We start from the raw sequence: 144,179 nt of genomic DNA on the forward strand, positions 1-144,179 counted from the left end.
GCTATGCACCCTAGTTCATTTTTCTGCAAGTGGATATCCACTTTTGCCAGAACCAATTAATAAATAGATGGTTGCTTCCCTGTTGAATAAATTTTGACTCCTTGTCAAAAATCAGTTTTCCATAAATGGATAGGTTTATTTCTGGGTTCTCAGTTCCACTGGTCTGTGTGTCTATTACTGAAACGATACCAGGCTGTTTTGATTACAGTGGCTGTATAGTATATTTTGATGTTGGAGAGTGTAAGACCTCCTACTTTGTTCTTCTTCAGTAGTGCTTTGGTTACTCAAGGCCTCTTTCCTTTCCATATAAAGTTGGTCATTAGCTTTTCCATTTCCATAAAGAATACTATGTAATTTGTATTAGGATTGCATTATAACTCTAGGTCGCCTTAGGTAGTGTTGACATTTTCACTACGTTGTCTTCCAGTCTATGAGCATGGCATGTCCTTCCATTTACATAGGTCTCTTTTAATCTCTCGTAGTATTGTTATCCAATTTTCATTTTATAAGTCTTTTATGTCCCTGGCTAGATTAATTCCTAGGTATTTTATCATTTTTCTGGCTATTGTAATTGGTATTGTTTTCTTGATTTCCTTTTCAGAATACTCCTTGTTAGTGTAAAGGAATTCAACTGATTTTTGTGTGTTGACTTTGTGCCCTGCAGCGTTACTGAATTCTATCAGATCCAGCAGCTTTCTTGTGAAATCTTTAGGGTTTTTGATGTACAGAATCACATCACCTGTGAATACGGATAGTTTCACTTTTTCCATTCTAATTTGGGTAACTTTTATCTCCCTTTTTTGCTTTGTTGATTTGGGCAGTACAATATTGAGTAAGAGTGGTGATAGTGTCTCGTTTTCATTTCCATTCTCAAGGGGAAGGTTCTCCGTCTTTCTTCATTGAGAATAATGTTGGCTATTGGTTTTGCATATATGCACTTAATTACGTTGAGAAATTTCCTTTCTATTCCTATTTTGCTGAGAGTTTTTTTTTTTAATCTGGAAAAGGTATTGGATTTTCTCAAATGCCTCTTCTGCATCAATTGTGTGGTTTTTTTCATTAGTTTTATTGATGTGGTGAATTACATTGATGGATTTTCTAATATTGAGCCACTCCTGCATTCCTGGTATGAATCCCACTTGTTGGTGGTGTATGATTTTTTTGATGTGTTGTTGAATTCTGTTGGCTACAATTTTGTTGAAAAAATTTCCATCTATATTCATAAGGGATGTTTGTTTGTAATTTTCTTTCTTTTTTTTTATGGTATTTGGCCTAGTTTTGGTATCAGTGTGATGCTAACTTCATAGAATGAGTTTGACAGTATTACTTCCTTTTTATGTTTTTGAAGAGTGTGAGTAGAATTGGCATCAGATCTTCTCTGAAAAAAAAAAAAAAATTTTTTTTTTTTTTTTTTTTAAATTCCCCAGTGAAGCCATCTGGTCTTGGACTTTTTTTGTTGTTGGCATTTTTTTTTTTTTTTTTAATGACATCTTTAATCTCTCTCTCTTTTTTTTTTTTTTTGTTATGGGTCTGTTTAGATTTTCTACCTCAATATGAGTTTTTAGATAGATAGTGTGTTTCTAGGAATTTGTCAATTTCATTTAGGTTTTCAAATTTGTTGGAGTACAGTTTTTCATAGTATTCTGTTATGATCTTCTTTATCTCAGTTGGGTCTGTTGTAATGTCTCCAATTTCATTTCTTCTTTTGGTTATTTGCCTCGTCTCATTTTTTTCTTTTGTCAGTCTAGTCAGTGTTTTGTCTATTTTATTGATCTTTTCAAAGAACCAACTTCTGCTTTTGTTGATTTTTTTTTTTTCCGTTTTCTATTTCATTTATTTCTGTTCTGATCTTTATTATCTCCTTTCTTGTGGTAGCTTTTTTGTTCTCCATTTTCTATTTGTTCAAGTTGTTGGTTTAAGTTATTGATTTTGGATCTTTCTTCTTTATTAGTGTAGGCATTTATTGCTATGAATTTCCCTCTGAGCACTGCTTTTGCTATGTCCCAAAGGTTTTAATATGCTGTGTTTTTATTTTCATTTGATTCTAAGTATTTTTTAATTTCACTTTTGATTTCTTCTATGACTCAATATTTTTTTAGTAGTGTGTTATTCAGTTTCTGTGTAATTATTATTTTTTCTTTATTCTTCCTGTTGTTGATTCCTAGCTTCATACCATTATGGTCAGTGAAGATACTTTGTATTATTTCAACTTTTTTAAATTTTTGAGATTTAAAAATTTTGTGGCCTAGCATATGGTCTATTCTGGAAAATAATCTATGTCCCCTGGAGAAAAATGTGTATTGTTCTGCTGAAAGGTGTAGTATTCTATACGTGTCCATTAGGTCAAATTGGTTTATGGTCTTATGTACTGGTCTTTATAGATGTTTTCTCTAGAACTGAAAGTAGTATGTTGAAGTCCCCAAATATTGTGGAGTTTTCTATTTATCCTTTCATATTAGTCAGCTTTTGTTTCGTGTATTTTAGAGCACTGATGTTAGTTAGGTGCATAAGTATTTGTAATTATTATGTCTTCTTAATGGAGTGACCCTTTTCTTATTATGTAATGTCCTTCTTTATTTCTTGTAAATATTTTGATTTAAAGGCTATTTTATCTGATATCAGTATGGCCACCTCGGCTCTTTTTTGGTTACTAGTTGCATGGAATATATTTGTTTGTATCCTTTTATTTTCAGTATATTTGTGTCCTTATGTCTAAGGTGTATTTCTTGTAGGCAGCAAAGAATGGATCATGTTTTTTACCTACTCTGTCACTCTCTGCCTTTTGCATGGGGAGTTTAGACCATTTATATTAAAATTTATTACTGAAAATGAAGTATCTACTTCATTCATTTTGCTTATTGTTTTTGGAGTGTCTTATATCCCTGGTGGCGCAGTGGTTAAGAGCTCAGCTGTTAACCAAAATACTGCCAGTTAGAATCTACCAGCTGCTCCTTGGAAACCCTGTGGGGCAATTCTACTCTGTCCTACAGGTTGCTATGAGTCGGAATCAACTCAACAGCAATGGGTTATATCTTCTTTGACTTCTTATTCTCATTTTTCTGTTAAGCTTTTTTTGTGATGAATACTTTTGATTTCTTCCATTTTTTATTCTGACCCCCCCACCAGGTGTTTTCTTAGGGTTTGCCACAAATACCGCATGATGCACACAACTTGCAGTTGCAACAACATTAAACATACAAACAAGAAGTAACATACATTTTCTACAACTATTCGTGTTTTGCTCCTCCCTCCCCCTTTTTCATTGGTGAGTTTTCATTGACATCTGTCTTCTGTGGATTTGGGTGAAGGCTTCATAAGATGGTTGCTTTCCTGGGGCTAGAGATTCTTCCACTTCCCTTTGTAGGACTGGGATATGGCATCCCTTCTGCGGCTAATTATGCATGTGCAGGACTTTTCCATTGGCCACTGGTAGAAGTGGTGATATTCATCTTTCCTAAGGCAAAGGAAGGGAGTGCTTTATGTCTTCCCTTCATGGACAGCCCTGAGCACGCTCTCTTGTGGTACCTAATTGTAGGTGGGGGCCAGTTGTTTCCAACCGTGTTGCCTGTTTGGTATATTTTTCTAACCCTGGGTGATGGATGGATCCTGCAGCTTTTCTGCTGCCCTGGGTCCTAGAGACTGTTGGCTTTGGATCTTGGTGAGATTCAATGGCAATCACTCACAGCATCTTGGCTTCCGTATGCCCCTTCCCAAGTGTGTGGCTTGCGAATTCCCATAGCCAGTCTTGCCACATTTAATTTGACCGTACTTTTTTTTTTTTTCCTCAGTTTAGCTCTGTTTTATGTTCTTTCTTCAGGGTATTGTTGTCCCCATTCCAAAATGGCTGCAATAAGCCAAGTCCACTGGATGCCAGTGGCCAGAAAGTACCAGCTTCTCTGCTAACTCCACTGCTCCTCTCCCCTGTTTTGTGACTCACTTCAGTTCTCCAACACCTAACTACTGTCTGGAACTCCGAGATCTGTCTGTGCCTGTTTTTATTCATTGTTCAGTGGGTTAGTTAGGGGGATAAATGGGATCAACAGTTTACTCTGCGCCTTGTACCACCTCTCTGTTTTAATTTCTAATATGGTAAGTATAAATACGGTATAGCCACATAAATAAAAGCTGTTTGGGATCTTCTATAATTTTTAAGAGAATAAAGGCGCTCTAAGATCAAATAGTTGAGACCCACTGACGTAGAAAATCAAGAGGGTATTGACAAGAGATGAAAGAATATTTGCCACCAAATACAGAAATCTCCATTCAACTACCTGTTCAATCCTCCTTCCTTTCTTTTTAAAAATGATGAAGTACCCTGCTTCTTACCTAGGATTTTCCTCTACCATGCTCTGAAACCAGTTCCTAGGCACACACTATCATGGGCCTGGTCCATTCCTCATCAACTCTTTCCTTTATGTTCCACCCATCCTTCCCTATTGACTTCATTCTTACCAGTCTTTACATACGTTTAATTCTCTCACATCTAAAACAATGGACACTTAAATTCTAAAATTTCTCCCAGTAGTATTTGGAATTGCCTACTACCTTGTTCTTGCTTTTCATAGTGTCACACTCTCTTGCATTTCTTTCTACCTCTCAGATAACTCCTTTTTACTTACTTTGTCTCTTTTCTTCTACCCACATCTTAAATATTGGCATCCTCAGGGCTCAGTCTTGGTGCTTTGCTCTTCTGCTTCCCCACACTGTCTTTGGGCAATCAATCTCATTACCTCTTGGCTTCAATTACTACCTACATACTTAAATCTCTATTTTTCATTTAGTTCACACTCCTAAATTTGAACCCTGTGTGTTTCAAGTACATGCACAATATCTCTTCTGGATGTTTGTAAAGCATTTGAAACTCAATCTGTTCAAAATGCAACTAAACATCTTATCCTCATCTTATTCTCCTCTGTATTTTCAGTGACTGTTAAAGAAGTCAGAAGCATGGGTTCTGATGCACTAGGGATGGATGGAACCCTGGCTCCAACCCTTATTAGTTGTGTGATTTGGAGCAAATTATTTACCTTCTCTGCCAGTTTCCTAACTTGTATAACATGAATAATGGCAGTTGTGCCAACCTCAAAATTGTGTTGTACTAAAGAGGCTACAAGTAGAGACTTGAGAAGTGTGCTAGACAAATAGAAAGTATCAATGAATTTCAGGTAATATTTTCTACCCTGTTGTTCCCCTCTGAAATCTGAGTGTCATTCTTGAAATCTCCAACTCTCTAACCCCCTCCCACTGACATTCAATCAGTCACCAAGTTCTAGTGATTTTTCCGACAAATGATTTAAAAAATCTACTCATGTATTCCCATTCCCATTATTACAACATTGATCCCATGTCTGGAGTGAAAATCAGACCAGTAACTGATTTTCCTAGTCTATTCCTGTTTCCTCTTAGGTGATCTCCCCAGTACACTCTAAGTTATTTGCAAGTAACAATCTGATCTCAATACTATCATTCATAAAATTTTTTAGTGAATCCCTCATTACCTTAGGATGAAGCTCACTTTCCTTAGTATATATGATTTATAGGACCTGTGCTAATGGAGGAAACCCTGGTAGCATAGTGGGTAAGTGCTATGGCTGGTAACTGAAGGACCAGCAGTACAAATCCACCAGGCAGTCTTTGGAAACCCTATGGGGCAGTTCTACTCTGTCTTATAGGGTTGCTATGAGTCAGAATTGACTCAGTGGCAACAGGTTTGGTTTGGTTTTATGCTAATGGAGTCCCTGGGTGGAGCAAGTGTCTGATGTCCTTGGCTGCTAACTGAAAATTTGGAGGTTTGAGGCCACCTACAGGTATCTCGGAAGAAAAGCTGGGAGACTTACTGCTGAAAAATCAGTCACTGAAAATCCTATGGTGCACACTTCTACTCTGACACTTGGGGTCACCACGAGTTGGAGTCAACTTGGTGGCAATTGGTTGGTTGGTGCCAGGAGTGGTGCTGAGCTTCCCAATACAGGGACAATTAGATGAGACACTGAAAGCTATTGTTGCTTAGCTGCTGCAATATTCTCCAGAGGGGAGAGTTAGAGAAAGCATCTGATTCTATCCTCAATCCTAACAGGAGGCTTCTTAGATAGGTAGAGGATCTGTCTTGTATTATTTTTCCTGATCATTCCTTCAAGGAAGTTCAGAAACTTTCGGTAAGACCTTGAAACAATTACAAGGAGTCTAAATAGAAACAGAGCACTCAGATTAAAAGGTTGGAGGATGTGTCCTAAGGAAATGTGAAAGCTAAAGGTTAATTATATTATCTCTTTGCAAGATTCTTGTTCAGTGATAGGCTTTACAAGGGTCACTGCAGAAAATCTAAATCTAATTTTTAGTTATTAATATGTAGTATTGTAAAACAACAACAATAAAATAAATAAAAAGGATTTTTTCAGCTGAGGATTTCACATGTAGCCTTATGTCCACTCAAGAAAAACACTTCAGAATGAAACAGACCAAAGCGTTTTGCCTCCAGACATGCTTTTCTAACAATTAAATTGGCCTGCCTTAGCAAGCTATTTCAAAGACATTTCCTGTTTGAAGCAGTCTTCCCACTCAGCGTGAGGGGATGTAGCTGATTATCTTCTTATAAACAAGGAAAAGGCCTTCAGGTGGTCTGACTTGGAAGAAAAACCTGGCTGTGGGAAAGACAGAAATCTTCGGGGCTACAAGAAGAAAGCCATGGAAGGAAGCCCTAAGAAAGAAATTTAGAACATAAAATGAACTGGAAAAAATCCAAGCAAGGTGCAGTGAGAAAGTATTGCTGGCATTATGGATACCTTTCTCTGGGTAAGGAACTAAAACTGCTCACCCCAGGAAACAATTCAGGATTGTGAGTTTCTCGGGACAAAGTCAGACCAAGGGTACACCAACAAAACACTCTTCATTAGAAAAGTTTGTAAATATTTTGAATAGTGCCTGATTTTCTAAAGCAGAATGTAGAGTAGAGGAGATCTGGAGATATAGTTTAGGTCTGTGCTGGTGTGTTGGGAGTCCAATGAGATTAGCTAAAGTTCTAAATGGTTGCTTCTCTAACAGCAACAGAAAAATTAACTCACTGATTTAAATAATGATAAAGGGAATGTATTTGTGTATGTAACTGAAACTTTCACAGCTTTAGGAATGGTTTGATCCAGGTAAGACACACCGTAATCAGTTTCTTTCTCTCAGTTTCTCAGCTTGGTTCAGACATTATTATTTGGGAGGTTCTCCCCTTAGAGTTGTGAGATGGCTGCCAGCAGTTTTCAGAGCTAAAACATTCTTCTTCCCACCCAACAGGAAAAAAGAGGTTTGACAACAACTCAGGAAAAGGAAAAAGGAGGCCTTTTTTTCCCAGAAGCCCAAATAAACATCTTCTCAAGTCCTATAATGTTTGTTGGGGTACATGTTTATTTCTGAAGAAATCACTTGGGTGGGAGTGGACTATACCGATTAAGCCTGCTGCTGGAGCTAGGGGTGGGTTGTCTCCTACTCAGAGAATTTGGCTGAGAATAGGGAAGGGGTGAATTCCCTTATCAGGTTTTTTTTTTTTTTTTTTTTTTCTGTGTGTGTGTGTGTGTGTGTGTGTGTGTGTGTGTTATTAGAAGGGGGAACAGATGCTTCAGAAGCAACTGAAAAACATCATACAAGGATTTACTAGAGATAATTATAATTTCAGGTATTCTGCTCTCTGATTCTCATCTCCTATCTTTTTTTGAAAATTCTCACTCTAGTAATTCTGCTGTCTTCATAGAGTCTTCTATTCATTGACCTGACATCCTCACTTCACTTATATGGCCTCACTTCCCCCCTATTTGGCTTGGATTGAAAAGTTCACATTATTATCACTGCCTTGAACTTACCTGCAACACACTTGTCCTCCTTCCCTTGGTGAAACTCATTGTGGAAAACCAGGATCCTGAACTCTAAACTCGCATATTAAATTGCCTACTTAACATCTCCATTTAGATTTCTGCTAGGCAATACAAACTGATTATGCCCCCAAAAGGACTCTTGATTTCTACTGCAAAGACTTCCTTTCTCAGCCATATCTCATGATATGACACCACCACACATTCATTTGTCTGGAGCCATCCTTGATTCCTCTAGTGTTGTCACAACACACATTCAATCCACCAACAAAACTAGCCACACCTACCATTAAAAGATATCCCAAATCCAATCACTCTCAACGTATCCACTATTAATCCACCCTGGTCCAACCCACACTTTCCTCCCTTCTGAATAATTTCAGACTCACAAATCTGGTTCTTGTGCTCCCACTCTTTCCTCCTTATAGTCTATTGTCTACACACTAGCAACAAAAAGTAATTTTTAGTTTGTTAATTGGATCATATTATTCGTCACCTCTCAATGTTCTAATGAATGGAATACTGTCCAAAGTTCTTATCATGGCCCACAGGCCTCATATGACTGGCACCTGATCCACTCCAACCTCATCTCCTGCCATTTCTCCTACCACTACCCCTAGCTCCCACTATCACACTAGCCTACTTTCTTTTTCTTTCATAACATATAACATTACCTGAACGTTATATGTTTATTTGTTCACTGCTGTATCCTTAGCACCTAAAACAATGCCTGACAGATAGGTGTTCATTAAATATAGGTTAAATATTAATAGTATTTACCAATAATAGTTCATATATAAGAATTTTATATATGCCAGATTTTTTTTTTTAATCCTGAACGCTCCACACAGATTATTTCATTTAGTAATGATATTGGCTTTATAATGTGGGACTTACTATTATTTTACTGTGCTTTTAGGTGAAAGTTTACAAATGAAGTCAGTCTGTCATACAAAAATTTATATACACCTTGCTATATACTCTTGGAAACCCTGGTTGCTCTTCCCCTAATGAGACAGCACACTCCTCCTCTCCACCCTGTATTCCCCTTGTCCATTCAGCCAGCTCCTGTCCCATTCTGCCTTCTCATCTCCCCTCCAGACAGTAGCTGCCCACATAGTTTCATGTGTCTACTTGAGCCAAAAAGCTTACTCCTCACCAGTATCATTTTCTGTCTTATAGTCCAGTCCAATCCCTGTCTGAAGAGTTGGCTTTGGGAATGGTTCCAGTCTTGGGCTAACAGAAGGTCTGGGAACCATGACCTCAGGGATTCTTCTAGTCTCAGTCAGACCATTAAGTCTGGTCTTTTTACGAGAATTTGAAGTCTGCATCCCGCTGTTCTCCTGCTCCATCAGCGATTCTCTGTTGTGTTCCCTGTCAGGGCAGTCATCGTGGTAGCCAGGCACCATCTAGTTCTTCTGGTCTCAGGCTAATGTAGTCTCTGGTTTATGTGCCCCTTTCTGTCTCTTGGGCTCATAATTATCTTGTGTATTTGGTGGTCTTCATTCTCCTTTGCTGTAGGTAGGTTGAGACCAATTAATGCATGCTAGATGGCCACTTGCTAGCTTTTAAGATCTCAGATGCACTCACCAAAGTGGGATGCAGAATGTTTTCTTAATATATTTTGTTATGCCAGTTGACCTAGATGTCCCCTGAAACCATGGTCCCCAGGTCCCTGCCTCTGCTACTTTGTCCTTTGAAGTGTTCGGTTGTATTCAAGAAACTTCTTTGTATTTAGTTTAGTCCAGTTGTGCTGACCTCTCCTGTATTGTGTGTTGTATTTCCCTTCACCTAAAATAGTTCTTGTCTACTATCTAATTAGTGAATACCCCTCTCCCTCCCTCCGACCCTGTAACCATCAAATAATATTTTCTTCTGTGTTTAAACTATTTCTTAAGATCCTATAATAGTGGTCTCATACAATATTTGTCCTTTTGCAACTGACTAATTTCACTCAGCATAATGCCTTCCAGATTCCTCCACGTTATGAAATGTTTCACAGGTTCATCATTGTTCTTTATCATTGTGTAGTATTCCATTGTGTGAATATACCATAATTTATTTATTCATTCATCTGTTGATGGGCACATTGGTTTCTTCCGTCTTTTTGCTATTGTAAAGAGTGCTGCATTGAACAGGCATGTGCATATATCTGTTAGTGTAAAGGCTCTTATTTCTCTAGGATATATTCCAAGGAGTGGGATTGCTGGATCATATGGTAGTTCTATTTCTAGCTTTTTAAAGGCAGCGCCAAATCGCTTTCCAAAGTGGTTGTACCATTTTACATTCCCACCAGCACTGCATAAGCGTTTTAGTCTTTCCACAATCTCTCCAACGTTGATTATTTTGTGTTTTTTGGATTAATGCCAGCCTTGTTGGAGTGAGATGGAATCTCGTTGTACTTTTGTTTTGCATTTCTCTAATGGCTAAGATTGTGAGCATTTCCTCATGTATCTGTTAGCTACCTGAATGTCTTCTTTGGTGAAGTGTCAGTTCATATCATTTGCCCATTTTTTAATTGGGTTATTTGTCTTTTTGTAGTTGAGTTTTTGCAGTATCATGTAGATTTTAGAGATCAGGTGCTGATCGGAATTGTCATAGTTGAAAAGTTTTTCCCAGTCTGTAGGTAATATTTTTACTCTTTTGGTGAAGTCTTTGGATGAGCATAACTATTTGATTTTTAGGAGCTCCCAGTTATCTAGTTTCTCTTCTGGTGTTTGTGCATTGTTAGTAATGTTTTATGTACTGTTTATGCCATGTATTAGGACTTCTAGTATTGTTCCTAGTTTTTCTTCCATGATCTTTATCGTTTTAGATTTTATATTTAGGTCTTTGATTCATTTCGAGTTCATTTTTGTGCATGGTGTTAGGTATGGGTATTGTTTCATTTTTTTTTGCAGATAGATATCCAGTTATGCCAGCATCGTTTGTTAAAGAGACTATCTTTTCCCCATTTAACAGACTTTGGGCCTTTGTCAAGTATCAGTTGCTCGTATGTGGATAGATTTATGTGTGGAATCTCAATTCTGCTCCATACAGTCTATGTATCTGTTGTACCAGTACCAGGTTGTTTTGACTACTGTGGTGGTATAATAGGTTCTAAAATCAGGTAGTGTGAGGCCCCCCACTTTGTTCTTCTTTTTCAGTAATGCTTTACTTATCTGGGGTCTCTTGCCCTTCCATATGAAGTTGGTGATTTGTTTCTCCATCTCATTAAAAAAAGAAATTGGAATTTGGATTGGAATTGCATTGTATCTGTGTATCTCTTTTGGTAGAATAGACATTTTGACAATGTTGAGTCTTCCTATCCACAAACAAGGTATGTTTTTTCACTTATTTGTGTCTCTTTTTGGTTTATTGCAGTAGTGTCTTGTGGTTTTCTCTGTATAGGTCTTTTACGTCTCTGGTTAGATCTATTCCTAAGTATTTTATCTTCTTGGGGGCTATTGTAAATGGTATTGATTTGGTGATTTCCTTTTCGACATTCAGTTTGTTGCTGTAGCTGAATCCAACTGATTTTTGTACGTGTACCTTGTATCCCAATACTCTCCTGATCTCTTCTATTAGTTTCAGTAGTTTTCATGAGGATTCTTTACAGTTTTTTGTGCAAAAAATCATGTCATCTGCAAACAGAGATACTTTTACATCTTCCTTGCCAATCTGGATGTCCTTTATTTCTTTATCTAGCCTAATTGCTCTGGCTAGAACCTCCAGCACAATGATGAATAGGAGTGGTGATAAAGGGCATTGTTGTCTGATTCCCATTCTCAAGCTCAGGCTCTCTCCATTTAGGATGATGTTGCCTGTTGGCTTTCTCTAAATGCCCTTTATGATGTTGAGGAATTTCATTTCCGTTTCTATTTTGCTGAGAGTTTTTGTCATGAATGGGTGTTGACTTTGTCAAATGCCTTTTCTGCATCAATTAATAAGATCATGTGGTTCTTGGCTTTTGTTTTATTTATATGCTAGATTACATTAATCGTTTTTCTAATGTTGAAGTATCCCTGCATACCTGGTATGAATCACACTTGGTCATGGTCAATTGTTTTTTTGATATGTTGTTGAATTCTGTTGACTAGAATTTTATTGAGGATTTTTGCATCTAAGTTCATGAGGGATACAGGTCTGTAATTTTCTTTTTTTGTAATGTCTTTACCTGGTTTTGGTATCAGGGATATGCTGGCTTCATAGAATGAATTTGGGAGTATTCTGTCCTTTTCTATACTCTAAAATACCTTTAGTAGTAGTGGTGTTAACACTCCTCTGAAGTTTTGTAGAATTCTTCAGTGAAGCCATCAGGGCCAGGGCTTTTTTTTGTTGTTTTTTTTTTTAATGACTTTTTCAGTGTCTTCTTTTGTTATGGGTTTATTTAGTTGTTCTACTTCTGTTTGTATTAGATGAGGTAGGTAGTGTGTTTCTAGAAATTCTTCCATTTCTTCTAGGTTTTCAAATTTGTTAGAGTACAATTTTTCATAGTAATCTGATATGATTCTTTTAATTTCAGTTGAGTCTGTTGTGATATTGCCCATCTCATTTTTTATTTGGGTTATTTGCTTCCTCTCCTGTTTTTCTTTTGTCAGGTTGGCCAATGGTTTATCGATTTTAATTTTTTCAGAGAACTAGCTTTTGGTCTTGTTAACACTTTCAATTGTTTTCCTGTTCTCTATTTTATTTAACTCTTCTCTAATTTTTATTATTTGTTTTCTTCTGATGCCTGAAGGCTTCTTTTGTTGCTCTCTTTCTATTTGTTTAAGTTGTAGGGATAATTCTTTGATTTGGGCCCTTTCTTCTTTTTGGATGTGTGCTTTTATTGCTATAAATGGATTTCTGAGCACTGCTTTAGCTGTGTTCCAACGGTTCTGATAGGAAGTGTTTTCATTCTCATTGGATTATATGAATTACTTTATTCCGTCCTTAATTTCTTCTATAACCCAGTCATTTTTGAGCAAGGTGTTGTTCAGTTTCCATGTGTTTGATTTCTTTTCCCTGCTCTTTCTGTTATTGGTTTCTACTTTTATGGCTTTATGGTCAGAGAAGATGCTTTGTAATATTTTGATGTTTTGGATTCTGTTAAGGCTTGCTTTATGATCTAATATGTGGTCTATTCTACAGAATGTTCCATGTGCATTGGAAAAGAAAGTGTACTTGGCTGTAGTTGTGTGGAGAGTTCTGTGTATATCTATGAGGTCAAGTTGGTTGATTGTGACATTTAGATCTTCTGTGTCTTTACTAAAGTTCTTTCTGAGGATGTTCTGTCCTTCACCAAAAGTGGAGAGTTAAAGTCTCCTACTATTATTGTGGAGCTGTCTATCTCACTTTTCAATGCTGTTAGAGTTTGTTTTATGCATCTTGCAACCCTGTCTTTAGGTGCGTAAGTATTTAATATGATTATATCCTCATGATATATTGTCCCTTTAATCATTATGTACTGTTCTCCCTTATCCTTTGTGGTGGATTTAACTTTAAAGTCTATTTTGTCAGAAATTAATATTGCCACTCCTGCTCTTTTTTGATTGTTGTTTGCTCGATATATTTCTTTATATCATTTGAGTTTTAGTTTGTTTGTGTCTCAGTCTATGGCATGTCTCCTGTAGGCAGGATATAAACAGATCATATTTTAATCCATTCTGGCACTCTCTGTCTCTTTATTGGTGCATTTAGTCCATATACATTCGGCATAATTATGGGTAGGTTTTATGAGTTTATGAGTTTAGTGCTGTCATTTTGATGTCTTTTTTTGTATGTTGTTGACAGTTTCTTTTTTCCACTTAATTTTTTGTGCTGAGTAGTTTCTGTTTCTATATTGTCTTTTACTCTTTTTCATTGTTGTTTTTGTTTTTTCAGAGTCTTTATGTTTTTCTTGTATTTTATTTTGATGTGTAGGATTGTTAGTCTCCTTTGTGGGTACCTTAATGTTTACTCCTATTTTTCTAAGCTTAAACCTCACTTATATTTCTTTATATTGCCTTGACTTCCTCTCCATATGAAAGATCTGTGACTACATTTTTTTGTCCCTCTTTATTGATTTAATAATATCATCTTTTACATTATGACATTGCTGTTTCCCTGTATTGAGCATTTTTTAACTTGATTTATTTTTGCGATTTCCCTGTCTGGATTGATATCTGGTTGCTCTGTCCTAAGTAGTAGTCTTGGGTTGATATCTGATGTTTTTTTTTTTTTCTAACCAGAGGACTCCCTTGGTTTCTTGTAGCTTTGGTTTGGTTTTATCAAGTTACCTAAACTTCTGTTTATCTGAAAATGTCCTAATTTCGCCTTCATATTTGAGAGACAGTTTTGCTGGATATATGATTCTAGGCTAGCAATTTTTTTTCCTTCAATGCTTTATATAAGTTATCCCATTGCATTCTTGCCTGTGTGGTTTCTACCAAGTAGTCTGAGCTTATTCTTATTGACTCTCCTTTGTAGGTGACTTTTTTGTTTATCCCTCGCTGCTCTTAAAATTCTCTCTTTACCTTTGGTTTTGGTAAGTTTGATTATAATATGTCTTGGTGACTTTCTTTTGAGATCTACCTTAGGTGGAGTTTGATAAACATCTCGGGTAGATATCTTCTCGTCTTTCTTGATATCAGGGAAGTTTTCTGCCAACAAATCTTCAACAATTCTCTATGTATTTTCTGTTCTCCCTTTCTGCTTTGGTACTCCAGTCACTCATAGGTTATTTCTCTTGATAAAGTCCCACATGATTCTTAAAATTTCTTTATGTTTTTAAATTCTTTTATCTGATTTTTCTTCAAATATATTGATGCCAATTGTTTTATCTTCAGTCTCAGTAATTCTACCTTCCATTTCCTCAATTCCACTCCTCTGACTTTCTATTGAGCTGTCTAATCCTGAAATTTTATTGTAAATCTTTATAATATCGGATTTCTGTGTTTATGGATTCTTATAGCCTTTTCAATTTTTCATTATGCTCTTGAATAACCTTCTTAATTTCCTCCAGTGGTTTATCTATGTGTTCCTTGGCTTGTTCTGTGTTTTGCCTGATCTCCTTCTTGACATCCTGAAGAGTTCCGTTAATTAATCTTTTATACTCTGGCTCTATTAATTCCTGGATGACCTCTTCATCCAGACAAGTCCTTGATTCTTTGTTTTGAGAGCTTGTTGAAGTGATCATGGTCTGCTTCTTTGTGTGATTTGATATTGACTGTTGTCTCCGAGCCATCTATTCATCAGTGTATTAATTTTTTTATGTTTGCTTACTGTATCTTAGCTTCTAGCTTTGTTTTGTTTTGATATGCCCAAATAGGCTACTTGAGAGAGCTAAAAAAAACCAAAACCAAAAGCCAGTGCCATCGAGTCGATGAGTCGGAATCGAGCTAGCTTGATTATTTGCACCTTGAAGCTCTGACAGCCTGTTACCATATGGCTAGACCTGTTACCAGGAGCCTAGGAATCCATTCAGTTTTTTTATATGGATGCAGCTCAGGTACCCAGGTAGTCTGTCACCATGTGTGTGGTGCAGGCTCTGTCCTAAAGTCGTAGAGGGGCAGGGGTGATTGGTGTAGGTGCAGGTATTGGTTGCAGTAGGGGCTCATGCTCTGAACAAGGCACAAGGCAGGGGGTTGATAACTGTCTCCCAAGTGTCTGTGAGGAAAGAATGCCCCTGTTCCCTAGGGCACACAGGTGGGTGGGCTTTGCAACCGGACCATGGGCACCCAGTGCTTTTGGTTGTAAGGATTGGGAGGCAATGCTTATCCTTGGACCCTTGTTGTGGGGGTTATGTTGTGAGTCTGGAGCCACGAGTCCTCAAGCCCCTTATATGTGTAAGTGAGGACCCTTTTAATAGTCAGGGCAGTGTCAAATGTCAAAAAACTGCCTCTTCACTGCACAGCTGAAACAGTTATAGTCAGATTTGAGGCACATGTACTGTTGCAGTCTGCCAACAAGGGTATAATCTCCTGAAATGGGCCCACACAGGTCCATGCAGGGAGGAAAGGCATTCAAAGTCCATGGACCGTTTGTGCCTAGAGCTGCTTCTGTCCTGAGTTCCTAGCTTAGGGAAGCTGGCAGATTATCTTTCCTCCCAGTTATTAATTTATTCCTTCTCCAAGGCTGGGAGAATGGCTCAGGATATGCAGCAGGACCTATCTCAGGCCCAGGAAAATTGGCTGCCACTGAAGCTGACTTGGGGGCTGGGGGTGCAGTGAAAATAGGCACAAGTACTTAGCTTTTGCTGAAAGCACTGTTCTCTGTCTCTGGAAGTGTGAGTACACTATGCAACTCGCTGTCTCTCCATGAGGAACATGCATCCCGAGATTCATTCAGCCCCACCATGGTTGTGCCAGGGGATTGTTTCTGAGGGGCTCCAGTTCCTGCTGAGTCAGGTCTGGCAGCTCCTCGTGGCTGTTCATTTGATTTCCTAACTTTGCCTTTGATGTTCAGGGCCCCTAACTTGTCATATATATAATTGCTTTGCTTGTTTTTTCAGGTCTTTGTTGAAAGAGGGATCACTGGAAGCATCTGACTACTCAGCCATTCTGGCCCCCCCTCCTGTGGGATTTATTACTAATCCCATTTAGGAGATTAGGAAACTGAGACTGACACAGTTTCACACAGCTACTAAGTGGTGGAGACTCAATTTAAACCCTGACTAATGGTCTTCAGAGTCTTGATCTTGACCACTCTTTTCCTATGCCATACTTTCCATCCTAATTTCATACCCTACTATAAACTCAGAGAAATTCTCTGGTGTATTTTGGAAGTGAAACTTTAGGTCAATCATGAAAATGTAACTACACGTTCTCAACTCAATTGCTCAAATCCACATCCCAAACCAAATTCCCAGACCTTTTCCATTGCATTACTCCCAGAAGACATTTCTCCTTTGCTTTGCCTTTTACATTTCCTCCCAGCTGCCGCTGACCTGGACTATTAAGTCCTTTGGGAATTTTTGTGCTTTTTATTTCTCCAGGATTGTTAGGCCAAATATATGTCCTCACTTTCCTGCTCTTTCTATAATACTTTAATTGTCACAAAGATGCAACTGCATATTTTTATGTACATGTGAATTTATTCATATGAAAGAATCTGAGTTATCATAAATAATAAGACATTGGGTATAATTAATAAGACATTGGGCCTGTATTGGAGACTCAATCAATATTTAATTAGTTAGTAAAAGACTACCAAAGATATGAATATCCTTATTTCTCACTTTTTAAAATTAATCTAATATAATCAGTTATTGGTTGAAAAATAACTATACTTGTGCTTAATTTATTTAACTGCTAAAAACGCTCTTAATTTGTGATTCTCACTCATAAGTAGGTACAGGAGTGATTTGGAGAAGAACTTCCTCTCCTAGATGTGTCTCAAATTTTATTTTTTAGGGAGAGCTGGAAGTGGAAGAACTAGACAGATTATTATAAGAGCTAGTAACTGTTACTTCCTTCAGTATTTTTCTTCTTGCAGTATAATTGTGTTATGGTCCTCAATGCGTTTAACTTTATTCCATTTAACATTCTGCTGAATGTTCACTGGATGTGTGTTTCATTTCATAGATTCAAAATAGTCCTCTAGGCTATTTTTAAAGTAACACATTCTCTTTTAACTTGAAGGTAGTTCATTTACTGTTGTTTATGCTGAAAACCTCTTTACAAAACTCTCTCCCAATTTCCCTTGGATAATTAAGTAACTAGTCTAGCTCCCTGCTTTTGAACCTTGAGACTTACCTATTTCTGCAGTTGATTTTGATGTATATTGTAAGATAGAACCACTTTTCTACTCTGCTTCCCAGTGCCCTTAGATAATGCATGTGAAGAATCAGTGGACCCCAGTGGACTAATCAGTTGTGAGGTCAATGAAAAAGTAAATGAAGGCTTCTCTCATAGTCATCTTTCAAAAGGAAGCTTTGAAAATATTGTTAATAGATGCAAGCCAATAACTCTCTTCTCTAAGGAAATTATTCCCTTGATTTATGAATATTATGGCTTATGTTTCAGGAGTACCTATTATGTTCCCATTTTGCTTCCTTAAATAATGGTCTTCATGTTTTTCTTGTACACTCGCACACAGTCAACGCATGTCCTTACAGGCACACACATCCATGCATTCGGAAATATAGCTATCCTTCTGCTACTCTCTGTGGGCTACAGTTGAGAAAGAAAAATTACTTGGAATCAGTTTGCCAACAACAGGGACTACAAATCTGCTGATTCACTCAGGCCTTGAGGAAAAATCAATTGTGTCAAATAATCTTGCCGTATGATGGGAAACACTGTGAGTGCAGGTTAATTCAATATTATTTCAGTACTTTGTGTTTGACACTGCTTGGCACTGAGCTAAATCCAGGTGATGGGCTACACTTCTATCAAGTGTGATGGGCTACACTTCTATCATTTCTGCTACCACTACACTATTTCTGCCACCACCACCACCACCACTATAAAAACTGCTAATGCTACTTCTATAACCACTAGATAACTTTTATAAGACACTTAGTGTATGATAGGCACTGTTCTGATTATTTTTCATTTACCACTTTTAACAGCCCTATAATATTATATTTTTTATAATATAAGAGCTATATTTTCCATCATGTGTCTGTCAGTTTATTGTGTTGCTGTGATACTGGAAGCTTTGCTACCAGTATTTCAAACACTAGCAGGGTCACCTTTGTGGACAGGTTTCAGCTGAGCTTCCAGACTAGGACAGACTAGGAAGAAGGAACTGGCAGTCTACTTCTGAAAAAATTGGCAAGTGAAAACATTATCAATAGCAGTGAAACATTGTCTGATACAGTGCTGAAAGATGAGCCCCTCAAGTTGGAAGGCGCTCAAAAGGCGACTGAGGAGGAGCTGCCTCCTCAAAGTAGAGTCAACCTTAATGACATGGATGAAGACAAGCTTTTGGGACCTTCAGTTGCTGATGTGTCATGACTCGAAACGAGAATGCGAAAGTTGGAAACAAAGAAGAAGGATTGATAGTTGGAAAATACAGCCTTGGTGATAGACACAATGCTGGAGATCGCATGATAGAATTTTGCAAGACCAACAATTTCTTCATTGCAAATACCTTTTTTCAACAACATAAAGGGCAGCTATACATGAGGACCTTGCCAGATGGAATATACAGGAATCAAATTGATTACATCTGTGGAAAGAGACGATGGAAAAGCTCACTATCATCAGTTGGAACAAGGCTAGGGGCTGATGGTGGAACAGACCATCAATTGCTCATATGCAAGTTGAAGCTGAAGTTGAAGAAAATTAGAACAAGTCCACAAGAGCCAAAGTACGACCTTGAGTATATACCACCTGAATCTAGAGACCATCTCAAGAATAAATATGACACATTGAACACTAATGACCAAAGATAAAAAATGAGTTGTGGAATGACATCAACGACATTATACATGAAGAAAGCAAGAGGTCATTAAAATGACAGGAAAGAAAGAAAAGACCAAAATGAATGTTAGGACAGATTCTGCAAGTTGCTTTTGAACACAGAGTAGCTAAAGCGAAAGGAAGAAACAATGAAGTAAAAGAACTGAACAGAAGATTTCAAGGGCGGCTCGAGAAGACAAAGTATTGTAATGAAATTTTTAAACCCCTGGAGATAGAGAATCAAAAGGGAAGAACACACTTGACATTTCTCAAGGTGAAAGAACTGAAGAAAAAAATTCAAGCCTCAAGTTGCAATACTGAAGGATTCTGTGGGGAAAATATTAAATGACCCGGAAAGCATCAAAAGAAGATGGAAGGAATACAGAGAGTCACTGTACCAAAAAGAATTGGTCAACATTCAACCATTTCAGGAGGTAGCATATGATCAAATACTGATGGTACTGAAGGAAGAAGTCCAAGCTGCACTGAAGGTGTTTGCACCCATTCCAAATAAAGAAGATCGAATGGGATGTGGAAATTATTGAACAATATCATTAATATCACACACAGGTAAAATTTGCTGAAGATCATTGAAAAACAGTTGCAGCAGTACATCAACAGGGAACTGCCAGAAATTCAGGCCAGATTCAGAAGAGAATGTGGAAGAAGGGATATCATTTTTGATGTCAGGTGGATTTTGGCTGAAAGCAAAGAATACCAGAAAAATGTTTTTCTGTGTTTTATTGACTAAGCAAAGGCATTCAACTGTGTGGATCACAGTAAATTATGGATAACATTGCAAAGAATGGGAACTCCAGATCGTTTAATCATGCTCATGAGGAACCTGTACATAGATCAAGAGGCAATCCTTTGAACAGAATGAGAGGATAGTGCATAAAGTCAGGAAAGGAGTGCATCAGGGCTGTATCCTTTCACCATATTTATTCAATCTGTATCCTGAGCAAATAATCCAAGAAGCTGGACTATATGAAGAAGAATGGGGTGTCAGGGTTGGGGGAAGACTCATTAACAACCTGAGATATACAGATGACACAACCTTGCTTGCTGAAAGTGAAAAGGACTTGAAGCACTGTTTTGATGAAGATCAAAGACCACAGCTTTCAGTATGGATTATACCTCAGTATAAAGAAAACAAAAATCCTCACAACTGGACCAATAAGCAGCGTCATGATAAATAGAGGAAAAATTGAAGTTGTAAAGGATTTCATTTTACTTGGATCCACAGTCAACACACATGGCAGGAGTCAAGAAATCAAATCATGGATTATGTTGGGCAAATCTCCTGCAAAAGACCTCTTTAAAGTGTTCAAAAGCAGGGATGTCGCTTTAAGGACTAAGATGCACCTGACCCAAGCCATGGTGTTTTCGATCACCTCATATGCATTTGAAAGTTGGACAGTGAATAAGGAAGACCAAAGAAGAATTGATGCCTTTGCATTATGGTGTTGGTGAAGAATATTAAATATACCATGGACTGCCAAAAGAAGGAGCTAATCTGTCTTGGAAGACGTACAGCCAGACTGCTCATTAGAAGCTAGGATGGTGAAACTTCTTCTCACATACTTTGGTCATGTTATCAGATGGGATCAGTACCTGAAGAAGGACATCACGCTCGGTAAAGTAGACAGTCCCAAAAAAGAGGAAGTCACTCAATGTGATGGATTGACACAGTGGCTACAACAATGGTCTTAAGCGTAACAACGATTGTGAGGATGGCGCAGGACTCGGCAGTGTTTCATGCTGTTCACTGTGAGTCAGAATTGACTAGATGGCTTTTAACAACAATGACATATCTGTTTTATAAGTGTGAAAAATGTACAATAAAGTACCAAACAGTTAAGTACCTTGTCCAAAGTCACACAGCTAGTAAGTGGCAGAATGAGTGTATAAGCTTAGGCTTTCTAGCTCCAGAACTGTACACTACCCAGTGCAAGCACTCTGCATTTAATTAATAACACCAAATATGTGGTTAAAGTATCAAGAGAACATTTACTTTGTTTATTTTAATGTGTTAGTGTAAGCATTATGAAGGTCTTCACCAGCATGAGCTGTGTATACTCTCATATGTTTTTATATTTCCAATTAATTACTTGAGGTCCATCTACTCTTTTTAATGGAGTGATCTCCTTCTTAAGACCTTCCCTCCTCACTCTCCTTAACTGTCCAGGAATCTAATGGGCTTACTCAGTCCCTTATGGTTTGTTCATCTTCCAAATGCCATGTAGAGATCTGGGTCATCTACTCAGTGCCTTCCTGCTTGCCATTCTTCCTCAGAGCTACATGGTGTCGCTCTTGATGACTGGTCCCCCACCACCTCATAGACTGTTTTTTGCTATTATTATGTCTTGCTGGTTTACTGATTCATCATATGAGGTTAGGGACCGCATACTATGTGCCAGGCTCTATGCTTCTGCTATCAGAGGAATACAAAAAACAAAAAAGATAAATTCCCTGTTTTATGTTTTACATTCTAATGGGAAAGACTGACAATAAACAAGGAAGGCAATAACTAAATAAAAGTTACAGGTTGTTATTAGTGCTTGAAAGAAAGAAATAGAAAATAAGGGGCATTGAGGCTATTAAGAAGGAATCTTGGTGGTACAATTGTTAAGCACTCAGCTGCTAACTGAAAGTTCAGTAGTTTAAACCCACTAACTGCTCCATGGGAGAAAGATGTGGCAGTCTGCTGCCTTAAAGATTACCACCTTGGAAACCTTATGCGGTAGTTCTACTCTGCCCTGTAGGGTTATTATGAGATGCAATCATAACAGACTCAACAGAAATGGGCTTAGTTTTTTTTGTTTGAGGATATTAAGGACAATCAGAGAGGGCATCTGTAAGGATGTGTCATTTAAACTGAGTCCTGTTGTTGTTGTTAGGTGCCATCTGGTTGATTCTGACTCATAGTGACCCTGTATACAAAAGAACTAAACACTGCGCAGTCCTGAGCCATCTTCATGATCATTGTTATGCCTGAGCCCATTGTTGCAGCTACTGTATTAATCCATCTCATTGAGGATCTTCCTGTCCTTCACTTGCTCTCCACTTTACCAAGCATGATGTCTTTCTCCAGGGACTGGACCCTCCTGATAACATATCCAAAGTATGTGAGAACAAGTCTAGCCATCCTTGCTTCTAAGAAGCATCCCGGCTGTACTTCTTCCAAGACAGATTTGGTTGTTCTTTTGGCAGTCTATGGTATATATTCAACATTCTTCCCAACACCATAACTCAAAGGCACCAATTCTTCTTTAGTTTTCCTTATTCATTGCCCAGCTTTCACATGCGTATGAGGCGATTGTAAACATCCTGGCTAGGATCAGGTGCACCTTAGTCCTTAAAATGATAGCCTTACTTTTTAACACTTTAAAGAGGTATTTTGCAGCAGATTTGCCCAAAGCAATGCCTGGTTTGATTTCTTGATTGTTACTTATGTGGGTGTTGATTGTGGATCCTAGTAAAATGAAATCCTTGACAACTTCAATTTTTTTTTCTGTTTATCATTATGTCGCTGAGTCCTGCAATTATGAAAAGGTTCTAAAGTTAAACTATGGTGATGGTTGTACAACTCTGTGAATGTACTAAAAAACCACATTTGGGAGAATTTTATGACATGTAAATTATATCTTAATAGAGCTGTTAAAAACAAAAATAGGTACTGACTCCAGCAGAGATATGATAGGAAGTAGACTACTCTGTGTTTTCTGCTTTTTTGCCTTTTGAAGAAGTGGAAGTTGGGTAAATTCTCAGTTTTCCCCATTGACTTGGGGTAGGTTACCATTTTTCCACCTGCATTACAGCTTTCACAATTTTAATAGCGTGCCTCCTCTCTTGTTCTTCAATCCCTATGAGTTTATGTCTTCAAAAAAAAAAAAAAACCCTTTGCCATAGTTAGGGATCTTCAGTTGGAACCAAAATTAGATGTTTTCGATCAGTTATTTTAACCCAGAACTCTTATTTTATTTTCTATGTAGTGACTGCTAGATACATGGTTGCTACTGTTTTGTATGCCAGCCACCTTACTTAATTTTCTTACCTTTGCTAATAATTTTTCAGTCAATTCTCTTGGGTTTTCTAAGTGTATAGTTATATCAAGTGGATATCATAACCATGCCTCTATCTTGTCAATATTTATACTTTATTTCTCTTGTCAAAGTTCATTGGCTAGTACTTTTAGAAAAAGTGAAATAATAGCTGTGAGAGTAGACATCTTTGATTTGTTCCTCCTGAATGTTAACAGGAATTTTTCAAAGGTTTCACAATAAAGCATGATGATTTGGTTTAAAATATGTCTTTATAAAAAACAAAACAAAACAAAAACAAAGTGAGACCTGGTTGATGGTAAAGACAAAACCCAATGCCATCAAGTCAATTCTGATTCATAATGACCCTATAAGTAAAACTGCCCCATAGGGTTTCCAAGGCTGAAAACTTTACGGAAGCAGACTGCCACATCTTTCTTCTGTGGAAAAAGCCAGCTACACAAATAGGCAGGGAAAGAGCATTAAATTCAGTGGTAAGTTCAAGAACCAGAGGGGAGACAAGTGTGATGGAGCTTGGGGAACATAAGGAAGAGTGGAGGGGTTAAAGTTGCAGAGGTCAGCACGGCCTGGTCACGTAGTGCTTTCTGGACTGCATGCAGTGCTTTCCAGACTGTGGTGAGCAGGGTCAATACAGAGGCAAAAATTATTTGCCATTTCTGGTTAACAGCTTGGCTCTCATGATATATTTGACTTTGCCCTGGTCATCCCTGCTTTTTGCTCTTAGCTTTGTCACCTCTATTGCTCATTGCCCCTACCTCTGATGGGCAAGATTAGTAGTGGCTACTGGGAGAACTGGGTACTAGAGATGGAGTTTACATGTGTCAACTCAGACACACTATTTTTGAAAAGGAGTTTTTTTTTTGTTTTATGACTCTTTGCATCTTGCTTTCTAGCCTACACTCTGTAGGGCAGAGGGAGGGCTGTTTATCTGAGGCCTGTCTGTGGCTTCCTGGGCAGTTTGTCCTGTGGTCTTCTCTTACAGGGTCACTTTGCCCTTCACTGGGTAGCTCCCCTCCTTTTCTCAGTGCTCTGTCAGTTGGTCCCCTGTGAACTGGAAGCCAATACCCTGGTCCATCTCTGCATCATTCTTGGAGTATCCAGGAACATCTGGATCTCAGCATTCACTACATAACCTCATTTCTCAGTGCCTTTCTATGCCACACCACAATTCCTATTTTGCTGTTATTATCCTGGAGCCCTGGTGGCTCAGTGGTTAAGGGTTCGGCTGCTAAGCTAAAGGTTGCCAGTTCGAATCTACCAGCTGCTCCTTGGAAACCCTATGAGGTGGTTCTGCTCTGTCCTATATGGTTGCTATGAGTTAAAATTGACTCCATGGCAATAGGTTTGGTTTGGCTTGGTTTTTTGGTTAATATCCTATTTTGTTGCGAGCTCTTCCTAAGGTACCTGAAAAATTTCTAAGCTTTTTTATGGGAAGTGAGACACCCCAACCCCCTTAGGGATGTCTGTAGTCCTCTCTGATTGTTTGTGACAGCACTATCCATTTCAACCCTGGATGCTGGGTGGAGTCGGGAAATCAGGCAAACCATTTGCCCTTTACTTTCTAGACCCCCAGTCCTAGAAAGGCTTTTTACTGAACCTGGAAGGTATTTTCTGTTAGTTCCATCCTCTGCTTCCCTACCCTATGGCATCCAGTAAAGTTTTATGTTCAGGCCTCCTTGCTTTTCATGTAGGAAGTGGAGCTTTGGGTATTTAGTGGACTCTTGTCTTTCTCAACAAGAGCTAGCTATGCTACCCAATAATAATCTAAGTAGAAATGGAAAACTGAGTGAAGAGTCCTTAGTTTTAGGCTGGGATCTGGCCTTCCTGTGGAACAGTTCATTCCCTTGATTCAGTGGAGGAGTAAATGTAGGGGATAGGGAAAATTATTTACATAGAATAAAACATTTATCAGTTTAATGTCTTAAGGATATTATTCCTATTCAAGGCCAAATTACCCAATAAGCAAAGTACACACGGGCCCAATTGTGCCTTTCCACCAATCTGTGGTGCACATTTTCACCTGTCCCCCCACCAAGACAATAATGTGGTGAAACTCATGTGAAATTCTCACTACGGATTAGCAAGTAAATGTAATTAAGCCTGTCCATACCTTGCTCAATGCAAGCCAGTGAGTACTGTTCTTACTGGTTAATCTGCCCTTGTTCCTATTACATTTGTGGAGAAGGTTTTTGAAGCCAAGGCAGGCTAACTGGTCAAATGCTGGGCCTGATCAGCACAATCAGTAGTTGGCACAGGAAAGCTCAATTGTACTTTTGGTACCTGTCTAATGTACCTTCTACTCTAGTAGAAACCCACAGGCACTCAGGTGTCTGTTCTGCCTCAATTAGCTCTTGTGACTCAGGAGGGAACTGAGAACCACCCCCAACCCCATCTCCCACTGTAGAAGTAAATATTAATTAGTTTAATCCAATTCTATGCCTGTTGCTGTTGCTTTATAAGTCTTAAGCCCATTAGTGCATTTCCCATCACCTTCATTAGTAAAGGGTGCCCATCTGACCTAATTTGCCCTAATCATACTGAACCGAGGTTCTCATATGGCTGGGAAAAATTCTCTCTACTTCTTTTTGGATGTGACAAGGAAGCATATAACCCCAATTACTTCGGAAAGCCATCTTGTGATTAAGATAAAAACAGCCTGGGAATGAAGCAGATCATCTGAACTTACTATTACGAGAGACAACACATTTCCCAATTGTTTAAGCCAGTTTGAGTCATGATTTCTTTCTTTTTTTTAATAGCCTTAAGCCTTTGTCCGGCATAAATGGGTTGCAGGAGTAGTAGATTAGATAGGGGTTGTGTAATTGACATTCCTACCTGAGACCCCAAGATAATGAATTAGAAAAAAAAGCCAGGGGTAATAGAGAATAGGCTGTGAGATGTGGGAAAGGGGATGGCTCAAAAAAGTCCATGTATCTCAAGTACATTAGCAACTGTTGGATAGTAGTCTCACAGCTGTGATGAGTTGGGGAAAGGATAGGCCTATGAAGTGTTTGGGTTAGAGGGGGAAGGAGGAAGAAAGTGAATAACAATGATTAAGAACTTATTTTCTTGGCACTGTTACCATTCTGGATACTTTATCATATATTTTTTTCCCTAAACAACACCGAGAAGTAGATATTTAGGGAATAGAAACTTGAGACTCTGAGATACTGAATAATGTTCCTATGATTACATAGCTGGTATAAACTGATTCCAGATCAAGTTCTTCCACCATCCACGGTGTCTTCTAAGTCCCTCACCATTTATAGAATGGTTGAATAATTTAAGAAGGCAAGTGTGGGGTAAAAAGTTTAACTTCACCCAAATAATTTGGTCTTTGTCCTTGGTTCCTTAGAGATAGCCTCTAAAACTTAGGAATTTTCTCAGTGATTGAAGTATCTTCAATGAGGCTTCCATACCACACTTAAGGGTTTATTCCAATAAGATGACTCTCAGGTGGGGGATAGCCAGGCCAGAAGGACCCACCACATGATTTATCAACTGACCTCAGGGTAAAGGGACATGATTCAACCAACCCTCTTATCATAATGAGGCCCTATAAAGGCTCTGAACAAGAAAACTCCATGAGCTTCCTGGTTAATGAAAGCCATTGATGCATATGAGAGGATAACCCAATAGTCCAACCTTAAAGAAAATGTTTGAATTTTATAAGATATAGGATTTAACAGAAATTATCTTTAATATTCAGTTTCTTTGGAAATTTTCTGTGGAAGATTTCATATGAAACTACTTTCTTATTCATTAGATCTGCCTTAATAATCAGGCAAATATGATTGTAAGTGAAAGTATAAAATAATGGAATTCCCTTTTTTATTAAATAATTTTTTTACTTTTCTGTCTGAGAAACTAATTTTTAGGCTGACCTATGTAAAATTCCCATTTGTGTAAGTCAGAAAATGGTCAAATATTAGCAATTTCATGTGGTTCAAAGCAATAACTTGACATCTCAAGATTTTACATAAAGTTGTTCTCCCTTATAAATACTTCCCCTTCTTTCTCCCATAACTTGTTTAGCTAAAAAAAGAAACTTGAAAATTAAATTTTTCAAGCCTCTGGGGACTTAATCATTGACACTGAATATTCTTTACAAAGGAATCAGCTACAGTGTTTTTTTCCATTGTCTTCTATTTTGCTTAATATCTTCTTAATATGCTCTTTTCTTCCAAAGAATTAATGGTGCAATTGTATGATGAACTAAAATAAATAAAATATTTCCCCTATGTGTTATTTATAGGGAATAGTAGTAGAATCACACATTGAATGCACCGTACAAGTAGCCCTAATTAATACAGAGTAAATACCTCATTACCTTCTTGGATCAGAACCTCTTATTTTATTTAAAATCATGTTCATAAACTCAATAAAAGTAAATCATATGGTCTATTAAGAGGAAAAATGGGTAATATTTCAAAATAAAGTAAAAATATCTATAAACGGGGAGCCAAGGTGGCGGAATAGACAGATGCTTCCAGCGAGCCCTCTTTACAACAAAGACCCCAAAAAACAAGTGAAATGAGTATATTTATGATAAGCTAGGAGCCCTGAACATCAAAAGCAAGCTTAGAAAATGAACTGAGGGTCAGGGAGAGGAAGAGACATTTCAGAAGTGGAGAGGAGTTACTGGACCTGAATAGCAGGGAGCCCTCAGGCACCATTCCCCGAGCAGAGGTGGTGGGCTCGCACTACTGTTCAGCTGCAGTTTCCTCAGGGAGAAGCAGCCAGCCACACAGCCTACTCACACCTCTAGAACCAAAGAGGAATGGCGCTCTCAGGAAAAGCTAAGTACTTGTGTATATTTTACCATCCACCCGCCTCCAAGCCAGCTTCAGTGGCTGTTGATTCCCCTGGGCCTAAGATAGGCCTGGCTGAGTGCATAGAGCCATTCTCCTGGCCTTGGAGAAAGAATAAATTTGAAATTATTTGGCAGCTTCACTAACCAGGGGAACTCAGGACAGAAGTGGCACCTGTCCAGGCATAAATGGTCCATGGACTTTGAGTACCTTTCCCCTCTGCATGGACCTGTGTGGGCCTATTTCAGGAGAATAGGCCATTTCACCTATGCGGAAGAAAGGTAGGCGTTTGATGTTTGATATTGCTTTGCCTATTAAACAAGGTCCTCACCTACCCACATCTGGGGCCTAAGGACTGGTAGCCCCACTCAGGTCACCCAACCACCTGTGACAGGGGTCCAAGGATAACTGGTACCTCCCAGTCCTTAAAACCAAAAATACTGGGTGCCCATGGTCTGTCTGCAGAGCCCACCCACCTGTACGCTCTAGGGAACAGGGACATGCTTTCCTCAGAGACACGTGGGGGATGATTATCAGCCCCCTGCCTTGTTCAGAGTGTGACCCCCTGCTGCAACCAGATACTGGTACCTACCCCAATAACCCCTGCACCTCTAAGGCTGTAGGACAGAGCCTGTAACACACACTTGATGATCAGCTACCTGGACACCTGAGCTGAATTCATACAAGAAAAGTGAATGGACTCCTAGACTGATATACATGATAATAGCTCTAGCCATCTGGGGATAGGACATCAGAGCTCCAAAGGCAAAAATAATCAAGCTAGCTCATTCAAGCAACCCATTTGGGCATATCAAAGCAAAACAAAGCAAGAAGCTATGGCACAGTAAGCAAACATAAAATAAACTAATACAATAACTTATAGATGGCTTGGAGACAACAGTCAATATCAAGTCACATAAAGAAAGAGACCATGATTGCCTCAACAAGCTCTCAAACAGAGAATCCAGGGATCTTCTAGATGAAAGTGCCTTCCTGGAATTACCAGCGACAGAATACAAAAGATTAATATACAGAAACGTTTAAGACATCAGGAAGGAAATGAGACAATACGCAGAACAAGCCAAGGAAAACACAGATAAAGCAGTTAAAGAAATTAGAAAGATTACTCAGGACCATAATCAAAAATTTAATAAGCTAGAAAAATCCATAGCTAGACAGCAATCAGAAATTCAGAAGATTAACCATAAAATTACAGAAGTAGACAACTCACTAGAAAGTCCAGAAAAGGAGATTTGAGCAAGTGGAAGGCAGAATTTCTGAACTTGAAGATAAAGCATTTGGCCGTAATACATTTGAAGAAAAATCAGATAAAAGAATAATAATTAAAACAAAGAAAACTTAAGAATCATGTGGGACTCTATCAAGAGAAATAACCTACAAGTGATTGGAGTACCAGAACAGGGAGGGATAACAGAAAATACAGAGAGAGTTGTTGAAGATTTGTTGGCAGAAAACTTCCCTGATATTATGAAAGATGAGAAGATATCTATCCAAGATGCTCATTGAACTCCACATAAGGTAGGTGTTAAAAGAAAGTCACCAAGACATATTATAATCAAACTTGCCAAAACCAAAGATAAAGAGAGAATTTTAAGAGCAGCTAGGGTTAAATGAAAAGTCACCTACAAAGGAGAGCCAATTAGAATAAGCTTAGACTACTTGGCAGAAAACATGTAGGCAAGTAGGCAATGGGATGACTTATATATAAAATTGAAGGAAAAAATTGCAAGCCAAGAATCATATATCCAACAAAGCTGTCTCTCAAATATGAAGGTGAAATTAGGACATTTCCAGATAAACAGATATTTAGGGAATTAGTAAAAACCAAACCAAAACTACAAAAAATACTAAAGGGAATTCTTTGGTTAGAAGATTGATAGTATCAGGTATCAACCCAAGGCTAGAACACTGAGCAGAAAGATCAGAAGTCAATCCAGACAGGAAAATCAAAAAAATGAATCCAGATAAAAAAAAATGCTCAAAACAGGGTAACAGCGATGTTATTATGTAAAAGAAGACAACATTAAAACAATAAAGAGGGACTAAGAAATGAGGTCATTGATTTTGCATATGGAGAAGAAGATAAGACAACACAAAGAAATAAAAGTCAGGTTTAAAATTAGAAAACTAGGGGTAAATAATAAGATAACCACAAAGGAGACAAACTATTCTACGCATCAAAATAAAATACAAGAAAAAAATACAGATTCAGCAGAAACAAAATCAACAACAAATATGAGGAAAATACAATATATAAAGATAATCTACTCAGCACATAAAATTGAGTGGGAAGAAGAAACTGTGAACAGCTTACAAAAAAAGACGTCAAAATGATAGCACTAAATTCATACCTATCCATACTTATGCTGAATGCAAATGGACTAAATGCACCAATAAAGAGACAGAGAGTGCCAGAATGGATTAAAAAAACACGATTGGTCTATATGCTGCCTACAAGAGACACACCTTGGACTTAGAGACACAAACAAACTAAAACTCAAAGGATGGAAAAAAACATATCAAGCAAACAACAATCAAAAAAGAGCAGGAGTGGAAATATTAATTTCTGACAAAATAGACTTTAAAGTTAAATCTATCATAAAGGATAAGGAAGGACACTAAGTAATGACTAAAGGAACAATATACAAAGAAGATATAACCATATTAAATATTTATGCATCCAATGACAGGGCTGCAAGATGCATACAACAAACTCTATCAGCATTGAAAAATGAGAGAGACAGCTCCACAATTACAGTAGGAGACTTCAACACACCACTTTCGGTGAAGGACAGGAATCCAGAAAGAAGCTCAATAAAGACATGGAAGATCTAAATGCCACAATCAACCAACTTGACCTCATAGACATATACAGAAAACTCCACACAACAGCAGCCAAGTATACTTTCTTTTCTAGTGCACATGGAACATTCTCTGGAATGGACCACATATTAGGTCATAAAGCAAGCCTTAGCAGAATCCAAAACATGGAAATATTACAAAGCATCTTCTCTGACCATAAGGCCAAAAAAGTGGAAATCAATAACAGGAAAAGCAGGGAAAAGAAATCAAACACTTGGGAACTGAACAATACCCTGATCAAAAAAGACTGGATTATAGAAGATGTTAAGAATGGAATAAAGAAATTCATAGAATCCAAAGAGAATGAAAACACTTTCTATCAGAACCTTTAGGACACAGCAAAAGCAGCACACAGAGGTCAATTTATATCAATAAGTACACACATCCAAAAAGAAGAAAGGGCTAAAATCAAAGAATTATCCCTACAACTTGAACACATAGAAAGAGAGCAGCAAAAGAAACCCACAGGCACCAGAAGAAAACAAATAATAAAAATTAGAGCTGAACTAAATGAAATAGAAAACAGAAAAACAATTGAAAGAATTAACAAGACCAAAAGCTTGTTCTTTGAAAAAATCAAAAAAATTGATAAACCATTGGCCAAACTGACAAAAGAAAAACACGAGAGGAAACAAATAACCCAAATAAGAAATGAGATGGGTGATATTACAACAGACTCACCTGAAATTCAAAGAATCATATCAGATTACTATGAAAAATTGTACTCTAACAAATTTGAAGACCTAGAAGGAATGGATGAATTCCTAGAAACACACTACCTACCTAAACTAACACAAACAGAGGGAGAACAACTAAATAAACCCATAAAAAAAAGAAGAGATTGAAAAGGTAATCAAAAAACTCCCAACAAAATAAAGCCCTGGCCCTGACGGCTTCACTGCAGAGTTCTACCAAACTTTCAGAGAAGAGTTAACACCACTACTACTAAAGGTATTTCAGAGTGTAGAAAAAGACAGAATACTCCCAAACTCATTTTATGAAGCCAGCATATCCCTGATACCAAAACCAGGTAAAGACACCACAAAAAAAGAAAATTACAGACTTACATCCCTCATAAACTTAGATGCAAAAATCCTCAACAAAATTCTAGCCAATAGAATTCAACAACATATCAAAAAAGTAATTCACCATGACTAAATGGGATTCACACCATGTATGCAGGGATGGTTCAACATTAGAAGAACAATTAAGTAATCCATTACATAGATAACGCAAAAGACAAGAACCACATGATTTTATCAATTGATGCAGAGAATGCATTTGACAAAGTTCAAGACCCATTCGTGATAAAAAACTCTCAGCAAAATATGAATAGACGGAAAATTCCTCTACATAATCAAGGGCATTTATAAAGCCAATGGCCAACATCTTCCTAAATGGAGAGAGCCTGAAAGCAATCCCCTTGAGATCAGGAACCAGATAAGGATGCCCTTTATCACCACTCTTATTCATCATTATGCTGGAGGTCCTAGCCAGAGCAATTAGTCAAGATAAAGAAATAAAGGGCATCAGATTGGCAAGGAAGATGTAAAAGTATCTCTGTTTGCACATGACATGATCTTATACACAGAAAACCCTAAGGAATCCTCCAGAAAACTAGTGAAACTAATAGAAGAGTTCAACAGAGTATGGGGGTGCAAGATAAACATACAAAAATCAGTTGGATTCTTCTACACCAACAAAAAGAGCATTAAAGAGGAAATCACCAAATCAATACCATTTACAGTAACCCCCAAGAAAATAAAAGTACTTAGGAATAAATCTTACCAGAGATGTAAAAGACTTATACAAAGAAAACTACAATACACTTCTGCCAGAAACCATTTTTTTTTTTTAAGTGGAAAAACATACCTTGCTCATGGATAGGCAGACTTAACGTTATAAGAATGTCTGTTCTACCAAAAGTGATCTACAGATTTAATGCAATTCTGATCCAAATTCCAATGACATTTTTTTTAACTTTTATTGAGCTTCAAGTGAACGTTTACAAATCAAGTCAGTCTGTCACATATAAGTTTATATACATCTTACTCCTTACTCCCACTTGCTCTCCCCCTAATGAGTCAGCCCTTCCAGTCTCTCCTTTCATGACAATTTTGCCAGCTTCCAACTCTCTCTATCCTCCCATCCCCCCTCCAGACAGGAGATGCCAACACAGTCTCAAGTGTCCACCTGATATAATTAGCTCACTCTTCTTCAGCATTTCTCTCCTACCCACTGTCCAGTCCCTTTCATGTCTGATGAGTTGTCTTCGGGAATGGTTCCTGTCCTGTGCCAACAGAAGGTTTGGGGACCATGCCTGCTGGGATTCCTCTAGTCTCAGTCAGACCATTAAGTCTGGTCTTTTTATGAGAATTTGGGGTCTGCATCCCACTGATCTCCTGCTCCCTCAGGGGTTCTCTATTGTGCTCCCTGTCAGGGCAGTCATCCATTGTGGCCGGGCACCAACTAGTTCTTCTGGTCTCAGGATAATGTAGGTCTCTGGTTCATGTGGCCCTTTCTGTCTCTTGGGCTCTTAGTTGTCGTGTGACCTTGGTGTTCTTCATTGTCCTTTGCTCCAGGTGGGTTGAGACCAATTGATGCATCTTAGATGGCCGCTTGTTAGCATTTAAGACCCCAGACGCCACATTTCAAAGTGGGATGCAGAATGTTTTCATAACAGAATTATTTTGTCAATTGACTTAGAAGTCCCCTTAGAGCATGGTTCCTAAACCCCCGCCCTTGCTCCGCTGACCTTTGAAGCATTCATTTTATCCCGGAAACTTCTTTGCTTTTGGTGCAGTCCAATTGAGCTGACCTTCCATGTATTGAGTGTTGTCCTTCCCTTCACCTAAAGTAGTTCTTAATCTACTAATTAATCAGTAAAAAACGCTCTCCCTCCCTCCCTCCCTCCCCACCTCGTAACCACAAAAGTATGTGTTCTTCTCAGTTTATACTATTTCTCAAGATCTTATACTAGTGGTCTTATACAATATTTGTCCTTTTGCCTCTGACTGATTTTGCTCAGCATAAGGCCTTCCAGGTTCCTCCATGTTATGAAATGTTTCACAGATTCGTCACTGTTCTTTACCGATGCGTAGTATTCCGTTGTGTGAATATACCACAATTTATTTACCCATTCATCCGTTGACGGACACCTTGGTTGCTTCCAGCTTTTTGCTATTGTAAACAGAGCTGCAATAAACATGGGTGTGCATATATCTGTTTGTGTTAAGGCTCTTGTTTCTCTAGGGTATATTCCGAGGAGTGGGATTTCTGGGTTGTATGGTAGTTCTATTTCTAACTGTTTAAGATAATGCCAGATAGATTTCCAAAGTGGTTGTACCATTTTACATTCCCACCAGCAGTGTATAAGAGTTCCAATCTCTCCGCAGCCTCTCCAACATTTATTATTTTGTGTTTTTTGGATTAATGCCAGCCTTGTTGGAGTGAGATGGAATCTCATCGTAGTTTTAATTTGCATTTCTCTATGGCTAATGATCGAGAACATTTTCTCATGTATCTGTTAGCTGCCTGAATATCTTCTTTAGTGAAGTGTGTGTTCATTTCCTTTGCCCACTTCTTGATTGGGTTGTTTGTCTTTTTGTGGTTGAGTTTTGACAGAATCATGTAGATTTTAGAGATCAGGCGCTGGTCAGAGATGTCATAACTGAAAATTCTTTCCCAGTCTGTAGGTGGTCTTTTTACTCTTTTGGTGAAGTTTTTAGATGAGCATAGGTGTTTGATTTTTAGGAGCTCCCAGTTATCTGGTTTCTCTTCGTCATTTTTGGTAATGTTTTGTATTCTGTTTATGCCTTGTATTAGGGCTCCTAGGGTTGTCCCTATTTTTTCTTCCATGATCTTTATCGTTTTAGTCTTTATGTTTAGGTCTTTGATCCACTTGGAGTTAGTTTTTGTGCATGGTGTGAGGTATGGGTCCTGTTTCATTTTTTTGCAAATGGATATCCAATTATGCCAGCACCATTTGTTAAAAAGACTATCTTTTCCCCAATTAACTGACACTGGGCCTTTGTCAAATATCAGCTGCTCATACGTGGATGGATTTATATCTGGGTTCTCAATTCTGTTCCACTGGTCTATGTGCCTGTTGTTGTACCAATACCAGGCTGTTTTGACTACTGTGGCTGTATAATAGGTTCTGAAATCAGGTAGAGTGAGGCCTCCCACTTTCTTCTTCTTTTTCAGTAATGCTTTTCTTACCCGAGGCTTCTTTCCCTTCCATATGGAGTTGGTGATTTGTTTCTCTATCACCTTAAAAAATGACATTGGAATTTGGATCGGAAGTGCATTGTATGTATAGATGGCTTTTGGTAGAATAGACATTTTTACTATGTTAAGTCTTCCTATCCATGAGCAAGGTATGTTTTTCCACTTAAGTATGTCCTTTTGAATTTCTTGTAGTAGAGCTTTGTAGTTTTCTTTGTATAGGTCTTTTACATCCTTGGTAAGATTTATTCCTAAGTATTTTATCTTCTTTGGGGCTACTGTGAATGGTATTGATTTGGTTATTTCCTCTTCGATGTTCTTTTTGTTGATGTAGAGGAATCCAAGTGATCTTTGTATGTTTATCTTATAACCTGAGACTCTGCCAAACTCTTCTATTAGTTTCAGTAGTTTTCTGGAGGATTCCTTAGGGTTTTCTGTGTATAAGATCATGTCATCTGCAAATAAAGATAATTTTACTTCCTCCTTGCCAATCTGGATGCCCTTTATTTCTTTGTCTAGCCTAATGGCCCTGGCTAGGACTTCTAGCACAATGTTGAATAAGAGCGGTGATAAAGGGCATCCTTGTCTGGTTCCCGTTCTCAAGGGAAATGCTTTCAGGTACTCTCCATTCGGAATGATGTTGGCTGTTGGCTTTGCATTGATGCCCTTTATTATGTTGAGGAATTTTCCTTCAATTCCTATTTTGGTGAGAGTTTTTATCATAAATGGGTGTTGGACTTTGTCAAATGCCTTTTCTGCATCAATTGATAAGATCATGTGGTTTTTGTCTTTTGTTTTATTTATGTGATGGATTACATTAATGGTTTGTCTGATATTAAACCAGCCTTGCATAAAACTGGTATAAATCCCACTTGATCGTGGTGAATTATTTTTTTGATATGTTGTTGAATTCTATTGGCTAGAATTTTGTTGAGGATTTTTGCATCTATGTTCATGAGGGATATAGGTCTATAATTTTCTTTTTTTGTAATGTCTTTACCTGGTTTTGGTATCAGAGAGATGGTGGCTTCATAGAATGAGTTGGGTAGTATTCCGTCATTTTCTATGCTTTGAAATACCTTTAGTAGTAGTGGTGTAAACTCTTCTCTGAAAGTTTGGTAGAACTCTGCAGTGAAGCCGTCCAGGCCAGGGCTTTTTTTTGTTGGGAGTTTTTTGATTATTGTTTCAATCTCTTTTTTTGTTATGGGTCTGTTTAGTTGTTCTAGTTCTGAATGTGTTAGTTTAGGTAGGTAGTGTTTTTCCAGGAATTCATCCATTTCTTCTAGGTTTGCAAATTTGTTGGAGTACAATTTTTTGTAATAATCTGATGTGATTCTTTTCATTTCAGTTGAGTCTGTAGTGATGTGGCCCTTCTCGTTTCTTATTCAGGTTATTTGTTTCTTTTCCTGTATTTCTTTAGTCAGTCTAGCCAACGGTTTATCAATTTTGTTAATTTTTTCAAAGAACCAGCTTTTGGCTTTGTTAATTCTTTCAATTGTTTTTCTGTTCTCTAATTCATTTAGTTCAGCTCTAATTTTTATTATTTGTTTTCTTCTGGTGTCTGATGGATTCTTTTGATGCTCACTTTCTATTTGTTCAAGTTGTAGGGACAGTTCTCTGCTTTTGGCTCTTTCTTCTTTTTGTATGTGTGCATTTATCGATATAAATTGGCCTCTGAGCACTGCTTTTGCTGTGTCCCAGAGGTTTTGATAGGAAGTATTTTCATTCTCGTTGCTTTCTATGAATTTCCTTATTCCCTCCTTGATGTCTTCTATAACCCAGTCTTTTTTCAGGAGGGTATTGTTCAGTTTCCAAGTATTTGATTTCTTTTCCCTAGTTTTTCTGTTATTGATTTCTAGTTTTATTGCCTTGTGGTCTGAGAAGACGCTTTGTAATATTTTGATGTTTTGGATTCTGGAAAGGTTTGTTTTATGACCTAATATGTGGTCTATTCTAGAGAATGTTCTATGTGCACTAGAAAAAAAAGTATACTTTGCAGCAGTTGGGTGGAGAGTTCTGTATAAGTCAATAAGGTCAAGTTGGTTGATTGTTGTAAGTAGGTCTTCCGTGTCTCTATTGAGCTTCTTACTGGATGTCCTGTCCTTCTCCGAAAGTGGTGTGTTGAAGTCTCCTACTATAATTGTGGAGGTGTCTATCTCACTTTTCAGTTCTGTTAAAATTTGATTTATGTATCTTGCAGCCCTGTCATTGGGTGCATAAATATTTAATCTGGTTATGTCTTCCTGATCAATTGTCCGTTTTATCATTATGTGGTGTCCTTCTTTATCCTTTGTAGTGGATTTAAGTCTAAAGTCTATTTTGTCAGAAATTAATATTGCTACTCCTCTTCTTTTTTGCTTATTGTTTGCTTGATATATTTTTTTCCATCCTTTGAGTTTTAGTTTGTTTGTGTCTCTAAGTCTAAGGTGTGTCTCTTGCAGGCAGCATATAGATGGATCATGTTTCTTTATCCAGTCTGAGACTCTCTGTCTCTTTATTGGTGCATTTAGTCCATTTACATTCAGAGTAATTATAGATAAATAAGTGTTTAGTGTTGCCATTTTGATGCCTTTTTATGTGTGTTGTTGACAATTTCATTTTTCCACATACTTTTTTGTGCTGAGACGTTTTTCTTAGTAAATTGTGAGATCCTCATTTTCGTAGTGTTTGACTTTATGTTTGTTGAGTCGTTAACGTTTTTCTTAGCTTTTATCTTGAGTTATGGAGTTGTTACACCTCTTTGTGGTTACCTTAATATTTACCCCTATTTTTCTAAGTAAAAACCTAACTTGTATTGTCCTCTATCGCCTTGTATCACTCTCCATATGGCAGTTCTATGCCACCTGTATTTAGTCCCTCTTTTTGATTATTGTGATCTTTTATATTTTGACTTCAGTGATTCCCTGTTATGAGCATTTTTTTTTTAATTAATCCTAATTTGTTTTTGTGATTTCCCTATTTGAGTTGATATCAGGATGTTCTGTTTTGTGACCTCGTGTTGTGCTGGTATCTGATATTATTGGTTTTCTGACCAAACAATATCCTTTAGTATTTCTTGTAGCTTTGGTTTGGTTTTTGCAAATTCTCTAAACTTGTGTTTATCTGTAAATATCTTAATTTCGCCTTCATATTTCAGAGAGAGTTTTGCTGGATATATGATCCTTGGCTGGCAGTTTTTCTCCTTCAGTGCTCTGTATATGTTGTCCCATTCCCTTCTTGCCTGCATGGTTTCTGCTGAGTAGTCTGAACTTATTCTTATTGATTCTCCCTTGAAGGTGACCTTTCTTTTCTCCCTGGCTGCTTTTAAAATTTTCTCTTTATCTTTGGTTTTGGCAAGTTTGATGATAATATGTCTTGGTGTTTTTCTTTTTGGATCAATCTTAAATGGGGTTCGATAAGCATCTTGGATAGATATCCTTTCGTCTTTCATGATGTCAGGGAAGTTTTCTGTCAGGAGATCTTCAACTATTTTCTCTGTGTTTTCTGTCCTCCCTCCCTGTTCTGGGACTCCAATCACACGCAAGTTATCCTTCTTGATAGAGTCCCACATGATTCGTAGGGTTTCTTCATTTTTTTATCTGTTTTTTTTTCCAGCTATATTGGTGTTAATTCCCTGGTCCTCCAGATTTCCCACTCTGCATTCTATTTGCTTGAGTCTGCTCCTCTGACTTCCTATTGTATTGTCTAATTCTGTAATTTTATTGTTAAACTTTTGGATTTCTACATGCTGTCTCTCTATGGATTCTTGCAACTTATTAATTTTTCCACTATGTTCTTGAATAATCTTTTTGAGTTCTTCAACTGTTTTATCGTGTGTTCCTTGGCTTTTTCTGCAGTTTGCCTTATTTCGTTTGTGATGTCTTGAAGCATTCTGTAAATTAGTTTTTTATATTCTGTATCTGATAATTCCAGGATTGTATCTTCATTTGGGAAAGATTTTGATTCTTTTGTTTGGGGGGTTGTAGAAGCTGTCATGGTCTGCTTCTTTATGTGGTTTGATATGGACTGCTGTCTCTGAGCCATCACTGGGAAACTTGTTTTTCCAGAAAATCCGCTAAAAAAAAAATGCAGTCAGATCCCTATCAGAACTGCCTTTGGATTATAACTGCCACCTTGTTCCCTGTACGGATGAAAGTCCGAGATTTGGATCATATATGCTTGGCTGTAGCTGGTTCTGTGTTTTTAGTCCAATTAGGGATGGATTTTTGGTCCCTGGGTTTTTTGTGGTTCCTTTTCTCAGGCCGGAAGAGTGGGTTAGGAAAAGACCAAAAGAAAAAAAAAAAAAGAAAAAAAGGAGGAAATCAAAGCCGCCGCAGGGCTGGAGCCATTCTGCCTCTGGCTCAGGAAATTCCAATGTTAGTGAAGTCTACTGGGGAGGGTGGGGGAGGGATCAGAGAGATAGGAGAGTAGCACCTTGGAATATAGTCAGATTTGCTTGTCTTGCTTGGAATGACTATTATATTTGAGATTACCAAGCGGCGTGTCGCCTATGTGTGTTGGCTGTTTGGAGATTGCCCCCGGGGTTCTGGCCTGCTGAAGCCGCAGTCAGATCCTCCGCTGCCAGTCCAAAGCCTAGCGTCAAGGTTCCCCTGCTGGGACGCTGTACTCCCGGCTCCAAAATCAGTCACTGCCTCCCGGGGATTTCTCGTCCCACCAGCCGTGTCACCACGCCACCCCCGCAGACCGGCTGGGCCCCCTTCCGGGGTTAGTTCAGGGGAGTAGGGCTGCGCCCCGTGCTTGCGCCGTGACAGCGCCCAGTCAAATGCCCGGCGCCAGGGTTCCCTGGCTGGGACGCAGCACTCCCGGCTCCAAAACCAGTCACTGCCTCCCGGGGAGTTCTCCCACCAGCCGGGTCACCACGCCACCCGTGCGGATGGCTGGGCCCCCTCCCGGGTTCAGTTCAGGGGGGTAGGGCTGCACCGCTTGTTTGCGCCGTCACAAGATTTATGAGTTCAGCTCCCCTGGGCCCACATGCCCTGCGCCAAGGTTACCTGACTGGGACGCTGGCTCCAGGCTCCGAAAACAGTTGCTGCTTCCCCATATTTGTTCGTTTTCCATCTCTTAATCTGTGTTTGTTGTTCAGGGTTCGTAGATTGTTATGTATGTGATCAATTCACTTGTTTTCTCAAGTCTTTGTTGCAAGAGGGATCCGGGGTAGCGTCTACCTAGTTCGCCATCTTGGCCCCCCGAATGACGTTTTTTAATGAGATGGAGAAACAAATCGCCAACTTCATATGGAAGGGAAAGAGGCCCTGGATAAATAAAGCATTACTGATAAAGAACAAAGTGGGAGGCCTCAGACTACCTGATTTTAGAACATATTATACCTCCACAGTAGTCAAAACAGCCTGGTACTGGCACAACAACATATACATAGATCAGTGGAACAGAATGGAGAATCCAGACATAAACCCATCCACATATGAGCAGTTGATATTTGACAAAGTCCCTAAAACAGTTAAATGGGGAAAAGACAGTCTTTTTAACAAATGGTGCTGGCATAACTGGATACCATCTGCAAAAAAATTGAAACAAGACCCATACCTCACTCCATGCCCAAAAACGAGCTCAAAATGGATCAAAGATCTAAATATAAAATCTAAAATGATAAAGATCATGGAAGAAAAAATAGGGACAATGTCAGGAGCCCTAATACATGGCATAAACAGTATACAAAACATTACTAACAATGCAGAAGAAAAAGCAGATAACTGGGAGCTCCTAAAAATCAAACACCTATGCTCATCCATAGACTTCATCAAAAGAGTAAAAAGATTACTTACAGACTGGGAAAAAGTTTTTAGCTATGACATTTCTGATCAGTGCCTGATCTCTAAAATCTACATGACACTGCAAAAAGTCACCTACAAAAAAATAAATAACCCAATTGAAAAATGGGCAAAGGATATGAACAGACACTTCCCTAAAGAAGACATTCAGGTAGCTAATAGATACATGAGGAAATCCTCACGATCATTAGCCATTAGACAAATGCAAACCAAAACTACAATGAGATTTCATCTTTCTCCAACAAGGCTGGCATTAATCTAAAAAACACAAAGCAGTAAATGTTGGAGAGGCTGTGGAGAGATTGGAACACTTATGCACTGCTGATGGGAATGCAAAATGGTACAACCACTTTGGAAATATATTTGGCGGTTCCTTCAAAAGCTAGAAATAGAACTACCATACGATCAATCGAGCAACCCCACTCCTTGGAATATATCCTAGAGAAATAAGAGCCTTTACACGAACAGATATATGCCCACCCATGTTTATTGCAGCACTATTTATAATAGCGAAAAGGTGGAAGCAACCAAGGTGCCCATTAACAGATGAATGGATAAATAAATTATGGTATATTCATGCAATGGAATACTACGCATCGATAAAGAACAGTGAGGGATCTGTGAAACATTCATAACGTGGAGGAATCTGGCAGGCATTATGCTGAGTGAAGTTAGTCAGTTGCAAAAGGACAAATATTGTGTAAGACCACTCTTATATGAACTGGAGAAATAGTTCAAACAGGGAAGAAAATATTCTTTGATGGTTACGAGGTGGGGGGAGGGAGGGAGAGAGGAAGAGGTGTATTCACTAATTAGATAGTAGATAAGAACTAGTTTAGGTGACAGGAAAGACAATACACAATACAGGCAAGGTCAGCACAACTGGACTAAACTGAAAGCAAAGATGTTTCCTGAATAAACTCAATGCTTCAAAGGCTAGTGTAGCAGGGGCGGGGGTTTGGGAGCCATGGTTTCAGGTGACATCTAAGTCAGTTGGCATAATAAAATCTATTAAGAAAATATTCTGCATCTCACCTTGGAGAGAGAGGCCTCTGGGGTCTTAAATGCTAGCAAGCGACCATCTGAGATGCATCAATTGGTCTCAACCCACCTGGATCAAAGGAGAATGAAGAGCACCAAGGACACAAGGTAAATAGGAGCCCAAGAGACAGAAAGGGCCACATAAACCAGAGACTACATCAGCCTGAGGCCGGAAGAGCTAGATGGTGCCTGGCTACAACCAATGACTGCCCTGACAGGGCACACAACAGAGAACCCCTGAGGGAGCGGGAGAGCAGTGGGATGCAGACCCCAAATTCTCATAAAAGACCTGACTTCATGATCTGACTAAGACTAGAAGGACCCCAGTGATCATGGCCCCCGGACCTTCTGTTGGCCCAGGACAGGAACCATTCCCAAAACCAACTCTTCGGACAGGGATTGGACTGGACAATGGGTTGGAAAGGGATGCCGTTGAGGAGTGAGCTTCTTGAATTAGGTGGACACTTGAGACTATGTTGGCATCTCCTACTTGGGGGGAGATGAGAGGGTAGAGGGGGTTAGAAGCTGGCGAAATGGACACCAAAAGAGGGAGTGGAGGGAAGGAGCAGGCTGTGTCACCCGGAGGAGAGCAACTGGGGATATGTAGCAAGGTGTATATAAGCTTTTGTGTGTGAGACTGACTTGATTTGTAAACTTTCACTTAAATCATAGTAAAAAAAAAACTATAAACTACATTTTTATTCTAATGTAAATATTCTTACCTTATATTATGCTAGAAACCCTGGTGGCATAGTGGTTAAGTGCTACAGCTGCTAACCAAAGGATTGGCAGTTCGAATCTACCAGGCGCTCCTTGGAAACTCTACGGGGCAGTTCTACTCTGTCCTATAGGGTCGCTATGAGTCAGAATTGACTCGACGGCACTGGGTTTGGTTTTGGTTTTTGGTATATTATGCTGGGATAGTCTTCTATCTTCTTCCTTGCTGACATTTCACCTTCTCTTAGTCGCTTCTTATTGAGATGCAAGACATTGCTATATTGGGTATGCTCACTAACTGGAGTGGCATTAGTTAATAGGGGTATAGAGAATTTTGACATATTTTTTTGAGCTTCATCTTCATTTTCGGTGTTGTTTAAGTCATATTCTCAAGGCATTCCTGGATTTATTTATCTTCTGCCTTCATTCTCCCTTTTTCATTTTTCTTCTTCCTTTTCCTCCTCCTTCTCACTTTCTCCTTCCCCTTCCAATTCTACTTCTCTTCTTCAGTTTCCTCAAAATTACTTTATAAACCAGCCTGGAAGATGCAATACATTTTCCAAGTAAATAATATTGTAATTGGTCATTAAATTTCATGTTAGTTAATAAGCCTTAATTATTTATGTATTTTTAAAAAAAAATTTTTTTTAATTATTAGCATAGAAAAATATATTGAATATAAAACAATATTGTAGTGATACTAGTAATTAAGCTAAGCAGAAAATGTTCTATTAAAAGCAGACATTTAATTTTACAAGGATAATCTTGATCTTTTATCATATTTTGTATTTCTTTCATTTTAACTTAATTTTAGTGTTTTCTGTAAATTCTTACTCAATTCTGAGATTTTAATTTATTAAATCATTTAATTCACTCTTTTTCTTTTAACTTGATTTAGAGAAAATGTCCATGAGGAAAATATAATCAATCATCTTTCATTGAAGAAATAGAGAAGGAAATTAAGAAGAGTAATTTCTTGAGCAAATGATTGTCATCATTAATTAAATGAAGCAAAATTAAAAAAAAAAAATTGTGTTATCTGACATGGTTGGTACTAGCATCTTTTCAAGTCTCCTGGGCTAGAGATTTCAGAGATATTATGTGGTGATCTGATAGTGAACATCATTCCCAAAACTCGGATGGGCAAAAATTCTTGACTTCAATTTTTTTTCTACAACTGAACTTAATTTCTGTTTTGAGCAACTGTTTCTCTAGAGTGGTACAAAACTGTTCCCTGAGTAGTATTCCCCCATCTTTTTCTGCTGAATTGAATCTATGTTCTAGAAGGACTAATGCCATAGTGTGGGTGGTAGTAGGAGTGCATCCATCTGACCTGGGTCAGTGGTGACACCCACAGTCATATCCATCCTCCTGTCTGGTTTTTGATTGCTGGAACAAGCAAGTTACCCCAGAAAGCCCCACCTTGTTTGGAAGCCATTTGCTATTCCACCACTTCTCTCTGCTACTTCTCTGCACTCTTGAACATGTGCAAATCATTTAGCTGCTCCCTTGCCATGCTGCATCTCAATGATCTCTTAGAATTGTCTAAGGTATTGTCAGTCCTTCGGTGCCATGTTGTTATTTTTCATCTGAGGTCTTCTTGCATTCTTCTACCTAGGAAAGGGGACATAGTTCCTTCCATTCCAAGATCCCATACAACTTTCTGTGAGTTCTGGAGACAGAGAGACTGCGGAACCTATTTCTGCAATCAGTGTCCAGGTTCTAATAGGTACTACTCCCACTTTCTCCTGTCTCAGCTTTGGGAATCTTGGGTACGTGTGTGTAACGAGAAGAGAGGAGGGTTGAAGCCTGACCTTTTCTCTTCTTAGCTTTTTCCAACTCCATTTACTTTTATTCCCCAAGATTTGAGTTTCCCCCTGGAACTTGGCTTTTGAAACTCAGAAGTAAAACAGTAATCTAGCTGATGGAATAAGGGAGAGGACCAAGAGACAACAGAAAATGGGGGTGGAGAACAGGGTTAGTTATTTCAAAAATATTATTCCAGAACATATTATTTCCCTCTTTAACCATATCTAATCAAGCATATGTCCCATGAATATTAAAACTGTGGTGTCCCTTAAATTCATTCTCTCTTCTACAATCCCACTGCCACTTGTTTGGGAAACAGGGAGGTTTAAGGAAACCTTCAGTGCTTTACATTTCCTTCAGATAAACTCCAAACTTCTCAGTTGTTTGGTGCTGTTGATTTGATTTTTGAACACTTCGTAGAATAGCATTCAAAGATCTTCAATATTGGGCACCAACTTGCAATATTTGTTTCTACTTTTCCTACATCCTATCTACCTGATGCTCTGTACTCTCCCATTTCTTGAAAATGTCATTCACATCCCCACTTTTGTATCTTTCCTCATGCTAATCTCTTCATCTAGAATCATTTGCTGCCTTTTGAAAGGCTACTTAATATTATTATGGAAGGCCTAGGTCTTTTCCAAGAGGCCATCTTGGATTTCCTCAGGGAGGAAAAAAAAAACAAACTACTGACATTTTCTTTTCTTTTTTGAGTTTTCACCTTTTTTTTTTTTTATCCTGTTTTCATTAAAATTGGCTGTTGAAATCTTTAATATCTCACTAGATTTTAAATACCTTGAAGGGAGTGATTAAGTGCTTGGCTGCTAACCGAAAGTTTGGCATTTCCAACCCACCAACCACTCCTTGGGAGAAAAGACCTGGAGATCTGCTCCCACAAAGATTACAGTCTTGGAAACCCAGTGGGGCAGTTTTACTTTGTTATATAGGGTCACTATGAGTTGGAATTGATTTGACAGCACACAACAACAACAACATTCTGAAAAACAAAAAAGGATTTCTAATTTTTTTCCTGCTAATTTTATATTGTCTGCCCTTTCATCTGCTCTAACAGAGGTCAAAATAGTAGTGGCTCCTACTATTCTGTAACTCTGCCACCTTCTGTACAGTTTCCACCTAATGGTCTAAGATTGGGGTGGCCACATACTTTATCATCCAAAATGGGATTATTGTCCTAAACAAATGCGAAACCATCTAAGACCCTGGAACAACAAGAACAAATGTGAGTGTTCTGGGCAAATTAGACCATATGGTCACCTTAACTGAGTTGGCTGCTCTTATGAAAATGGTGAAAAGTAGGAAGTGAGGAAGGTGGCTCCTTCCTTTATAAGAGCGTGGCGTAGAAGTTGCACTCATCACTTTCATTGTATCTCAAAAGCCAGAATGTAGTCATGTGGGCACACTTAACTCAGGAATTGTTAGTAAATAGGAAGAAGGGGAGACTTGGTATTAAGGGACAGCCAGTAGTCTCTGCTCCACAGATGGAATTTGAACATTTCCCTTTAAGTCAGATAGAGGATAACTAAAATTTCTACGTGCTTACAGAAAGAAATACTTTCTTTTGGGAGACTGGAGAAATGTACTGTTCTTCACCGTTCTATTTTATAATAAATAGCCCATCACTTTTTCAAGATGAGCTAAAACCTGTTGCCATCAATTCCAACTCACAGAGAGACAAGCTACATATTAAAAATTTCGGAGAAAATGTTTTGAGAAAGCAACCCAGGAAATGTAATACATTTGCCTTTTGTATTTTAGAATAGTTTTCTATATGCAATGAACTGAAAGGTGATATTCAATAAGCTGTCCCAGTAAGTATAGTTACGAGGAAATTGGTGAGGAAATCTTACTATTAAATTGAGGGTTTTGCACTAGGGTATTGCCAACTTGCTCTTCCATCTCTGTTCTAGTGGATTTGAGGTGAGTGAGCCTGCTTCTCTGGTCTTCCTACTAGCATTAGATCCTGTAGGACTGAGTCTTGGGATTCCCTCACTCATTAACCACGCCATCCAGCGGGTGTACTTCACCTAGAGGAATTTAGCTGTAGGCACCAATGGTGTGCGCACAACAGGAAAGAGTGGGTCAAGTGGTTTCTCTGAAGATTTAGAGGAGGCAAAAGGGCCCCTTATAGAAACATATTTTAATCAACGGTGACCTCGATATGTCATCCTACAGTTTTGAAAGGAATCTGAAGTACAACATCTATTCCTTAAATTTGAGTGTATATTTTTTTCCTTTCTCTGCAACCCCCAATTTTGCTATCAGTCATGGTTGCTAATATCCTCGCTGTCTTCAGACTAGCTGCCACCTCTGTCAGTTACTGAAATATTGTTTATGCAGGAGCAATTTATTTTTTAGAGAGATGAAAAGCAGTTTGCAAAAGTTGGCTATTGCCGACTTGTTGGACTGTATTCCAGTTTGGGACACTTTAATATACTTTTTGAATAATTATTTATTATTTTGTGTTGACTGGTAAAGTGCTTCTTGAATAATTTATGCTTGGAATAATTGGCAATGTCTCTTTATTTGTGTATGTAGTATATCTAATTACATCTTCTTGAATATATAGGACATATGGAAGATGAATTGTGACAGTGCTTCAGTGAGACATTTTTTGTCATGTAACATGCTGTGAATGATTTATATGCAGAGGCATATTTTTAATATATTTTCTCATGTTAAATAGTTTATAATTTGTTTCTAAACAAATGTGTACATTTATTTCTATTTTTTTAAAAAGTGAGAATGCAGGTAAAGCAAAATGGTTTTTGTTTTATTCAGTGGCCTCTCTTAGTCTTTCTTAGAAAAAGCAAACAACAACATTGCCACTTAGAACAATTTGAGCTTTGTAGGGAGGAAAATGATACTTAAAATTGGACTTTCTGCCTTTAGTTTGCCTTTTTTCTTTTTTTCATATACTGTTTTCTTTTTAGTATCTCCCTCTTTCCTTCTTTTTCCCCTTCCCGAATTGTTCTCTTTTATTTTCTGATTTTTTAAAAGCACTCTCCTCCCTTCTTTCATCATCTACTTTTACTTCACGTAGAACTTAGGGAAGTTGTAAACAACTTATCTCTTTTTGTACTGAATATCCCAGAAAATGATCACTTTATAATTGCTATTCTAGACTTAGGACATCTAATGTACAGAAGTATTTTAATTCAGATAGTATAATTGGAATGGGTTGGTGACTTTCCAGCTCTTTCTCATTCTCTATTGCTCTCATATCTCTATCATATGTTTTATAGAAAGAATAGTATCAAAGATTATTATAAATTTTCTTCAGAGAGAAGAGAAACAACAGTCAGTTCCTTCTATTTCATAACAGCAGTTATTATATTTCCTTCCAGGCATAGTGACTATTGTTCAGTCTGACCTCCATTAACTTGTTGAATAATTCTATTGAAAAGTTATTTATTTTTATTTCTTCACTGGAAATGCAATTAACCTACATGCTGTTTGAAAATAAACCTCCATTTTTCATAGAGATTATACCAAGTGGCAAAATGTCAGATCTCTCTCTCCTTCTCTCTCTGGACAGAATAAGAAAGAAACTCTTTTTTCCCTGAAAGTTAAAATTGCTTTAAAAAAAAATTAGCAAAAACAAACAACTTTTTAATTTTAGTTTTTGCCACTGATTTTCTCAAGATTGCATGGCAAACATCATAGTGGTTTTGAAGAACTAGGTTATAGCTGGGCCTATGTAGTTATAATTCCTATTGGTTGTTTAATGTAATCACAGTGTTTTATTTTATGTGTACTAAGAACTTTATATACTAAATAAAACAAGTGTCTTGTAATGTTCATCATCTAGCTTTTTGTTGGTTGTTTTATTTGACACATTATAAAACATATTCATGTGTTAGCAAGCAACACCTGCAGCAATGGTGTGTAGATCACCTTATTATAGGGCCTGTGATATAACTTAGTGTTTGGGTTTGTTCACTAATCAAATAAATGATTTAACAGTTATTATAAAAAATAAATTTATCCTAACTTTTAGACAACATAAATATTGAATTATTATTTCAAGTGGTCATTTTGGGCATTTGTAAAAATGAATTACTATCTACTAATGCTGGAAAAAGCTGAGGAAAGTTACTATATATATTTCTATATCAAACAGCGTACATTGGTTTCTCATCATGCATTGTGTATTCCCTGAAATAAAGTTTGGGATGGCTGATGATGGGACTATTGCTAGACACAAACACAGACATACACAACAAAAACACCAACAAACAACATAAGAGTCACCGCCATGCCTTTTTCTGAAAAAAAAAAGCTGAGGCTAATTTAGTTAGGCTTGGTCCCAAAAACTTTACTCCATTCATGTCATTAAGGTTGACTCTACTTTGAGGAGGCAGCTCTTTCCCAGTTGTATTTTGAGTGCCTTCCAAACTGAGGGGCTCATCTTCTGGCACTGTACCAAGCAATATTCTGCTGCTATCCAAAAGGTTTTCACTGGTCAACTTTTTAGAAATAGATCTTCAGGTCCTTCTCCCGAGCTTATCTCAGTCTGGAAGCTCCACTGAAACCTGTCTACCATGGGTGACCTGGCTGGTATTTGGTATACCAGTGGCATAGCTTCCAGCATCACAGCAACACACAAGCCACCACAGTACAACAAACTTAAAGATGAGTGGTGGTACACGCTCCTAAATGCTCTGTGCATAATGCTACCATTTCTCTTATTTATTTGCCTGTCTTACCTCTAGACTGACTAAACGTTTATCATGTGTATCAAACAAAATGGCTTTGAGATTCCAATGAAATTGGATTGTTCCACCAGATACATTGGAAGCTCTCTATTCATCTTTATTCATGAGAATCTTCAGAGGCATGAAGGGGCTGACTTTCACTGTACTACTCTCTGGAACTCAGGTGGGTCACTAATCTTTTCTAGATTCACTGTTTCAGACACTGCCAAAGGATAATACAGATATAATTTTCCTTTATGCTATATAGAAAGCAATGGTATATACTCTGGTTGGTTGGAGAAAACATTTATTCTCCCTGTAACGAAAGGATGGTTGAATAAATAAACGAATAAATAGATTAGCAATCTGCAAAATGTTACATTGACTTGAATACTCACATTCTATCTGAAATCTATTTAGTTCTGACTTCAAAACTGAAAGGGTTACATTGTTATTGGGATATCTTTAATACTCATTCATTCCTATAATTAATTTTATTCATTGCTCCACAAGCATTAGCTGTTTAATATAAGCCAGGAACTGTGGTAGGCCGAGGCAATGTGACTAAGACATGGTCTCTGAGAGCTCATAGTTGTAGAAGAGAGAAGCTTTCTTCATTTAGCTTCGGAGGATTAGAATATAATTAAACTACATCTGGTAATAACGGTTCTGAGAAGTGTTTTGTATTTTTTTTAATCTACAGAAGACCTAGTGTAGAAATATTTGTTCAATCAATGAAATGGAAACTTAAAATGTTCAATTTGAAAACAAGATGAAGAATAACCAATTACTTTCATTACGTGGTGGTAAAAATTGTGTCCTGTTGAGCAGAGGAAATAAACCCTGAAATAGAGAAACTTCTGTAGAAAAGAAAGGAATTTAAACTTGTTTCTCACTTGGGTATTCGTTAACAGCTTCATGTTTTGCATGGTACCAGAGGATATCACTGTGGTGACATTCAATACATCTAAGACAGTGTGATGGTTAAGGTTGTGTGTCTTTGGCTGGACCATGATTTTCAGCAGTTTGGCAATTTTGATGTAGTTTGGTAGCTATGTAATGATGTAATCAAGTGCATAATAAGATCTGATATAATGAGTCACCTCCATGATGAGATTTGTTATGAGGAGCCAATCAGTTGAAAAGGATTTCTTTGGGGGTGTGGCCTGCATCCAATATAGGTGGACTTTCTGTCAAACTCTCTGGCTTTGCTCCCCCTGGATCCTGCAGCTGGCTCCTGCTCATCTGACCTCCAGTTCTTGGGACTTGAGCTAGCAGCTTATCTGCTGATCTTGGGTTCACCAGCCCCTGCAGCTATGTGAGTCAGGGGAAGCCTCCAGTCTGACCCACAGAGTTGGGACTTTCCAGCCTGTACAACCACTATTTCCTTGATATAAATTTCTCTGTCTGTATATTTGTATGCGTCTCTGGTTTTGCTTCTCTAGAGAACCTACACTAAGACAGGCAGCAATACAAATAATTAATAATCTATTTGTAGAAATCATGATAAAATACAAGGAAAACACAATACTATTATGGCATAATAGAAAATAAAATAGCACAGTATGAAACACTGACAAATGAATAGAGGATGATATATGACTTTCCATTTCCAATTTTCAGTTTTAAATGATTGAATATTTTTTAAGATAGCTGATTGGATTTGTAAAATTTTATTTTCTGGGTTAAAAACATTTAGTGTTCTGCTCACCAAATTCCAAAATAGGGATGCTTTGTGACTCTCTCTACTCATGTAAAAATGGTGTGGGTGCAGCAACAGGCCTTCTCATCTAACTTCACAAGGGGAAGGAGAGAGAATCATTATCAGTGTTGACATCCCAAGGCTAGGCATAAGACAGACCTCCTCTCTCCAACCTTTTTACCAATACCTACACCAGCCGTCCCTCACACAGTACTCTCTACTCCTGTGCTGGGTTCAATAATTATTGCAGTGGCCACACAGAACTCACGGACAATACTCATGATTATGGGGTTTATTAGGGAAGCACCAGGGTTGCTATGAGTTGAAATTGACTCACCAGCAATGGGCTTGGTTTTGGTTTTTTTGAATCCCCTTGTTGGGCCACAAGTCCCTTATTTGCATAGTCCCACTCAATCATTGTGTGGAGTCACAAAGCTATGGCTGGAAGGGTCATATTAAATAATTCCCTGCACTGCAGCTCACTATGGAAAGTTTTCAAACACTGAATAGTTAGGATTTTAGGAAGTAACATTCTCTGTGCTGTTTCTTTGCAACCACTTGACCTGTAGAAAAGACACATATCTGAATTTATTCTGATCACTGTATTATGTGATCCTGATTGATGTTTGGGATCTTGGACCCAGCTTAATCCTCTTGTTCCTTGGCAATACTGTTAGGGCTAACTGTTCTTGATTTTCTACATCTTGTGAACCATTAACCTCTTTTATTAAAGTACATGAAGGATGGGGGAGGCAGTGGTGGGAACAAGAGAGGGCATGGAGTGGGAAGAGATTTGAACTGGAGTTATGGACATGATTCTGGGCTCCAAGTGCTTTCTTAGTCCCTGTTCAACAAGTACTCAAGAAGGACATTGTGCTGCTTTGGAAAAAAAAGTGCAGATTGTTGCCTCTCTGTGCATGCTATGCTTTGTAGTAGGCTCTGATTGTCAATTAAAAGTATCCGTGCTTCTGAAGAGCCTGTTTGATTTGAAGCCAGTGGAGGCATGGAAGTCCGTGGTAGTTGCCACCTCTTCTGTACAGGCTTGGAAAAAACTTGCTTCCCAGGATTCTGTAGTCTGACTTGGTCCAAGGGGTTTGCCTGTAAATGATTTCCTGAATGAATTCAAATGGTGTCTGTCAAAGGAATTGGACCCAGTGGATCTGTTAAAAGAAAAGTGCACAGTTGCATAGTGATTTGGGTAGATTGATATATAAAGGGAAATGAAAAGAATCATGCACTTCTAAGAACAAGATACTTTTATACAGTCCCTTTGTTTCTGCAGCAGTGTCAGCTGACATGAAGTTTCTTATTATCTCTGATGCTAAGAAGCCTCCAGAGAGGCTACGTGGAATAATATGTGCTGCAAGTAGTTTCTCTTCTGTAAGAGAACAGATTTCATGGAGAAATGTGTGGATGGATATATAGCAAACTATTATCTCTAATCACCTCGGGAGTCAAGGTGTAGTGGGAATGTAAAGAAACTGTGGTGGCAACAGTGATGGGGGAGATGCCAAACTTTCTTATTTATACATTCCTTATTGTTTGGATGACAAAAACAATAATTGAAAAATAAACATAACAGCAAGAGTTTTATTTTCTTCCAAGAAGATTAATTATAGTATTTGCTATTGGGATTATATAACTTCAACACTTTTATCTCTCCATCCTACCCCCCTCCAAAAAAAACTGTAATACGGAGATGTATGGATATAAAGTCACAATATTAAAGAAATAAATAGTAACAGTCAGCTCTCAGTGAATGGAACAGCCATCTCTAAAGTGCTTGCCTTCTAGCAAGTCTTCAGTGCTTTATAGTCGTATAGCTTTGGTTGTTACTACATTTCCAAGGACAGGGAAAGGGGCAAATATACTTATTTCCATTTCAGGAGGAGAGAAAGCTCAAGATAGAGAGTTGCCCACTGAGAAGTGATACATAAATTATGTAACATTTGTACAATGCATTAAAAGAGATGGATGCACTTTGACCTGGAAAAATGCTCATAGTGTATTGTTAAATGAAAAAAAAAAAAAAAACTACAACAAAGAATTGGAAATGTCACATATACACATAAACATAGAAACACTGTTATATATAAATTACAGACTTGTATACCCACCCAGGTTACCAGTACCTTCGAAGCCCACATTATATACTCCAAATGCAAGCAGACAAACAAAAAGATATGAATATTGCTCTGTTCCTGCCTCTTCCTTTCCAGGTAACTACTGTCTTTTGCCTGACTTGTTTTCTTGCTTAAAAAAAAATGATTTACTTTCTATGTACTTTTCCTAAACAATGTATTGCTTGGTTTGGAAAAATAGAGTAGCAAGCACAAATCTGTTACCTTTAGATGAAGACTCCCAGGAGAAGATAAACTGAACAGTCTCTGATCATTGGTTTTAGGCATCTTTATAGCTTTCAAGAGCCCTTTCTTGGAGAAGTCAGTATACAAGATTCTGATTGAGTCCTGGGAAAATGAGGCTCACACTCCAATCAGGTCATATGATTACCCAATAGAACTATATCGGGCTGGTATTGAATACCTAATAGGACTATAGTGAGGAACTAGACTGTTTCCTGTTTTCTTCTTTTAAGGCCTACTTCCGGGTGTCAGGTTTATGTAAGAGCAGAAGAGTTCACCAGGGATGAGATGAGTGAATTTATCTGCTTCTAGGTACAGATCATCTAGAGGAGAGTAGGAGATTTATCAGCGCACAGTAAAGACAACAAGGTGTACAGATAAGAATCTGGGGCATCCGCATCCAGGCATTCTGCCCTCTGGTAAATGAGACTAAAACCTTGACTATTGAGTCACACTACTCTAGCTTAGGCTGGTACCCTCTATGCCTGTACATAGCTGCCACCCTGGGGCCTCTCTTCTCTGTCCTGAGGATTCCTTTTGCCTCTTTGCCTCTCTCCTGGGTTGGGTCTCCTGTCTCTCAATACTCATATCTTTTTGTTTGCTTATTTGCTTTTTCTTCCTTATTTTGTTAAATACACCCTCCAGTAGCTTATTGAGCGAAGGTATGAGGGATATATACACTTTTTAAGACATTTCAAGGCTGGAAACGTCTTTATCTTACCTCCATAGTTGATTGATAATTTGGCTGGTATAAAATTCTATTTTGGAAATCATTATCCTTCAGAACTTTGAAGGCATTTCTCCTCTGCCTTATTGCTTTCAGTGTTGATATTGAGAAATCCAAAGCCATTCTGACTCCTGATTCTGTCTATGAGATGCATTCTTCCCCGTTTTACCTGACAGAAACATGTAGAATTTTCTCTTTGTTACTAATGTTTTGAAAAATCAAGACATGCCTTGGTATATAGGTCTCTTTTGATCCATTGTGCTAGGTACTTAGTGGGCCATTTTAATCTGGCAACTCGGGGCTTTCAGTTCTAGCAAAGTTCCTTACATGGTTTTATGTGTGATATCATCCCTCTCAAGGCCTGGTGGTGCAGTGGTTAAGAGCTGAGACTGCTTACCAAAAGGTTGGCAGTTCAAATCCACCAGCTGCTTCTTTGAAACCCTACGCTGCAATTCTACTCTGTCCTATAGGGTCGCTATGAGTCAGAATTGACTCCATGGCAATGGGTTTGAGTTTATCTTCCCCCTCTATTTTCTCTGTTCTCTCATTTTGGAAAATCTATTATCTCAGGAACTATTCCTCCTAATTCTCTTATCTTTTCATAGTTCTTATCCATCTCTTTGTCTTTTATGCTACTTTCTGGGACTGTTTCATCTTCTTGATCTACAAATGCTTCTAATGGGTTTTTAATTTCTGCCGTCTTTTTTTTTTTAATTTTCACGAGTTTTTTGTTCTCTGGATGCTTCTTTTTATACTTTATGCTGTAATATCTTCTTTCGTCTCTTTGAGTATGCTACTATAAATAATTATTTAAGATTTTCTTGTGTTACAGTGCCTATTTCTTCAATTATTCTTACCTGAGTTTGTTTGGTTGCAACCTTCCGGGTTAGAGCTTTTCCTCTCATGTCTGGTCATCCTGGACTGTCTGCTCCAAAATGGTGGTTGAAAGTTGTGAGCTCCTGTGTGGGGCTTTTAACTGTAGGATAGGGTTTGGGTGATCATTTTTAGGGGAAATCCCTGATGAAAGCATCCTAGGTTTTTCCTCTTGGACTAGTCAGATTCTCTAGAGAAGAACCATCCAATCTCCTGTTTGGAAGGTAACAATCTGGTTGCTGGATTTCTGGAATCAAAGTTTCAGCCTTTGCCTTCAGAAATTGAAATGAATGTAGACACCCAGTCTGAAACTGTAGATAGGTACCTATGCTTTCAACTGAGTATGACATCCCTCCAGCCAGAGATTAAATCCACAAATTTCAGCTGAGATGAGGGAAAGGGAAGTTTCCCAGTAAAATGATTTACAGGACCTACGTACTGTTCTAACTGCTTCACAGTTTCCCTCAATCCTTTTTATTATGCCCTTTCTCCCCACCCCCGCCCCATATCTCTGGGCTAATTCTTCCCAAGTTCCAGAAGTAGTAAATGCTGTCAGATTCTGAGCCCATAAAGAGCCTGTGGTATAACTCAGGTGTTTCTCAATTTTCTCCTCTATTGGTTTGGGTTCAGCTTTCTTCCACCTATGAAGCCAGCTATCATACACACGTTGTTTTCAGTATCCAGTGTTTCCTTCACCCTGTCATTATGGATTTACTTCTTTAAAAATTTCCCTTTACTCTGGCTTTCGAGAGGTTTTTGGAAGAAATAAACTTGATGAATAAACTATAAGTTGGAATCAACTTGATGGCAATAGGTTCCTTTCTTTTTCTTTTTTTTTAGTTTTTATACTGGAATGACTTTCCAAAGTGTTTCGATTTTTGTGTGTGTGTGTATGTATGTTTAATAATAAGTGTATATTACTTTAATAATAAAAACACTAAAGTCATGTTAATTTTGACACAAATTACAAATGAGTGTTATAATAGCAAAGACAAACCAAATATATTTATCTTTCCAATATTTATAGAAGTGCTTAACAAAAGAGGAAATTTCTCCAAATTCCTAGAGGACTAGGTGCATTAGTTCATCAGATGGCTCGAATAGTTATGGGTGGCCTGAGTGGTGAAAGTTGCAGGGAATGACACAAAACACATGTACTTATAATATGCATGTAATTAATTATATATGTGTGTGGGTAAATACACCATTCGTCTGTTAGTTTGTCATACTGTGGTGGTTTGTGTATTGCTATGATGCCAGAAGCTATGCCACCAGTATTTCAAATAGCAGCAGGGTCACTCATGGCGGACAGGTTTGAGAGGAGCTTCCAGAATAAGATGGACTAGGAAGAAGGACCTGGCAATCTACTTCTGAAAAAATTTGCCAGTGCAAAACCTTATGGATAGCAGTAGTACATTGTCTGATTAGCACCAGAAGATGAGCTCTTTAGGTTGTAAGGCACTCAAAATATGACTGGGGAAGAGCTGTCTCCTTGAAGTAGAGTTGACTTTAATGAGGTGAATGGAGTAAAATTTTAAAGACCTTTATTTGCTGATGTGGCATGACTCAAAATGAGAAGAAACAGCTGCAGACATCCATTAATAATCAGAACATGGAATGTACAAAATATGAATCTGGGAAAATTGAAAGTTGCCAAAAATGAAATGGAACACTTGAAGGTCAATATCCTGGACATTAGTGGGCTGAAATGTACAGGTATTGGCTATTTTGAATCAAAAAATCATATGACGTACTATGCAGGGAATAACAATTTAAAGGAGAGCAAGGTAACATTCATTGTCAAAAAGAACATCTCAAGATCAACCCTGAAATACAGAACCTTCACTGACAGGCTAATATCCATACACCTACAAGGAAAAGAAGTTACTACGACTATTATTCAAATTTACACACCAACCACTAATGGCAAAGATGAAGAAACTGAAGATTTTTACCAACTTCTGCAGTCTAAAATTGATAAAACATGCAATCAAGATGCACTGACAGCCACTGAATGGATTGCAGAAGTTGGAAATAAAGAAGCCGATTGGTGCCTAAAAAATATGGCCTCAGTGATAAAAACAACGCTGGCGATGGCATGATAGAATTTTGCAAGATCAAAGACGTATTCATTGCAAATACCTTTTTTCAAAAACATAAACGGCAGCAATACACACAGACCTTGCTGGATAGAATACACGGAAATCCAACTACATCTGTGGAAAGAGATGATAGAGGAAGCACAATATCATCAGTCAAAACAAAGCCAGGGGTGGACTGCAAATCAGATCATCGATCGCTCATGTATAAGTTCAACTTGAAGTGGAAGAAAATTAAAACAAGTCCACAGGAGCCAAGGTATGATCTTGAGTATATCCCACCTGAATTTAGAGACCATCTCAGGAATAGATTTGATGCATTGAACACTAGTGACCAAAGACCATATGAACTGTGGGATGTCATCAAGGACATCATACAAGAAAAAAAGCAAAACGTTATTAAAAAGACAGGAAAAAGAGACCAAAATGGATGTCAGAAGGGTTCTGAAACTCACTCTTTTTTTTTTTTTTAATTTTTATTGTGCTTTGAGTGAAAGTTTACAAATCAAGTCAGTCTCTCATACAGAAATTTACACACACCTTGCTATATACTCCTAATTGCTGTCCCCCTAATGAGAGAGTACACTCTTTCACTGGATTCTCTATTTTCTTGTCCATTCCGCCAGCTTTTGATCCCCTCTGCTCTCTCATCTTCCCTCCAGACAAGAGATGCCAACATGAGCTCATGTGTCTACTTGATCCTAGAAGCTCATTCTTCACCAGTATCATTTTCTATTCCATAGTCCATCCAATCCTTGTCCGAAGAGTTGGCTTTGGGAACAGTTCCTGTCTTGAGGTAACAAAGATCTGGGGACCATAACCTCTGGAGTCCTTCTAGTCTCAGTCAGACTATTAAGTCTGGTCTTTTTATGAGAATTTGGGGTCTGCATCCAACTGCTCCCCTCCTCCCTCAGGGGCTCTCTGTTCTGCTCGCTCTCAGGACAGTCATTTGTTGTAGCCAGGCACCATCTAGCTCTTCCGGCCTCAGGCAGATGCAGTCTCTGGTTTATGTGGTCCTTTCTGTCTTTTGAGCTCATAATTACCTTGTGTTTTTGGTGTTCTTCATTCTCTTTTGCTGCAGGTGGGTTGAGACCCATTGATGCACCTTAGATGGCTGCTTGATAGTGTTTAAGACCCCAGACGCCACTCTCCAAAGTGCGATGCAGAATGTTTTCTTAATAGATTTTATTATGCCAATTGACTTAGGTGTCCCCTGAAACCATGGTCCCCAGACCCCCGCCCCTGCTATGCTAACCTTTAAAAAGTTCAGTTTGTTCAGGAAACTTCTTTGCTATTAGTTTAGTACAGTTGTGCAGACCTCAACTGTATTGTGTGTTGTCCTTCCCTTCACTCAAAATAATTCTTATCCACTATCTAACCAGTGAAAATCCCTCTCCCTCCCCCTCCCTCTTCCCTCTCATAACCATCAAAGAATATTTTCTTCTCTGTTTAAACTTTTTCTCCAGTTCTTATAATAGTGGTCTAATACAATTTTGCCCTTTTGCAACTGACTAATTTCACTCAGCATAATACCTGCCAGATTCCTCCATGTTATGAAATGTTTCACAGATTCATCACTGTTCTTTATCGATGCGTAGTATTCCACTGTGTGAATATACCATAAATTATTTATCTATTCATCCATTGATGTGCACTTTGGTTACGTCCATCTTTTTGCTTGTAAACAGTGCCACAGTAAACATGGGTGTGCATATATCTGTTCATGTAAAGGCTCTTATTTCTCTAGGATATATTCCAAAAAGTGGGATTGCTAGATGGTATGGTAATACTATTTCTAGTTTTTTAATGAAGTGCCAAATCGATTTCCAAAGTGGTTGTACCATTTTACATTCCCACCAGCAGCGTCTAAGTGTTCCAGCCTTTCTACAACCTCTCCGACATTTATTATTTTGTGTTTTTTGGATTAATTCCAGCCTTGTTGGAGTGAGATGGAATCTCAGTGTAGTTCTGATTTGCATTTCTCTAATGGCTACTGATCGTGAACATTTCCTCATGTATTTGTTAGCTACCTGAATGTCTTCTTTGGTGAAGTGCTGGTTCATATCCTTTGCCCATTTTTTAATTGGGTTATTTGTCTTTTTGTAGCTGAGGTTTTGCAGTATCATGTAGATTTTAGAGATCAGGTGCTGATGAGAAATGTCATAGCTAAAAACTTTTTCCCAGTCTGTAGGTAATCTTTTTACTCTTTTGGTGAAGTCTTTGGATGAGCATAGGTGTTTGATTTTTAGGAGCTCCCAGTTATCTAGTTTCCCTTCTGCATTGTTAGTAATGTTTTGTATACTGTTTACACCATGAGTTACGGGTCCTAATGTAGTCTGTATTTTTTCTTCCATGATCTTTATCATTTTAGATTTTATATTTAGGTCTTTGATCCATTTTGAGTTGGTTTTTGTGCATGGTGTGAGGTATGGGTCTTGTTTCATTTTTTTGCAGGTGGATATCCAGTTATGCCAGCACCATTTGTTAAAAAGACTGTCTTTTCCCCATTTAACTGACTTTGGGCCTTTGTCAAATATCAGCTGCTCTTATGTAGATGGATTTATGCCTGGATTCTCCATTCTGTTCCATTAGTCTATATATCCATTGTTGTACCAGTACCAGGCTGTTTTGACTACTGTGGCAGTATAATAGGTTCCAAAATCAGATAGTGTGAGGCCTCCCACTTCGTTCTTCTTTTTCAGTAATGCTTTACTTATCCAGGGCCTCTTTCCCTTCCATATGAAGTTGGTGATTTGTTTCTCCATCTCATTTAAAAATGTTGTTGGAATTTGAACTGGAATTGCAGCGTGTATATCACTTTTGGTAGAATAGACATTTTTTCAATATTAAGTCTTCCTATCCATGAGCAAAGTATGTTTTTCCGCTTATGTAGGCCTCTCTTGGTTTCTTGCAGCAGTGTCTTGTAGTTTTCTTTGTACAGGACTTTTACATCTCTGGTAAGATTTATTCCTAAGTATTTTACCTTCTTGGGGGCTACTGTAAATGGTATTGATTTGGTGATTTCCTCTTCAATGTTCTTTTTGTTGGTGTAGAAGAATCCAACTGATTTTTGTATGTTTATCTTGTATTGTGACACTCTACTGAACTCTTCTATTAGTTTTAGTAGTTTTCCTGAGGATTCTTCAGGATTTTCTGTGTATAAGATCATGTCATCTTCAAATAGAGATACTTTTACTCCTTCTTTACCAATCTGGATGCCTTTACTTCTTTATCTACCCTAATTGCTCTGGCTAGGACCTCCTGCACAATGTGGAATAAGAGTGGTGATAAAGGACATCCTTGTCTGGTTCCCGATCTCAAGGGGAGTGCTTTCAGGCTCTCTCCATTTAGGATGATGTTGGCTATTGGCTTTGTGTAAATACCCTTTATTATGTTGAGGAATTTTCCTTTTATTCCTATTTTGCTGAGAGTTTTTTTTATCATGAATGGGTGTTGAACTTTGTCAAATGCCTTTTCTGCATCAATTGATAAAATCATGTAGTTTTTGTCTTTTGTTTTATTTATATGATGGATTTCATTAACTGTTTTTCTAATGTTGAACCATCCCTGCATACCTGGTATGAATCCCATTTGGTCATGGTGAATTATTTTTTTGTTACGTTGTTGAATTCTATCGGCTAGAATTTTGTTGAGGATTTTTGCATCTAAGTTTATGAGGGATATAGGTCTGTAATTTTCTTTTTTTTGATGTCTTTTTTTTTTTTTACCTGGTTTTGGTATCACAGATATGCTGACTTCATAGAATGAGTCTGGGTGTATTCCGTCCTTTTCTGTGCTCCGAAATACCTTTAGTAGTAGTGTTGGTTACCTCTTCTCTAAAAGTTTGGTAGAACTCTGCAGTGAAGGTGTCAAGGCCAGGGCTTTTTTTTTTGAGGGGCTGGGAGGAATTTTTTTGATTACCTTTTCAATCTCGTCTTTTGTTATGGGTCTATTTAGTTGTTCTACCTCTGTTTGTGTTAGTTTAGGTAGATAGTGTGTTTCTAGGAATTCATCCATTTCTTCTAGGTTTTCAAATTTGTGAGAGTACGATTTTTCAGAGTAATCTGATATGATTCTTTTAATTTCAGTTGGGTCTGTTGTAATATCGCCCATCTCATTTCTTATTCAGGTTATTTGCTCCCTCTCCTGTTTTTCTTTTGTCAGTTTGGCCAATGTTTTCTGAATTTTGTTAATTTTTTCAATGAACCAGCTTTTGGTCTTGTTAACGCTTTCAATTGTTTTTCTGTTTCATTTAGTTCAGCTCTAATTTTTATTATTTGCTTTCTTCTGGTTCCCGAGAATTTCTTTTGCTGCTCTCTTTCTGTTTGTTCAAGTTGTGGGGATAATTCTTTGATTTTGGCCCTTTCTTCTTTTAGTATGTGTATATTTATTGATATAATTGATCTCTGAGCACTGCTTTCGCTGTGTCCCAAAGGTTCTGATAAGAAGTATTTTCATTCTCATTGGATTCTATGAATTTCTTTATTCCATCGTTAATGTCTCCTTTAGCCCAGTCTTTTTTGATCAGGGTATTGTTCGGTTTCCAAGTGTTTAATTTCTTTTACCTGCCTTTTCTGTTATTGATTTCTACTTTTATGTCCTTACAGTCAGAGAATACGCTTTGTAATATTTCGATGTTTTAGATTCTGCTAAGGCTTGATGTATTACCTAATATGTGGGTCTATTCTAGAGAATGTTGCATGTGCACTACTTGGCTGCTGTTGGGTGGAGTGTTCTGTGTGTGTCTATGAGGTCAGTTTGGTTGACTGTGGCATTTAGATCTTCCGAGTCTTTATTGAGCTACCTTCTGGATGCCGTTCTTGTCCTTCAGGGAAAGTGGTGTGCTGAAGTCTTCTACTATTTTGGTAGCTGTCTATCCCACTTTTCAATGCTGATAGAGTTTGTTTTATGTATCTTGCAGCCTTGTCATTGGGTGCATAAATATTTAATATGGTTATATCCTCCTGGTATATTGCCTCTTTAATCATTATATAGTGTCCTTCCTTAACCTTTATGGTGCATTTAACTTTAAAGTCTATTTTGTCAGAAATTAATATTGCCACTCCTGCTCTTTTTTGATTGTTGTTTGCTTGATATGTTTCCATCTTTTGAGTTTTTGTTTGTTTGTGTCTCTAAGTCTAAGGTATGTCTTATAGGCAGCATATAGACGGATCGTGTTTTTTAACCCATTCTGACACTCTCTGTCTCTTTATTGGTGCTTTTAGTCCATTTACATTCAGCGTAATTATGGATAGGTTTTTTTTTTTTTTTTATGAGTTTAGTGCTGTTATTTTAATGTCTTTTTTTGTGTGTTGTTGACAGTTTCTTTTTCCCACTTAACTTTTTGTGCTGAGTAGTTTCTCTTTCTATGTTATCTTTTCCTCTTATTCATTTTGTTGATTTTGTTTCTGCTGAGCCTCTATTTTTTTTTTTTTTTTGTATTTTATTTTGATGACAAGGACAGTTAGTCTCCTTTGTGGTTACCATAATATTTACCCCTATTTTTCTAAGTTTAAACCTAACTTTTATTTCTTTGTATCACCTTCCTTTCCATATGAAAGATCTATGACTACACTTCTTAGTCCTTCTTTATTTTTTTCATGTCGTCTTCTTTTACTTAATGACATTGCTGTTTCCATTTTGAGCTTTTTTTTTAATCTTGATTTATTTTTGTGATTTCCCTGTCTGGGTAGACCTCTGATTGCACTTTCCAGTGTTCCAGTCTTGGGCTGATGCCGATATTATTTATTTTCTAACCAAAGAACTCCCTTTAGTATTGTAGTTTTGGTTTGGTTTTTACGAATTCCCTAAACTTCTGTTTATCTGGAAATGTCCTAATTTCACCTTCATATTTGAGAGACAGTTTTGTTGGATATGTGGTTCTTGGCTGGCAATTTTTTTCCTTCAATTTTTTATATAAGACATCCCAATGCCTTCTTGCCTGCATGGTTTCTGCCGAGTAGTCCAAGCTTATTCTTATTGACTCTCTTTTGTAGGTACTTTTCGTTTATCCCTAGCTGCTCTTAAAATTCTCTCTTTGTCTTTGGTTTTGGCAAGTTTGATTATAATATGTCTTGGTGACTTTCTTTTAACACCTACCTTATGTGGAGTTCAATGAGCATCTTGGATAGATATCTTCTCATCTTTCATGATACCAGGGAAGTTTTCTGCCAACAAATCTTCAACAATTCTCTCTGTATTTTCTGTTGTCCCTCCCTGTTCTGGAACTCCAATCCCTCGTAGGCTATTTCGTCTTGATAGAGTCCCACATGATTTTTAAGGTTTCTTCATTTTTAAAAATTATTTTATCTGATTTTTCTTCAAATGTATTGGTGCCAAGTCCTTTATCTTCAAGTGCATGATTTTTGCCTTCTACTTGCTCAATTCTATTCTTCTGACTTTCTATTGATTTATCTAATTCTGTAATTTTACTGTTAATCTCCTGAATTTCTGACTGCTGTCTCTGAACTCCTGCAGCTTATTAAATTTTTCCTTATGTTCTTGAATAACTTTTTTAATTTTAACTTCTTTATCTGTGTGTTCCTGTGCTTGTTCCACATATTGCCTGATCTCCTTCCTAATCTCATTCCTGATGTCTTGAAGAGTTCTGTATATTAATCTTTTGAATTCTGTATCGGGTAATTCCAGGAAGGCATCTTCATCCAAGAGATCCATTGATTGTTTTGAGAGCTTGTTGAAGCAATCGTGGTCTGTTTCTTTATGTGACTTGATATTGACTGTTGTCTCTGAGCCATCTGTAAGTTATTATATTAGTTTATTTGATGTTTGCTTACTGTATCCTAGCTTATTGCTTTGTTTTGATATGCCCAAATGCGTTGCTTGAGGGAGTTAGCTTGATTATTTTCACCTTTGAAGCTCTGACGTCTTGTCTCCAGATGGGTAGAGCTGTTATCAGGTATCAGTATAGGAGTCCATTCACTTTTCTTGTATGAATTCAGCTCAGGTGTCCAGGTAGCTGATCATCAAGTGTGTGGTACAGGCTCTGTCCTACAGTCTTAGAGGGGCAGGGGTGATTGGTGTAGATACTGGTATCTGTTTGCAGCAGAGAGTCACACTCTGAACAAGGCAGGGGACTAAGAACCATCCCTGAGTGTCTGTGAGGAAAGCATGTCCCTGTTCTCTAGAGCATACAGGTGGGTAGGTTTTGCAGACAGGCCATGGGCACCTAATGCTTTTGGTTGTAAGGACTGGGAGGTACCAGTTGTCCTTGGCCCCTTCGCAGGTGGCTGGATGACCTGAGTGGAGCCATCAGCCCTTAGGCCCCTGCTGTAAGTAGGTGAAAAAAAAAGGACCCTGTTTAAGAGGCAAAGCGGTGTCAAATATCAAACACCCACCTTTTCACCGCACAGCTGAAATGGTTGCAGTCAGCCGACAAGGGCTTATTCTCATGAAATCGGCCCACACAGGTCCAATCAGGGGGAAAGGAATTCAAAGCCCATGGACCATTTTTACCTGGACAGAAGCCGCTTCTGTCCTAAGCGCCCCTGGTTAGTGGAACTGGCAAAGTATATTTTCGCCCAGTTGTGTATTTATTCCTACTCTAAAGCTGGGTGGATGGCTCTGGACACTGAACAGGGCCTATCTCAGGCCCCAGGAAATCAACGACCTCTGAAGCCATCTTGCAGGTGGGGCATGCAGTCAAATATATGCAAATACTTAGGTTTTGCTGAGAGTGCCGTTCTTCTCTGGTTCCAGAGGTTTGAGTAGGCTATGTGGCTGGCTGCTTCTCCCTGAGGAAACTGCGGCCAAATGTTACCACCAGCCCACCACAACCACTCCCTGGAATGGTGTCTGAGGGGTCTCGGTGATTCAGGTCCAGCAACTCTTCTCCGAACTGCCTCCCCCTCCCCCTGTCACTCAGCCCATTTTCTAACTTTGCCTTTGATGTTCAGGGCTCCCAGGTTATCATGAATATAATTGTTTCACTTGTTTTTTTTTGGTCTTTGTTGTAAGAGTGATCACAGGAAGCATCTGGCTATTCTGCCATCTTGGCCCAGCCTGAAACTCTCTCTTGATTTTTGAATAGCTAAAGCAAATGAAGGAAATGATAAAGTAAAACAGCTTAACAGAAGAGTTCAAAGGGCAGCTCAAAAAGACAAAGTGAAATATTATAATGACATGTACAAAGACCTGGAGTTAGAAAACCGAAAGGGAAGAACATACTTAGCAGTTATCATACTGAGAGAACTGAAGAAAAAATTCAAGCCTCAAGTTGCAATGTTGAAGGATTCTATTGACCAAAAATTGGACGACACAGGAAGCATCAAAAGAAGATGGAAGGAATACACACAGTCACTGTACTAAAAATAAATGGTTGACATTCAGCCATTTCAGGAGGTCAAGAACTGTAGGAAGAAGTCCAAGCTGCACTGAAGGCATCGATGACAAACAAAGCTCTAGGAATTGACAGAGTACCAACTGAGATGTTTCAATGAGATGCCAGATGGAACTTTGCTGAAAGCAAAAAATACCAGAAAGGTGTTTACCTGTGTTTTATTGACTACAAAAAGGCTTTAGACTGTGTGGGTCAAAACAAATTATGAATAACTTTGTGAAGAATGGAATTCCAGACACTCATGCTCATGTGGAACTTGTGCATAGACCAAGAGAAAGTTGTTTGAAAATTACAAGAGGATAATGCGTGGTTGAAAATCAGGAAAGGTATGCATCAGGATTGTATCCTTTCGTCATATTTATTGAATATGTATGCTGAGCAAATAATACAAGAAGCTGGACTCTTTGAAGAGTCACAGTATCAGGACTGGAGGAAGACTCACCACTAATAACCAGTCATATACAGATGATACAACCTTGCTTGCATAAAGTGAAAAGGACTTGAATCACTGATAAAGATCAAAGACTACAGCCTTCAGTATGGATTACACCTCAGCATAAAGAAAAAAATCCTCACAAATGGACCAATAAGCAACATCATGATAAATGGAGAAAATATTGAAGTTTTCAAGGATTTCCTTTTACTTAGTTCCACAATCAATGCCAATGGAAGCAGTGGTCAAGGAATCAAATGCCGTATTGCATTGGGAAAATCTGCAGCAAAAGACCTCTTTAAGGTGAAAAAAGCAAAGATGTCGCCTTGAGGACTGAGATGTTCCTGAGCCAAGCCATAGTATTTTCAATCACCTCATATGCATGTGAAAGCTGGACAGTGAATAAGGAAGACTGAAGAAGAACTGATGCCTTTGAATTATGGCATTGGTGAAAAATATAGAACATGCCATGGACTGCCAGAAGAAAGAACAAATCTGTCTTGGAAGAAGTATAGCCAGAATGCTCTTTAGAAAGGAGGATGGTGAGACTTTGTCTCACATACTTTGGATATGCGATCAGGAGGGACTAGGCCCTGAAGAAGGACATCATGCTTGGTAAAGTAGAGGGTCGTCGAAAAAGAGGAAGACCCTCAACAGGATGAACTGACACAGTGACTGCAACAGTGGGCTCAAGCATAGCAACAACTGTAAGGGACCAGGCAGTGTTATGTTGTACATAGGGTCGCTGTAAGTTGGAACTGACTCTATGGCACCTAACAAATGCTGAGGACCCTCTCAGACCTTACTCTATATGTCTCTTCTTTTGTATCCCTTTTGGTATAATAATACTGTAATCGTCAGTAGAGCACATTTCTGAGCTCTGTGAGTCATTCTCGTGAATTATTGAACCTGAGGTGGGGGGACGTGTTTTGAAACTTCTGAATTAGTAATCAGTGGTCAGAAGTGAGGGTGTTTTGGGAACCCTTGAGATTTTTGCTGGTGTCCTGAGGGAGTAGTAGGAACCCCCAAATTTGTAGCCAGCATGTCAGATTGTGGGTTTTTTGGGAACCTTCTGAAGTTGTGCTGATCTGAAGTCTTCAGCTGAATTGGCAGTCTGGAGGACTGTGCTATTTAACATGTAAGATCTGACCTAAATTTGGGTGGTTAGCGTCAGAAGAAGAACTGCATTAGCAGCTGGTTTCAGAGAAATATTCAAAGTTGGTGTTGGAAGACACACATCGTAGCTGCCTTTTACCGTGTCCACAACTTCCCCCACATTCTCATCTATTCTCGTATCTCATTACTCCAGAATCTTCTTTGTTGTTTGCCCATCTGAAAACAAGTTTTCCTGAAGTCTCTATGGTTGGCAGTGGTTTAATATATCTCTACTCTTGATTTACAGATTTGTAAGTTGGCAGAGATTTCCTGGAAATGATACTTTAACCCTAAGTTTATTTCTAATGGAATTCACTTAAGCAGGCAAATGGCATAGACTTAAAATGGGTTAATTTAGTTTGTTGTAGTTGTTAGGTGCCATAGAGTTGGTTCTGATTTATAGTGACCCTATGTACAACAGAACAAAACATTGCCCGGTCCTCTACCATCCTTACAAATGTTGCTATGTTTTAGCCCATTGTTTAGCCACTGTGTCAATCCATCTCATTGAGGGTCTTCCCCTTTTTTGCTGACCCTTTACTTTACCAAACATAATGGCTTTCTCCAGGCACTGGTTCCTCCTGATAATATATCCAAATTACTTGAGACAAAGGCTAACCATCCTCCTTTCTAAGGAGCATTCTGGCTGTACGTCTTCTGAGACAGATTTGTTCTTTATTCTGGCAGTCCACGGTATGTTCAACATTCTTTGACACCACCATAATTCAAATGCATCAATCTGCCTTCCTTATTCATTGTCCAGCTTTCACAGGCATATGAGGTGATTTTAAAATTCCATTGCTTGGGCTAAGCACACCTTAGTCTTCAAGGTGACATCTTTGCTTTTCAACATTTTAAGGAGGTTTTTTTATAGCAGATTTGCCTAATGCAATATGTCATTTGATTTCTTGACTGCTGCTTCCATGGGCATTGATTGTGGGTCCAAATAAAATGAAATCCTTGACAACTTCAATATTTTCTCCATTTATAATGATGTTCCTTATTGGTCCAGTTGTGAGGATTTTTTTTTTTTCTTTATTTTGAGGTGTAACCCATACTGAAGGCTGTATGTAGTCTTTGATCTTTATCAGCAGGTACTTCAAGTCCTTTTCACTTTCTTCAAGCAAGGGTGTGTCATCTGTACGTGGCAGGTTGTTAATAAGTGTTCCTCCCTCCAATCCTGATGCTGTGACTTCTTCTGATAGCCCACCTTCTCAAATTACTTGCTCAGCATACAGATTAAGTATGATGAAAAGATACAACCCTAATGCACACCTTTACTGATTTTCAACCATGCAGTATCCTCCTCTTCTGTTTGAATGACTGCCCCTTGGTCTTAGTTTGTTGTGGGCTAATTTCAGCATACCTGTACTTTCTGCTGTCCTAATGGAATAAGAAAACTATCTTCATAGTGCTTGCACTTGGTTAAGGCATGAAAAATATTGATTAATAACGTTGCTTTATAATCATGAATTGGGGAGTTTTGTATCAGCTTCTTTGTATTGTTTGTTCATAGCAGTGAGATTGATGATTTATGCTCAGGGGGTTCTGTTTTTTTGAATGTTTATATAACAGGATAATATGCCTACCTGACCAGAAAACTAATAATAAAAAAGAAAGAAACAGAGAAAAACAGCTGACACTCTACATTTGGCTCCTTGATTCCAAGTGGTTCTGTGCACACGTTGATGTTGATGATTTCCAGAGAGAAAACGCAACCTGTCATGGCCCTTACAGAAGGAAGGCAATAGGAGCTTGTACTTGGCCTCTGTCTTAGGCTGGATTTTCTAGTGAAGCAAGACCAGCGAAGCCTACATATATATATATATACACACACATGTATATATGAACATAGTAGAGAGAGAGATATCAGTGAAATTGCTCACACAGTTGTTGAGGCTGTAAAGTCCCAAGTCCGTCGATCAGGCTGGAGGCTTCTCCTGACTCACATAACTGCAGGGACTGGTGAATCCAAGATTGGCAGGTAATCTGCTAGCTTAAGTCACAGGAACCAGAGGTCAGATGAACAGGATTCAGCTGCAGAATCCAGAGTGAGGAAAAACCAGTGAGCTTTGCCAGACAGTCCACATATATTGTTGCAAACCAGATTCCCAAGGAAACTCCTTTTCTACTGATCATCTGCTCATAGCAGATCTTACCATGGAGTTGATTACATCCTTACATCGCTGCCAAACTACGTCATAACTGCCAAAACACTGAGAATCAGGGTCCAGCCAAGTTGACATACAACCTTAACCATCATAGTCCCTATGGACCCCTTGTTGTAAGACATCCTTTGGCCGTGATGCATATCCTTACTGTAGTAATGTTGGTGTGTTGTATCCTTTTCTTATAGTAAACTGTAGATTTATGAGCAATGTCATTTTGGATCCTGTGAGTCTTCTTTAGCAATTGAATCTTGTCAGACTTCCACAGTGTTAAACTTGTCTTTTACAACGTGCCTGAATTACAGAAGTTAGTTAGCCTCTAAGTATCTCTGTTTCTTTTTTATTTTTTAAAAATAATATTTTACTGTGTTTTTGGTAAACTTTTACATAGCAGTTTAGGTTCCCATTCAACAATTCCTACACAAGTTGTTCAGTGACATTGGTTACATTCTTTGCAATGCGTGAATATGCTCATTATTTCTATTCTGGTTGTTCCATTTCCATTAATCTAGTTTCCTTGCCCCCTTACAGTCTTAGCTGTGTTTTATAGACAATGGTAACTGTTGACCGTTTGGCCTCATATAGGTGATTTTTTTTAAAGGAGCACAGTACTTATGAGTAATACTCATTATTTTTTGAACCAATTTGTTATTTAGCTACAAGGTGTCTGTTTCTTTACATTGGGATAATAGTGCCTATTTTGCCTATTTCGGAATATGTTCATAAACGTTAAAATAAACATATATTTATACATCAAAAAATGAAGTGTTATATGTATATGTAATACATACAGTTATCTATCTATCATCTATAGTAAAAGGAGGTCAGTTATAAATAGGTAGCATTCAAGAGGATGTTGTTGTTAAAAAAAACAATTTTTGACTCATAGTGATTGATCCCATGTGACAAAGTAAAACTCCCCCATTGGGTTTGCAGACTGTAATCTTTGTGGGATTACAGTACTCCTCATATGCACGTGAAAGCTGGACAATGAATAAGGAAGAGTAAAGAAGAATTGATGAATTTGAATTATCATGTTGGTGAAGAATATTGAATACACCATGGACTGCCAGAAGAATGAAAGAATCTGTCTTGGAAGAAGTACAGCCAGAATGCTCCTACAAGGGAGGATGGTGAGACTTTATTTTATATACTTTGGACATGTTATCAGGAGGAACCAGTCTCTGGAGAAGGATATCATGTTTGGTAAAACAGAGGGTCTGTGAAAAAGAGGAAGACCCTCAACAGGATGGATTAGCACAGTGACCACAACAGTGTGCTCAAACATAGCAACAATTGTGAGGATGACCCAAGACCAGGCAGTGTTTTGTTCTGTTATACATAGGGTTGCTATGCGTCGGAACCAATTCGAAGGCAGCTAACAGCAACAACAATCTTTATGGAAAGAGATTGGCAGGTCTTTCTCCTGTGGTGCCACTTGTTGGGTGCTTTCAGTTAGTAGCTGCACATTTAACCTTCGTGCCACCAGGTCTCCTTTAGGAAGTTGCTAACCTGGACCTGCTTTTTGTTCTTAAAGCATCTCTCTATCTTGCTCTCTTCTTTCTCCCTTTTGGTAGTATTCTTTTTCTTCACCAGAGTCTGACATTGCTCTTAAATTTTGACACTAGCATTTCCAACAATGCCCAACTCTAGGGCACTATCTTCTACCTGATACCTTCCATAAGAGGTTGTAGCTAAACTGTATTTCTAACCTTCTGGAGATCAAAATATTGCCAGTATGTGGATGGTTTTCGATCATTGGTTGGATCTATTGTCTTAATTTTGGTCTGGAATCATGTCATCATCATGCATGCTATGTTAGTTTGGGGTCTAATTATCATACCTTATCTAAAAGGGAAGCATTCAGCCACATTTCAGAGACTCAAGTTGCCCAGCTGTGGTGGGTCATGGCAGTGGTGTCTTTTGGGAGTATATAGTGCCCCATGGGAGATAACAGAGCAAGAGTGGAGCTCAGAAAGACAGAACTTCATTTGTGAGCACATGTGAGACTCCCCTTTGGGGATGTTCAGAAACATCTGAAAGGCAAGTGCTAGGGAGTCAAAATGCTACCTGAATGTGAGTGAGGGGAGGAAACAGGGAACTCAGCATTGCTGTTGTGTGCGTGATCTTTGTATACACATGATGATGAGATGGGGAATATATATATATATACACAATTCTTTGTACAAAAAATAGATAATTTATACATTTTTGTGAAGCCTTCTTTCTTACTTAACAATGTAATGTAAAATGTTTTTTATCAAAATGTTTTTATAGTATAGTATAAGTTTTTGGTGTTAAGTAGTATTAATCTTGCAGATGTTTCTTAATTTGCCTAATCAATCCTCTACTGAGCTTGTTTCTAACTTCTTATTAAACATAGGCAATACATACTTCTTTGAAGACTTCTCTGATGATGCTATTAGAATAAATTCTGATAAATGATATCATTTGATCAAAGACTATGCAGAATTTAAATATTTTGATACATGCTATGAAATTACCTTCCAGAAGTACATGTAAATTTTCATGCTTAACAATCACCGTTTATCCAAACCCTCACCATTACTTTATACTTTTTTCTATCTCACAAGCCCAGAACAGAAAAGGTATTCCTTTGAATGGTTAGATTTACATTTTCACATTTTATTACTGCAACTGAGATAATGGATACAGATAGAGATACTTTTACCAATCAGTTAATGCTGCAGTCAAAATATTTCTTTAAGTCATATATATACAGAGCTTAGGATTATTATTTTAATTTTGTTTGTTGTTGTTAGGTGCTATCGAGTTGGTTCAGGCTCATAGCGACCCTGCGTATAACAGAACAAAACATTGACCAGTCCTGTGCCATCCCCACAATCATTGTTATGCTTGAGCTCATTGTTGCAGCAATCCATTTTCTTGAGGGTCTTCCTCTTTTTCACAGACCCTCTACTTTACCAGTCATGATGTGCTTCTCCAGGGACTGGTCTCTTCCGATAACATTTCCAAAGTTATGTGAAATGTAGTCTCACCACACTTGCTTCTAAGGAGCATTCTGGTTGTACTTCTTCCAAGGCAGATTTGTTTGTTTCTGCAGTCCATGGTATATTCCATATTCTTTACCAACACCACAGTTCAAAGTTATCAATTCTTCTTCAGTCTTCCTTATTCATCGTCCAGCTTTTGCATGTGTAGGAGGTGATTGAAAACACCTTGGCTTGGGTCAGGTGTACCTTAGTCTTTAAAGTGACATCTTTGCTTTTGAACACTTTAAACAGGTCTTTTGCAGCAGATTTGCCCAATGCAATATGTCTTTTGATTTCTTGACTGCTGCTTCCATGGGTGTTGATTATGGATCCAAGTAAAATGAAATTCTTCACAATTTGAAACTATTCTCCGTTTATCATGATGTTGGTTATTGGTCCAGTTGTGAGAATTTTTGTTTTTTTCATGTTGAGGTATAACCCATACTAAAGGCTATGGTCTTTGATCTTCATCAGTGAGTGCTTCAAATCCTCTCCATTTTCAGCAAGCAAGGTTGTGACATCTGCATAACGCAGGTTGTTAATGAGTCTACCTCTAATCTTGATGCCTTGTTCTTCTTCATATAGTCCAGCTTCATGGATTTAAACTCAGTATTCCCTTGTTCTGTTGAATCAACTGCCTTTTGGTCTACATACAGGCTCCTCATGAGCACAATTAAATGTTCTGGAATTCCCATTCTTTGCTATGTTATCCATAAAGTGTTATGATCCACTCAAATGCCTTTGCATAGTCAATAAAACACAGGTAAACATCTTTCTGGTATTCTCTGCTTTCAGCCAAGGTCCATCTGACATTAGCAATGATATCTCTCATTCCATGTCTTGCTCTGAATCGGGCTTGAATTTGTGGCAGTTCCCTGTCAATGTACTGCTACAACTGTTTTTGAATTATCTTCAGCAAAATTTTAACTTGTGTGTGATAGTAATGATATTGTTCAGTAATTTCTGCATTCTGTTGGATCATCAGTCTTTGCACTGGTCACAAATATGGACGTTTTCCAGTCTATTGGCCAGATAGCTGTCTTCCAAATTTCTTGGCATAGATAAGTGAACGCTTCCAGTATTGCATCTGTTTGTTGAAGCATCTCAATTGGTATTCTGTCAGTTCCTGAAGACTTGTTTTTTGTCAATGCTTTAAGTGCAGTACTTGATCACATTCTTCTTCCTGAAATGGTTGAACATCGACCAATTCTTTTTGGTACAGTGACTCTGTGTATTCCTTCCATCTTCTTTTGATGCCCCTTCCATCATTTCTACCTAGATGAGGATATACTGCAACGAAGACTCTTACACAGTGATAGAAAAGGACTTGTCCAGTTATCTGCTTCATCAGGCAAAACCGTTTGATAGAGAAATGTTAATATAAGTAAGATATATACTGATATAAGAAGAAGGTAAAGTAAAAGAAGTAGACGTTGAACAAACTGTCATGGACTTGAGTCTTGTTTGAGTATAAAATGTATCATGTTTATTTGTGATCAAATATATTCAAAACTTTAAGAAAAAAGGTGTAATTATTTGGCCCAGGCAGTAAATTGTCTGTTCAAATTTTCCCTGATCAATGCAACAAAAAAGTATTAAAAAACAAATTAGAGAAGTTTGTTTTAGATGTAATAATGATACAGTGATTATATTTTTTAAGGAGTCCTTATCTATTACATATACACTAAGTATTTCAAAATGAAATAATTATGGTATCTGGGCTTTGTTTCAAAATAATGTGGGTAGAACAAAGGTGTTGTAAGCATTCATATACATAAAGCAAGATTGGCCAGTTATGATTATTGTTGAGGCTGGGTGACAAATACATCAGATTGATTATACTATTTTCTTTAACTCCATGTATATTGGAAAATTACATAACAAAGAATTAAAAAAAAAAAAGATGAAAAACAAACAAGCCAAAGTGTATGAATAACTTGTCATGCCAAGCCCTGTCACTTGAAGATCACAGAGGGTCAGGAAAGGTAAAAGTGTACACAAGTGACCACCATCTCGCCATTATTTTACCTGACTGCTCTGCACACAGGTTTGATAATGATTCAATTCAATCAACTGCATTAATTTATATTTGATAGCTGGACATTTCTGGGACGTTTGAAAAGAGCATGTATTTACAGAGAAAAAAAGAAAGTTTTTCTAATGAGCATTTAAATCTTGCTGTTGTGATTTTCCTCCTGCTATACCTCCTTTTTATACCTCCTTAGCCCTCCTTGCATGCCCCAACAGGAAGACTGGCTGTCAATTTGGCCATGGCATTTGCTTTTTTTTTTTTAAATGCCTAATGAGTCATCTTTTCCTTCTTTAATTGGTATGTATTACAAGTCTAATTTTCTAAACTTCAAGTCTTGAGCTTCTAAAGTTAATTTGATATACTTCAAATTTAGTCTTAATATGCTTCTCTTTGAAGAATAAAATTTCATGGTTCTTTAAAAGATTCTCTGTTTCCTCTCATAGTAATTTATGTAATAGATAATGAGGAGGGATATTATTTTTACAGGATGATAAATCTGTAATAACCAGAAGATTTCAAAATAGTTTACAGACCAGGGTTTGACCAATGTAGATCTCAGAATTCTACAGCAATGAATAGTTGCAATATGATACCTACCCTTTTCTAGTAATCACATTCTGAAAAGATTAGAATAAAAAAAGAATTTAGATCCAGAAATCCTTAATAATAAAAAGATTAAGTTAAGAAAAGTAAATTAGTTGTAGAAATTAAGTTGAAACAAGAAGCGGCCAAGTTGGTGTCTTTCATCAAGTATAACCTATAGTTAATTACCATTTAAAAGAATAAGAATGAGCTGAGAATATATATATATATTTGCATATGCTATATAAAAATTTATATATATATATATATTCATCACACATAATGTATATATTTATCAAGAATGGAATTTCCACATTTACCAAGGAAGTCTACAATAACTTCTATCAACCTAAAGATCATATGCAAGGAAGTGTTAATTGGTATAATCACTTCAGAAAACTCTTTAGCAATAGCTACTAAAGCTGAAGATACAGATATCTTATCACCAAGCAATTCTGTTCCTATTATATGCCCGACAGAAATGAATACATTATTCACCAAAACTCATGTAGTAGAATATTTATAGTAGTACTTTCATATTTGTGCCCATTCCAAAGAAAGGAGGTCCAACTGAATGTGGAAATTATCAAACAATAGACGACACTGGGTTTTTTTCATCGGGTATCATTAATATCACACATGAGTAAAATTTGCAGAAGATAATTAAAAAATGATTACAGTAGTACATTGACAGGGAACTGCCACTAATTCAAGCTGGATTATGAAGAAGACTGGAATGAGCCAATGTCAGATGAATCTTTGCTGAAAGCAGAGAATACCAGAGACGTTTATCAGTGTTTTATTGATTATGCAAAGGTATTCAGATGTGTAGATCATAACAAATTATGGATAACATTGTGAAGAATGGGAATTCCAGAACACTTAATTGTGCTCATGAGAAACTGTGTAGACCAAGAAGCATTCGTTCGAACAAATCAAGGAGATCCTGCGTGGTTTAAAATTAGGGAGGATGTGCACCAGGATTGTATCTTTTCACCATACTTATTCAGTCTGTATGCTGAGAAAATAATCTGAGAAGATGGACCATCTGAAGCGGTCAACAGCATCAGGATTGGAGGAAGGCTTATTAACAACCTGCGATATGCAGATGACACAACCTTGCTTGCTGAAAGTGAAGAGGACCTGAAGCACTTACTGATGAATATTAAAGACCACAACCTTCAGTATGGCTTACGCCTGAACATAAAACAAAAATCCTAAGAACTGGACCAATAAACAACATCATGATAAATGGAGAAATAGTGAACTTGTCAAGGATTTCATTTTACTTGGATCCACAATCAATGTTCATGGAAGCAGCAGTCAAGAAATCAAACGATGTATTGCACTAGGCAAATCTGCTGCAAAAGACCTCTTAAAAAGTGTTAAAAAGCAAAGATGTCTCTTTGGGGACTAATGACCTCCTAACCCAAGCCATGGTATTTTAAATCACCTCATATGCATGTGAAAGCTGGACAATGAGTACGGAAGACTGAAGGAGCATTGATGCATTTGAATTATGGTGTTGTTGAAGAATATTGAATATATCATGGACTGCCAGAAGAACAAATAAATCTGTATTGACAGAAATACAGGCAGAATGCTCCTTAGAAGCAAGGATGGCAAGACTTTGTCTCACATACTTTAGACATGTTATCAAGAGGGACCAGTCCCTCAAGAAGGACATCATGCATGGTAAAGTAGAGGGTCAGTGAAAAAGAGGAAGACCCTCAGGAGATGGATTGACACAGTGGCTGCAACAGGGGACTCAGACTTAGCAATGATGGTGAGGATGGCACAGGATTGGACAGTGTTTCGGTCTGTTGTGTATGGGGTCACTCTGAGCTGGAAACCCTGGTAGCATGGTGTTTAAGAGCTGTGGCTGCTAATCAAAAGGTCAGCAGTTCGAATCCACCAGGTACTGCTTGGAAACCGTACGGGGCAGTTCTATTCTATCGTATAGGTCCCTATGAGTGGGAATCAGCTCGACAGCAATGGTTTTTGTGTGCGTGTGTGTGTGTGAGTTGAACGAACTTGCAGCACATAACAACAAGTACAATTAGAAAATAACACAGATAAAGCTTTTTTCGGCATTTTGAAATTCCTCCCATCACAATATCAGCAGTCCTCTGACAAAGGCACTTATAATGGTACCCCTAATGCTTGAAATAAGTGCCTTGGAGCCTAGATTAAATTCTCTGAGCTCAGAGGTATTTCACTAACACCTTCAGAGATATTTCTCCATCATTAACCACGGTACAGTGCCATTTAGGACTTTGAAAAATAAGAAGTTGCTAAACGTCTAAAAGAGTGGTGGTTAAAAAGCAATCAGTGAAAACCAGTATAACAATATCTGATCTTGCTATTCAGGCATATTCATGATCTATAGGAAAGGATCTTCTCCATTGACCTCCTTGCTTTATATAAAAACTTTAAAAGCTTTTAAGTACCTCAAAAGCAGATGAGTAAAACTTGAAATGAATACAAAGCTTCATTTGGGTATTTTTAGGTAAAAAAGGGGGTTCAGAATTAGAGTCTCTTCCTTCTGTCCTAAACCTAAACCAACTATTGTTATATTTCTACAGGCTGTAGCTCAATATATTACATTGCATTATGGAGCTGTGCAATACCAAATTTGAAGTTCGCAGGGGATTCCAAATTACACTGGATATTATGATGACATGGATGCCTTTGAGGGGATGTTGGGCTGCACCTATAAGCTCCTTAGTCCTCACACTGGGCAATGATTACTTTTCTCCACCTCATTTTCCTATACATTGCCAGCCGTATCAGTCAGGAGAGGTGAGATTAAGCTACAGTAACAAAACCCAAACATCTCAGAGGCTTGTTTCTCACTCAAACAAAACATACTGAGGTTCAAGGCAACTCTCTGGGGCATCTATCCTCCATGTGTTGGAGCAGTTATAGTCTGACTTACTTCTTTTAATATTATGAGTTCTCTATACTTTATGTTTACCATTTTGGTGAGAAGACAAAAAAGGTCACAATTTTTCCTGCCTTTTCTTTACTTCCTTAATTTTTATAGCACTGCCACATCAACATGGACTTCTGTGAACACACTGGCAGTGGAAGAGAGACCACGGAGAATCACATACCAATTTCTAAATGTCCCCATATGTAAGTGGCACTCATTACTTCCAATCACATTTTATTGGCCAATGCAAGTCATTGAGTCATGCCCATGTTGAAAGGAGAAGTCGCTGGGTGGTGTAAACAGTTAATGCACTTGGCTGCTAACCAAAAGGTTGGAGGTTCAAATTCACCCTAAGGTGCCTCAGAAGCCTGGTGATCTACTTCTGAAAAATCAGTCATTGAAAACCCTGTGGAGCACAGTTCTACTCTGACACACATGGGGTCACTATGAATCAGAATCCACTCCACGGCAACTGGGCTGGTTTAATTTCAAGAGGGCCAGAAGTGCAGTCTTTTCAGCAAAGACGGGTAAGCTGTAGTGATATTTATCATACCAGCTATAGACTGATTTATTTCTTTGACTATTGCTGAAACTGTACACTTTATGCTCACCATTTTGTTGAGAAGACAAATAATGACATCATTTTTGTCCTTGTGTTTCTTTTTTTCCTTACTTCTTTACCAAAAACATGTTTTTCCCAAACATTGTATATTCTGATGGCTTTAGACTAGTGTTTCTCAAACTTTAATATGCATGCAGATCACTCAGAATCTTGCTAAAGTGTAGATTCTGGCTCAGTAGACCTGGAGTAGGTCCCAAGATGCTGCATTTTTAAAGCATTCCCAGGTGATGTGGATGCAACTGGCCTGTGGAACACACTTTGGATAGCAAGCATTTGGTCTATCACATTATGTAGAGAGCAAGAAGCAGGATGATTTTAGTTAGATTCAAACATAAATTTAGGTCATTTTTTTGTTTGTTTTTTTCTTCCCCTACATTTGAATTAAGGGCAGTGTCTCATGGTGATAGCTGTCAGACATGTAGGAAGATTGTCAGTGCAACTCAAAAACATGCTTCTAAGAGATAATTGGCTTTGTGTCCATTCATATTAAAACAGGACTGCTAGGAAGAAAGGAAACCTAATTGAACACTCAAGGCATCCCACTAAAAGCCAGTGTCTAATCACAGTGGGGCCCACACAGCAGGGACACTGAAGGGAAGAGGAAATACTGAAAACATCTTTATACTCTTTGGCTGTGAAGAGCCCTTCCTGAGATCAAATGCAATTTGTACTAAGGAGGCAGCAACAAACAAGCTTTACCCCCAGCAAGCAGCTCAGAGATAGGCAGGCAAAGTATTTGTCATCATGCTTCGATTGATTTTTCCTAATTATTAATAGAACACTTATTTTTTGTCTGGTCCTTTATTAATAACAACCCTTGCATGCTTTAAGGATTTCACTTAGCACTCAGGATTCCAGATGAGTTGCCATTTGGCTCCAAGATGCAGATTGGCTTCAGAGGGCTGTATTAGAGTCTCTGTAGATGTACACTTGGGTAGAAATGAGGCTGGGCTCGGTAAGAGCACTTCATTGTCTTTTCTCATTTTACCCAGAGGCTGTTTTTTTTCCTTCACTCATTTGTAATGCCAGCCCATGATGGTGAAATGGGTATATTGCTATAAATTAACAGCCTTGCCTGATACTTCTTATTCTGGAGGTGTAATTCAAAAAACTGTCTCAAGGAATAGCACAGCTATATATTCTTCTTTATAGCAACCATCATAAAAAAAAAAAATCCCAATTACTTTAAATTACCATAAAATGACTTTACAATCAACCCCAGACCTGCTGCCCTTGATTTTCTTGCAGTTAGTTCAAAGGGCAGGAGATAGAACAGTAAGTATTCGGATATATTATATCACAGTTACATTTTTCATGATCAAGAGACTTTTAGTTTACAGCTTCTTTCCTTTGAACTAGTTCATTGAAGAAGACGATAATTCTAGGTTCATTTCCTTATTCTGCGGACACTCGATTTCTGGGACTTGGGCATATTTCACTTCCCTTTTTATCTTTAAAATATTTAAAACTCTAATTTGAAATCTTAGCAAATACTTGGTTTTTATGTGATAAACTGAAACTCATTGTTGTTAGCCCACACCCATGGGATTCAGCAATGCCTGAACCCTGCCTTGGCAAAGCTTCCCCTCTTTGGGAGGTATTGGTGAAGACGTGGAAACCCTGGTAGTGTAGTGGTTAAGTGTTGTGGCTGCTAACCAAAAGGTCAGCAGTTCAAATCCACCAGGTGCTCCTTGGAAACTCTATGGGGCAGTTCTACTCTGTTCTATAGGGTCAATGTGAGTCAGAATCAACTCAACAGCAAAGGGTTTACGGTGAAGGCATATACACAATGGACCATCACAAAGGCAAGGAAGTACTGCTGGGTCCTCATGGCCTATCTCCCAATGCAGGATTTTTTGTTAAACTGGGATGTAGCATATGATTTAGGTTGGAGGCTTATGGACCTTTCTCCTTACCCTGTCAAGGCTAAACTCTAATTTTACCATCAACAGACTGGCCTGGTAAGAGCAACCAAAGAGATGAGAGCATTAATTATGTGTAAGTCAGTCAGATGAGTGACATGTCAAGGAGTGTCTTAAAGGGAAAGGCTCTGGCACTATTAATCCTACTTGGAGGTGGGCAGATGACTCGCATCAGTTTAGGCACCTTGAGAAGTTGAATTACTTTCTTGGGGATGCTGCTTGTTCATGGAAATGGTGCATTGAGGGAAGTTGTTCACAGACCTTGGGAGGAATGGGGAAATAATAGTCTCGAATCCTGGAAGTCTCTAACATTTAGGAATCTAGGAGCAAGAGAAAAGAGTTTAGTACACTGGAAAAATTCAATTGAGATAGTAGCTTTGATCTGAGTCACGGACCTAGAGGTATTTGTATAGCTGGATCTCCTATACATTTGAGGTCTACAGAGTGAATGCTGAGGTGGTGATTGTGGCCAAAAGGCTTAGAGGAAAGCATTTGGGAGGGGTCATAAAAGAAAAAAACAAAGATGTAGGCAGCTAATGGAATTAGCCAATGGAATTGTGGATGGGTGAAGCCAGGAATGACAACTATAACTATAAATTTAGGGCCCTTAATGAGAATATTCCACAAGGTCTCTTTCACCATTTACTAATGGCAAATAAAGATATATCAAGTTTTAGTGCAAATGCAGAAACTCTATCCATGAATGTATCTATTATTGCACCGATCCATCTATTCATCCATACATTTAATCTATCAAAACAAAAAGGCAGAAAGTAGTTGTGACTGTGTCTCTTCCTGTGACTGTAATCTTTGTTGTGGTGCTTTTTCTACTATTCCTACAAAGAACAGTCATATGTATAGCAATGTGATAACTTTAGCAAATATAGGAAATTTCATTAAAATTACCATAATTTTAAAAATATGTTTTAGTGGGAGGCAGGATGGTGTGGTGCGAAGAATACTGGATCGAAATTCAAGAAAATTCAATTTTATTCTAGAACGAGCATGAGTACATTAAGGTCCCTTCCACCCTGATGGCACAGTTATTAAAGTGCTTGGCTGCTAATCAAAAGTTCAGTGGTTCAAACCCACCAGCAGCTCTGTGGAATAAAGATGTGGCAGTCTGCTTCCAGAAAGATTTATAGCCTTGGAAACCTTATGGGGCAGTTTTGCTCTGTTCTATGGGGTTGCTATGAGTTGGAATCAACTTGACAGCTGTGGTTTTTTGAGTTCCATCCTAATATTATGATTCTAACAGCAGATTATCCAAACAGATAGGAACAACTTCCAAAGTCTCAAGGTATGATTTACTTTGTGTCTCCCCAAAAGATGTGGTGAATCCCTAATTGCTGAACCTACAAGTGTGACTCCATGTGGAAATAATGTTTTCAAAGATGTTATCAGTTAGGTAAACATGAGGTCATACTGGAGTAGTGTGGGTCCTGATCCTCTTTGATGTTGTCCTTGTAGAAGAGGAGAAAGAGACACAGAGTCAAGAAGACAGAGGAAGAATACCATGTGATGCTACAGCTGCAAACAAGGGAATGTTTGGAGCTATCAGCATCTAGGAGAGAGGCATGGAGAGCTGACAGAGAGAGAAAGCCTTCCCTTGGAGCTGGCACCATGAATTCAGACTTCTAGCCTACTGGACTGTGAGAGAATAAACTTTTCTTTTGTTAAAGCCATCCACTTGTGGTATTTCTGTTATTGCAGCACTAGATGACTAAGATAATGCCCTATACCCTGATTTGGACTCCTAGCCTCCAGAACTTTGAGACAATCAATTTGTATTCTTATAAGCCATCCAATTTGTGGTATTTTGTTATGGCATCCCTAGAAAACACACCCTACTACTCTGATCTCAAGGAGCCCTGGTGGCACAGTGGTTAAGTGCTAGGCTGCTCACTGAAAGGTTGGCAGTTTGAACCTGCCGGCTGCTCCATGGGAGAAAAAAACATGACAATCTGCTCTAATAAAGATTACAGCCTAGGAAACCCTACAGGGCAATTCTATTCTGTTCTATAGGGTCGCTGTGAGTTGGCATTGACTTGACTGCACATCACAAGAAGCACAACTCTGATTTCAGGGTGGTTTTTTTTTCTTTTTTTCACCTGATATCTTAAAATGGGAAAGATATTTACATGTCCCCTAACTCTAGGCATACTGAACCTACAGATCCATTGAGAATATTTTTCTTACTTCAAAGCATCTCCCTAGTGAAAAAAGCCATTCTTTGTTGAATTTATTCATCCAACATTTATTTAACATCACTTTGAGAAGTATGTAGTGGACTGTCTTAGTCATCTAGTGCTGCTATAACAGAAATACAAGTGGATGGCTTTAACAAACAGATGTTTATTCTGTCACAGTCAAGGAAACTAGAAGTCTGAATTCAGGATGCCCTTTCTTTGTTAGCTGTGGAAGAAGGTTCTTGTCATCAATCTTCCCTTGGTCTAGGAATTTCTCTGCACAGGAACCCCAGGTCCAAAGACAAACTCTGTTCTCAGCACTGATTTCTTGTTGGTATGAGGTCCTCCTGTCTGTCTGCTCACTTCTCTTTTTTATACCTCAAAAGAGATTGGCTTAAGACACTGTCTACTCTTGTAGACCTCATCAACATAACTGTTGATAATCCATCTCATTAACATCAGTGATAGAACTTACAACACACAGAAAAATCACATCAGATGACAAAATGGTGGACAATCACACAATACTGGGAATCACGTTGTTAGGTGCCATTTAATTGATCCGACTCATAGTGACCCTATGCACCACAGAATGAAACACTGCCTGGTCGTGCACCATCCTTACAATCATTGTCATGCTTGAGCTCATTGTTGCAGCCACTGCATCAATCCACCTCGTTGAGCGTCTTCCTCTTTTCCGCTGACCCTGTATTTTACCAAGCATGATGTCCTTCTCTAGGGACCGATCCCTCCTGACAACATGTCCAAAGTATGTAAGAAGCAGTCTTGCCATCCTTGATTCTGAGGAGCATCCTGGTTGTACTTCTTCCAAGACAGATTTGTTCATTCTTTTGGCAGTCCATGGTGTATTCAATATTCTTCGCCAACACCACAATTCAAAGGGAACAATTTTTCTTCAGTCTTCCTTGTTCATTGTCCAGCTTTCACATTCATGTGATGCAATTGAAAATACCATGGCTTGGGTCATGCACACCTTAGTCTTCAAGGTGACATCTTTGCTCTTCAACAATTTACAGAGGTCCTTTGCAGCAGATTTACCCAATGCAATGTGTCTTTTGATTTCTTGACTGCTGCTTCCATGGCTGTTGATTGTAGATCCAAGTAAAATGAAAATCCTTGACAACTTCAATCTTTTCTCCATTTATCATGATGTTGGTCATTGGTCCAGTTGTGAGGATTTTTGTTTTCTTTATGTTGAGATGCAATCCGTACTGAAGGCTGTGATCTTTGATCTTTATTAGTAAGTGCTTCAAGTCCTTTTCACTTTCAGCAAACAAGGTTGTGTCATCTGCATAACGCAGGTTGTTAATAAGTCTTCCTCCAATCCTGATGCCCTCTTCTTCTTCATATAGTCCAGCTTCTCATGTTATTTGCTCAGCATACAGATTAAGTAGGTATGGTGAAAGAATACAACCCTGACGCACACCTTTCCTGACTTTAAACCAATCAGTATCCCCTTGTTCTGTCCTAACAACTGCCTCTTGATCCATGTAAACGTTCCTCATGAGCACAATTAAGTGTTCTGGAATTCCCATTCTTTGCAATGGTACCCATAATTTGTTATGATCTACACAGTTGAATGCCTTTGCATAGTCAATAAAACACAGGTAAACATCCTCTGGTATTCTCTGCTTCAGCCAGGATCCATCTGACATCAGCAATGATATCCCTGGTTCCACGTCCTCTTCTGAAACCAGCCTGAATTTCTTGCAGTTCCCTGCTGCAGCTGTTTTTGAATGATCTTCAGCAAAATTTTGCTTGCATGTGATAACGATATTGTTCTATAATTTCCATATTTGGTTGGATCACCTTTCTTGGGAATACTCATAAATATGGATCTCTTCCAGACAGTTGGCCAGGAAGCTGTCTTCCATATTTCTTGGCATAGATGAGAGAGCACTTCCAGCGCTGCATCCATTTGTTGAAACATCTCAACTGATATTCCATCAGTTCCTGAACCCTTGTTTTTCACCAATGCCTTCAGAGCAGCCTGGACTTCTTCCTTCACTACCATTGGTTCCTGATCATATGGTACCTCTTGAAATGGTCAAACATTGACCAATTCTTTTTGGCATAATGACATTGTGTATTCCTTCCATCTTCTTTTGATGATTCCTGCATTGTTTAATATTTTCCCCATAGAATCCTTCACTATTGCAACTGGAGTCTTGAAATTTTTCTTCAGCTCTTTCAGCTCGAGAAAAGCCGAGAGTGTTCTTCCCTTCTGGTTTTCTATCTCCAGCTCTTTGCACATGTCATTATAATACTCTACTTTTTTCCCGAGCCAACCTTTGAAATCTTCTGTTCAGTTTTTTACTTCATCATTTCTTCCTTTTGCTTTAGCTGCTCGACATTGGAGAGCAAGTTTCAAAGTTTCCTCTGACATCCATCTTAGTCCTTTCTTTTCTGTCTTTTCAATGATCTCTTGCTTTCTTCATGTATGATGTCCTTGATGTCATTCCACAACTCGTCTGGTCTTTAGTCACTAGTGTTCAGTGGGTCAAACCTATTCTTAAGGTGGTCTCTAAATTAAGGTGGGATATACTCAAGGTCATATTTTGGCTCTCATGGACTTGATCTGATTTTCTTCAGTTTTTAGCTTGAACTCGCATATGAGTAATTGATGGTCTGTTCCACAGTCGGCCCCTGGCCTTGTTCTGACTGATGATATTGAGCTTAGCCATCGTCTCTTTCCACAGATGTAGTCAGTTTGATTTCAGTGTGTTCCATCTGGCAAGGTCCATGTGTATAGTTGCCGTTTATATTGCTGAAAGAAGGTATTTGCAATAAAGAAGTCGTTGGTCTTGCGAAATTCTATCATTCCATCTCCAGCGTTGTTTCTATCACCAAGGCCATGTTTTCCAACTACAGATCCTTCTTTGTTTCCAACTTTTGCATTCCTATCACCAGTAATTATCAATGCATCCTGATTGCATGTTTGATCAAGTTCAGACTGCAGCAGCTGATAAAAATCTTCTATTTCTTCATCTTTGGTCTAAGTGGGTGGTGTGTAAATTTGAATAATATTTGTATTAACTGGTTTCCTTGTAGGCGTATGGATATCATCCTATTTCTGACAGCATTGTACTGTTGTACTTCAGGATAGATCTTGAAATATTCTTTTTGACGACGAATGCAACCCTATTCCTCTTCAAATTGTCATTCCCAGCATAATAGATCATATGATTGTCCAATTCAAAATGGCCGATACCAGTCCATTTCAGCTCACTAATGCCTAAGATATCGATGTTTATGCATTCCATTTGATTTTTGACAATTTCCAATTTTCCTAGATTCATACTTTGTACATTCCAGGTTCTCATTATTAATGGATGTTTGTAGCTGTTTCTTCTCATTTGGAGTCATGTCACACCAGCAAATGAAGGTCCTGGAAGCTTTGCTCCATCCACATTGACTCTACTTTGAGGAGGCAGCCCTTCCCCAGTCGTGTTTGAGTGCCTTGCAACCTGGGGGGCTTATCTTCCAGCACTATATCAGGCAATGTTCTGCTGCTATTCATAAGGTTTTCACTGGCTAATGCCTTTCAGAAGTAGACTACTGGGTCCTTCTTCTAGGAAGAAGGGAATCATGGCATAGCCAAGTTGATACATGTTTTTCGGGGGACACAATTCAATCCATGACATGGACGTTTGCTCAGTTCACTTTTTTTTAATAAAAGGAAGATGCACCTTTTTGACTAGGAACTGACTTTGGGGCAGAGCAACAGCACTTGTAACTATACACAATACAGAACAGTGGGTTTTTTGATCCAGTAACCTCTCAAAGGAAACCGGCCTGCAATAAGCTAAGAATGAATTTCTCAAAGGGTCTTCTATGAAGCACTGGTTCTAAGAGTAGACCTGCAAAAACCTGATTATGTACTCAGGTGGATTTGAGAAACACTACACTCTATAGCCCATTATGGAATTTTACGGAACACTTTAGAATATTAGTAACTTATAAGTTCTTCAGGCAATAAACCCAATTAACATTAAGATAGCAGTGTCTAAGTGGATTTGATCACAGAGGTTTTTGTTCACATAATATCTAGTGTCATTTCATGGGACCAAGGCCCTCCTTCCTCTCCTGTTTCTTATGAGCTGAGCTGTTGGAAATGCCTGGCTCACTTATGCTGATTTTCAGGTGCCTCTGAGATTTTGACAAGACATAAATGTACAGAGATAAGTGTAGCCTACAGCTTTGTCTGGTGTACATCAATTGAAAACTGCCATAATCTGGAGAGAGAGAGCGTATGTGCGTGTACAGGGGAAAGTGACAGCATTATTTTTCAACGATTGGCAAAAACTGTTAAGATAGCTAGATTTACATGCTTAACTTTTTATATTAATCCAATAGCAACAACTCTTATTTTCCCTAAGTGGTGAATTTGCTGTTGCTTGTTATTTAGAGGATGGATTAGTATGTACTAGAAGCAAGCATTTAAGATAATCTATAATAATGAGATAAATTTATCCAAAAGCCCTTTGTCTCCCAACTCCAAATCTGTTGATTTCCCTCTATATTTGGAGCATTGGACACGTTACCCATGTATGAAATTTTTGAGAATTGTAATCACTCATTTTGAAAATGGTCTATTCATTTAGGTGTTTTTTTTTTTTCTCTTTCCTGATGGAAAAATTTCAGAGAACTTCAAAGGATGTTCCTCCTTAGATGTTATGAAATATCTAATCTAATGCATATTTTTCTCAAGATAGGTTGCTTTTGGCCATTTTCTAGTTTCTTTCTTAGTCATTCTGTCCACCACCATATTTCGATATCTCAAATCTGCTTATAAAAACAGACAAACAAAAACTCCTGCTAAGAGCATTCCTAACACCGACATTGCTCAGAATTTGAGTTTCCTCTGGAAATGCTCACAGTTGATTATCTCTTCTCTGTTGTATAGTTAACCTCTTCTTTGAACTATTGCTTCTTTTAGGCCCAATCCTGGTTGTTTGACCCCTCCCTCGTTCCCATCATACTATTTTTCTTCTCTACTTGCCTGTACGCACTGTTTCCATTTCCTCACTTAACTCTTATCCAGTTACCCAATTTATTTGACTTCTGGTCCTATCACTCCACGAAACAGCTCTTTCTAAATTCACTAATGATTTTCACATTTCTAAACCCAACAAATATTTCTGCTCTTGTTCTGTGTGACTTCTGAATTGCATTTAGTGCTGTTGATCACTGCGTTCTTCTTGAACCAGTATCTTAGCTTCCTTTCCGTGATACAAACCTTTCATGTTGGTACCTTTCTTGTGTGTCTTTCTCCTCTGTGGACTCATTCTCTATTCCTTTTTCCTGTGGTGATAGAACTCCCAAATTTGATTCTGGATATGCTCGCTTTCTCACTTTGTGGTGTCTTTCTAGGCAATAACATTTATGCTTCAGCTTCAATCACTGCCTATATATATTTATACCACAGGTTTATACCTTTAGGCAGACTTTTGCTCTTAACTCCATTTTACCCACTGTCTCCTTTTTTCCGATCTCTTAAAGATAACGCAAAATCAAAAAAACTGACTCGTGAACTGTTACCCCAAACCTGGCTTTCTTGAGTATTTTATCTCTCATAGCATCATCATTCATCTAACGTATCACAGGAATCATCCTTGATGCCTCATTTTCCTCGTGTTCACATGGGTTTATTCAATATTTATTCCACAAATATTTATTAAGTGCTATTATTATTTAATTTTTTTATCATGCATCAGGCACCATCCTTAGTGTCAGGTATGCATCATCAAATTAGTCCATTTGTAATCCACCCCCAGTTTTAACTCATATGTATATAACCTAGTCCATCCATTTCATCCATTCTATTCCAAACTATCATCATCTCTCACTCTACTGCAATAACCTTCTATCTAGTCTATCCCACAGTTTCTGAAATTGTTTTTTCAAAGACTAATAATGTCACCTTGGCTCATCCTTATCCCCCATAATTGCTTTAAGTCCTCCAGTGCTCTTGGGATTTAAGGAAAGTCATTAACGTGACTGAATGGGCCACGGCTGTTCTTATTCTTGCCATTCTCTCCAGCCTCACATATCATTTTGCTTCCATATGCTTTTTCTTCTGCAGCCTCTTCCCATCCCTTTGTTACAAGTTTTTTGAACACTGTTCCCTCTACTTTTTGCATAGTTCATCTCATTTCCTAGCTTAGCACGGCCCTCGCTTGTACAGAAACATCTCCTTGGCTCCCCCAAATAGATCCAACCCCATTACTGTATACTCCTGTGGAGCAGGTCCAGGTCTTTCTTTTCTCCTCATGGAATCCGCAATGCTTAGTGCGGTTCGAAGCACATATTATACCCTTTGCCGTCAGTGGCCCATATTAGGCACTCATTGATATTTACAGATGAACAAATAATAGTTCTTACCTCACTTTTTAAAAAATTTTTATCGTGCTTTAAGTGAAAGTTTACAAACCAAGTCAGTCTCTCATTCAACAACTTGTATACACTTTGCTATATACTCCTAGTTGATCTCCCTCTAATGAGACAGCACACACCTTCCCTCCACTCTCTATTTTCTTGTCCATTCGGCCAGATTCTGCCCCCTTCTGCCCTCTCGTCTATTCTCCAGACAGGAGCTGCCCACATAGTCTCATGTGTCTACTTGATCCAAGGAACTCACTCTTCACGAATATCATTTTCTGTCCCATAGTCCAGTCCAATCCCTGTCTGAAGAGTTGGATTTGGGAATGGTTCCTGTCTTGGGCTAACAGAAGGTCTGGGGACCATGATGTCTGGGGTCCTTCTAGTCTTAGTCAGACCATTAAGTCTGGTCTTTTTATAAGAACTTGGGGTCTGCATCCCACTGCTCTCATGCTCTCTCAGGGGTTCTCTGTTGTGTTCCCTGTCAGGGCAGTCATTGGTTGCAGCCAGGCACCATCTAGTTCTTCTGGTTTCAGGCTGATGTAGTCTCTGGTTTATGTGGCCCTTTCTGTCTCTTGGGCTCATAATTACCTTGTGTCTTTGGTGTTCTTCATTCTCCTTTGCTCCAGGTGGGTTGAGACCAGTTGATGCATCTTAGATACCCACTTACTAGCATTTAGGACCCCAGATGCCACTCTCCAAAGTGGGATGCAGAATGTTTTCTTAATAGATTTTATTTTGCCAATTGACTTAGATGCCCCTGAAACCATGGTCCCCACCCCGCCCCTGCTATACTGGCCTTCTAAGCATTCCATTTATTCAGGAAACTTCTTTGCTTTTGGTTTAGTCCAGTAGTACTTACCTCTCCTTTATTGTGTGTTGTCTTTCCTTTCACCTAAAATAGTTCTTATCTACTAATTAGTGAAAACCGCTCTCCCTCCCTCCTTCCCTCCCTGCTCTCATAACCATCAAAGGATATTTTCTTCTCTGTTTAAACTATTTCTCCAGTTCTTATAATAGTGGTCTCATACAATATTTGAACTTTTGCAACTGACTGATTTCACTCAGCATAATGCATTCCAGATTCCTCCATGTTAGGAAATGTTTCATGGGTTCATCAGTGTTCTTTATCAATGTGTAGTATTCCATTGTGTGAATATACCATAATTTATTTATCCATTCATCTGTTGATGGGCACCTTGGTTGCTTCCATCTTTTTGCTATTGTAAACAATGCTGCAGTGAACATGGGTATGCATTTATCTGTTCGTGTAAAGGCTCTTATTTCTCTAGGTTATGTTCCAAGGAATGGGATTGCTGGATAGTATGGTAGTTCTATTTCTAGCTTTTTAAGGCAGTGCCAAATCAATTTCCAAAGTTGATGTACCATTTTACATTCCCACCAGCAGAGTAGAAGTGTTCCAGTCTCTCCACAATCTCTCCAACATTTATTATTTTGTGTTTTTTGGATTAATGCCATCCTTGTTGGAGTGAAATGGAATCTCCTTGTAGTTTTGATTTGCATTTCTCTAATGCTAGTGATCGTGAACATTTTCTCATGTATCTGTTAGCTACCTGAATGTCTTCTTTAGTGAAGTGCCTGTTCATATCCTTTGCCCATTTTTTAATTGAGTTATTTGTCTTTTGTGGTTGAGGTTTTGCAGTATTATGTAGATTTTAGAGATCAGATGCTGATCAGAAATGTCATAGGTAAAAACTTTTTCTAGTCTGTAGGTAATCTTTTCACTATTTTGATGAAGTCTTTGGATGAGCATAGGTGTTTGATGTTTAGGAGCTTCCAGTTATCTAGTTTCTCTTCCGCATTGTTAGTAATGTTTTATATACTGTTTATGCCATGTATTAAGGCTCCTAGTGTTGTCTCTATTTTTTCTTCCATAATCTTTACTGTTTTACATTTAATATTTAGGTATTTGATCCATTTTGAGTTCATTTTTGTACCTGGTGTGAGGTATGGGTCTTGTTCCATTTTTGTGCTGATGGGTATCCAGTTATGCCAGCACCATTTGTTAAAGAGATTGTCTTTTCCCCATTTAACTGACTTTGGGCATTTGTCAAATATCAGCTGCTCCTACGTGGATGGATTTATGTCTGGATTCCCAACTCTGTTCCATTGGTCTGTGTATCTGTTGTTGTACCAGCACCAGGCTGTTTTGACTACTGTGATGCTATAATAAGTTCTAAAATCAGTTAGAGTGAGGCCTCCAACTTTGTTCTTCTTTTTCAGTAATGTTTTACTTATCCAGGGCCTCTCTACCTTCCATGTGAAGTTGGTGATTTGTTTCTCCATCTCATTTAAAGATGTTGTTGGAATTTGAATTGGAATTGCACCGTGTATATCACTTCTGGTAGAATAGACATTTTTACAATGTTAAATCTTCCTATCCATGAGCAAAGTATGTTTTTCCGTTTATGTAGGCCTCTCTCGATTTCTTGCAGTAGTGTCTTGTAGTTTTCTTTGTATAGGTCTTTTATGTCTGTGGTAAGATTTATTTCTAAGTATTTTATCTTCTTGGGGGTTACTGTAAATAGTATTGATTTGGTGATTTCCTCTTCAATGTTCTTTTTGTTGGTGTAGAGGAGTCCAACTGATTTTATATGTTTATCTTGTATCCTGATACTCTACTGAACTCTTCTATTAGTTTCAGTAGTTTTCTTGAGGATTCTTTAGGGTATTCTGTGTATAAGATCATGTCATCTGCAAATAGAGATACTTTTACTTCTCCCTTACCAATTTGGATGCCTTTTTATTTCTTTATCTAAAATTGCTCTGGCTAGGAGCTCCAGCACAATGGTGAATTAGAGTGGTGATAAAGGGCATACTTGTCTGGTTCCTGATCTCAAGGGGAATGCTTTCAGGATCTCTCCATTTAGGATGATGTTGGCTTTTGGCTTTGTATAAATGCCTTTAACTATGTTGAGGAATTTTCCTTTTTATTCCTATTTTGTTGAGAGTTTTTATCCTGAATGGGTGTCAAACTTTGTCAAATACCTTTTCTGCATCAATTGATAAAATCATGTAGTTCTTGTTTTTTGCTTTATCTATATGATGGATTACATTGATTGTTTTTCTGATGTTGAACCATCCCTGCATACCTGGTATGAATCCCACTTGGTCATGGTGAATTATTTTTTTGACAAGTTGTTGAATTCTGCTGGCTAGAATTTTGTTGAGGATTTTTGCATCTAAGTTTATGAGGGATATTGGTCTGTAATTTTCTTTTTTTTTTCTGGTGTCTTTACCTGGTTTTGGTATCAGGGATATGTTGGCTTCATAGAACGAGTTTGGGTGTATTCTGTCCTTTTGTATGCTCTGAAATACCTTTAGTAATAGTGGTGTTACCTCTTCTCTTAATGTTTGGTAGAACTCTGCAGTGAAGCCGTCAGGTCAGGGCTTTTTTTGTTGGGAGTTTTTAAATTACCTTTTCAAGCTCTTCTTTTCTTTTGGGTTTATTTAGTCGTTCTACCTCTGTTTGTGTTTCTTACCTCACTTTTAATGCATAACGGTTAACCAGGACTTTTGCTCATTTGCTTGCCATACTAGAATTCAGTACAACGAATTGCGTAGTTTCCTTGAATTGTCTAGATATTTCCTGCCAATTTTACTAGGCACCACCTAGATTATTTGCCTCTGTCCTGAAATAACCTTTTACCCAGTTCCACTTTGGCATAGTCATTTCTGATTTTTTAAGATTCAGCAGAGAAATTTAGACTATTTGTCCTAAACCAACGATAATCATGGGGAAATACATAAATTGGCATTCATTACTGATTTATCAAAATTTTCACTTAAACTCATAGTGGAGCTGTACATAGTTGCATAAATTATTTTAAAAACTGATATTCACAGGAGGAAACCTTGCAATTATCCTGGGCTGGAAAGATGACTGACAGAGATAAAGATGGAACTATTTCTGTTGCTTAAGGTAATTTAGCAAAGTGCTCCAGTACTTCAGTTATGGTCTTGTGACTGCCAAAGTCAGATGCTAAAACTTGGTGTGTTTGAATTTACATTTCGTCTTTTTCCTTTTCCTGATTGCTTCCTGCAGTGCCAGTGAGAAGTAGAAAGGAGAAAAAAGTAGGTCAAGCAAGAGTTTGGAACCTGGATAAGCTACCAAATTACAAGTACATTGAAAGATTAATAAAATTTAAGAAAACACCAAGCTGCTGCTTATAGGTGATGTATTGGCTGTGTGATCTTGGGAAGACCTCTTTCTTTACTTCTTAGCCATTTAGTGTTCTGACTGGTAAAATGGGATCATTAATATGTGTCTCACAGAGTGGTCAGGAGGATTCAATGAGATAATACATGAGAATATTCTATAAACTGCTGTACAAGAGTTAACTCATGTGATGATTGTTTTTATTAATAACCAGACCTACTGTCCTCTTGGAGTTCCTCACCCCAAAGACTTGTAGAAATAGCAAATACTTTTTAGAGCATACTATGTGCCAGACATCATTTTCAGTACCTTACAAATATTAACTCCTTTAGTCCTCTTAACAACTTTATTACAAAGTAAGTACTTGTCATGGATTGAATTGCGTCTACCCAAAATATCTGTCAGCTTGGCTAGGTCATGATTCCCAGTATTGTATGACTGTCTACCATTTTACCATTTGATGTGATTTACCTATGTGTTGTAAATCCTATCACTACTATGTTAATGAGATGGCTTAGTGGCAGTTATATTGACGAGATCTACAAGATTAGATTGTGTCTTCAGCCAATCTCTTTTGAGATATAAAAGAGAGAAGCAAGCAGAGAAACATAGGGATCTCATACCACCAAGAAAGCAACACCAGGAGAAAAGCATGTCCTTTGGACCCAAGGTTCCTGTGCAGAGAAACTCCTAGACCATGGCAAGACTGATAACAAGGACCTTCCTCCAGAGTTGGCAGAGAAGAAAATATTCTAGAGCTGGTGCCCTGAATTTAGACTTCTAACCTGCTAGGCTGTGAGAGAATAAACTTCCATTTGTTGGAGGCATCTGCTTGTGGTATTTCTGTTATAGCAGCACTAGATGACTAAGATGGCACTATTATTATCCCCACTTACAGATTAAGAAGCTGAGGTTAAATAGTTTGCCACAGGTTAAAGTCACATAATTGGGAAATAGTGTCTTATATTTGGAAAATAATGGCCACATTCTTGAAAAGTTCCTTGTGTTGTCTAAAAGCCCATCGCTTTAACCTACTTTTCACTGATAGGGAGTGAACTCCACGTCTAAGACTTAGGTGCTGTGAAGGAATTTTTTTTTTTCTCTTTCTGTGTGAGTATCTCACTGGCTTCACTCTGTACCTCAGATTGGTGCTGTGACATAGGCTCTTACTTCAAGAGAGGATTTAGTGTTTTACTTTAATTTCCTCTCAGGATACCGTGCCAGAGTGCTTTTGAAATTTTGTTATTCTCTGCATCAATGATTTGTCCTTTGAAACAGAGAAATAACATTTGTCATCCTGACATTTGTAGATCTAGACTGTGCCATTTGTCCCTTCTTAGCCTTGTTTTAGAAAGTAAATCAGGCAAGATTTTGGGGGCACCTTGCTTGGAGAAGAGACAGTATTTATAATAAGTCGTTCAGCATCATCACATTGTGGATTTGGGATTTTTTTTTTTCAGAACATTTTTACTTCATGCGGAAATGTTTTGAATAGCAAGGGATTCAGTATGGCTTTTTTCTCTTTTGGTTTTTGTGGTAGATGCTGAGGACTTCACAATCCTGACATAGTATGAACAGTATCCATGTTATTGATCTCTATTATATTCCCAAGGTGACTTTAGGGGTACAAATCTCAGAACTAATGGTTTTATCCAACTTTTAGAATGATTTTATTAAATTACCTTTTGATTTCTTTGCTGTATAGACTGTAGGGTTATTTGGTTTATGTATGTGTGTGAGTGTGCCTATTTCAAATTTAGTAAACATTTTAAAGAGTCTCTCAAACTTAAATTTTAATAGGTTTTTGGATCTCAAAGCAAAACCATACAGGTATGGTTAAGAGACTGATAAGCTATTTCATCTTAGTGTTACTTTTTAACTGCTGTAAAAGTCACATTTTTTAATTATGTAGGGAAAATGTTGAGAAATGGAAAATGTTCAATTTTGTCTAATTTTCTTGTTCTGTATTTTGTTTTGGGTACTCTGACATTATGCTATGTTTGACATAATTAGGTTGGTGAATATAAGGCACATCTTTCAAGTTTTATATATAAAAAAAAACAAGAAACAATAAGAGGTAAAGTAACATGGGACTGTTTTAGACTTTTTGAATTCCTAAAGTAGGGTTGCCAAATAAAATACAGGACACCCAATTTTAATTTTAGGTAAACACAGAATATTTTAAAAATATAAGTATGTACTAAATATTGCATGGTACATATTTACATTAAAATATTATTTATTGTTTAACCGAGTATCCTATATTTCTGTTTGATAAATTTGGCGACCTTACGCTGGTTCTGGTTAGTAGTTCCATTACCCCTTATTGGACACTGATTTTCCTCTCCGGTCTTTTAATTACAGTTAAGAAGTTTATCATTTCTAGAAGTTAAATCAGAACAGAAATGCGATTTAAGCCATTATAAAAATGAACAGACAAATAAATACATCAAAGTACACCTTGTAAGCATTGTGATTAATCCCGTTCTGTCCATCTGAGACCATAGAGGAAATGGTAAAATCACCCCTTCTGCAAATCTGTCCTGAGACAGGCAAGGAGGGGAGCCTTTTAAAGCCTTGTCCCAGCAGCATGGCTGCTCCTCTTTCCAGTCTATTCTACAGCTCTCAGACTAGGTTGACCCTCTTTTAAGTTTTGTGGCAACGCTGCCAGGATGTGGAAGCAGCTCACAAATACCATTGCTGCTGGAAAATTCCATGCTCGATGCACACTCTGCACTTCATTTATCTTGTTTCCCTGCTTCCCTCCTGCCCTACCTTTAGTACCCCTTTGCTTTACACAGGAGTCCCTGGGTGGTACAAATGGTTAAGTGCTCAACTACTAACTGAAATGTCGGCAGTTTGAACTCACCCAGGAGAGCTTCATAAGAAATGCTTGGTGGTGTGCTTCTGAAAGGTCACAGCCTTGAAAACCCTTTGGAGTACAGTAGTTCTATTCTACAACACTTGGAGTCACCATGAGTTGGAATTGACTTGATGGCAACTGGTTTGGTTTTGGTTTGCTTTATACAAGTACATTCTGTCTCGGCCACCAAACACCTTTCAAAGGTCACGATTTATTTGTAATCCACTCTTCAAACTCACCCCCAACACTAAGCACAGTGTTTTGGAGCTTGTAAATATTCAAAAGTTTTTAAAAATCTCATAGTCCAATCTCAGCAAAGTTACAAAAAAAAAAAAAAAAAAAAGCATTCAGATTCGATTTAGGATGTTAGATTAAAAAAAAAAAAGTGGGTGAAAATTCTATTTGAAAAATATTGTTGATTGAGCTTTTAATGGTGCTTGCTATGATAGGACTGATCTTACCTGAGAGTGGGCCTTTTCTATGACCTTTGAATTGCCAAGGCCATACCATGCATGTTTAATCAATAATATTATTAGAAATGTGATGAATACACACGTTCCCCTCTTAAACACAAATTAAGCAGAGTAAAAGTATCTTCATCAGGAGTAATAAGTTAGGGGTTAAACATTTATTTCCTATGAAGCCTGTTTAATTTGGATTCATTTTTCTCTACTTGTTTATATACAAAACTTTTCTTACATGTTTTGCAAGCTTTGTCTTTCAATTTCCCTAGTTGTTGATCTAACATGTTGAAGAAATAAACTAAAATTAGTCTCAATATAAAAAAAAAATGTAACTTCATTTGGTGGATCTTATTTCACTCACATCTTTTCGTATTTCCTGTGGCTAAAACAAAGTGTTGTCTGAGCTTTGATCAAGACATACTCATTCAAACTCTGGAACTCTTAATTACATTTAGGGAGATGGTCACTAGGCAGGCTTTTGTCTTCTTTCTTATGCACTTAACATCTTTGAGGAAAATCACTAATCCAGATATCCAATCATCTGTAACTGTTTAAAAAAGAAGAGGTTATTGATGGAAGAAGAAAATCGATAGCAAACTGGGCCTCTTTTTTAGTCCCAGATATGACGACTCATTGAAAAAAACTTGAAAGAAGGAAAATATATTCAGAATACTGACAGTTCAATCAGTATTGTTATTCTAACAGAAAAAAATTTGAACTCTAGGCAAGGGCTTTGACCCCTGTGCTCTTCCCCTAAATGGGCTGTCTGGCTGTCAGATGCTCAGATAACTTGCTTCATCCTGTGACAGCTTCTGCAGTAGAAGTGACAGTCTGTCTACAGTGGGACAACATGTAGCTGTTCAATGGTGTAGCAGAGGGGGAATCACTGTTTTTCTAAGGCTCTCATATGTGACTGGTTAAGTTAATAGTGAGAGTAAGGTATATGCAGTTGCTCCCCAGGGAACAGACAGTTCAAGACAAAGCACCTTTGTTCAAATCACTTGAGGTGATGGCAAGCAGAGCAGTCTTTGATTTTAGTTATTCTCAAATTTCTTTTCCTCACAAAGTTACCTTGTGTTGGACATCTGGGTGAGTAGTGTTTTCATCTTATTTCCTCACATGCCAAAACCCTAACCCAAACCCGTTGCATTCGAGTCAATTCTGACTCATAGCCACCCTACAGGACACAGAACTGCCCCATAGGATTTCCAAGCAGCAGCTGGTAGATTCGAAATGCTGACCTTTTGGTTAGCAGCCATAGCTCCAAAGCTCTAAAAGGGCTTTAATCAAGCAAGGATGAGGGAGAGAGGCACAGCCAGCTAAGAAAAAGATCAGTTATCAGGGTCAAGATTCCTCCTAATTCGTTTTTGGGTAGACATATACCACCATTTAAATGTTTTTGGATCCTTTTGGTCTTAAGGAAATCCACGGATGGTGCAAATGGTTAATGTGCTCAGCAGCTAACTGAAAGGTTGGGGGTTCAAGTTCACCCAGAGGTGCCTCAGAAGAAAAGCCTGATGACCTACTTCTGAAAAATCAGCCATTGATAACTTTATGGAGCACAGTTCTACTCTGGCACACATGCAGTTGTCATGAGTCAGAATCAACTAGACATCACCTGGTACTTCTTGTTCTTAAGGACATTACACTAGAATCATCATCCTTATCAACGTATTTATTTGAGTGATGATTTTGTATAAAGCACAGTGTTGGTGCTACAGTGGATTTTTTAATTTCTACTTGCACCATTCTAGGGAAGCCTGGAGGAGAACTGAACAGCTGCCCTGCCTTAAGATTCTGAGCTAGAGGCAGCACAGTCCAAAACCAAAACCAAACCCAGCGCCGTCGAGTCGATTCCGACTCGTAGCAACCCTACAGAACAGAGTAGAACTGCCCCCTAGAGTTTCCAAGGAGCGCCTGGTGGATTTGAACTGCCAACCTCTTGGTTAGCAGCCATAGCACTCAACCACTATGCCGCCAGGGTTTCCGGCAGCACAGTAAAGGATGGGATATTCACAATTGGGCACAGGTTCTTTTTCTGGTTCTGCTGCACATGTCACGTTTAATCCTGACCAGGGTACTTAACTGTGGCTCCCAATGTCCTCATCATTACCAAATAAGAGGGGTCAACTGAATGCTCCTTAAGGACTCCCCCCGCTCTACAATTTAGTGATGTTAGGTGACTTTTTAGTCAAAGAGTTTCTCATGATGATGAGAGTTAACTGACCTTTGCTTTAGGGCCCTTGTGTTATTCTTTATCTTTGCCTTCCCCCCCCTTTTTTCTAGAGAGATCTTGTCTCTTGTTTATACAACATTCTCTTTCAAAGGATATATCATAAAGGCCGTTTTTCATTTTTCAGTTTGAGCCTAGAGATACTGTCTTCCCAGCATGATATTTGTGGTTCTCACTTGAGATCCAAAGTGTGACATTACTCAGAATGGTCTCCTTATAAACAGACAGGGTTGAGAACAGGGAGGCTTTTATAGAATGTGCCTCTGTGTGGTTTCAGGGTACTCTCAAGTGTTCGTACGTTGAGTCTGGTTTGTTTCCCCAGTAATTGACCTTACTCTCTTTGTCACTACTTTGAATAAAAACAGCAATAACACATTGGTGAGAATACTTCATCTGTGGCCGTAAACAAGGGGACAGAGAGAAGGATAAGGATGTGTGTGGGTGTGTTTGTGCGTGTTTGGGGAGATTCAGGGAGGAACAGCATTTGCAAAATGCTTCCCTGGCATAACAGTTTAGAATTTGTTTTGATGTAAATTGAGCCAGAAGTTTGAAACTAAGAAGCAACTTCATAAATGCTTGCTCTCTGTATAACCACCTTGTTAAATAAATGCAGAATTTGGACCAGTTTTGTTTTTATAATTCCATTGTACACTCGGGAAAGCAGGAGGGATTTTGCATTATGCAGAATCTGGCGTTTGCTTATTTGGAGAGGAACACTGCTTTCCCCACCAGGTCCCAGTAAATGACTACAGATGCTGGGAGTATGTTGACAGTGTGAACAGTAAAATTGTTGCCACACAGATTGTAAAAAATTATGGGAGGGCAGGAAATAATTTATTTTGCTAACAATCTATTTCCCATCTGCAATTTGTACCTGTTGAAGCTGAAAGTATACGCCTTGTTTCGAACCTGTCTCTGCTTCCCTCCTTACTATCTTGCTCCCTGTCTGACAGATAGGCAACAATTAAAGCCTGAAGTTCAGGTGAGCCTTATCAACAGCAGCCTTTACCATCTACTGCAGATTCATTTTATTTTTTTGTTCTGTGTTTTCACAGTAGTTTCAAGATGTTGGAATGCAGATATATTTCTTATAAAAAATAGTTTAGACAGCTGCCCAGGAGGATCTGACTTTTTTTTAAAATAAAATAAAATTCCAAAAAAGAAAATCTAATACCCATCACTACCCACATACACACACGCACACCATGCAACACACAAATGCGCGTACACATAGTGTGATAGTAATTTCTAGACCAGGCAAGAAGTATATTCTTAGATAGAAATAGATTGGGGTTTAATTATTATTTTTTAAAGTATTTTTATTTCTGTCCATTTCCCCACGGATATACTATGCCACTTGACCATGTTCTTACTGAATCTTTATTTTTCAACAATTGAATATTCTAGATTGTAGTGGAAATTAAGAGGCTGTTTTCTTCATATGTCATATTACTTGTTCGAATGTAGCTGACACAGTTAGAACACTCTTCAGTCTGCATGGGAGCTCCATTTCCATGCTGAATAGGTAGGCAGAGCTGTAAATTATACGTGTTGTAAATGTGCTAATAACAGCTTCTTCTTTTCTTATGGCCTTTTCCAAGAAATCCTTCTGAAGGAGAGGCAGCAGGAAGTATGTCTTGCTGTTTTCGGAGCACACAGAGAGCGACTGATACACAGAAAAAAAATGAAAATGTTTAATTTTTATGCTTTCACCTCTGTTTGAAATGCAGATGAAAGTAGTATACTTATTTATGGCTTGAAGGATAGCAGAGCTTGATAACAAATCATAAAGAGGGGTGGAAGCCCCACTGGGAAATTTCATGCAGAAAATTTTATCATTTGTCACATCACTTGTATAAAAGGAGAAAAATCTTGAATTTGCACAATACTCTGAATGACAAATACAGCTGAAATTATGGGTTGTGTTAGGTAACTCCAAGAGTGTATTTGAAGACCTGAGTCTCTTCCATTTTGCTAAAGCGTGGGTAAAACAGTTGTCCTTAGTACTTCCTTTTATCAAAGATACATTGACCTTTTAGAAGCAAAAGGCTTTCCCTAATATCCAATGCCTCATTTGGTCATATGAGGCCACGAGCTTTGCACAGAAAGGCAGGGATCAAAAAGAGAGCTAAGGATATTGAATTAGTGTGCTTGGTGGTGTGGAGGTTAGAGGGTACATGGCCTCAAGAATTCTCACAGTCACCTAACAGTGCAAATGCTCTGTAAAATGAACTGAATTTAGAACAGTTAGACTCCAGGCAAATAATGAATAAGGGCCATTATACTGAGTATTCCGTTTCAATACCAAAAAACCAAACCAAACCCATTGCCATCAAGTTGAGTCCAACTCACAGTGACTCTATAGAACGGAGTAAAACTGCCCATAGGGTTTCCAAGGATGTACATCTTTACAGAAGCAGACTGCCACATCTTTCTCCTGTGTAGTACCTGGTAGGTTCAAACCTTTGCCCTTTAGGTTAGCAGCCAAGTGCTTTAACTGCTGTGCCACCAAGTTTCCTTTCCATTTGAATACCTCAAAGCTATTTTTTTTTCTTTCCTTTAACTTGCAAATAATGCTCTGCAGTCTTTTTCCCTGTTCATAAGCATACACACATGCACAAATAAATAAAATCCTACCTCCTCTCCCTCTTTGGGGTGCTGGTGGCACAGTGGTTAAGAGCTAACCAAAAGGATGGCAGTTTGAATCCACCAGCTGCTCCTTGGAAACTCTATGGGGCAGTTCTACTCTGTCCTATAGGGTAACTATGAGTCAGAATTGATTCAAAGGCCATGGGTTTGGCTTTTGGTTTTATCTCTCTAAGAGGTATCTACTACTCCCCTCCCCTAAAATGTGTGACCCATTCCTTAGGGTGGCTGCTTTTACACAAAAATGTATGTCAAATAATGAAGTAAAAGGAAGTCGAGAAGATCTTCTGGGGTTGAGGGTCTTTTTAAATACCATCATACACGTAACTACCTTCTCTATCTACTTGAAAGAATGACCCTGGAAATGCCATCAAAAATGGAAACAAAAATGAGTTTTAATAAGAGGTAGAGTAAATACAGCCTAGCTTCTCACTTAAAAAATAATAGGATTATATTTTTTAAAGTCATTTTGGGGGGATCATGTTTCCTTTGGAACTTTAAACATATTTGAACAATATAGGGTGACCTGAATGATTAGAAGTTAATCGGAAACATTTTAAATGTTCATTCTTTATAGCCATGGTGTAAGAATTGAGAGGCAGTGGGGCATTATAACAAGAACATGAACATTGGAATCAGATGACCTGGGCCTTTATCTAATTTCTACCCTTTCTTTGCTGAGTGATCTTGGGCAAGTGACTGAGCCTCTCTGAACTTCAGCTTCTTTAATTGTAAAATAGAAATGATTATCAAAGGATTCAGTGAGATGGTGCAAGTATAAACCTACGTAAACATGTAAGATCTGTTCAAATGTTAGATATCATTCATTACCCATTTTCAGCCCTTTTTAGAAAGACTATATGCTTACAATTTAATTAAAAACCTTTTGACTATGATGTGTGCACTAGAAAAAAGAGTGAGCAGGGAGTGGCAAAGCAGACTTCTCAAAGACTGGAACAATTATGTAAATAGCTTGAATTTATTGATTTAGTGCTAATTATTTTTAGCCTGAGTGGATTTGTCAGACGTACAATGTTACTTTAATATATCTTTGCTAGTTGGATTGGTTTAATTTTCCATGTAATTTTCAAGGCAGTATTAAACAGTCAATAGCTATCGTATGGGATATTAAAGAACATCTCAGTCACTTTATGCTAAAGAGTTATCATTTTGGGCAATGGCTTTAGAGAAAAGTATAGTAATAATTGCACTCTTAGATTTATATTTACCCATCCCATTGGAAAAGATGCAAAAGAAAAGAAATATCAACAACTAGTGAAGGCAGCTTTACTTCAATGATTTACGATATAACTTTCATTCTTAACATTAAAATTGAAGAGAGAACAGTAGAAACTACTAATCTACTAAAGAAGAGCTTTTCAAGTAGTGTAAACCCTCTTAGCTGGTGATGGAAGAGCCACTCATCATTACAAGGCTGATACCCAGAATACCTTTGACTGGTACTCACAGAAACTACTGACTAAAGATTGTTACTGAAATATGCGAAGTCTTAATAAAACCTGTTGCCATCGAGTCAATTCTGACATATAGTGACTCTATAGGACACAGTGGAACTCTTCCATAGGGTTTCCAAGGAGCAGCTGGTGGTTTCAAACTGCTGACCTTTTGGTTAGCAGCCAAGCTCTAAACCACGTGCCATGAGGGCTCCAAATTCTTTATAAGACTTCTGGAAATTCCTGGGCTTCTGGGCAGCATATGTGGCCTAGAAGAAACAAGAAATATAAGTAAACTATTTCTGTGGCTGTTTATAAGAGGAGTTGTTTTTAGGGAAGGCCACAAAAGTCTGTAATTTATCCTGAGACACCAAGTAGGGGCACCTAGGGAATTGCTCTGCTGACCTCCAAGGTGTATGCTGTGTTTACCTTTCTGCTGAGGCAGTTCCAATTATGTGCAATGGCATGTAGCCGGATTCCTTAGGAGAGGTGAAAGGAACTTTTCTCACATCACAATCACAGAGAGCTAGAAATTTGAGGGCCTTTAACATTATCTGATTTAACCTTCTTGCTTGGTAAATGTGGTAAATGAGATCTAAGTAGTTCGTCCATGTTTCTAAAATATTTACTGCCCCAAGGAAACAGGGTGAGGGCAATTAGCATTTATTAAACACTTGTTATTTTCCAGGAGATTATATATTCCACACCATAACCCTATAGTTAGATATTATATCTATTTCACAGATAAGAAAACTGAGGTTCAATAAGGCTGAGAAACTTACATAAAGTTCACTTGCTGGTAATTTACAGGGTTTGAAACCAGAATGATCTTACCTTTCCACTAAGCCATAGTCTCTCCTCAGAACTAGAATTGATCATAAGAAAGAAATCCACTGTGATTTTAGGCCAGAGTTTTCTTTTCTATTATATCATGATATTCTGCCTCCAAAAGTGTTGAATATGTTTAGACAAGGTGGAAGAAACAATCCCGGAAGGGAGACAGGAAGAAAAGATTCTATGAGGATAAAGGAAAATCAATGCCGGGATGAGGAAATGGATAAGTAGAAGAACGTGACAAAGAGGAGTAAGATAGTCTACTTTTTGAAGTTATGTAAAGGTCTGAGAGCCTAGAAAATTAACTTCTACTTTTATTGGAATATGCAAAAACCTGGATCACATGAAACCCTAATGATGCAAGAAACGTATAGGCATTAGTAAATAGGATAAATAAAAGTGTAATTTTTATGAACTAAAAAAAAACTTTTTTTAGTTTTTTAATGGTGGTTCATGTCTTTCAGCTGAAAACTCCAGAAAAAAAGTAGAAGTTATACCTATCCAAAACTAAGCTGTTTTCTGGGGCATGAATCTAAGCCATAAATGAGACCTACTTAGATTCATTAAACCTACCAGTCAATTGACTCCAGCTGAGATTCAAGGAACAAACAAGGATCTGTTTCCAAACCATGTTCCGAAGGAAACTTTCATAAGAAGGGAAGAAAAGCCTCTGTGCTGACGTAATCTCTGGCAATATCACATGCAATATATAGGAAAGAAACCTGATAGACTTTGTTTAGTCCAGAATTTTTTCAAAGATATTAGAGCACAGAAAACTTTTTCAGTGACATATATATTAATGTATGAAACAAGGTTTTTTAGTGTGTGATTCTTCAATATCTGGTGATACCCACTGACCTATCAAGATATTTGTTATTTACAAACAGGGAAAAAATATTTTTGTTTAGATATATTTCACAACTTTGAAATAGAAGATGAATTATTCGAATTTTCAGAAATTCCATTATTTTCTTACAATACTGTGTGTGCTACAAGTACTAAATTAGTCGGTTAATCTTGGTTAGCATTCAGTTACCAGGGAATAGTTTGTTTGGCTAAAATATTTGCACACCATTTGCTTAAGCTTTTTAAAGTTCATATTTTATTTTTAAAGTTGTTTTGCATTTTAAGACCAATTCATGAAAAATGGATTAATGGATTAAAATGTTTTATAAAATCATAAAAGCAGTGATAAAAATTCCAAGGTAAATGTGCCATCTCAAAGTAATGATGTGAGTATAGAACATGAATCTGTACATCCTCTGAAAAATAATTAATCAAGAGTAATGAGTTAACACAAGTAGCCCAAAAAGAAAGCTGCAGATAAGAGATATAATGAATATTATGTTAATTTTATAAGATCTGCAATCCATTTATTTCTAGAACTTTGTCAAATATATGCAAGAAGCCATATTTTCTATGATGCCATTTTCAAAGTTCAGTGACTGATAAATCAATCAGGATCTTTCCAACACAAGAACATGAACAAAATAATTCCATAGAGAATTACTGAATCCTTTTATTACACTGAAGATGACAAAAAATTGCTGTGGAATTTTTTTGAGATTACATTCCTAAAAAAAAGTAGAAAGTGCAAAGTGTTAAAATAATTAACATTGAGAGAAATAAAAAAAAATACTTACCAGTTACTATTTTAAAATCAAATAACACTGTTGAATGTTGTCTACCATCAGTGATAAGTGATTCATAAAAGCAATTATCATGTGCTTGCTAAATATCAAGTATTTACAGTTGGATAAATCCAGTGATACGCTGAACATGAATTTTCATGGCAAGCAGGCAGTGCATATATGACAGAAAAATGCTCAATGACTTAATGCTTTAGTCGTCATTAAGAACTAATGCCACAGAAGAGATTAAAAAACAAAACAAAACAATGCATTATTAATGATTGTATTTGAGCTGTGCCACAGCGTAGAAAAGGCGTTCTGAGATTGGTATGGCATTTGTACCACATGAAGAAATAGGGTTGCTGGGTGCATGAAAGAGATTGCTTTGAATACCAAGGCACAATCTATTTTATTCACAGTAACATTTGATTGGAAACAATTTTTTTCTCTTCATTCAATGAGGAAAGAGAGTGAAAATTATGAATACAATTAAATTGTTGTCAATGGGTGTACTTTCCAATGTATTGTGAAAAGAAATGGACAAAGCTTACAAGACTATATTTTCACGGAGATACTCTGGATGTCAAAGGTGAATCGGTATGTAATCCCATGAGGGTGGGTGCTGCGCTGCGTGACCTCTTGAGTCAATTTAGAGACACCAGGCCTTTGAGAAAGAGAAAGTAGACTTTATTGCAAGCCGGTCAAGCAAGAAGCTTGGAGACTAAGTCTCAAATCAAGCTCTCTGAGGTCAAGAATTCTAGGACAGTGATAGGGTTCAGAATAGGGAATTTATGCATAATTTATGAAGTTTCTGGGAATAGGTGGGCAATTTCAGGAACTAATTAACATGTATGGGGGTGTAGTGGGCAATACAAAATGGTGGCTGGGAGCATGTGCTTCTTGCGGGGTATGAAGCATGAAGTTTATCTAAGGACAGCTTTGTGGCTTATTCCTCCTGTCTGAATGGATTGGGGCGGGGGGTATGGCAATTGATGAGAAGTGAGCCAGACTTGAGCAGAGAAGCAGTAAGAGGACCTTGGGCACTTGGGCTGTTAATACGGAATGCCTTATCAGGAACTCACAGGCCCAGCTCTGATGGGAGGAGGTTTTTGTTGTTGTTAGGTACCATCCAGTCAGTTCTGACTCATAGCGACCCTGTGTACAACAGAATGAAATATTGCCCTTTCTCCCACCATACTCACAATCGTTACTATGCTTGAACCCATTGTTGCAGCCGCTGTGTCAACCCATCTCATTGAGGGCTTTCCTCTTTTTTGCTGACCCTTTGTTTACCACACATGATATCCTTCTCCAGGGACTGATCCCTCCTGAGAACATGTCCAAAGTATGTCAGACATAGTCTTGCCATACTTGCTTCTAAGGAGCACTCTGGTTGTACTTCTTCCAAAACAGATTTGTTCCTTCTTTTGGCAGTCCATGGTATATTCAGTATTCTTCTCCAACACCACAATTTGAAGGTGTCAATTCTTCTTCAATCTTAGATGGTTGAAAACACCGTGGCTTGAGCCAGGTGCACCTTAGTCTTCAAGGTGACATCTTTGCTTTTCAACACTTTAAAAAAGTGTTTTGCAGCAGATTTTCCCAATGCAATGCGTCTTTTGATTTCTCAACTGCTGCTTCCATGGGTGTTGATTGTGGATCCAAGTAAAATGAAATTCTTGACAACTTCAAATTTTTCCCCATTTATCATGATGTTCCTTATGGGTCCAGCTGTGAGGATTTTTGTTTTCTTTATGTTGAGGTGTAATCCACACTGAAGGTTGTGGTCTTTGATCTTCATCAGTAAGTGCTTCACTTCACTTTCAGCAAGCAAGTCGTGTCATCTGCATGAAGTAGGTTGTTAACGAGTCCTCCTCCAATCCTGATGCCCCGTACTTCTCCATATAGTCCAGTTTCTCAGATTATTTTCTCAGCATGCAGATTGAATAGGTATGGTGAAAGGATACAAGCCTGATGCACACCTTTTCTGACATTAAATCATTCAGTATTCCCTTGTTCTTTTCGAACGGCTGCCTCTTGATCCATGTGCAGATTCCTCATGAGTGCAATTAAGTGTTCTGGAATTCTCATTCTCCTCAATGTTATCCATAATTTGTTATGATCCACACAGTGGAATGCCTTAACATAGTTAATAAAACACAGGTAAACATCTTTCTGGTATTCTCCACTTTCAGTTGAAAGCCATCTGACATCAGCAATGGTACCCCTGGTTCCACATCGTCTTCTGAATCCAGCTTGAATTTCTGGCAGTTCCCTGTTATTATACTGCTGCAGCTGATTTTGAATGATCTTCAGCAATATTTTGCTTGCACGTGATAATTGTTGGATAATTTCCACATTTCGTAGGATCACCTTTCTTTGGAATAGGCATAAATATAGATCAGTTCCTGTTGGTTGACCAGGTAGCTGTCTTCCAAATTTCTTGGCATAGACAAGGAGTACTTCCAGTGTTGCATCCTTTTGTTGAAACATCTCAGTTGATATTCTGTCAATTCCTGAAGACTTGTTTTTTTGCCAACGCCTTCAGTGCAGCGTGGACTTTTTCCTTCAGCACCATTGTTTCCTGATTATATGTTACCTCCTGAAATGGTTGAAAGTTGACCAATTCTTTTTGGCATAATGACTCTGTGTATTCCTTCCAGAAGAGAGTCTAGAAAAAAATACTTGAGGAATCTCAATATTCAAAAGTTAGAGAAGGAAAAGCAGTTACAGAAGACCAAGAAGGGACAAGTAGTAAGACAGAAAACTCAGCAAGGTAAGATATCACAGAATTCAAAGGAAGAGAGTTTGTTGAGGAAGAGGGTCAACTATGTGGTAGCCTGATGAGAAGTCAACAAAAGTAAGTAGGGAAAGTTCCACATTGACTTTAATTCAGAGAGGTGTTGATGCAGTTTGCAAGTTAGTGGAGTAGCTATAAGAAAGCACCGAATATGGATCCTAAAAAAAAAGTATGAGTAATAAATGCAAATTTAGACTCAAGCCCCTAGGAGAAATTGTCACTCGAATCTGGATATAGGTAGGCTTAAATAAATTTGGGTCATCATGAGGACCATTTTGAGTTCTCCATTTAAGAATGATTGGGGAATGAAGACCAGCAGAATCTTCAACTCTGTATAGAACCCGTGTTTTGTATTCTGGATCAATGAGCATGTAGTGTTGATTTACCCCTTGTTCCTCTTCTGTTGGTTGTTCTTGCACACATCAATATCATCCTGAATGTCACTCTTTTTCTTCTGTAAAGGGGTATATGTTTCTGTATGTCTGTGTGTATTTGGATGGGCAGAGTTCAGGGAATCAGGGGATAGACAGAGTTGAAATATGAAATTAGGAAAAAATGTATCAAAGTTATTCTGTGGGACAGTGTAATGATGTGACTGTAAAAGCAAAATTTGAGAATCATTATCACAGATGAATAACACACCTCGTGATTAGATATGGAAGTATTTATTTTACCCTAAAATTATAAACACTATACCAAGCTCTGATTTCATATATTTATTTTTTGAAAACTAATTGCTAAAAGCCCATTTCAACAAAAATAATGTATGAATAAATAGCATAATCAAAGAAAAATTGTATTTTTAACATTTTACTATATATGTGAATATTTATTTAATATTGTACTGTATTTTATAAAATTAATATTACAAAAGAATAAAATGGTTGGGGTAAATGATCTTTCCAATTCGTCATATTTTTTTTCTCTTTTTATTAAAAATCTTGGCTCCCTCATCAGCTGTTTCTGAAGGTTAATGCCTATACCATAGTAGTGTCATCTAGGCCTTAGGGGTACTAACTGGAAGATCATTTATTTTGTCCGGATTCTTTATTATTGAGCCTGATCTACATGATACCAAATCAGAGATTTATTGACTTTTCTAGGGTTTCTTAATTGTTTTCCCTAAGATATTGCACAATTTTATTTTTGATATGTTGGTCGTTGTACTACTTTGAATGATCTGTACATCTTGTTTCTTAAAATAAAAATAAAATAAAAATAATGTATTAAACATGTAGTTTGGTTTCAAAAAAATAAACCAATTCTGGTTAAATTTAAATATAAAAGGTATATATATAAGAATATTCACTCATTCCTTTCCATATTTAACAAATGTGCAAGTGTCTACCATATGCTAAGCCCCACTCTGGGCTCTGGGGATAGAGCCGGGAACAAAGCAAAATTCTTCTTTCAGGAAGCCTATGTTTCTATTAGGGGAGACAGACACTAAACAAACAAATATATAGTATGTTGAATAGTGAAATTTGTGATTAAGAAAGAAAAAGCAAGCTTTGGAGGTTAGATCTGATGAGAAGTCCAGGATTTAGGCTCAGAAAGGCAGGGACCATGGGAGGCTAAGCAGTTGTGGTGCCTGCCAAAATAATCTAGGAAAGATGCTGTTAACTCCAACCTCAGAAACTGGGACTCTGGACATTGGCTGTTGTTGCCACCATGGCCCTACTCATGTGCTCACTGCTGGGTCAGAGCCTGGGAATGGACATCTGATGACTGAGTTCAGGTCTTGTGCCCAAACTTGAGCTTTACAAAGGGATTGTCTGCTTCCTTTTGCCATCTCTAGTGGAATTTAGGCTGTTACCCACAAATCTTGGGTTCTCTGCAAATGAAAGCTGCTGGATAAAATACAGGAGCCCAGGTATATTAGAATTTTAGATAAACAATGGGTAATATTTTAGCATGAGTGTGTTCAAATTTAACTGGGTAAGTTGTATTTATTTTTTACAAATCTGGCAATCCTATCTCAAATAGAAAATGTATTTGAATGCTGAACAGCCCCAAACTACAAATGTACATTAAAATCATCTAAATGTGACGATTCCAGAAAGACCAAAGCATAAAGCTGCTATCATAATGCAGCATACTCAGGGTTGTATGTAAAAATCTGTTGGAGAATATCTGAGGAACCTTTTCTTTTTTCTTTTGTTTTTTTTGACTATAAGGTAGATGGACATTTTGGCAAGGTTGCAAGGTGGAAGTGAATTTTGAACTGGGTTGTAAAAGCAGTAGAAGTTTGCCAAGAAGGAACATAAAAGAGGGAAGGTCTTTGCCAGCAGAAAGAACATAGACCAAGGCATGAAGTCATGAAGTAAGTGTTATGAGTTTGGTGTGGTTTGCGTGAAGGCGTTGTGTGTGTGGAAAATTATTGGAGAGGGTCTGAAGATGGTGCCTGGGGTGAGGCTGAGAAGGTCTTAGGAAGTAGAGGAAAAAGGAATCCTTTGAATCCTTTTAAATCAGAGCTGGACGTTAGAAAGTTTGCTTTAGCTGGCGAGTGGCTATTTAGTATGAACTAGATCTTGGTTTTAGATGTTGTTAAAGCATCCTGAGTCCTCAAAAGAAAAATAATTACCTTAAGTCACTCAGTTATTAAAAGTGTAATTGTTGGGGAGAAAGGGACTGTCAGTGTGTCTGGTTTGTGGGAACTCTGAAAGGGTGCCATAAAGCCAAGACAAATTGTAAACCTGGGAAGTAAATTACAACGTTGGGTGTCAATACATGGAGAAAACCAGTGAGGCAACAAAAGTGCCTTTGGAGCAATACACTGAGGTGACAATTAGGCTGGGTGAAAATAAATGTAAGACAAGAAAGGAACCTCTGAGGTGACAAATGAGTGAAGGTGCGTTAGATGTGTTGCAAGTTAATGAGTTTACAAATGAGTAAGTGTAGTAAGTTTCCAGGCGTTTTCCTTCAAACAGCTCATTTATCCACTTTACCTAGGCAACTTAAAGAAGAAAAGCTGAGCCTTCAAAATTTAATCATAGGTTTTACTCAAGGAGAAAGCGTGTTGTAGCGGAATGCATAGCAACCATTTTGTTACTTTGGGATTTTATTTATTTAAGGAAAGGACTCCCATGGACTTTAGTAAATATTTGTCTGTGGTTCTTTGGGGAAATGGGTAGGGAATTTTTGAGTAGCTTTTTTTTTGGTGTGTGTCAAGACAAACTCACCTGTCATTCAAGTGGCTTGCAGTTTGAGGACTTGAATCAAATAGGAGTTTAATCTCAGAATAATTTCTACGGCTGTAAATAATTTTTACCAAATCAGTTTTCGCCTCACTTAATGGTTATCTCTTTGGTTTTTAGACACTTCTTAGATATTTTATTGGAGTTATATCAAGCTTGAAAACTTTTTGATATCATATAAGATTAAGCACTTTCTAACTTCACCTTTTTTTTTTTTTTTTTTTTGGCCTGCTCTGTATCAATGGGGAGTCCTGGTGGTGCAGTGGTTAAGAGCTATGGCTGCTAACCAAAAAGTCAGCAGTTTGAATCCACCAGCCACTCCTTGGAAACCCTATAGAGCAGTTCTACTCTGTCCTATAGGGTCACTATGAGTCAGAATCAATTCAATGACAACTTTTTTTTTTTTTTTTTATCTCTATGGGACGCATTGATGGTTCAATGGTAGAATTCTGTCCTTCCATGTGGAAGACCTGGGTTCAATTCCTGCCCAACGCATCTCACGCACAGCTAACACCTATCTGTCAGTGGAGGCTTGAGTGTTTCTATGATGCTGAACAAGTTTCAGCAGAACTTCCCCAGACCAAGGTAGACTAGAAAGAAAGGCCTGATAATCTACTTCTGCAAATTAGCCAATGAAAACCATATGAATCATAAGGCCTGAACAGCAACTAATCAACGATAATGAAGGACTGAGCAGTGCTTTGTCCCCTTGTGCATGGGATCACCAGGAGTTGAGAGTTGATGCGCTGGCCGCTAACTATAACAATTTATTCTATAGCTATTGTGAACTTCAATTTGTGCCCTTATAGCTGGTTCCCGAGATTGCTTATGCTACAGTTAAGTTGACTTGGAATTGTAGCTGGTATGTTTTGCTTTATATGAAGCACTTTGGATGAAGGGTGCAAACAGTCTAATGGTGTTGGATTTTTTTTTTTTTTTGCTTGTTTTTGTTTTTTCACGTTAAATTTTACAATTTAAAGTGAATGGCTTTTACCTCCTTTGAAGTTCACAAACTTATTGAGCTTCTGTTTTGTTTTATAGTATAAATGACCTTTATTTGAAATGATTAAGAAATAGAACTTACTATCTGCAAATTGGCCTATCTACTTTCACCCTACTTGGAGAAATATTTATGGCTACCAAAACCATTAGTGTAGGTTAGAAGTACAAACCATTCTTAGGTCAGGATGGTCCACAGCTCTGTAACACATTTAGTAGATACTGAAATGGCTATGGGGCCCTGGTGGTGCAGTGGTTAAGAGTTCAGCTGCTAACTAAAAGGTCAGCAGTTTCAATCCACCAGCCACTCCTTGGAAACACTATGGGGTGGTTCTGCTCTGTCCTGTAGGGTCACTATGAGTCGAAATCGACTCAACAGGAAAGGGTTTGTTTGTTTGAAGTAGCTGTATTGATACTCCTGCAATATTGGAGTTCACCACCAGGGTAACAGACTAGGCTGATGTTTCCTAAAAAGCCTTAAGTGTTGGCATCCATTAAAAACTTGGTGAATTTTCTATTTTTCATGCTCTGATTCTTGACCATGTGGATCTTGACATCTGATTTTGTTAACCTTTTGAGAACAGACCCTTTTCTCAGGAGTGAACTCTGTTTAGCACCTTATATCAGGACTGATATTTTAAACCAGATTGTCTATTATGTCTACTTATTAAGAAAATGTTACCATCATGGAGATTAGGTTACCCTAAAGGTGTTTGGATACACATTCTTAAAATTCCCTTGATCAGAAAATATTTATTGAAAGTATGATATGTGTCAGATTTTGCCCAGGTAAAAGAGATATAATGATAAATAAGTGATCATCCTTGTCTTCTCAGAGTTCATAGCCTATAAGATTAAGACAATTTATTAACTGACTATGAAGATTTACTACCAGGAATGAGACTTCCGTAGCCTGTGAGGTCTTTATATTCTCCCTCCCTGCGCACATCAGCTTAATATAATCAGAAGGTGGCTGGTGTGCATGGATTAGAAAAAGGATTTTGCTGATAGAATAGCTTTAAGCTAATACATACAGATTGAAATACTGGGGATTGTCCAATAATCTGATTTTTTTTTCCTTTTTTTGGACAAAGATGTGAGGATGGTCATTGCCAACATACACCTTGATCAGCCCTCTCAGGTGGAGAAACTGTTTTGATAGCTATCAAGCAGTCAAAGTCACCGTTTTACTGGCTTTAGGGTCATCCTGCTACATTATGTGAATTTAAATCTAAATTTGTTTTGATTTTTTGGTTATAAATTGGTTTTAAACAGTACGATTAACTCTCAAGAGGACATTCCCATTTCTCACATACTTTGAACATGTTATCAGGAGAGAATCAGTCCCTGGAGGAGGACATCATGCTTGGTAGGATAAAGGGTCAGTGAAGAAAAGGAAGGCCCTCAATGAGTTGGATTGACACAGTGGCTGCAACAATGGGCTCAAACATAACAGTGGTTATGAGTATGGCACAGCACCAGGCAGTGTTTCCTTCTGTTGTACGTAGGGTCACTATGAGTCAGAACCAACTCAACAGCACCTAAAAACAAGTGCAGGTTATGATTTTATTGTTTTCTTTGTCATTTCACATGTGCCAGTAATTTTATACTTAGTTCACGATAAACCAAAAACCCAACCCAGTGCCATCGAGTCGATTCTGACTCATAGCGACCCTGTAGGACAGAGTAGAACTGCCCCATAGTGTTTCCAAGGAGTGCCTGGCGGATTCAAACTACTGACCCTTTGGTTAGCAGCCATAGCACTTAACCACTGCACCACCAGGGTTTCTTAATTCACAATAAGTATGTTTAAAACAGTACTGTAATTCTAATTTATTTTGAATTATTTTGGTGCTTGCAATTTATTTCTGCCTTTGAATTTTAGATAAACTGATAGAGAGCCCCCTGGATATAACAAGTTCTGGGTGTGCCATCTCCTGATAAATCATTTGTAAATAGGGCACTTTTACAGATGGACCATAGTTTATAATTTATTCTTTTTCATACATTCATTTCAGAAACTAAAAATATAGGATATTTGATGTGGTCAGGGTCTTGTTTTTAGGCCCATTAGAGTTCAGCTTGCATATGAATACCTGGCCAGTATTAGAATATAGAAATAAATATTAAGAAAATTCATGAAGCTTTGAGAACATAGTAAAAATTAATCTTAGAACATTCTGTCATCATTTCAATAATTTTTGGGTCTAAACTATATTTCAATGTTTTTTACTTCAGTAGTGTCACATTTGTGTTCACTAAGATTGTGTGATTAAAATAAGGCACACCAGGATACAAGGACACAAAATCGAACTGTGATCATATTTCTGTCAATGACCTTTTTTAGGTAAGTTAAAAACATACACAGACGCACACACACACCTTTGGTACAGATCAAACAGTGGTTTATTTTATTCAGCTGAAATCAAGGGCCAACTGTTAAAGGAGATTTGACAGACCATCAAATTTGGTGGTGCTGTCAGAGGCTGGCCTATAACTGGGTGAAAAGCCTGATTTATTAACTGAAATGAGGTCTAAAGTACACATGAAAACAGATACAGTCGAACCATCTGTCAAGATTTGATGGCTAAACTCATGTGGTTCCAAAGTAACCTGTGGATAAAAGTTTAAATTTTTCTTCAAAATAGACTTATTGTTTGCATCTAACTTTAGCAGCGGATCAAAAGAAAATTTGGTTTTTCCTTTTTCCATTAGTGAAATGAAAAAAACAAATTATGGAATTTGGTATAATGAAAAACTGAAGGACATAAATGAAATTGGGATTGATTTCACTCATTTGCACCATTTCTCGAGAGGCTGTAATAAAAGAAACAAACCCAAAGGAAACAAATAGAGCCCCACACAGACAAGTCAGAATATGGAAGAAGCAAAACAGTCTTGACAATGCTAGGAAACCTCGTGGAATGCCTGCATCTTCTGCTGGTAGGTACTCAACTCAGCTTTGACTTGATGAGCCTCAACCCTTTTCCATCTTTTCTGCTGATGATTTATTGCTAAACCATGTTCTTCAAATTCAAGTTTAAATGTAATCTCTTGGCCAAAATATCTAGACCAACAGCGATTGATGCCAGGAAGTACAGAGATGAGCTGTTAGTAAATGTATCATGTGTTGCAGAGCTGTTTTTCAATCCAGGCAGTCTAAGAGTGGAGTGAATTCTAAAATTGGCACTTGCAAGATGAAGACAAGTGGGCCTCGAAGTAGGAAACATCCTCCTTATGTGTCCTCATCTGCTTTATTAGAAAGCACCCATAAAAAAAAAAAAAAAATGACACCAAAATGACTATCTAGAGAAACCTGCTTTTTATGTATGTGTATGGGCAATGGTAGATTGATGAAAATAAAATTGAGAAAGAGTTTAAATGTTTATCTTTTGATAAATATCTGCCTGTTTTCAGGAAGAATATAATATTTGTCTGTAAAAATGGCTTAGGGGTGGTATCTGACCTCCTCTAATCCCATAAGGGGGAAGGTGAACCAAGATCAACAGCTCAAGGCTAACTCCCATGAGGTGCAAGCCAGGTAAGCCTCCTCTCTCCACCATCTTTACTAATTCTGACACCAACCATCCCTCCCACAGCACTCTCTACTTCTCTGCTGGGTTCGATAATTCATTGCAATGGCCACACAGAGCTCACAGACCCTACTCACAATTATCAGGTTTATTAGGGAAGTACCAGTTACTATTCAGGCTCAAGAACACTCAGGATACAGTTCTTCCATCAGGAAAACCTCTCTCCAGCTGTGCTCAAAAGCATGCCTCTCCCTGGCCCTCAATCTGTGCCCAAAGACACTCAGCTTTCCTCTCCGTGGGCCAGGAAACCCACTATGCCATCTTCTGCTTCTGGGTCTCTGCTGCTGGATCTCTCCTTCCGTGGTGGTGGTGAGCTCTCTGCTCTGGAATTGGCTCTCTTTTAAGGCAAAACTGACAAATCCCCTGGTAGGCCACAATTACAGTTTTGTGCAATCACCTGGGTGAGGGTTACAAGCCTAGGACTAGAAAGGCCACACATGAAAGTAATTAATCACACAGATATATCCCGTTTGAATTCTAAAGATATCGTGGTTGTATGATTTGGGTTTACAAAAAAATCTGTGTGTGGGAACTTCGCACTGTGAAAAGAATCTATAACATTCTTTGATCAAAATAGCCCCTTAGTCACGCTAAACCTCAGTTTTCTTGCCTTTAGCCATTTAATTTCCAAGATTATGTCTCAAGGGGACAGTGCGTGGTTTAAAGTCAGGCAGATGTGTGTCTGGGTTGTATCCTTTCACCATACTTATTCAGTTTGTATGCTAAGCAATAATCTAAGAAGCTGGACTATATGAAGAAGAACGAGGCATCAGGATTGGAGGAAGACTCATTAACAACCTGCATTATGCAGATGACACAACCTTGCTTGCTGAAAGTGAAAAGGAGTTGAAGCACTTACTAATGAAGATCAAAGACCACAGCCTTCAGTATGGATTACACCTCAACATAAAGAAAACAAAAATCCTCACAACTGGACCAAAAATAACAGTATGATAAACGGGAAAAAGATTGAAGTTGTCAAGGATTTCATTTTACTTGGATACACGATCAACGCCTATGGAAGAAGCAGTCAAGAAATCACTAGATGCATTGCATTGGGCAAATCTGCTGCAAAAGACCTTTTTAAAGTGTTGAAGAGCAAACATGTCACCTTGAAGACTAAGGTGGGCCTGGCCCAAGCCATGGTGTTTCCAGTTGCCTTGTATTCACATGAAAGCTGGATGATGAATAAGGAAGACCTAAGAAGAACGGATGCCCTTGAATTATGTTGGTGAAGAATATTGAATATACCATGGACTTCAAAAGAAAAAACAAATCTGTCTTGGAAGAAGTACAACCAGAATGCTCCTTAGAAGAAAGGATGGCGAGACTATGTCTCACCCACTTTGAACATGTCATCAGGCGGGATCGGTCCCTGGAGAAGGACATCATGCTTGGTAAAGCAGAGGGTCAGCAAAAAAAGAAAAAGACCCTCAATGAGATAGATTGACACAGTGGCTGCAACAATGGCCTGAAGTATAACAATTATGAGGATGGTGCAGGACAGGGCAGTGTTTCGTTCTGTTTTACATAGGGTCACTGTGTGTCAGAGCTGACTCGACGGTACCCAACAACAAAAATAACATGTCTCCAGGAAGAGCTAAATGCATCGCTGTTGTTAGTAGGTCCATCTTTTGTCAAATGTGTCTTCTCTAAATCTGAGTGGAAGCTCCTCACCATCCACATGCACACACACATTTCTCTTATCTTATATACAATGACATCTTCCACATCAGAGATTCACGTATACTGTCAGATTGGAAAACTAGCCAAACCATCCAAACTCCATTTACTGTGGGAAATTTGAGGCCAGGATACCCATGACAAATATCTAGTAACAAAGATGAACACCATGCACGTTGAATGTTTCCAACCTTAGAAGGTGCTGAGATTGGAATAGGCTGATGAGAACTATAGGGAAAAGCCTCAGAAGTTGGTGAATATATTGGAAGAAAACAGAGGTATCCACCCAGTATCCAAGAATATATTAATTCTTGAGATGGACAGAACCATGAAGAATGAAACAAAGAAGCAGGCTATGTGAGATGATTCAAATGTGGTTCGTAAATGCACCACATTTGAAGGAAGGAAGAAAGTTGACTTGCCCCAGTGCCAGGCTTGGGGTTGTGGAGAACGTGAACAAACTGAGAGCATGAGGCGAGTTTTTCTTTACATTAGAAGCCCTCAAACACTCCCTACAGAACCAGCAAATGATAAAAATGCACCATGTGATCAATGTAGGATGTGAAAGCTGAGTCACTGCTGCGTCACTGTGAGAGTACAAACATCACAGGCTGAGCAGGTACCAGGTAACAGGGAATAGGGAGATAGTGAAAGAGTTCAGAAAGGGTATAATTTTAGATGTGGAACAGATAAAAAAACTCTCTAATAGCTTATTTTATTCTTATATGTGATGGGTCTTTAGAACCTACACTGAAAATTAATGAACAGAATTGACAGGTTTCATTCAGACATAGCGTTTTAATTTTTATCATAAGGAACTCTAATGTGTCTCTTCTTGTGGTGTTTATCTGGCTTTTGTATCAGGGTAATGCTGGACTCCTTAAATAAGCTTGAAAGTATTCCCCTCTCTTCGATATTATTGAAGAATATGAGAAAGATTGGTGTTAATTCTTAAGTGTTTGACAGACTTCATCAGTGAAGACACCAGTCTTGGGCTTTTCTTATTGGGAGGTTTTTGATTGCTGATTCAATCTCTTTACTTATTATAGATCTATCTATTCAGTTTCAAGTCTATTCTGGGGTTTGTTGCTACTGCCTCTTGCGGGTTGTTGATTGCTTGATAAGTGACTTTAAAACTGTCTTTGTAAAGCCTGTACTTTTGTTGTGTGTAACCACTGAAGTCTGTTTTCCATTAGCTTGGTCGTCAGCTGTGTTCCAACAGTTGTCTTAAAGATCTGGCGTCAAGAAATGAAAAAATAGAAAAAAGAGTTGGTCTCTATTTTGGGGCACCCTTCAGCACTTAGTCAGGCTGTTTGCAGCTCTGCCTTAGCCGTCCCTTGCTGTTTGCATGGAACCCGAAGGTCAACAGGATGTGAAAGGGTCTTGGGCCTTTTCTAGGTATGTGCATGGCAAACAAAACAAAACATTGCTGCCGGAGTCGACTCCAACTTATAGTAACCCCATAGGACAGAATAGGAAACCCTGGTGGTGTAGTGGTTAAGTGCTATAGCTGCTAACCGAAGGGTTGGCAGTTCGAATCTGCCAGGTGCTCCTTGGAAACTCTATGGGGCAGTTCTACTCTGTCCTATAGGGTCGCTATGAGTCGGAATCGACTCAACGGCACTGGGTGGGTGTGGTGTGTTGGATAGGACAGAATAGAACTGCCCCATAGGGTTTCCAAGGAGCAGCTCATGGATTTGAACTGCCAACATTTTGGTTAATAGTCTTGGCTCTTAATAACTCTGCCACCAGGGCTCCAGTATGTGCATGGCTTTTTCAATTATCTGTTATACACAGGAGCTTTCAAAAGCTTTATTCCCACATTGTCTCTCTTCTCAACCTTTTTTCTTACAAGGCTTCTCGGTCTGGTCTATTTATCAGCTTGCTGTGACTCAAACTTGTGCCTGTAAATGCTTTGGCAAAAGATGTTCAGGAAACCATCGCAGTCCTGGGAATGCTTTAGTTGGGTAAAACAAAAGGGAAGCTTTCATGCTGGTCCTTGAGGGAGGCGCCAGACAGGTCAAGACTTGCAAGCACAAACCTTTGAGAATAAGACCTTTATTGGTGCCTCTGACACTGGTAATATGTACCAGGAGCGCAGGCTGCTATCCTCACAGTTGCTGCTGATCTGGGGTTTTGTGGATGTTAGGGGGGCAATTTACAATGCCATAGTACTCTCTTACCACGAAGCAGGAGAGAAACCAGTATTCCTCTGGTTGTTTTAAGTTTTTAACTAGATTCCGGAAATTCTCTAATTTTGATTCTGTCAGTTTTTGTCAGCTTATTGGTTGCTTTCAGGGAGTGATGGTGTCCTGAAGTTCTTTGTTGTTGGTGGTGTTGTTAGGTGCCTTAGAGTTGGTTCCAACTCATAGCAACCCTATCTACAACAGAATGAAACACTGCCCTATCTTGCTCCATACTCACAATCGTTATTATGCTTGAGCCCATTGTTGCTGCCTCTGTGTCAATCCATCTCGATGAAGGTCTTCCTCTTTTTTGCTGAACCTCTATGTTACCAAGCATGATGGCCTTCTCCATGGACAGACCCCTCCTGATAACGTGTCCAAAGTATGCGAGACGGAGTTTCTCCATCCTCGCTTCTAAGGAGCATTCTGGCTGTTTATTTCTTCCAAGACAGGTTTATTCATTCTTCTGGCCATCTATGGTATGTTTAATGTTCTTCGCCAACACCATAATTCAAATGCATCAATTCTTCTTCAGTTTTCCTTATTCATTGTTCGGCTTTCACATGCATATAAGGGGATTGAAAATACCTTTTTTTAGGTTAGGTTTACACCCTAGTCCTCTGAGTGACATCTTTGCTTTTTAAGACTTTTAAAAAGGACAAGTTTTTTATGCCTTCATTTTCAGTGACGTTACTCTCCTATTTGTTTTTAATACTGAATTTAAGACAAATTCTTTCACAAAAGCTGACTGATTTGTTTATTGAGTCATTATTTTTAATATTTACTGCATAAAATGAACGATAAGCAAGTCTAATCCGAATGTTTGTCTAGTTTTTACCTTATCTCTTGAACTGAATGCACCAAGGTGAAATGATAATTTTTTTTCCTATAAATAATTTGTTGGAGCTCCTGAGGTGAAACAAATCAATTTTTCTAAAAATAATTTATTTCTGCAAGGAACAGTAAAATATGCTGTGTGGTGCTATAAAGGGGTTTTTCATCTTCTGGCTGGGGGATTTCCTATACTTATTATTACTAACTCCCTGGGACACTGGTCAGCCTTTTAAATTCAAGCCCCACACTCCTTTGTTTAGTCCAATATTCACCCTTACCACAAATTGTGTGTAAGTGGTAACGAGGCGGTGGTTGTATGAGTTTAACAAGCCTGCTGAGTGCCCAGGGGACTGTCTCCCATGGCCTAACTGCCCCCCTCAGAGACACACCCACTTTTTTAGCAAAATGATTTGCATGTCTTTTGAGTTGTGGTTTCCTACTTCGTATATATTATATGTCTTCTAATTTTCAGGGATTCTGTAACATTTCTAGGACTCTTGTGACACTTCTTGATTTTGGGGGCTATTATAGATTGAATTTATGTATACTTTAAGGTCATTTCTAGGGATTTTGGTGAGAGAAAGAGGAATATTGGTGTGTTCAGTTTATTATTTTATTCTTATCTTGCAGTTAAGGTGAATTTGTTTCTCTGTGAAAAACCATCTTTTGATGAAACAGGTTTATATTTCTAATAATGTCCAAGTGCTCTCATATACGCATTTGTTGTTGTCTTTTTTATTTATTTAAAAAAAATTTTATTGTGCTTTAAGTGAAAGTTTACAAACCAAGTCAGTCTGTCACACAAAAACTTCTATACTTCTTGCTATGTACTTTTAGTTGCTTTCCCTCTAATGAGACAGCACAATTCTTCCCTCTGCTCTCTCTTTTCATGTTCATTCGACAAGCTCCTGGCCCCTCTGCCCTCTCATCTTTTCTCCATGCAGGAGCTACCCACATAGTATCATATGTCTACTTGATTCCAGAAGCTCACGCTTTGCCAGTATCATTTTCTATCCCATAGTCTAGCCCAATCCCTGTCTGAAGAGTTGGATTTGGGAATAGTTCCTGTCTTGGGCTAACAGAGGGTCTGGGAACCACGACCTCTGGGGTCCTTCTAGTCTCAGTCAGACCATTAAGTCTGGTCTTTTTACAAGAATTTTGGGTCTGCATCCTACTGCTCTCCTGCTCCCACAGGGGTTCTCTGTTGTGTTCCCTGTCAGGGCAGTCATCAGTTGTAGCCAGGTACCATCTAGTGCTTCTGGCCTCAGGCTGATTTAGTCTCTGGTTTACGTGGCCTTTTCTGTCTCTTGGGCTCATAATTACCTTGTGTCTTTGGTGTTCTTCATTCTCCTTTGCTCCAGGTGGGTTGAGACTAATTGATGCATCTTAGATGGCTGCTTGGAACATTTAAGGCCCCAGAAGCCACTCTCCAAAGTGGGACGCAGAATGTTTTCTTAATAGATTTTATTATGCCAATTGACTTAGATGTCCCCCGAAACCATGGTCCCCAAACCCCCGCCCCTGCTACACTGGCCTTCGAAGCATTCAGTTTATTCAGGGAACTTCTTTGCTTTTGGTTTAGTCCAGTTGTGCTGACCTCTCCTGTATTGTGTGTTGTCTTTCCTGTCACCTAAAATAGTTCTTGTCTACTTTCTAATTAGTGAAAACCCCTCTCCTTTTCTCATTCTCCTCTCTCGTAACCGTTAAAGAATGTTTTCTTCTCTGTTTAAAGTATTTCTCGAGTTCTTATAATAGTGTCTCATACAATATTTGTCCTTTTGCAACTGACTAATTTCACTCAGCATAATGTCTTCCAGATTCCTCCGTGTTATGAAATGTTTCACAGATTCATCATTGTTCTTCACTGATGCATAGTATTCCATTGTGTGAATATACCATAATTTATTTATCCATTCATCTGTTGTTGGGCACCTTGGTTGCTTCCACCTTTTAGCTATTGTAAACAGTGCTTCAATGAACATGAGTGTGCATATATCTGTTCACGTAAAGGCTCTTGTTTCTCTAGAATATATTCCAAGGAGTTGGATTGCTGGATTGTCGGGTAGTTCTTTTTCTAGCTTTTTAAGGAAGCACCAAATTGGTTTCCAAAGGGGTTGTACCATTTTACATTCCCACCAGCAGTGTAGAAGTGTTTCAGTCTCTCCACAGCCTCTCCAACATTTATTATTTTGTGTTTTTTGTATTAATGCCATCCTTGTTGGAGTGAGATGGTATCTCATTGTAGTTTTGGTTTGCATTTCTCTAAAGGCTAGTGATCATGAGAATTTCCTCATGTACCTGTTAGCTACCTGAATGTCTTCTTTAGTGAAGAGCCTGTTCATATCCTTTGCCCGTTTTTTAATTGTATTATTTATCTTTTTGTAGTTGAATTTTTGCAGTATCATGTAGGTTTAAGAGATCAGATGCTGATCAGAAGTGTCATTGCTAAAAAGTTTTCCAAGTCTATAGGTAATCTTTGTACTCTTTTGGTGAGGTCTTTGGATGAGCGTACATGTTTGATTTTTAGGAGCTTTTTTTTTTCCAGTTACCTAGTTTCTCTTCTGCATTGTTAGTAATGTTTTGTATACTGTTTATGCCATGTATTAAGGCTCCTAGCGTTGTCCCTATTTTTTCTTCCACGATCTTTGCCGTTTTAGATTTTATATTTAGGTCTTTGATCCATTTTGAGTTGGTTTTTGTGCCTGGTGTGAGGTATGGGTCTTGTTTCATTTTTTTGCAAATGGATATCCAGTTATGTCAGCACCATTTATTAAAAAGACTGTCTTTTCCCCATTTAACTGACTTTGGGCCTTTGTCAAATTTCAGCTGCTCATATGTGGATGGATTTATGTCTGGATTCCCAACTCTGTTCCATTGGTCTATGCATCTGTTGTTGTACCACTACCAGGCTGTTTTGAGTACTGTGATGGTATAATAGATTCTAAAATCTGGTAGAGCGAGGCCTCCCGCTTTGTTCTTCTTTTTCAGTAAAGCTTTACTTATCTGGGGCTTCTTTCCCTTCCGTATGAAGTTGATGATTTGTTTCTTCATCTCATTAAAGAACGTCATTGGAATTTAGATCGGAATTGCAGTGTGTCTATGGATGGCTTTTGGTAGAATAGACGTTTTTACAATATTAAGTGTTCCTATCCATGAGCAAGGTATGTTTTTCCACTTATGTAGGTCTGTTTTGGCTTCTTGCAGTAGCGTCTTGTAGCTTTCTTTGTATAGGTCTTTTATATCTCTGATAAGATTTATTCCTAAGTATTTTGTCTTGTTGGGGGCTTTTGTAAATGGCATTGATTTGGTGATTTCCTGTTCAACATTCTCTTTGTTGGTGTAGGGGAATCCAACTGATTTTTGTATGTTTATCTTGTATCCTGAGACTTTGTTGAAATATCCTATTAATTCCAGTATTTTTCTTGTGCATTCTTTGGGGTTTTCTGTGTATAAGATCATATCATCTTCGAATAGGGATACTTTTACTTCTTCTTTGCCAATATGGATGCCTTTTATTTCTTTTTCTAGCCTTATTGCTCTGGCTAGGACCTCCAGCACAATGCTGATTAAGAGAGGTGATAAAGGGCATCCTTGTCTGGTTCCCGTTCTCAAGGGGAATGCTTTCAGACTCTGTTTAGGATGATGTTGGCTGTTGGCTTTGCATAAATGCCTTTTACTATGTTGAGGTATTTTCCTTCTATTTCTATTTTGCTGAGAGTTTGCATCATGAATGGATATTGGACTTTGTCGAATACCTTTTCTGCATCAATTGGTAAGATCATGTGGTTCTTTTATTTTATTTCTGTGATGGATTACATTGTTGTTTTTCTAATGTTGAACCATCGCTGCATACCTAGTATGAGTCCCACTTGCCCATGGTGAATTATTTTTTTTAATATGTTGTTGGATTCTATTGGGTAGAACTTTCTTGAGGATTTTTGCATCTAAGTTCATGAGAGATATAGGTCTGCAATTTTCTTTTTTTGTAGTATCTTTACCCGTTTTGGTATCAGGGAAATGGTGGCTTCATAGAATGAGTTTGGGAATATTCCATCATTTTCTATGTTCTGAAATACCTTTAGTAGTAGTGGTACCTTTTCTCTGAAAGTTTGGTGGAATTCTCCAGGCAAGTGGTCAGGGCCAGGGCTTTTTTTTGTTGGGAGTTTTTAAATGACCTTTTCAATTTCTTTTGTTATAGGTTTACTTAGTTGTTCTAGCTCTGTTTGTGTTAGTTTAGGTAGGTAGTGTGTTTCTAGAAATTTGTGGGTTTCCTCTGGGTTTTCAAATTTGTTAGAGTACAATTTTTAATGGTATTCTGTTATGGTTCTTTAAATTTCAGTTGGGTCTGTTGTGATATTGCCCATCTCATTTCTTGTTCGGGTTATTTGCTTTCTCTCCTGTTTTTCTTTTGTCAGTTTTGCCAGTGATTTGTCGATTTTGTTTTTCTTTTCCAAAAACCAGCTTTTGGTCTTGTTAACTCTTTCAATTGTTTTTCCATTCTCTATTTCATTTAATTCTGCTCTGATTTTTACTGTTTGCATTGTTCTGGTGCCTGAGGACTCCTTTTGCTATGCTGTTTGTCTTTGTTTGAGTTGTAGGGTTAATTCTTTGATTTTGGCCCTTTCTTCTTTTTGGACATATGCACCTATTGGTATAAATAGACTTCTGAGCACAGCTTTTGCTGTGTCCCAAAGGTTCTGGTAGGATGTGTTTTCATTCTCATTTGATCCTGTGAATTTCTTTATTCCGTCCTTAATTTCTCCTATAATCCAGTAGGTTTTGAGCAAGATGTTGTTCAGTTTCCACGTGTGTCATTTTTTTTCCTTGCTTTTTCTGTTATTGATTTCTACTTTTATGGCTTTATGGTCAGAAAAGATGCTTTGTGATATTTCGATGTTTTGGATTCTGTTAAGGCTTGCTTTGTGGCCTAATATGTGGTCCATTCTGGAGAATGTTCCATGTGCCTTGGAAAAGAAAGAATACTTGGCTGCTGCTGGGTGGAGTTTTCTGTATATGTCTATGGGTCACTTTGGTTGATTGTGGCATTTAGATCTTCTGTGTCTTTATCGAACTTCTTTTTGGATGTTCTGTCCTTCACCGAAAGTGGTGAGTTGAAGTCTTCTACTATTATTGTGGACCTGTTTATGTCACTTTTCAATGCTGTTAGAGTTTGTTTTATGCATTTTGGAGCCCTGTTTCTGGGTGGGTAAATATTTAGCATGGTTATATCCTCCTGGTGTATTGACCCTTTAGTCATTATATAGTGTCCTTCCTTATCCTTTGTGGTGGATTTAACTTTAAAGTCTATTTTGTCAGAAATTAATATTGCCACTCCAGCTCTTTTTTGATTGTTGTTGCTTGATACATTTTTTCCATCTTTTGAGTTTTAGTTTGTTTGTTTCTTTAAGTCTACATATAGATGGATCGTGTTTTTTTAATCCATTCTGCCACTGTCTGTTTCTTTATTGGTGCATTTAGTCTATTTACATTCAGCATAATTATTGATTTTTTTTTTATGTGTTTACTGCTGTCATTTTGATGTCTTTTTGTGTGTGTGTGTTTTTGACAGTTTCTTTTTTCCACTTAACTTTCTGTGCTGTGTCATTTTTCTTTAATATTTTCTTTTCCTTTTTTTCAGTGTTGTTGTTTTTGTATTTACTGAGTCTTTATTTATTTTTTTGTTTTGTTTTGTTTTTTATTTTGATGTGTAGGATTGTTGGTTTCCTTTATGGTTACCCTGATCTTTACCCCTATTTTTGTAAGTTTAAATGAATCTTTTGTTTCTTTATATGACCTTGACTTCCTCTCCATATGAAAGACATATGACTACATTTTTTAGTCTCTCTTTTTTGTTTTAGTGTTGTCATCTTTTACATAATGATGTCTTCGTTTCCCTGTTTCGAGCATTTTACTTTTGGTTTATTTTTGTTTTCCCTATCTGGCTTGATATCTGGTTGCTCTGTCCTGTGTTCTAGCCTTGGGTTGTTATCTAATGTGATTGATTTTCTAACCAGAGGCTCCCTTTAGTATTGTAACTTTGGTTTGGTTTTTGCAAATTCCTTAAACTTCTGTTTATCTGGAAATGTCCTAATTTCCCCATTATATTTGAGTGGCAGTTTTGCGGGATATATAATTCTTCACTGGCTATTTTTTTTTTTTTCCTTCAAGGCTTTATATACATCACCCCATTGATTTCTTGCATGCTGAGTAGTCCAAGCTTAGTCTCATTGACTTTCCTTTGCAGATGACTTTTTTTTTTTTTTTCCCTAGCAGCTCTTAAAATTCTTTATCTTTGGTATTGGCAAGTTTGATTATAATGTCTTGGTGACTTTCTTTTGGCATCTACCTTGTATGGGGTTGGATGAGCATCTTGGATAGATATCCTGTCATCTTTCATGGTATCAGGGAAGTTTTCTGCCAACAAATCTTCAACAATTCTCTCTTATCCCACCCTGTTCTGGTACTCCAATCACTCGTAGGTTATTTCCTCTTGATAGAGTCTCACATAATTCTTAAGATTTCTTCATTTTTTAAAATTCTTTTATCTGATTTTTCCTCAAATATGTTCATGTCAAATACTTTATTATCAATCTCACTAATTCTGATTTCCATTGCCTCAATTTTGGCCCTATGACTTTCTATTGAGTTGTCTAATTCTGAAAATTTATAGTTAATCTTCCGAATTTCTATTTGCTGTCTCTCTGTGAATTCTTGTGGTGTGTTAAGTTTTTCATTATGCTCTTCTCTAATCTTCCTAAGTTCCTCTATTGCTTTGTCTGTGTGTTCCTTGGCTTTTTCTGTATTTTGCCTTACCTCCGTCCTGATCTCTTAAAGCGTTCTGTATATTAATCTTTTGTATTCTACCTCTGTTAATTCTGGAGTACTCTCTTCATCCTGAAGATTTTTTGATTCTTTGTTTTGGGAGCTTGCTGAAGCCATCATGGTCTGCCTCTTTTTGTGATTTGACATTGACTATTGTTTCTGAGACATCAATAAGTTATTGTATTTATTTATTTTATGTTTGCTTACTGTGTCCTAGTGTCTTGTTTAGTTTTGTTTTGTTATGCCCAAATGGGCTGCTCATGTGAACTAGTTTGATTATTTGCACCTTTGAAGCTCTAATATCCTGTTACCAAGTAATTAAAGCTGTTACTAGGTATGTGAGCCAAGTCTGTTTACTTTTCTTGTATGGATTCAGCTCAGGTGTCCAGGTGGTCTGTCATCAGTGTGTGGTGCAGGCTCTCGCCTACAGTCCTTGACGGGCAGGGTGATTGGTGTAGGCACAGGTATCTGGCTGCAGTAGGGGTCACATGCTGAGCAAGGGATGGGGCTAACAGCCCTCTGAGGAAACTGTGTCCCCATTCCCTAAAGCACATAGGTGGGTGGGTGGGTTTTGCAGCTCTACTATGAACACCCAATACTGTTGGCTGTAAGGACTGGGAGTCACCACTTATTCTTGGATCCCTGTCATAGGTGGCTAGGTGGCGTGGTTAGGTGTCATGGGGGGAGCCAAGAGTCCTCAGGCACCTGATGTGGGTAGGTAAGGACCCTGCTTAATAGGCAGAATGGAGTCTGATGTAATGAACCTGCCTCTCCACCAAACAGCTGATACAGTTCAGGTTTTATTTCAGGTGTATACCCTGCTGTAGTATGCTAACGAGGGCCTATGCTGTTGTAATGGGCCCATACAAGTCTATGCAGAAGTAAAAGGTGTTCAAAGCCTGTGGACCTCTTATGCCTTTGCCCAGGTGAAGGAGGTATTTCTGCTCTGAGTTCCTGGCTTAGGGGTGCCAGCAGTATTTTTTCCTGTTTGTTAATTTGTTCTTTCACCACGGCTGGGAGAATGGCTCAGAGTAAGTGATGGGTCTTCCTACCCAGGGAATGTGGTAATCTCTGAAGCCAGCTTGGACCCAGTGTGGAGCATGATGGGGGCAGGTAAATGGGAAAGAGGTTTTTCCCAAAGGAGTGTTTTTTGATCTACCTGGAAGGTTAGATGCATGTACTTATGTTTTGCCAATTGAGTGCCACTTTTCACTGGTTCTGGAGGGTTGAGCAGACTGTTCTCAGCTAGGTCTCTTCTGACGTGGAAAACATGTCCCAAATGCCACTGCTTGCCTCACCACACTCACACCAGTGCATTTGGCCTACAGGGTGCCGGTTCCTGCCAGGTCAGGTCCGGCAACTCCTCACTGCTTCTGAACTATCTTCCCTCCCCCTGCTGCTCAGTCTGATTCTTCAACTTTGCCTTTGATGTTCAGAGCTCCTAGATTGTCATATACAATCAATTCACTTTTTTGGAGGGTCTTTGTTGTAAGAGGGACCACAGGAAGCTTCTGACTACTCTGCCATCTTGATCCTGCCTTGTAATCCAATTTTTAAATATATATCAGGTAGCAATAAATAAGTAGAGTTATAGAAATTCTAGTCTAGCACTGTCAATATCCACTGGTTTGGAATATTCAAGTTCTTTTTTTGCTATATATTAGATTGCAGGAGATGAAATGTATGAACAATGAACTTTTTATTACTGTATTTCTGAAAAAACATTTCTGTAATATTGACAGTAAAATTCCTTGAAGCCATCACTTTAGAATTTGCTTTTTATCATAATTCGAAAGCTTATTATTTTGGCTTGTTGTTTTCTTTGTTATTTGATGGGAGAATATATTATACCAGGATAAGTGTATACTTTTCAGATATGTGCTTTTTTGTATGATCATCTTTTATTGCTTATTATGTTTTTACTGTGTGTTTGAAAACTTCAATAGATATTCTGCCAAAGAATTAATATGTCAAAGGACTTCACATTCAATGACATACACAGAGAACTAAATCTAGTCTTTCTGGAATATTGGAAAAGAAAACTGGCAAATCCTCATATAAGCAAATATTTATTGTGTGTCCTTTGGACAAAGCTCCATCATGAGAGTTAAAAACAAAAGTATAGTAAAACATACCTGCACCGTAATGAGGTAAGATTCTACAGAGAAGAGATAAAAGATAAACACGTGTAAAATGAGATAAAAATAATGAGGTTAACTAATAATATAAGACAAAGATATGAATCTATTGAAAAGTAAATACTTTAACTTCATTAAGTTGAGGAAAATTATTACTTTATTATACGGCATCTAGGAAAGCCCTAAGGAACACTGGTTACACAGTGGTTAAGCACTCACCTGCTAACTGAAAGGTCAGTGCTTCGAATCCACCAGCTGCTCTGTGGAAGAAAGATGTGGCAATCTGTCTCTATAAAGATTTACAGCCTTCGAAACCCTGTGAGGCAGTTCTATTCTGTCCTATAGCGTCCTATGAGTTAGCATCAACTTGATGGCAATGGGTTTATGAGTTAGGAAATCCCTCATTCTATATCAGAATTCTATAGCTGTCTAAAAAGGTTTGTACATTATTGTCTTTTTTTTTTTTAAAACAAACAAACACAGAAACAAATAAACATATCCCCTGAGAAAGCATATCAAGAAAAGCTTTAACAGTCCTGAAATATTTTAAACTTTCTGATGTTTTACTTTTTAACTCCCTTCTAACCAATGCTTTTAAAGTATTTCTTCCATTATTGTGATAATAACCAATATTTGTTTAGTGCTTACTTTAAATTAGGTGCTGTGTTACATGCTTTATATACTTAATCTAATTTAATCCTTGTGCACGATCATACAAAAGAGATGGGTGGTGTTGAGAATTTGATCACTGCTGTTTACTGTATTGCTGGTTCAACATAACGAACTGTAGTGAATCCAATCACATTTTAATTGAATATATTGCTGTTACATGTGGAAGTCCAACACTCACTTGATGATTGACAAATTGGTAAGTACTCATGACTCAGAAAGTCCCATGCAACTTTCAAATGATCTCTGTTCCATTTTTAACACTTCATCTGTGTTCATTTTAGCACAAGAAATCTAATAAATCTCACTGACTAGCCTTTCCAGGCCCTGAAAATCAAATTGGAGAGCAGGCCTAAGAGATATCTAGTTTCAGGATCTTAGGGCTGTGTAAAAATGATTGAAAGTGATCCCTTTCCCCATTTCCAGTGTCCTAGTTCCCTCTTCAAATTTTCCTAAGTCTCATCTCAGGAGATGTGGCCTCATAACTTACATTTAACTGTTTTTTCTGTATTAACCTATCTGTCTTGACATTTCAGTTAACAGTTCAGTCCATTAGTTGGTAACAAATTTTTGATTGATAATCTGTGAGTTTAGTCAGAATAGTCAAACTGGGTGCACAAGTGATATAATTTTTTATATTCAAGTAAATATTGTATCATTTCCAGTACATAGTCATATGGTCATTCATGTGAGTCATGGGTTTCCATTAAACTTGTCTCTGATCCTAGCACACTTTGCCCATTGTGACCTTAGTAAAAATCAGCATAGGATTAGATTCCAGAAGTGAATTGGATCACCATGTGTTTTTTTTTTTCCCTTTAACGTTCAGAGGCAGCAGCAGAGATGGCGGGTTCATAATAGCAAACAAGTACAGATCCTGGCTAAATATGATTAGAATAAAACCTCTCTTCCGGCTCATGTTTTAACATTCATCTTGAATTGCTAAACATACAAGAGAGCAGGTGAAGTGTATTTATGTAGCTGTAATTTTGATTGTTGTTTCCTCCCCCGCCGAATCCTGCTGGGCAATCAATCTTTCTAGAGAAAGTGCAATCACTTTCTGTTTTTTGCTCAGCATAGTGCAAAGTCTGAGTTCAAGTTATTGAAATAAATATACTGACTTAGTTTAATCACATGGGAATATGATCTTCTGGATTCAATTCAGGAGCTTTCAGAAGTTAAAAAAAATCTGAACATGAAAATGGAAGCCATGGTCTATTTTAGAGCTAAAGAGATCTCTTCATGAGGGCTGGTCAGTGATAGTTCAATTCTTGTCAAGCCTAACCACACTAACCACACGTCACGGCATTAAACTAAAACAATAAGCACAGTTGAATGACATAGACATAATGGACAAGGGTTCATATGTACTTTGACTTATATGTGCTATCCAGATAATTTCTAAATTTTTGCATATACATCAAGTTATTGAGCCTGTGCTCATGTTTGGTAGATCTAAGGCAGTTTGAAGACAAATGGAATCTTTGAATTCTTGGCAGGTGATTTCAACCACAGCCTTCACATTCTCAATACAATTGAAGGATGTGAAAGAGCAGTAGCTCAAGTCGCAGAAATAAAATATTAAACACACACAGATATCCCCTTCAACACCATCAGAAGTGGAGTTGTTTGATTTGAAATGATATCATTTTTGAACAACTCGTGATATTGAGGCGCTCCTTCCCATGAAAATTGAGGACATCCATTTCTTTTGAGTTCAGGAAAATTAATGACATTAGGTTCCGAAGACTACAAAACTTGGGGTCCACTTAGAAGTGAGTAACCACTGTTATACTTCAATTACTGTTATATAGTAATATATATGGTAGTTATAGTGTGCTAAGATAACTACTACCTGGAGCAGATTATTTATTCCATCTACATTTCAATTTTCTCATCTGGAAAATAGGGATAATGATAGCACCTAGCTTATAGGGTGATTGAGAGATTATAAAAAGTTAAGTTTAATAAAATGCTCAGCACAGTGTAAGTTTGAAATAAATACTAATGGTTGGCCTTGCTTCTATACTATCAACTGTCTATTTAGGGAAGCTCTTTCTAACATTTTCAGGCCCTTAGGTGACTTATTTTATTGAACTCATACTGAATAGTACACTAAAAGAGGCCTCCAAACTGCCTAGATACATCATCTCATTTAGCCCCAAATTCTGTTACTGAGGTCGCAGGCAATATTTATGCTAGATCAAGAATTTATTTGGTTGAGAAAAAGTACTAATGAAGCCAAGGTTAAAAATTTAATTTCTTTTTGGACTGGCTACCTGTGAAGGAGGAATTAAAATTTATCAAGCATCTATTACGTGCCAGCCATTGCCTAAGATGTTTTATTTTGGTGCGTTATCTCTGATGAGCCTTGTGACAATCTTGTCAAGTAAGACTCTGGAGCTCATATAGATGAAGTAACCAGAGCTAAGTCAAACAGATAGTAAGCAATGAAGCCTAAATTAAAATCTGTAATTTTCTAATTTCAAAAGCCTACATTCTTTACAGTACTGCCCCTGCCTCTATGACCTTGAACGGAAATTACAAAGCCCATACCCTGTCTTACAGATGCAAGTTATTTGGCACAAAGGTGACTATGTGAAAGGATCTGAATAGGTCAAGTCCATTACCACTACTTGCAAAACAATCCATTTGTGTGACTAAGCATGTGCCATCTTTGCGGTACAATAGTCATTTTGGACAGGCATTCTACCCATTTACTATCAGTGAAAGCAGAGTACCTCATGTAAATTAAAGAGCCAATTGCAAATTCTAGACAAGAAAAGTGCTCTCAATTCTCTTTTTCTGATTCTCTTCCCTTCTCTGTCAGAGAAAAATTCCATGTTGTGTTTGGTGGTAGCAGCCCATGTTAAAAGTCTCAAGAAATCTCCAAAATAACTAAATTTAATCATTTAAACAGTCCATTTAAATTGCAAAATCCTTAGTTTTGTTTTACTAAGTGGAAAAATGACTCTGAAAAGGCTACATAGTATGTAATTCCAAGTATATGACATTGTGGAAAAGGCAAAACTATAGAAACATAAAAAGACCAGTGGTTGCCAGGGGTTGGGGAGAGGGGAGGAAATGAATAGATGAGAACAAGGCATTTCTAAGGCAGTGAAATTATTCTGTATGATACTGTAATGGTGGATCCATGACATTGTGCATATGACAAAACTCACAGACTTGTGCAACACAGAGTGAAATTTTTTGCTGTTGAGTTGATTCCAACTCATGGTGATCCTTTGTGTCCCTGGGTGGTGCAAACAGTTTGCTCTTGGCTACTAACCTAAATGTTGGTAGTTCAAACCAGCTCAGCAACATTATGGAAGACAGGCCTAGTGATAATGCTTCTGTAAAGATTACAGACAAGAAAACCCTATGGAACAGTTTTACTCTGTAACACATGGGGTCACCATGACAAAGAGTGAACCCTAATGTAAACTATGGACTTCAATTAATGATGTATCAATATTGTTACATCAATTGTGACAAATGTACCACACCAGTGCAAGATGTTAATAACAGGGGAAATTGGCCAGGGGAGGGAGTATATGGGAACTCTCTGTGTTTTCTGCTCATTTGTTCTGTAAATCTAAAACTTCTCCAAAAAATAAAGTCTATTCTTAAAAACAAACAAACAAAAGTTAAAGGTCAACTGTATTCTTCGATGAGCTCCCAAATTTTATTGATCTAGTTGTCATTTGTCTTTAGACACTGTGTTTCTCTCACTAGGGATCATGACCCTTTGTAGGAATCATCACTTAGTTTGAAGAGGAATTTAGCCCAGAGTTGGAGCTTTTTTTCAGTAATGGGCACCCTCCTCTGTTCTTTCACTACTGCTATTGCTTCATCTAAAATTCTGTCGAGTTTGCATCTAACAAATACATTGAACCTCTCTTTGGTTAGTGGGTTGCAAGCGAGGTATGTGAAATGTATATATCCTTATGAACTGATAGTAAATTTCTGCCATTTGGGCTACTATACTGTTTTTGTATTCAGCCTTCTCTTTCATGAAGAGATCTTTTTTGGGGATATATGTAGATGGGGTCCCCCACGTGTCTGTCAGTTTGTCCTACTGTGGGGGCTTGTGTGTTGCTATGATGCTGGAAACTATCCCACCAGTATTCAGATACAAGCAGGGTCACTCATGGAGGACAGGTTTCAGCTGAGCTTCCAGACTAAGACAGACTAGGAAGAAGGGCCCGGCAGTCTACTTCTGAAAAGCATTAGCCAGTGAAAACCTTATGAATAGCAGCAGAACATTGTCTGATACAGTGCTGGAAGATGAGCCCCCCAGGTGGGAAGGCACTCAAAAGATGACTGGGGAAGAGCTGCCTCCTCAAAGTAGAGTAGACCTTAACGACGTGGATGGAGTAAAACTCTCGGGACCTTCATTCCCTGATGTGGCATGACTCAAAATGAGAAGAGCTGCAAACGTCCATTAATAATCAGAAATTGTCAAAAATAAAATGGACTGCATCATTTTACTTGGATCCACAATCAACAGACATAGAAGCAGCAGTCAAGGACACAGTGGCTGCAACAATGAGCTCAAGCATAACAACGATTGTAAGGATGGCTCAGGACTGGGCAGTGTTTCGTTCTGTGCATAGGGTCGCTATAAGTCGGAACTGACTCAACGGTACCTAACAATAAAACAACAGCAATGTAGATGGGGTAGTTTGGGAACAATTGTTTAAAAACCTGAGTTATGCAGCAGTAGGGTGCCTGTTAAAAAAATAAAAAAATAAAAATCTTGAAAGAAAATGAAAATTATATTTAAATAAGATCTTCCAGTTTTGTCTTTGATATTAAACTGATGAAGTAAATTGCTTTCAGAAGTTAAAATAGAAATCTAAAGGTTATTACATTATAAATGCAAAAATAGTCCAGAGAGAGGAAGAGATGGAGAGTTCATTTAAATATGTGGATGATTCGTGGAGATGTAAAAGGTCCATTAATATTAATTATGCCATTATCATTGACTACTTTCCAAATGGGAAATTGCTAGCTGACAGACATACCTAAATGTAAATAGAAATTGACAATCTTGCTTCAATGAATACAGGTTGTCCATGATTCCAAGTTTTAAAAATTCTAACAAATCTAGTATTGAAAAAGAAAAGTCTAGGTTTGACAGAAAATTCTGGAAGTGAAGGTTTTGTTACTTCCAAGTGTTGCTTTTCTTGGTATCCTGAGCCTGAGCTTGACTTTCAGCTAGATTTTTTTTAATTGTAAATTTTGTTAAAATTTGCCATTTTAGCCATTTTTAAGCATACAATTCAATGGCATAAACTATATTTACAATGTTGTGCAACAATCACCATTATTTATTTCCAAAACCTTTTCATCACCTAAACAGAAATATTGTACCCACTAAGCAATAACCCCACATTCCTATGTCTCTCCAGCCCCTAGTAACCATTTATCTGTTTTCTGTCTCTATGCATTGCTTTTTCTAGATATTTCACATCAGTGGAATCATACACAATTTGTCCTTTTGTTCTGACTTATTTCACGGAGCATAATGTTTTGTATGTTCATCTATACTGTCCATGTATCAGTACTTTATTTCTCTTTATGTCTGAATAATATCCATTGCATGCATATCCACATCTGTTCATCCATTCATCTATTCATGGGCATTTGGGTTATTTCTACTTTTTGGTGAAAACAGTTGTGAACTGTGAATAATGCTTCAGTGAACTTTGCTGTACATGTATCTGTTTGAGCTACTGTTTTCATTCTTTTGGGTATATACCCAGGAATAGAATAAGTGGGCCATATGGCAATTCTATGTTTGACTTCCACAGTGGCTGTGCAATTTTACATTCCTACCAACAATGGAACAAGGTTCAAATTTCTCCAAATCCTCGCGAACACTTGTTGGTTTCCATCTTTTTGATAATAGCCATCCTAATGGGTGTGAGAAAACCCTGGTGGCGTAGTGGTTAAGTGCTACAGCTGCTAATGAAAAGGTCAGCAGTTTGAATCCACTGGGCACTCCTTGGAAACTCTATAGGGCAGTTCTACTCTGTCTTGTAAGGTCACCATGAGACAGAATTTACTCGAAGGCAATAGGTAATGGGTGTGAAGTGGTATCTCTTTGTCATTTTTATTTGCATTTCCCTAATGACTAATGAAATTGAGCACCTTTTCATGTGCTTATTTGCCATTTGTATACCTTTTTTGGAGAAATGTCTGTTCAAGTCCTTTGCCCATTTTTGATTGGGTTGTTTTTCTTTTTGTTGTTGAGTTTTAGTAGTTCTTCATGTATTCTTGATATTAAACCTTTACTGGATATACCCAGTCCCAAAACTCAGCCAAATATTGCCTCCCATTCTGTAGGTTGTCTTTTTACTCTCTTGATAATTTCCTTTGATGCACAAAAGTTTTTAATTTTGATGAAGTCCAATTTATCTATTTTTTCTTTTGTTGCTCATGATTTTGTTGTTGTATCTAAGATTCCATTGCCAAATACAAGGTTCTGAAGGTTTACTCCTGTGATTTCTCCTAAGAGTTTCTAAAAGATTTTTTCTTTATCTGGGGTTGGGCTAGGATGGAGATACAGAATTTTATGCCTGAAAAAACTATTCCATTAGGAAAAGAATAGTCTTTTAATTCCGAATATTGGTATTTCCTTCTTGAAGCAATTGACATTTAATGAAGGAGAAAACAACATTTTGAAGGTTGTACTTTTTTTTTTTTTAACAATGTGACTATCCTAAAAAAATGTGGAAAAAAAATGTTTCTTTGTGCATTTTAAAATGTTTGATATCAATTTGGGTCCTAAACAGATACATTTCATTGAATTCACAAAACTTGTTTTCACTCCATTAAGTTCCATTATCAAAATTACCAGGCAATAACTTAAAGGCTTAAAAGTTATATCTCTAATAATTGCACAGGTCTCCCTTTCTTCTTTTTAAATGTAAAATGCTATTTTAAATGAATTATAGTGTGTGTTTAGCTGCCAACTTGAATCCGCTCATCTGGGAATCATCCCAAGATGACACACTTCCTGTCTGTAGGAGGCAGCATTCGCAGTCTGTGGTCAACAGCAATGATTTGAAGCAGCAGTAACAAGAGTCACCCCAAGTGAGTCCATGTGATAAAATATGGGAAAGATGATATGAATGTCTTGGGTCCTCAACATACGAAAATAATTAAACTTCCAAAATCTAATTTCTCCTGTTGTTTTTATAACTATGCCCAGCCTAAAGTCTAGAGAAAAAAAAAGAAAAAAAAAAGTAAGATTTGAAATATGGGTTGGGGGGATGTGGTGCCATATGCCAGCACAAACAAAATTACCCATACAATTCAAAAACAAGCAGGGTGCATTCTTCCCTCTGTTCAGTAACCATATGTGAGCACCACATGTGAAGGGCTCCCTTCAAGTTGGTGCAAACAGATCCTTTGTCTTTGGGCCTCCAATATGTTTCCTTGAAACAAAAGCCAGGGAAACTTGGAGGGGAGATGCAACAAGATCCTTGCAGGGTCTGATCCCAACATTGCAAAAGTTGTAGAATTATTTTTGAAGTGAAATGATTTTCTGAAGGAGGGAGAAGATGCAAAATAAAGAATTGTCTTCAGCAAGAGGTAAGCCTGTCTTTGGCATTGGGCTGTTTTAAGAGCTGTTCAGAGAAGGCATATTTCTGCCCTAATGAAATTTATCGTTGTGGAAGGACAATGTTGGCTATGACAAACAATGGCCTTATAGGCATCTTCATAAACTAATGAAAATGAATTGATTAACTAAATGAAGAAGGAATGAACTATATAGGAATTGTTAGTGAAATGTGGTTATAGGCTATTTCTGGATCGTTGCCTGCTAACCTTTTGAACCCAACCTTTCGTTTTCTTCTTGTACAGCCTATAACTGAACACATTTTTTTACTGACTTCTATCACAATACCTCCTTTGAGTTTTTACTTTGAAGTCACTCATTTGGTTTATCCAAAACATACGTATTGCCTTAGGGCCAGGAAACCTTGTGCCATCTGTGGGATTATATATATTATATATGCAACATATAGATTAAATACATAAAATTTAATTGAGAATTCAATTTGAATCACAGGAAAGAAAACCCCAAGCAGTATTAATCAGAAGAAATTAAAGCAAAATGATTTCTAGAGGTCTAGAAATACACCTGATAAAACTGAGATGGAGACAAAATTTAAATGTTTAAAAGGATCCTGTATTAACTCTAGTTTGAATGCTCAGTATAAGACTATGGATTTTCAGTTTGAATACCTAACTGTTGAATTAAATATTTGGTGAAAGCTTTAAAAAGCCAAGTTAATGAATTATTCATTCAGTAAACATTTTTGAACGCCTAATACCTTTAGGAAATCAGTTGGATAAGTATTTTTATTGACCCCCTTGCAGGACAATTTAAACAGAAATAAAATGATTTGTTACATTGTTTTTATGTAGTTACACAATTACCAAGCTATTTTTGGAGTTTATTATCATGGATTGATGATGAAAAGTTTTTGAAGTTTGGACACTGTTGATTCATCTCTAGTTATTTAGACATTTAGTGTATACGGCATTATCCTAGTTACCAAAATAATAACTGTATTGCTGTTACACATTATTTATTGAAAGGTCAGACTCTTGGCAACCTCAACACGAATTTGGCCTGTAATAGGTAGAATTTTTAAAATACACACACCTACACATAATATAGCACACACATCTGGGTCCCAAATCCACTCAAGTGTTAACAAATATTAATAACTACTTTAAGATATCTTTGTTTAAAAATTAAGAGCAAAAAGGGCTTTGAAATATTGCTGGTCCCGAATATTAATCACTAGCCATCATTTTCTTTTCCAAATTTCTTGCCAGTGAATAGTTTTTCAACATTAACTTCTTTCATCTCTGATGAGTTCGTGAACTGTTCAGGCTTCTGTAGCACAACACAATCCTGAACTTGCTGGGAGCACAGGGTTAAGCCATCTGTGATGCACAAGAAGTAAGCATTACTCTGGGTCACTGAAGCGCAGCCTCAGGGTCTAGAAGCAGGTGTTTCTCTCTTGCCTGTTTATTTTTAAATTCCTTTATGAAAATAATAAAAAAAAATGAAACTGCCATTCAACAGCAAGCTAATCCATAGTTTATTCCAATTGATCCTAAAGTTTGTGAAGATACATTTTTCGAAGTGCTGGACCCATTTACATGTCGACACAAATCAGTGTAGATCAGACAAGTGAACCAGATCTCCAAAGGAAAGGCCCTGGACTGGCCAGTTAAAAAGTTATTGGAACAGACTTGCCCTTTGGTAGAAATGCATTGGGATGGAATAATGTCTCTTTTGCCTGGAGACAAGCACTCAAGTGATGTCAGCTGTGCTTGAAGACAGCATTAAAGCATCTTCTATTTAAACAAATGGGCAACAGATTCTGATAGCAAAGAAAAGGTACTTTCTCTTACTTCGATGTGCTTTATTTATGGATACTCAGACTTTGGTTCCCTTTGGATTATTTACTAATACGACCTTCAGTCATGACTTGAAAAATGTCCCATATGTATTAATTAATTTTTTAAACTTATGCATTTTGCACATTAATTTCATTTTAGAAAAGCAGTAAAAATTTTAAAACTCATATTGTCCAACTACAAAGGGCCTGTAGCAATAAAGTAATATGCTGAATGTTATTTCTAAGTGGCAGACTTAAAAGACGCCACATCAGAGAGTAATATTTATGATGACTTTTAGATGATAAGACGTAAAGGTCACTTAAATTGATAAAATAGTGCAGTACCAGTAACAAAAAACTCATCTACAAATTTAGTGTGTGACAACATCATCCATCTCACTTCATCTTATGCTTACTTATTTGAAAATAAATTTCATTGGCAAGGGAGTCACAAGAAGTATCGGCATTTCTCTGGTGGTGGTGGTGAAGTTTTTAGACGCCGTTGAGTTGGCCTTCAATTAAGAGCTACTCCATGCACATGGTATGGGAATAAAATACTGCCTGGTCCTTCGCCATCTCCATGATCAACAGTGGATTGGACCATTGTGTTCTGTAGGGTTTTCTTCATTGGCTGATTTCGGAAGCCAATCATTAGGTCTTTCTTCCTAGTCGGTCTTAGTCTGGAAGCACCATTGAAAACTACTTAACAGCACAGCAACATGTAGGCTACTGTGATGGTTAGGATTGTGTGTCAACTTGGTTGGACCACGATTCTCGGTGTTTTGGCAGTCGTGTAATGTTGTGATCACTTCCCTGTCGAGCTGTGGTATGTAATCACCCCTATGATGGGATCTGTTCTGAGTAGCCAATTGGTTGAGAGGGAGTTTCCTTGGGTGTGTGGACTACATTCTAATATAAGGGGATGTTCTGGCAATGTGAATCAGCAGAAGCCTCTATCCTGATCCATGGACTTGGGACATTCCAGCCTCTAAACTGTGTGAGCAATTTCCTTGATATAAATCTCTATATTTAAGTATGTTGATATGCTTTACTGGTTTTGGTTCCTAGAAAACCCAGCCTAAGACAGCTACCACTGACAGATGAGTAGTGGCTGCACAGGGGATACATTGGCTTGGAATCAAACCAGGTCTTCATGCAAGGCAAGAATTCTGCCACTGGACCACTCATCCATTGTTGTTGTTATGAGCCCTCGAGCTGGTTTCAACTCATAGTGACCCCAAACAACAGAATGAAACACTGCCCAGTCCTGAACCATCCTCACAATTGTTGCTATGTTTGAGCCCATTGTTGTAGCCACTGTGTCAATCCATCTTGTTGAGAGTCATCCTCTTTTTCACTGACCCTCTACTTTGAAAAGCATGATGTCCTTTTCCAGGGGCTAGTTCCTCCTGATAACATGCCCAAATTACATGAGGCGAAATATCACCATCCTCATTTCTAAGGAACATCCTGGTTGTATCTCTTCCAAGACAGATTTGTTTGTTTTTCTGGCAGTCCATAGTATATACAATATTTTTCACCAACACTATAATTCAAATGCATCAATTTTGCTTTGGTCTTCCTTATTCAGTTCTTTCAGCTTGAGAAATGCTGAGCGTGTTATTCCCTTTTGATTTTCTAACTCCAGGTCTTGCACATTTCATCCTAATACTTTCTCTTGTCTTTTCAAGCTGCCCTTTGAAATCTTCTCTTCCGCTCTTTTACGTCCTCATTTTTTCCATTCGCTTTAGCTACTCTACATTCAAGATCAAGTTCTGGAGTCTCTTCTGACATCCATTTTGGTCTTTTCTTTCTTTTCTGTTTTTTTTTTTTAACGACTGCTTTCTTCATGTGTAATGTCCTTTATTTCATCCCAATACTCATCTGGTCTTTGGCCATTCATGTTCAATCTGTCAAATCTATCCTTGAGGTGGTCTCTAAAGTCAGGTGGGACATACTGAAGATTGTACTTCAGCACCTGTGGACTTGTATTAATTTTCTTCAACTTCAGCTTGAACTTGCACATGAACAACTGATGATCAGCTCTGCAGTTGACCCCTGGCCTTCATCTGACTGACGGTATTGAGCTTTCCATTGTCCCTTTCCACAGATGTTTTTGTTTTGATTCCTGTGTAATCCATGTGGCATGGTTGGTGTGTATAATCGCTGCTTATCTTGTTGAAAAAAGGCATTTCCAATGAATAGGTCCTGGGCCTTGTAAAATTCTGTCATGTGATTTCTGACATCATTTCTGACTCCTAGGCCATACTTTCTGACTACTGATCTTCAGAATCTACTCCATGGCAATGGGATCCTTCTTCTTTGTTTCCAACTTTAGCATTCCAATCATCAGTAATTATCAATGCATCTTGATTACATATTTGATCAATTTCAGACTGCAGAAATTGGTAAAAATCTTCAGTTTCTTCATCTTTGTCCTTAGTGGTTGGTGTGTAAATTTGAATAATAATTGTATTAACTGGTCTTCTTTGTAGGTGTATGGGTATCGCCCTATCACTGACAATGTTGTACTCCAGGATAGATCTTGAAATGTCCTTTTGGAAGATGAGTGGAATGCCATTCCTTTTTAATTTGTCATTTCCAGCATAGTAGCCCATATGATTGCTCTATTCAAAATGTCCAATACCAATCCAATGCCCAGGATATCAATCATTATGCGTTCCATTTCATTTCTGATGACTTCTAATTTTCTAGATTCATACTTTGTACATTCCACCTTACGATTATTATGGATGTTTGCAACTATTTCGTCTCATTTTTAGTGATGCCACATCAGCAAATGAAGATTACAAAAGGTTTATTCCATCCATGTCATTAAGGTTGATTCTGCTTGGAGGAGACAGCTCTTCCCCAGTTGTACTTTGAATGCCTTCTAACCTAAGGGACTCATCTTCTGGCAATATATCAGACAATATTCCGCTGCTATTCATAAAATTTTCATTGGATAATTTTTTTTTTTTAAGTAGATTGTCAGGTCCTTCTGTCTTTCTTAGTCTTTCTACCGAAACTTGTCTACCATGGGTGACCCTGCTGGTATTTGAAATACTGGCGGCATAGCTTCCAGCATCACAGCAACCTCAAGTCTACACAGTACAACATACTGACAGATGAGTGGTGGAATTTTTCAGATAATAAAGCTAAATGGCAATATTTAAAGTAAGAAATGAAATTGGAGAACAATGTTATCAAATTTTTTTTTAAGTTTTTGCAGTAATGTCAAGTTTTATTATTTAACAAACACTGTACATTTAATTCTTCTCTTCGATAAAGCTATCCACTTGTATTTTTGTTATAGCAGCACTAGATAACCAAGATAGAGATCTTCTCAGTGAGGAAGTAGCATTGAATCTGAGCTTTGAAGGATAAGTAAGGAAAGGGCAGGGAGGAGATGTATCAGCTAGAGGGAGCTGGTGAAGATTCTTAGACTAGAAAGAGTTTTATTGCTCTTACCTGAAAGACAGTAATTAATCAAAGGGAGAATGGCTCAGAAAAGTAGATAGGGAGCTGATCACATAGAGCCTAAAAAGCCATGTTAAGGATTTTCTACTTCATGTTCATGCCAAAAATAACAAAATCACTGGCCAAAAAAAATTTGAGCTTTTTTTTTTTTTAATTTTTTGAATTGTGATTTAGGTAAAATTCCACAGAGCAAATCAGTTTCTCATTCAAAAATTTATACACAAATTGTTTCATAGCATTAACTGCAATTCTGCATTGTGTCAGTCCCCCCCTTTCCCTTTCCGCTCCAGGTTCACCATGTCCCTTCATGTAGTTTCCTTTTCTCCTCCCACCTTCTGGTCTTTGTTCCTGGGCAGGGGTTGCCTATTTGATCTCATACACTTGATTAATCTAAGAAGTACATTCCTCATGTGTGTTATTGTTCATCTTATAGTCCTGCTTAATCTTTGGCTGAAAGGTGAACTTTGAGAGTAGCTTCATGTCTGAGTTAGAAGAGTGTCCAGGAGCTATAGTCTTGGGGGTTTCTCCAGTCTCTGTCAGACCAGTAAGTCTTTTTTTGTGAATTTGATCATTTGTTCTACATTTTTCTTTAACTCTGTCCAGGACCTTCTCTTGTAATCCCAGTCAGAGAGCTTGGTAGTGGTAGCTGGGCACCATCGAGTTCTTCTGGTCTTGGGGTAGTGTGAGCTGTGGCTCATGTGGTCCATTAATCCTTTGAACTAATTACTTTCTTGGGTCTTTAGTGTTTTTTTCCTCTCCTTTGCTCCAGACTTTAAGTTTTTTTATGGGTTAAAAAAAGAAAGTCATCTTGTCTGCTTTGTAACAAATGGATTGGAAAGGGTTAAGAGCAAAATAGGGAGATCAGTTATAAGACCATTAAAATAGTTCTGGTAAAAGTGTCTGTGGTTTTAACTGGGTGGGGGGGCGGAGGGGGTGAGGCAGTGAGACTGAAGAGAAGTGGATGGATTCAGAATATATTTTGGAGTTGGGAAGGCAAGGATCACATCCATGTTTCTGATGTAGGCAATTGGCTAAGCCTGGAGGACGATCAGATTAGTGGAGGAAAAATAAAGAGTTCAATAGATATTGAATTATATTGTTGTCATTACCCACCAAATAGTAAAAACATCAGAATGAAAGATATTCATTTCATCCAAGGTGGTCACTTCTTCACTAACTATTGAACAACATAATTTATTGTTTCCACATTT

The sequence above is a fragment of the Elephas maximus genome, chromosome 2 (genome assembly GCF_024166365.1).
Source record: "Elephas maximus indicus isolate mEleMax1 chromosome 2, mEleMax1 primary haplotype, whole genome shotgun sequence".
Taxonomy (NCBI): Eukaryota; Metazoa; Chordata; class Mammalia; order Proboscidea; family Elephantidae; genus Elephas; species Elephas maximus.